The 144,179-nt window shown below is 33.8% G+C and overlaps 9 protein-coding genes, 1 non-coding gene and 2 pseudogenes across 21 annotated transcripts; 8 read left to right on the top strand and 4 right to left on the bottom strand.

Annotated features, from left to right (window-relative positions):
* The first annotated feature begins 1,371 nt into the window (after positions 1-1,371).
* On the top strand, positions 1,372-29,956 carry LOC107904245 (exocyst complex component SEC8). 2 transcript variants are annotated; one of them, XR_001686171.2, is made up of 29 exons: positions 1,372-1,568; positions 2,125-2,253; positions 2,940-3,152; positions 6,040-6,213; positions 6,377-6,481; positions 7,432-7,541; positions 7,750-7,929; positions 8,640-8,772; positions 8,874-8,980; positions 9,361-9,668; positions 9,769-9,926; positions 10,038-10,150; positions 11,074-11,144; positions 14,027-14,157; positions 14,264-14,313; positions 14,631-14,731; positions 15,351-15,463; positions 17,602-17,709; positions 18,541-18,738; positions 18,952-19,037; positions 19,656-19,842; positions 19,935-20,012; positions 20,611-20,712; positions 20,821-20,895; positions 21,562-21,657; positions 21,746-21,795; positions 21,878-22,107; positions 29,383-29,535; positions 29,628-29,956. XR_001686171.2 is itself a non-coding variant. In XM_016830555.2 (27 exons), the coding sequence occupies exons 2-27, from the start codon at positions 2,212-2,214 to the stop codon at positions 21,963-21,965; spliced, it is 3,177 nt and encodes a 1,058-aa protein (XP_016686044.1). In that variant the 5' UTR covers positions 1,372-1,568; positions 2,125-2,211; the 3' UTR covers positions 21,966-22,274. The 2 variants fall into 2 exon arrangements, 1 of the variants encoding a protein (XP_016686044.1); XM_016830555.2 differs by lacking the exons at positions 29,383-29,535; positions 29,628-29,956 and having other exon boundaries at positions 21,878-22,274.
* Positions 29,957-39,342: 9,386 nt separating this feature from the next.
* Positions 39,343-42,957, top strand: LOC107904247 (two-component response regulator-like APRR7). The gene is made up of 4 exons (XM_016830556.2): positions 39,343-39,597; positions 41,032-41,532; positions 42,384-42,530; positions 42,602-42,957. The coding sequence occupies exons 1-4, from the start codon at positions 39,493-39,495 to the stop codon at positions 42,692-42,694; spliced, it is 846 nt and encodes a 281-aa protein (XP_016686045.1). The 5' UTR covers positions 39,343-39,492; the 3' UTR covers positions 42,695-42,957.
* A 12,051-nt stretch (positions 42,958-55,008) lies between these two features.
* On the top strand, positions 55,009-64,653 carry LOC107904248 (histone-lysine N-methyltransferase ATX4). The gene is made up of 23 exons (XM_016830557.2): positions 55,009-56,560; positions 56,666-56,721; positions 56,805-57,018; positions 57,405-57,533; positions 57,628-57,696; positions 57,796-57,864; positions 57,970-58,061; positions 58,234-58,326; positions 58,786-58,921; positions 59,304-59,409; positions 59,506-59,605; positions 60,023-60,147; positions 60,427-60,572; positions 61,146-61,250; positions 61,777-61,841; positions 61,940-62,135; positions 62,526-62,612; positions 62,732-62,788; positions 62,883-62,972; positions 63,681-63,767; positions 64,003-64,077; positions 64,163-64,263; positions 64,353-64,653. The coding sequence occupies exons 1-23, from the start codon at positions 55,595-55,597 to the stop codon at positions 64,441-64,443; spliced, it is 3,255 nt and encodes a 1,084-aa protein (XP_016686046.1). The 5' UTR covers positions 55,009-55,594; the 3' UTR covers positions 64,444-64,653.
* Positions 64,654-65,815: 1,162 nt separating this feature from the next.
* On the bottom strand, positions 65,816-65,887 carry TRNAE-UUC (transfer RNA glutamic acid (anticodon UUC)). Its single transcript has one exon. It is a non-coding gene; the product is annotated as a tRNA-Glu (tRNA).
* A 6,193-nt stretch (positions 65,888-72,080) lies between these two features.
* On the top strand, positions 72,081-74,606 carry LOC121203324 (glutamate synthase 1 [NADH], chloroplastic). Its single transcript, XM_041114641.1, has 5 exons — positions 72,081-72,907; positions 73,021-73,140; positions 73,396-73,509; positions 73,927-74,079; positions 74,238-74,606. The coding sequence occupies exons 1-5, from the start codon at positions 72,500-72,502 to the stop codon at positions 74,322-74,324; spliced, it is 882 nt and encodes a 293-aa protein (XP_040970575.1). The 5' UTR covers positions 72,081-72,499; the 3' UTR covers positions 74,325-74,606.
* A 144-nt stretch (positions 74,607-74,750) lies between these two features.
* LOC107904249 (glutamate synthase [NADH], amyloplastic-like) lies at positions 74,751-90,014 on the top strand (annotated as a pseudogene).
* Positions 90,015-99,410: 9,396 nt separating this feature from the next.
* On the top strand, positions 99,411-101,996 carry LOC107904250 (rust resistance kinase Lr10). The gene is made up of 4 exons (XM_016830559.2): positions 99,411-100,198; positions 100,296-100,408; positions 100,508-100,537; positions 100,743-101,996. The coding sequence occupies exons 1-4, from the start codon at positions 99,468-99,470 to the stop codon at positions 101,852-101,854; spliced, it is 1,986 nt and encodes a 661-aa protein (XP_016686048.2). The 5' UTR covers positions 99,411-99,467; the 3' UTR covers positions 101,855-101,996.
* A 303-nt stretch (positions 101,997-102,299) lies between these two features.
* On the bottom strand, positions 102,300-104,736 carry LOC107904251 (rust resistance kinase Lr10). The gene is made up of 3 exons (XM_016830560.2): positions 103,837-104,736; positions 103,661-103,687; positions 102,300-103,587 (listed from the first exon to the last, which is right to left on the bottom strand). The coding sequence occupies exons 1-3, from the start codon at positions 104,609-104,611 to the stop codon at positions 102,470-102,472; spliced, it is 1,920 nt and encodes a 639-aa protein (XP_016686049.2). The 5' UTR covers positions 104,612-104,736; the 3' UTR covers positions 102,300-102,469.
* Positions 104,737-113,014: 8,278 nt separating this feature from the next.
* On the bottom strand, positions 113,015-115,351 carry LOC107904252 (protein phosphatase 2C 51-like; annotated as a pseudogene).
* Positions 115,352-117,821: 2,470 nt separating this feature from the next.
* LOC107904253 (cyclic nucleotide-gated ion channel 1) lies at positions 117,822-124,641 on the bottom strand. Of its 2 annotated transcripts, none has more exons than XM_016830561.2 (8): positions 124,374-124,641; positions 123,472-123,605; positions 122,431-122,998; positions 121,756-121,968; positions 120,744-120,852; positions 119,667-119,722; positions 118,888-119,124; positions 117,822-118,751 (listed from the first exon to the last, which is right to left on the bottom strand). In XM_016830561.2, the coding sequence occupies exons 2-8, from the start codon at positions 123,498-123,500 to the stop codon at positions 118,053-118,055; spliced, it is 1,911 nt and encodes a 636-aa protein (XP_016686050.2). In that variant the 5' UTR covers positions 123,501-123,605; positions 124,374-124,641; the 3' UTR covers positions 117,822-118,052. The 2 variants fall into 2 exon arrangements, with proteins under 2 accessions (XP_016686050.2, XP_040970574.1); XM_041114640.1 differs by lacking the exon at positions 124,374-124,641 and adding an exon at positions 124,148-124,170.
* Positions 124,642-126,197: 1,556 nt separating this feature from the next.
* LOC107904254 (probable protein phosphatase 2C 76) lies at positions 126,198-132,317 on the top strand. 10 transcript variants are annotated; one of them, XM_041114639.1, is made up of 6 exons: positions 126,198-126,432; positions 126,549-126,649; positions 126,718-126,842; positions 126,926-127,024; positions 127,317-127,433; positions 132,093-132,317. In XM_041114639.1, the coding sequence occupies exons 3-6, from the start codon at positions 126,776-126,778 to the stop codon at positions 132,116-132,118; spliced, it is 309 nt and encodes a 102-aa protein (XP_040970573.1). In that variant the 5' UTR covers positions 126,198-126,432; positions 126,549-126,649; positions 126,718-126,775; the 3' UTR covers positions 132,119-132,317. The 10 variants fall into 10 exon arrangements, 6 of the variants coding, with proteins under 6 accessions (XP_040970573.1, XP_040970571.1, XP_040970568.1 ...); XM_041114637.1 differs by having other exon boundaries at positions 126,545-126,649; positions 126,723-126,842; XM_041114634.1 differs by having other exon boundaries at positions 126,545-126,649.
* A 1,559-nt stretch (positions 132,318-133,876) lies between these two features.
* On the top strand, positions 133,877-139,256 carry LOC107904256 (uncharacterized). The gene is made up of 2 exons (XM_016830563.2): positions 133,877-134,052; positions 136,710-139,256. Exon 2 carries the CDS (start codon positions 136,844-136,846, stop codon positions 138,971-138,973), a length of 2,130 nt encoding a protein of 709 aa, XP_016686052.2. The 5' UTR covers positions 133,877-134,052; positions 136,710-136,843; the 3' UTR covers positions 138,974-139,256.
* Positions 139,257-144,179: the final 4,923 nt, after the last annotated feature.

Here is a 144,179-nt window from a genome sequence, read left to right as displayed (position 1 = left end):
TAGATTAAAACAATCTGGACGTATATTACAATCGTCTTAGTGAATACTTGTTAAAAGAAGGTTACAAAAAAAATCCAATTTGTCTATGTCTTTATAAAAAGGTTTGGATCATATTTTGTGATAATTGTTATTTATGTTGATGATCTATATATTATTGGAACTCCTGAATAGCTCCAAAATACAATAAATTGTTTAAAGAAAGAATTTGAGATGAAAAATCTTGAAAAAAACAAAATTTTGTCTTGATTTACAGATCGAGCATTTAAAATATGGAATTCATGTTCATTAATCAACTTATACAGAAAATATATTAAAGAAATTTTACATAGATAAAGCACACCCATTGAGTATTCTGATGGTTGTACGATCGTTAGATGTGAGTAAAGATAAATTTCGTCCTTACAAGAATGATGAAGAGTTTCTTGGTCCTGAAGTACCATATCTAAGTGTCATGGGGGCATTAATGTATCTTGTAAACAACACAAGACCTGATATAGTTTTCGCTGTAAACTTGTTAGTAAGATTTAGTTCTTTTCCAACACATAGATATTAGAATAGAATTAAACATGTATTTGGATATCTTAGAGGGACCATTGATAGGTGGTTATTTTATTCAAATGATTTAAAATCCTTGTTAGTTGGCTATGTTGATGTTGGATACTCATTAGATCCACATAAAGGTCGATTTCAAACATGATATTTATTTACATGTGGGGGTATTGCCATTTTATGATATTTAACAAAGTAAACATTAGCCGCCGCTTTTTCAAATCATGCAGAAATAATTGTAATGCATGAGACAAGTCGAGAGTGTGTTTGACTAAGCTTATTGACCCAATATATCTAAAAGATATGTAATTTGCCTTTAAAGGAAAATATACCAACTATATTATACAAAGATAATGCAGCATGCATAACTCAATTGAATAGTGGTTATATCAAAGGTGACAGAACGAACATATTTCACCAAAATTATTTTTCACTCATGATATTGAGAAAATATGTGATATAATATTCAAGAAATTCATTCTAGTAATAATTTAGCAGATATTGCTAACTTCAACATTTGAAAAACTACTACACAATATTAAAATGTGTCAATTCAAATTCAAAGATGTGATGTAATGTTATTATTGGGGGAGTCTATAACAAGGTGTACTCTTTTCCTTTTAACCATTTTTATGATTTTTCCTAATTTGAAGAGCATGGTAATATGGGATAAATAAAATATATTTTCTATTAGTCGCCATATTTTTCTTATTCTTTATTATCTCTATTTATTTTATATCACTCATTTTTTAATCAAATACTCGACCCGACCCTTTTGGATTTTTTATATATTTTTTATCCATTTTAAAATATAAAAAGAAAAAAGAACAGTAATAAACTCGATAGCTCCAATCGAAAAATCGTTCTTGTTCGTCTTTCTTCTATTGTAAGATTTTGACATTTCTTTCTTTCTTTCTTCTTTCTCTTCTTCTTCTGCCATTGAAGGGATCTGAATTTGACTCGAGCTCGGCGTGTCAACTGCGGCACGCCCTTTGAAAACGTTTGGCGCTTTGTGGCAGGTAACCCGAAGGGAGATGACTGAAGCTCACTTTACCTTTTGTTTTTCTTTCATTGATTCACAGTTCCAATTCTCTTCTTTTTCTTATTCGTTCTTGATTTATAGATTTTATTTACTTTTGATAAAATGATTTGATCTGTTTTAGTTCTTTGAATCGCATGATTTTCGAAATTTCAACTTTCTTTCGATTTCTTCTATTTATTCAGTGATTTTAATCAAACTTCGCATTGCTTGATATTTCGTCTGTTCTGGTGTTCTGCGTACTGGATCTGAACTCATTTCTCTTGATTTTCGGTTTTCATTCAACTATTTTTTTGTCTGTTGTTTGGTCACCGGTATAATAATGGAAAATTGATTGGAAAGGAAATTCTGAAGTTTATACTTTTCTTTTTATTAATTCCTTATTGTTATTAGTAGTATAAAAAATTCATCCCAATTGTTCTCTTTCTTGCACTGAGCTCTAAGAACGTAGCTGGCAATGATAAAATGTCTCCTTTTTTTTAGAGGCAATAAAATGTTTACTTTTTATTTATTTTTGTTCGGAATTTTCTTTTCAGGTGGATTAGACGGATTGTTGCCATTAGTTGAGTTCACGCTGTTCTTCGGAGGGGTTTTAGCGTGGGAGAAGTGAAAGGCTTTTTGTGATGGGGATTTTTGATGGATTTCCCATTCCTCCAGATAAAGAAGTAAGCTTAATTCACTCTTCTTCTGGTTCTAAGAGTTTAAGCTTAATTCCTATACCAGTGTCTGAATATGTGTTGGACACTAATACTTCAACAAATTGAAATCAGAAAGTTTTAAGAGTATGAGCAACATAGGTTGTTGCTTTACTACTTTGTTTTTGCTATTGCTTGTAAAAAGATTGCCAACAAGCAGAATTGTGACAGGTTAGCCATGAATAAATGACCTCAAAATCACATAATTCTAGTATAGATTTCTTATATACATGTAAATGTCATGTGCTTTGTTCTTGAGGAAAAAATGCAGTAGTAATATAATATATAATTATTCTTGAAAGCAACACTCTTCTCATATTCAAACAACTTTTTTTTTTCGTTCAGAAACAAAAACTAAGCAATAAAAGTAACAGCAAAATGGTGTCATTATTATTGCAAAATTTGGCAATCATCTTGAGGCTGGTGGAGTTCGAATAGTATTCTGATTGTTGCTATGGTTTAGATCAGGATGTTTACTTGGATGGTATTATTTTTTTGATTGGTAGGCAGCTTCATTTGCTGTTATCAGGCACCTGCTTTTGGTGAAGAATTTGATAAAATTAGTGAAGAACATAATGATGCATTTCTTAGATTATCCTATGTGTTTTAGTGTTTTTTTAATGGTTCTTCTTCTGATTTCTTATGATTAATTGCAGCACTTAAGGGATGAACTTTCTAGAATAGATGAGAGTTGGGCAAGTGCACGTTTTGATTCACTACCTCATGTTGTCCGTATCCTGACATCAAAAGATCGTGAAGGCGAGCTCCAGTTTTTAAAGGAACAAAGCGATGTTGTCGAGGATGTTGTAGATGAAGTTGTGCATGCTTATCACGGGGGATTCAACAAAGCAATTCAAAATTATTCTCAGGTTCTTTATTAGTTTCTTCCCAAGCTAAACTTTTGTTGCTTCTCAAGTTTCTCATTGCTTGGTTTTCTGCTAATGATATTTCCCCCGGCCGGGGGGGGGTGTTAAATGGAAAATTAATTTACTTCAAAACCATTGTGGTGATTTGCTGCTGAGCACATGAATTTATGTTCATATTTTTCTCAGTGAAACTTTTTCAGGTAATGTTGGGTCCTCACTTGGACAGGGAGTATGGAACATTGTTCTATGTAGTTTCGAATCATAAAATCATTTGATTTTTATTCTAAATCTTACTGGAAAATTACGGATGAATGGGAAAAAAATGTCTTTAACCATAATTATATACTATAACTGCCACTACCACTAGTTCATATTCCTTTGATAAATCATGGTTTCTTCTCAGGATAACTATTATACTTTGTTGAGAAAGGGACTATATCCTTAAAAAGTAAAAATAAAAAATTCCCGTCATATATGAATAACTCGCTGTTAGATGTGGTGACACTGAAAATATTAGCAAACCTCAGAAGACTGAGGAATATCCCTAAAAATTAGAAACTAAAAGTTCTGCAGTCCTATATTATTAGCTTACTATTAGATATGGTGACACTAAAATTATTAGCAAAACTCTCAGAAGACTGAGGAACCCTACAGCTGTTGCTTATTTTGTAAATTAACAGAATTTTGGTAATTATTGTTATGTTTATTCATTTGCTATGAAGATTATCCTTGTAATGGGTTAGGTTGGGATGATGATTGTTTAGGGGGAGTGTTAAGTGGTGTTTTCCCTCATATGTTAAGTGTTAGGTTTCTCATGATCTTATATTAAAGTTGGGCCACTCCACCTATTGCCCATTGGTTTTATGTTGGATGCTTAACAGTATCTAATTATATTGAACAGACTGGCCCAACAGGTTGAACGGAGAATAGGAGGTTTAACCTGTTCGACCTTTGGTCTGATTTTTACCTAGATTGATAAGTATAAGTAGTTATGATGTTAACATAATTGTGGGTTCAAAGGAGTTACTCTACAAATAGATGTCTCATTGTGTCATAGTTTATGCTTCAAGAGGGATTCTTGCTGAGTTAGAAATGGGTAGGATCAAACATATGTTTCAGAGAATTTTGTTTTAATTTTTCTTGTCTTGTTTTTTAAGTTTTGATGGAATTTTTTCTTTTATTGATATTAGCATTTTGTTCATTGCAAGTGAACCATATTCTCTTATGTTAATTCTTTTAATGAAAACAATGCTATTTACTAGTTATTTTAGTGCTAAAAAATTCTATATTAACTATTAACTCTAGCAATCACTATCTAGATTCTGCACTTCTTTTATTGGTTTTTTATGGTCTAACAAACTCTATTGATTTATAAAACCATTTTAAATAGTACTAACAAAATAGCATAACTTAAAAATTCAATTGAAAGTAAGGGGTAATAAAGTTTAACACTCCCTCAAACCATGGATATTTTTCCAAATGCTACTAAACTAAGAGAAGTATTTCTTTCTGTGTTTTCTCTTTTATAGTTTTTGCACTTGTGTCCTATGGTTCTGCTGATCTGATACTAGGAAGAGAAAAGTTGCAATTCATCATTGCCCTCTTGGATGATAATTTTATGTACTTTTTTCTTCCAGATATGATATTTGGTTTGTTTTTATGGATTCTTAACCTTTTTTGTGTCGCTCTTCTGGGACATGATTATTGTCCCATTTGAATCTCCAAAACTTTCAGGGATGCAGTAATTATTTTTGTATGTTTTACTTTTTTATATTCTCAAATAGTTTTCTCCTCAAAACATTTCCTTTCGTTTTGCTTCCACAATATTTTGTCTAGTTTGAGATGTCCTGGAATGCTTTGTAAACTTTACAAAGTTAGCCTCACTTGCTGCTTCTCTCTTTATGCGCACGAATTTGCTAGGTAAAATTTTGAAAATGAATGCTTTCTAAGACCAATGTAAGTACAATAAATGATGCCCCCATAAAATTTAGGAAGCCTAAAGATGGCTAAATATATGGGAAGAGGAAGGTTTTTTTTTTCTTAATATTTTTTTTCATTTTGGCTATGAAATTAAGATAATGTGCAAAAATAAAATAATAAAATATTGATTTTAAATCAAGACGCTCATTTTGGACTTCTAATATAGAAGTATAAAATATGCACATGAATTAACTATTAAATCTCTAATTATGCCTTTGATCATCAATCCTATGTTATAGAGCCCTCTATCGGTCTGATCCTATGGGTGAAAAATAGTGGATGGATAAGAGTTTGAGGGACATGAATGATCCATACTATTATATATTTGAACAAATAGGTCGTACAAAATGAGTAAATAAATTTGCAAAACTAGTTTGATATGACACTTCCATTAGGTGCCATTTCTCATGTCAGTGCCATTTTCTCTCTCTTTTCCTTCTCTTTTTAGAAATGAGAAGAGGAAAGTGTGGTTTTACAATTTTGGTTCCTAACTGTTCATTCTTCTTCAGAATTTTAAATCAAGACACTCATTTTTTGGGCATCTAGTATAGAATGAACTATGTCCATTGATCAAGTATTTAAATCCCTAGTTATGCCGTTGATCATCAGTCCTGTGTTAGAGAGCCCTCTATCAATCTGACGTCCATCAAACACTCATGGTAATAAATCCCACTTAAGATAAATAATGGGTAAGATTTGAGGGAATTGAAAGATCCATACTATAATATTTGAACAAACTGGGCATACAAGATACATAAATAAATTTACAATCAAAACTAATTATCTCTGGTATAGGTGCCATTTCTGATGTCAATGTCAATTTATCATTCTGTTTTCCTTCTTTTGTTGAAATTAGAAGTGGAAAGTTAGCTGTTACATGTTTTATCACTAACTATTCATTCCTTTTCAGATCTTGCGGTTATTCAGTGAATCTTCTGAAAGCATTGGTGTCTTAAAGGTTGACTTGTCTGAGGCTAAAAAATGTCTAGGTGTACGGAATAAACAATTGCATCAGTTGTGGTATCGATCAGTTACATTGCGTCACATAATTTCCTTGTTAGATCAGATTGAGGGCATAGCTAAGGTTTGTTGATTATTATTTCATCCATTCAAATGCTATTTTGTTAGTATTGAAATGCTTCATCTCCTCTAGAAGTTGGCACTTCAGTTCCTTTCATGTACCTATGTTGCTGCAGTAAATCAAGTAAATCTGAAGCACCACCTTGTTTGTTTGTTACATGGATCAGGTTCCTGCTTGTATTGAGAAGCTCATTTCTGATAATCAACTTTATGCTGCAGCTCAATCGCTTGTTCAGTCTGTATTGATGCTTGAGCGAGAGGGTCTCCAAACGGTATTTATAGTGTATTCTTTGCTTTACGTAGAAGAAAGTGAAACCTTGGTTTAGCTAGTGCTGTTGATACAATGTTGCAAGTGGTGTATACCTTTATATTCTTTGCTTTATTTGGGTAAAATTTGGTTTAGCTCCTGTTCCTACCAGTTCCATGATTAAATTTGCACTGGATTAAAATGTTTCAACTTCTCTTACTCTTTTATCTTTTAGAGCAGCTTGTTGATTTGACATAAACAGATAAGATGTCTGTTTTAAAGTTGTTAGATCTCCCAAATTAATTGGGCATATTTTCACGATTATGGCTAGGTGTTTTGTTAAATATCTGGAAAAAATGCACAAAAAAATCCTTATTTTGACCCAGTTTCAGGTTGAACCCTACAGTTTTGAAAGCCTAGACATTGATCTCTAAATTAAATATGAACAGTTTTAACCTTCAACTAACAAGTCCTTTAATTGTCATTTGGGCTGCACATGCTGTTCCAAAGAGATGCTAACACAATGTTCTCTCTTTGCTCGCTCTTATCATTGTAAATCATTTTCTTTTGTCTCTTTATTTGTGGTGGAATAACATTGATAGACTACACACAATTACAACAAAACCAAATGGAACAATGACAATTTCTAAACTATTCTTATGGAAAGTAATCCATAGGTATATAAATAAGTACAGAAAGAAAAATGGAAGCCATGTCATTTAAAAGCAAGAAGCTTAGTCTATGTTATGTTTGTTGTAATTTTATAAATTCAAATAAAGTTGGGAGTGACGTCTTATTTCATATGTTCATAAAACATAGGCTCACAATAGCAATCAATCAACCTAGTGACAAAAGAAATCTTACTCTTATAAAAAGTTCCATCTTTTTCTATGTCCACTTCACTTTTGTGAAATTGAAACTATATATATAACTTTAGATGCCTGAACTTAAATATTCTAACCCAGTATAATCTAGGTTGGTGCTCTTCAAGATGTTCGATCTGATCTGTCAAAGTTGCAAAGTGTTCTGTTCTATAAAGTTTTGGAGGATTTGCATGCACATCTTTACAATAAGGGTGAATACAGGTATTTTTATCTATGAAGGACTTTTAACTTTCCATGGCATATTCTTTTTGCATTTCATCGTTTCATTTGTTCACATTCAATTGGAAAGAAATAAATGTCTTATCTGGTTCTATACACTTTTTGCATTTTCTCTATGCCAGTAAAGGGCATTTCAGAACGTTTTCCCTCTTACAGAACTTTTGGTCGTTACGCCAACTAAATTTTGCAGCTCAATTACGTCAAGCTTGCATGAAAAGGATGATGAAGTGCCTACAACCACAGCTGTTGCATGCACTGCAAATACTTCGCATCCTGGCTCTCGAAGAACCAGGTCAGTGAGAGGTGATGGTATGTTTGGCAGTCAGGGAATTGTAGATGGGTCATACAGGCCAGGTTCCATTGATGGGGGGTAAGTCTAGATTTTTCCTTCCTTTTAAAATATTTTTCTTTATGTACTCTTGACTTCTCCCAGTCTTTCATTTTAAAAATGAAACAAATTTATGATTATATATGCTTTTCTCTGTTGTACATTCCTCTTGAAGGATGTTATGAGTTTCAAACATCATATAATTCATGCTTTAACAGTTATGATAGTATTCTTAGCATTATTATTAAGTGTTAATGACTCGGAATAGTTCTTTCCTCGGCTACAGTCTGACCATGTCTAGCTGAAAACAGATTTCTTTCAGAATATAGGAGAGCAAACCTTCACTTCTGTTTTAGTTGAGTTTTGTGGAAGAATGATTTGGATGCCAAACTTTCTTTTGAATCATACAGTATTAAAATTTATGGCAACATGAAATGTGATTAGTGATTTCGTCTACTAAGTATTCATCTCTGAACCTGTTATCTATTCTAAAATGCTTTCTTTTACGGATTTTGTTGCCTAAATTTTCTCCCATTATCAATGCCTGCTCACGGGTTTTAAGTTTTTATTATAAACTAATTATCAGATGTCTATACTGCTTGGTGTTGTAGATATGCAGAAAGTCATTATGCTTTTTTTCTCCTTTAAGAAAAATTCTGTTTAGGCTTCTTTTTTTTACATGCTTTTTAGAAATATTATATTTCTCAGTTTGTTCAGTTTTCTGAATTTGTATCACCTTTTTCTTTTCTCAGTTCATCATATGATGGCCATGATGAGGATGGCTATTTGGAGCCACATGATAATGTTGGTGATGCAAAAGATGCCAAAGTCATATCCCATCAAATCCCATTGTGGCTTTCAAGTTCGACTCCCGATGAATTTGTTGTATGAGTGCTTCACTTAACATTACCACATCTCATGAAGTTGACTTCATTAATTTTTCTCACCATTAGCATTCAAATGCTGTTTTCTTCTTGGTGTTCTAGGAAACAATTAAAAAGAGTGATGCTCCACTTCATGTGAAGTATTTGCAGACCATGGTGGAGTGCCTCTGCTTGCTTAACAAAGTAGCTGCAGCTGGGGCTGTAATAAGGTTGGTTGCTTTGCTTAGGTAGTAGCATGTTTTGATAGAACTTATATTCTTTCATCGGTGCTTTTAGATAGAATCTGAAAATGGTTTTCTATAACTATTCTAGTATACAATAATTTTCCTTTATCTACTCATCTACTGATGAATTTTTTTAGAGGGTTTTCTAATATGATATATGAACTTAATAAGTCTGGATTTAAATTACGTACTGAGCATGATGGAAAGTAGTCTTTAGCCATTTTTTCCTTTGATAACTGTTCATACATAACAAATTAATGACATGATAAGTTCAAATAATAATTTATTTCTTTTTTCTTAAGTTCTATTATTTTCATTCTGCTCTTGATATTACTTGTCTTCATGATGGTTTATCTATGTAACAGCCAACGATTGCGACCCACAATTCATGAGATTATCACTTCCAAGATTAAAGCGCATGCAGAATTCGCTAATTCTTCAAGGTCTGGAAATGATAAGGCCACTCGAATTGGTAACTCCACTCTGCACTTTATAAATGGACAGTTAGGAAGCTATCAGTTGCCTAAACAGAAGCGTCAGAATGGGATGTCATTGGCTGGGACTGTGTTGGCAGTGAGCCCTGTCTCCCTTGTGATGGCTCCTACAGGAAAAGCACAAGCTGCTGCAAAAGAACTTCTTGATTCAATTTTGGAGTCTGTTGTTCGGATATTTGGTGGGATATGGACTTTTTTGTTTATTACTCTTATTCTTTTCTATTTTGTTTACTCTTATATTAAAAATTGAAACTAAATTTCTCAGCTGTAATTGATCAGAGAATCATGTTGTTGTTGGAGAGCTTATTCAGTCAAAATCTTCCCTACAAAGTGACCCAAATGCACAAAAGTCAATGTCAACAAATTTAAACCTGGATTCTGAAGCATCTCAAGTTACTGGAGGCTATAGTATTGGCTTCTCCTTGACAGTATTACAGGTCTTCTATCTTCTCTTGTGCTTTATTTTTTCTTTGGGGCACTGATCTTTGCATAATAACCTGAACTTTTATATGTTCATTTTTCAATATTTCTTGCATTATATGCTACAGAGTGAATGCCAACAACTCATTTGCGAGATTCTTCGAGCAACTCCTGAGGCTGCATCAGCAGATGCCTCACAAACTGCCAGGCTTGCAAGCAAGGTTCCTACAAATGAAAAGAGGCAAGTAACTGGAATCTCTTATGATACTACTCCCAGGAAAATAAGTATCCAGTAATAGTTTCCAATGTTCCTTTACTTTGCTACCATATTTTCATATTTGGGTTACCTGGTTGAATCTTCATGTAGCTTGGGCAGTTTTCTTTTATCAATACCGACCTACCATTTTAGAGCCCATATTCCACTATATGGGCTTCAATTGTTGTAATAATTTTATCCATAGAATTGCAATTATAGATAATATGCAATACTATTTCTCCTTAATTACGGCAAAAATAAATATCAAATTGATTTTCTTTTTTGTACAGGCTACATTTTGAGGTTATTTCCTTAAGCGGTTTTATTCCACATCAGTCAATGTTTGAGTTTATTGTGCTTGCATTTAGTTGGGCCTCACCATAGCCAGTTGGTTTTAGGTTGGATGCTTAATATAGAAATAGAGCCCAAGTTTGTTGTGTTTTTCATTGTTTTTCCCCCTTATTTTTTCTTTGACATGTTAGATCTGTTGTTGGTATTGGTTTAAACTTTAAAGATTACGGGGAGTAACTGGTCTTTTCGTTCATTAGTTAAGTCATTAGTTTTCTGTGGCTTGATGTTCGAATGAGGCTTCTTGCCTATAGTCTATTTGTTCTTGCTTGGATGCTTAACATTTTGTACCGTAGCTATCACTTTTACTTTGGTTTTACCATTATAACTGTGATAATTTAACTGGTCTCACTGATCATTAGTTAAGTCTTTAGTTTTCTGTGGCTCGATATTCAAATTAGGTTTCTTGCCTAGTATATTGGTTCTTGCTTGGGTGCTTAACATTATGTACCATTGCTAGCACTTTTTCTTTGGTTTTACCATTATAACTGTGATAATTTGCCTACTAAATTCCCTTAATTTTGTTCGACAAGTGTGAAAGTTGATAGTGTTGGTTACAGGGATGGGTCAGAAGACACACTCACTTTTGCTTTCCGTTTCACAGATGCTACTGTTTCAGTTCCGAACCAGGGTATGATAAAGTCAAGTTATTGCAAAACTCATTGAATTGTTTTTGGTTCTTTTGTGATAATCCATATATTATTAATGTGATTTGATATTATATTAATGAGCTCTCCTTGGTGAAGGAATTTCAGTTATTATTTGGCGAAGTTCCCCTATTTTTTATTAATAGTATGAATCAGCCAAGGAGGGATTTATGTCTGCCCAATTAATTAAAGTCTATCTTGTGAACTTAACCTTTTGAGTGTAAATCCTGAAGAGTAATGACTTTAGAAAATGTCTAGTATTATAAGAATGAGGGTTCACCCCATCTTGGGCATTTCTTTGGAGGAAAAGGCAAATGATAAATGAAACATAAATGAATGAGATTTCATTTCTAAACGTATGCGGTAGAAGCTTGTTTTTCTTCACTGTAAACATTTTAGAATTAAAGTTCTTGCTTATATCTAACTGACAGTATGTATGGCGGTGATACTTCTTCAGTTGAAGTATTTTATGTCTGCTACCAGGGGGAGAGTAGAATGAGATTTTTCACTTGGCTTTTAAATGTGAAATTCACAGGTTTGAATCTTTCAAATGAAGTCAAATTTTTTGGCTAATATCCTAAAAAAGTCCTTAAACTACCACTATACTATTTTTGTAGCTAAGCCCCTAACAATTTTTTTGTATCCATGAAAGCCCTTGATTTTAAAATTAAAGTAAAAATATTTTGAAAATGTAAAACTAATTTCATATGCTGATGTGAATTTGGTGAGAATATTAATAAAATAATACTTTTTGAAAGTAAAATAAAAGAATATTTTTTGAAAGTAAAATAAAAGAATAGTTGAATTATTTTTCTTGAAAGGACTTATATACATAATGCACTTAATCACTCTTTTGAAAATTCTGATTACACTTCTAAATTTTTTGTTTAAGTGTATATAATTTCCATTGCATCAATAATAAATTAAGATAAGAGCTTGAAATTCAAAATATTTTTACTTTAACATTAAAATCAAGGGCTTTTATAAGTAAAACTCATAGGTTAGAGGCTTATTTAACTATGAAAATAGTATAAGAGTTTCTTTAAACAAAGGTAGCGTTTAGTATGATGGAAAGTGGTCACTTTCCTAGGAATTTAATCAGTTGGAAAGTGATTCCAACATTTGGTATGTTAAATTTTATTTACTTTTCTTGGAATCTAACATTCATTTTGGGAGTTACTTTCCCATGAACATAGCAATCATGATAAAAGGTTACTTTCCCATGAACATAGCAATCATGATAAAAGGTGGGAAAGTTGCTTTCTCATGTAGATTGGAAAGTTAAAAAAAATATTAAGACAAAATTAACGCTATATTGGTTTATAGTATTAGAATATTAATAAACAAAAAAAAAAGAAGAAGCTATTGTCTCCTTCCTTCTACTTGATTTTCTCTATTACTCCAACGGATTCTTCGCAAGAAATTTTTTTCCTAATTTTATTTTTTATATGCATATTTAATCATCTATATAGTTTACCATTTACAAATTATATTTATTTTCTATTGTTTTTCTCTCTTTTCTTTTTGGTATATTAATTGAAAATTCAACTTTATTATAGTATTTATGAATATTTATCAGCAATAGGAAAAAAAAAATTAAGGTCTAGGTTTAACTCTAAGACTGATTTGATCATAACCATTTTATTTATAACATTATAAGTTTATTATATTCTCTTGTTGATTAAAAAAAAAAATCACTTTTTGATATCTACTTGAACCAAAACAACAATTCTTTTGTGAGAATTAGGTCATAGTTTAGGTTTAATTCATTACAAAATTCGGGCTTCTTTGGAACATCTTTATTCTTTTTGAGATTTAGCTCTAAAAGAAATGACAGTAAAGAACCAAAAGAGGGTAACCAACTCTTCTCAGCTACAAATTTGATTTAGCACTTGTATTTATATGAAATACTTATCTTTTTTGTAGAATATGGTCAAAATTGTTCCATTTAAGTTATGTAGGAATTGTGGGTTAGACCGCCTGTAGTTTTATATTCATATGATTTAATTATTTGTAGTTTTGCACATAGCAATACATGGAATTAGCTTCTTTTTTTTTTCTTTTTTTTTTTGTATTCCTATGTTTTAGCCTTTAGCTAAAACAAAACGTGATCTCAAGTAACTTTCTTAATTTATTCCAAGACAAGTTTTATATATGCATTATTATATTTAGAAAATATATGCAAGACAAATTGGAAACAATTTTACATTCAATTAAAAATATAAACTAAAAAATAATTTAAAAACTATCAATTAAATTTTATTGTTAAATATTTAATCCAATATTTGTTAAGAATAAAATTTATTATAAAAATTAAATACATGAATATTACCTTTTATTCAATAAGGTTCAATTTGTAAGTTACCGTTACATTCCTAAGCAAGTACTTAGTGAACCAAATGTGATTGTGTAACTTTCCTGTGATTTTAATCAATACCTTCTAATGTATACCAAGCATTGTAAAACAACATTCTCGGCAATCACAATCACATTACATTGGAATCATAACATGGGAAAGCAGCAATCGCTATCTAAGTGTAGTAGTTTAATGGCTTTTTAGTGTATTAGCCATTTTTTTAATCCAATATGCTTGATTCAGCAAGCAGTTTGAGTAGGAAAATTTTTGTTATGCTGATTTAATATAGTCTCTCTCTATCTATCTCTCTTTCTCTCTCTCTATATATATATTGCTTTTTCTTTGCAGTAGCCATTCATTATTTCTTTCTTTAAGTGTGGTGATTGGAAACTTTTGTTTTCCATTTCCTTGTTGAGTTGCAAATTTTATATGTGTAACTTCTTTGACATGTTCATTTTGTTAATCATCTCCTTATCAACATATTTTGTTGTACGCATGTCTACCATATAGGCGTTGATCTCATTCGCCAAGGATGGAATAAGAAGGGTCCCAATGTTTCACAAGAAGGTTATGGCTCTGCAACTGTCTTGCCTGAGCAAGGCATTTATCTAGCAGCATCTTTATACCGGCCCGTTCATCAGGTTTGGGACCATCAGAATCAAATACCTATGTTTTCAAACTTGTCTTTTGTTACACGTTCATTGATGGGTCTGCAAATGGCCTTCTGTGATCTGATATGTGGTGCAGTTTACAGACAAGATTGCTTCTATGCTGCCAAAAAAATATTCCCAGCTTGGGTAAGTCTCTTTTCCAGGCTTGTGTGTGGCACAAAGAAGTGACACCTTTTGTGAATGATATGAAAAGTAGTTAAGGATAGCTGGTAGGCAAAGAGCACAAGTATTTTTCATATCCTGCTGTGCTCTACTGTTGTCAATCTCTTACCAAAGTTTTCAGGTTTGCAGTGACATGTGGAAGGGGAAAATATTTAAAACCCTTAAATTTCTCTCTGTATTATCAAAGCTCTGTGATTTGTAAAATATGCTAACTCATTTGCAAGTGGACTGTAACTTTGACTTTAATGTTCTTTTGTGTCCTAAAATTTCTATAATTGCAGGAATGATGGGTTGCTAGCCTTTGTGGAGAACTTTGTGAAAGACCATCTTTTGCCAACTATGTTTGTTGATTACCGGAAAAGTGTACAACAAGCTATATCAAGCAAGTTCTATAACCATATGGCTCCCACAATTATTAATAGTCGTTTTTCAATCCATCCTCATGTTAATAGTTTTTGTTAGATGATAAACTGTTTATCAAAACTTCCCATCTCATTTTTATATTAGTCATACTATTGGTATTTTCAATATTTAGCACCTTAAGATGCCTATTACAAGAAAGAAGGAAGGGTTTGATCGTGTTTGTTGAATATTAGTGAGTGTACACTGAAAGATGGTTGGCACAATATAATTTAAAAATAGAAATAAACCTGCATGAGATATTAGCCATAAATAAGGCAGCAATGAGATTAATGGAGCATTCATTACCTATTTACATGGATTGAGTGGAAGAAAATATACATGTCCATTTTCTAAGTGATGTAGTGTAGTAATTTCATTTCAGAAAGCTGAGAATAATGGAAGAAATTTCTGTGAGAACTGAAATCTATGTTGCAAGAGACTGGAGGTGGGTTGTATAGGGAAATGCAAGGTTAAAAAATGGTTATACATCAGTTATATCAATATATGATGCTCCAGTTTTTGTTCCATCTTTGTTTCTCCTTTAGAACTTTTTGGTTGGATTCCTTTCATGCTCTTAACCTGAAAATGTTTTCTTACAGGTCCAGCTGCATTTCGGCCACGGGCAAATCCCTATGTTTCATATAATTCATCCATTGAGAAAGGTCGACCTGTCTTGCAGGGGCTTCACGCTATTGATTTCTTAGCAAAAGAGGCAAGTTTATCTTATTTTCTTATTTCCTGAAGAAACTTTTTTCCTTCCCTCCTTTTCAATCTCATTATATTATGTAAAGAAACACAGGAAATTGTGAATTACTGAGATGCCTTTCATTGAAGCTGGAGCAGCCTTCAATTACAAGTGAAATGTAGCCAACTTCCTTAAAAGAAGAATTGTTCAAACTTATAAAATGTCATAAGAGAATCTAAACAACCCAACAAATGAAGAAGAATTGTTTGAATTTGTAAAGTATCCTAAAAGAATCGAAACAAACCAAAGAAACAAGATAAGCATAAATACAAGGTTATCAACAAGAAAACACTTGTGCCAATACACCCCCCCTAAAGATAGGCAACAAACAACAATGCCTAGCTTGAACAAATGATGGTCAAAGCTGGTTTTGGAAGAGCTTTGGTGAGATTATCTGCTAGTTGATCTATGACATGGATGTGAACAACTTCAACTTGCTTTCGCACGTTTGGAAAATCCACCACAGTATGTTTCATTCAATTATGGAAGACAGGATTATCACAAAATATGTGATGCCAACATTATCACAATAGATGGTGGGAGTTTTGCAAAGCAGTATATGCAATTCAAGGAAAAGATTCTTTACCCAAGCTGCTTCAGTAAGGTCACTAGCAACAGCACGATATTCAACTTCTGTCGAGGGTCAAGCTATTGTTCTTTGTTTTATTTAGGGCCAGCTTATAAAGATAAGCAGAAGTAGAGGCTAATCATTGACATTCTCCAGCCCAATCCACATCAGAATATGTATAGAGACTGAAATCCTTACTTCTGTTTAATCATAAACCAAACTGAATAGTGCTTCGAGGAGACCTTAGTAACCGCTTTAGTGCTTTCTAGTGAATCTCAGAGAGGGATTACATGAATTGAGACAATTTGTTGAGAGAAAAACAGATGTCTAGATGAGTGAAGGAATATTGTAGCTTCCCAAGAACCTTTCTATTTTGGGTTGCATGGGTTAGTGAAGAACTATAGTTGGTTTGCAATATTTTAGTGGCACCCAATGGAGTTTAGCACCAATGCAGTCGTTCATACTTTCTTCACACAATATGTCACTTATATGATTAGATTGTGACAGGATAATGCTATCTACATCTCGTGGCACTTCAACACCTAGAAAGTAGTTTAGAGGGTCAAGATCTTTTAGAAAAACGATCATGAAGGGAAGTAACCTGGTTAATAATTGAGGTGTGGCTGCCAATTATTATAATATCATCCACTTAGACTAACAAATACATAGTTGTCTAGGACCCAAGATGTATGAAGAGTGAAGCATCATATTCAGATATTATAAATCCTAGATATGGTAGATGAGTCTTGAGTTCTAGGTACCAAGCACAAGGAGCTTGCTTGAGTCCATAGATTGCTTTTTTAAATGGAAAATGTGGGAGGGGTATGCCTTGTTTTTAAACCCCGGAGGTTGGACCATATAGACCTGTTCATCCAAATGGCCTGGGAGAAAGGCATTGTTAACATCTAGTTGTCACAAAGACCAATTGAACTATATGACCATCGAGAGCACCTAACCAACAGTAGTGGGTTTGACTACCAGATTGAATGTAAATTGAAAATCAACACTAGGTTGTTGAGTAAACCCCTTAGCCACTAGTCTAGCTTTGTAACAGTCTATAAAACCATGAGCTTTCCTCATGATCCTGTCAACCACTTTCAAGAAACAATATTTTTAGTAGGATCATGTGGTACCAATTCCCACATTTGGTTTTTCATTTATGCATCAAATTCATCTTTCTCTACTTTTTTGCCATTCAGGGCGTTTATTAGCTTGTTTGAAACTGTTTGGAGTGGATGTGAGTGATAGTTGAGCCATGTAATAAAAAATTGTTTCGGTTTATAGATATTGTTTTAGGAATGGTTGGCCATTCATTTTGGAGGTGAGGGAAACAATGCTCTAGCTGTACGTGGTTGGGTAATTGTTGTTTGAGTTACTAGCAATAAAACACTTGTGCCAATATTATGTTCATTATTTTGCATATTAGGTTTTTTTCATTTATCATTTTCCTTTGTTCATCTTTAATGTTCTCCCTACATGTTTCTGGACCATCTACAGCTGTTCTTTCTGTCATAACAATGAACTTTATTTTAACTAGGTGCTTGGTTGGGCTCAAGCAATGCCTAAATTTGCAGCTGAACTTGTGAAGTTTGTGCAAACTTTCCTTGAACGAACCTTTGAAAGATGTCGAACTTCATACATGGAGGTATGGATTCTTCCGTATACATGTTCTTCCTTAAGGTTGCTTTTATATGCTTTTTAACATGCTCTTCATTTGTTGTTGATCTTTTTTTGCCAACTAATTCTAATCAGTTGTTCTCTCTATTTTCGAAGTGTTTGGTCAGATCAATAACCTGTGAAATTATTAAGAAAGAAAATTTTACATAAGAATGTATAGATGTCTTCACCTGATTAATTATTGTTCTAGATATTGTTAATAGATAGGTTGTTTATAGTTGTGCAAGACATTAGCCTTAGGTGGGAGGCATGGGTAGAAGGGGGGAGGATTTTTGCGTTTTTTTCTTCTCTCCCTCTTTGTGTTTAAGATGGATCCAACTTTTGAAGATATATTTTTCAGTGCGTAAGTGGAATTGCATTTATTAGCATAGATAAATGGTCAAACAAGGGATAAGATGTATGATTTTTCTGTCTGCTGTAGGCCATGTAAACAATGCATAAACAAAAGCAAAGAATTTGACCGATAGAAAAATGTTAATGGCATTTTACGACTGTTAAAAAGCTTCCAAAAGATAAGTACCAAGAAATGTCCTAAAAGAATCCAAAATAGGCTAAAGCATGTTTGGTGTTATCAAAACTGCTTCCACCTCTAATGTTTAAAATGTTATGATGTTGTGTAAACCAAGAAGCAGTGAAGTTCATGCTTGTTGAAATTATTTGATTGAGATTGTTGAAACTATTGCCCTATTTGTCATTATATTAATGTGAATCTAGTAGAGAGTTGGCCTTTATACATTTATCTTGTACTTGTATACAGTAACAGACATTTTTCATTCATAAACATTTGTTAATTTTTCAGGCAGTTCTTGAGAAGCAGAGTTATATGGTCGTTGGAAGGCATGATATTGATAAATTGATGCGACGTGATCCAGCTAGTGCATGCTTACCGAATGCACTTGGTCAGCCAAATATGGGAAATATTGTTTCTGATATGGAAAGTATGGAGATTGAATCAGAACTAAATGAACTCCTCTTAAATTTGCGTCCTATTAGGCAGGTACATATGTTGGGTGATGACTTCTGCCCTACTGTTTCAAAATTTCCTTCGAGTAAATAGCCATATACTGTTTAATCCCAGAAAAAGGTAACTTATTATGCATCTGAGCTTGACTTGCTGATGAAGCTTAGGTGCCACCTTTTGTATAAATTGAAATTTGATGTTGTTTTATAAAGGAAAGGTAGTCATTCTCTCTTAACAAATTTTCTGCAGGATAATCTAATCCGTGATGACCATAAACTTGTTTTGCTGGCATCCCTCAGTGATTCATTGGAGTATGTTGCAGACTCCATCGAAAGGCAAGTTCTTTCATCTGGCTTGAGTTGGTATTGGAATTAATATGCAATGTTCGTGAAGCAACAGTGGGTGTTAAAAGTAGTTTATGAGGATATAGGGAGTTATTAATAAAATTGACATGCGCAGCTTGAGATCTATTCCCTGGATTCTAGCACATGGATCTTGATGTTTACCTACATGTACCAAAGCTTTATGATACCCCTATAAGTTTAGAAAGTAGCTTTTTTTGTTCTTCTATGTGATTCAACCACGTATTTCTAGATCCAAATAATTGGTGAGGTAATGAGATTAATATTTGTAACCGAATATTTTGTATATAGGAGTCATGATAGGAAATCGATTTTTCTAAACCTAAAGCTGTATGTGCAACTGAATAGATCTTTGCATCAAAGGAAAATAAAATGTTATGGAGCATTAATTTCACAATCTTTTCCCCCTTTCTTTTTCCTGCCGTATATATACAAAGAATAATATCTTCCTATCCAATGTACATCATTTCAATAATAGATCCTTCTTCAAGAATGATGTCATGATAGACAAATATGATTTTGAGTAACTTCCTATCCAATATATTTTCTGCTATCTCATACATTTTTAAAAAATATGTATTGAATATGTAGACTTGTACAGTCGACCCCACTAGCAGCACCAAACAATGTGGAGAGTGGCAAGCCTAGCAATAAACAAACAAGCAGTTCACCAGCTAGGGATCTGGCATCATTTGCAGATGAGTACAGAAAACTAGCTATCGATTGCTTGAAAGTTTTACGCGTGGAGATGCAGCTGGAGACAATTTTCCACTTGCAGGTTTGTCCAAATAGCTTAATTTTAGATATACCTGGAGAATTACTATTGCGGTGAAGGCACCTGTAGGTAACCAAGCATTATGGCTTCAACAGGAAATGACATCTAGGGAATACCTGGACAACCAGGATGCGGAAGAGCCTGATGACTTTGTTATTTCACTTACTGCACAGGTTGTTTTCTCCATTACTTATTATCTTGTAGCTTGTTTCAGTTTTAAACTTCCAATGATAATTGTCCATCAGTCCATGCTCCTTTACTCTGTTGCTCTATCTTTTCCTTTTCTGAAGTACCCACATCCAATACTTATGTTCAAACATATAGTTGAATAGGGTATGGGGAATATGACTTTCCAAGGAATCTTCAAATACATTGAAAAAATTAGAAATAAATTAAACATACTCATGAAGGATGGATATCAACATCCAACACTGACACCCACGTCTGGAAATATGGACTCCTATAATCTATCAAGTTGTTATGTACTCAGTGGGTAAAACCTCATGGGGGACATTCAATTTGAATGTTGGCTTAATATGAAGGATTCTTATACCATTTCATGTTCAGCTGTTTGTTTGGTATCTTATTTATTTGTTTATTTTTACATAGTCTTTTTTAATTTTATGGTTATTTGGTAAGTAGTGGGCATTGTTTCCCTGTAACTTCTTCTAAAAATAAAAAGCAGCTTGGGTCAGCTGCTTGATTTTACCTTTGATGACTCTTAATGAGAAGCATCATTTAAATTTGACTTTCCATTTTCTCTGTGTATAGATAACACGCAGGGATGAGGAAATAGCTCCTTTTGTTGCTGGAGTGAAGCGTAATTATATTTTTGGTGGAATATGTAGCATTGCTGCAAATGCATCACTTAAGGTTGGAGTTCATTACTAACTTTGATTCTAATTTGATCATTGTTCACATTAGTTTTTATTTAGTGTATTATCTCTATTCCTCTAACAATGTGAAATTACTTCTGATTAGGCTTTGGCTGACATGAAATCGATCAATTTGTTTGGAGTTCAGCAGATATGTCGGAATTCAATTGCTCTAGGACAGGTCAGTATGTCTTTTTATTTTCAGATGGGATGGGATGGGGTGGGGTAGTGGGATGGCATTTATTTTATCTTTGAAGGTGCTTGAAATAATATGACAGTATTCCCATTTTTTCTCTAGCTCATCCGCTTTACTATGCAATTCTGTTGTGATTTTCTCGTCTGTTGAGTCCATTCTCAAGTTTTCTTTATATGAAGATTACAGTCTTGAATTTTGCCTTACAAGCAAACTCTCATCTTGTCTTATGTTGCTCCGACTCTTCATTTTTCTTGAACCATGTCTGACACCCAAGTCATACACATTTTTGGCCATGCGAATGTGACCCTCCAAGCAGTAAAAATTGTCCGAGAAAGTACAGTTCCGTATGTGCAAAAATCATTTTACTCTTTCTCCTCGCTTTCATCTTTTTTACCTTTACTTTTCTCATACAAAAGGATAATTGGTTCTTATGAAAAAGGGTATACATTATTCTAGCATCAGTCGCATAACCCTATCCTTCCCTGCAGCCTTGCTTGGTTTTGCTTTATGGTCTTAATTTTTTTCCGAGAGTTTGAATGAAAATAAGTTCCAAAGCTTTTCCGAAATTCAACTGGTTCAGATGTATGCTTCTGATTTAGGTTTTGCATGTATGAAATGATCCTGATTTTACCATCTCTGCTGTCATTACAGGCCCTTGCAGCTATCCCTTCAATTGACAGCGAAGCTGTACAACAGAGACTTGATCATGTCCGAACCTATTATGAACTGTTAAATATGCCATTCGAGGCAAGCTATTGGAACTCGTAGTCCATTTTGTTGTTGGTGAATAAACTTTTTTGCCATTCCAATTGATTCATACTTTCCTTGATTGCAGGCCTTGCTTGCCTTCATTACCGAGCACGAGCACTTGTTTACAGCTGCAGAGTAAGTAGCGTAACTAATTTCTTCTAGTTGACGCAAAATATTTGGCATTAGTTAAGTGACAAATTATGCTTCGTTTTGACAGGTATGCTAATCTTCTAAAAGTCCAAGTCCCTGGAAGGGAGATACCTCCTGATGCACAAGATCGAATATCAGATATTTTATCACGTTAGCAGTCGAAGTGGCTTGATTTAGATCTTCCAAATCATATGATCTTTGCTTGCATAGTTAATTTCTGGTGTCCCTATCGGTACAGCAGAGTGTGGGTCATGCTCCAACTACGGGTATTGTTTTGTCGAATGCCAGGGAGACGAGGTTTGTTTTATAGCATTCGTAGTTATAATTTGTTATTGGTGTAGTATCAATTTTGTGAGCTGCATGTTTCTCCAATTATCTTTTATTGCTGGTTGTGGACATTCTACGTCCCAACTTCCAACTGCTGTAGGAAGTCCAAGTTCGATAAGAAACATCTATTTTTTTAACCCATATGGCCTCTCAACATCCATCTAACAACTTCCACCTGAATTCAGATAAAATAGTTATTAGATGTGTGGAAAAAACCAGATCAAGAACCGATGAACCAACCGTTATAAAACTGGTTTTGGACTGGTAAAATCTTAATTTTTGTTATAAAATATAATGTAAAGAAGGTACAGAACAGTAAAGAGAAGTCCTTATTTTTATTTATCAATACAAAAATTTCAAATGAAATAAAATTTTACGACATTAGAGTTAAAACTTTTCTTGATAAACGTTTATTTCACAATAAAATACTTATAACACTCTAAAAATCTTGTGATAAAAAATTAGTGAAGGAAGAAAGGTAAACATATTCTCATTAAAAATCTCATCGAGAAGATTTAGTGAGACGGAACTTTAGTAAAAGGGAAAGAAAGGTATAGTGTGTATCTACTTTCTTTCATGATAACATCACAAGATCAATTGAATGGATTTTGATAAACATTTATCAATTCATTCTTCTTTTGAGAAATTATATTTTAATTTCTTGAAGAGTTTCGATAATAATTATAGCAAATTTTGATCATGATCCTTCAATAATTTTAAATATGTTTTTAAGTTAAAACAACACATAGGTATTGAACAATCTTTTAGGAATTTATATATATATATATATTTAGTATTCTAATTTTCTTTGTATATATTGTACAACAATCATTAGATCATTAGATAAATGCCAAAATTTTTGTGAATTGTCAAATTAATAAGATATGTAAAGGTGCTTTCCACATAATGCTCAAAATTCTTGGTTAGGTGAGCGGTTAGAATGAAGAAGATTTGTACTTGGAGTGTGGGTTGAAAGCCATTTAGGTTTTAGACTTTCGGCAAATTTTGTTTGCTTTCATGAGCTCAAACAAGAAATCCATTTAGTGAAGTTCTTGGCCGGGTCCAAGGGAATTTGTATTAATGGACGAGATAAAACTGAAAAATTTGAGAATTAAAGCTGAAATTTGTGTGCTAAAATAACCTAAATTGAAATTTCTTTAAAGAACCCAAAATATAGATTTTTTTTTACATTTAAGTACAAATTAAAAATTTAATTTAGTTACTGATTTTTAAGAGAGAATAACAGGGACAAAGCCCTACAAGATGAACAATTTTTTAAAAATATTTTATTTTGACAAAGGTGAAGGACTGAATTATTAAAATGCCATTAAAAGAGTAGTTTTGAATTTTGAATGATAAAAGTTTGTAGATGGAGGATATACTACACAGGGCTCGAGCTTTCTTTATCATTTTAAATGACATAACAAACTTAAAATATAGGGCCAAGTTACTAAATAAATTATAGATGTGACAAAAAATAAATATGACACTATTCTCAAAATCTATTTATAATCTATCAAGTATATAGAATATACTAGTGTCACATGATTAGACTTTTCGTTCACAATTCGTGCGGTCTTAGGTAATTCCTTCTTTTCAAATGCGTCTTAAGTCAGCTTAACTCTCGTAAAGTGATGATTCTCGCAGAATTCTTAAGGCACTAAAATATAGCAGACATAATCTCAAAGATGAAAGAAAGAGCAGAAAAGCAATGCACAAGGTGTTTGAGTAAACGCTCTCAATATATTTTTTAACTCAAAGAATAAAATACAATTGATGATTACAAATGAAGGGGAGACACTATTTGTAATTGAGCTTCCCCAAAACAGACAGTATAGATTTACTTCAATGGACAAATCGAAGCCTATCTATAATTAAGGGATTTACACAATCTCAAGATTACAAATTTTATCGGATTACAAATCTTTTAAAATTACTTTTCTTATTTACTAAGGTAGCCTTAATTTCTCAAAAGTGCTTCGTTAGGCCACCAAGACTTCAAGTGGATGTGTTTCGTCACTTGTTCTTCGAATTGAGTCAGTTCAAGTGGGTTAAATGATTATCATTTAATATGTAAACCTCCATGGGACACTCCTTGTGCTTTGGTCATTGGCTTTGAACAGCGACTCGTGACTTCTCCCCTACCCATTTTCGTAACGCCCTCATTGCGTTTTCGAAATGACATTGTTTTGATTTGCCTCAAAACTTTCTCAACGCCTTAGCCCTTCCTGACTAGTCTCACTAGTCCCGTCGCTCAGAACCTTTGCCTCAACTTTTATCGTCTCTTAACTCAAATCATTTCACTCGTTGGTACATCTCGTTCTCAAGAGCACGCCGCTTTTACTCACCCACATTGTGACTTACCTTGATTGAGATTCCCTTGATCTGCGCGAATCTACTTCGGCATGCCCACATTAAACATCGAGTTAACCTTGAGTGTTCTTGTTAACTCTCGTTTGTAAGCCCCTCAGCTTACTCACTTCAAAACTCTGAAAGGGCCCTTATGTTTTTACAAAGCTAATGGTAAGTCAAAATGAAAAACACTACTAAGGTGTTTGAAATGTACCTCGCTTGTTGTATTTACTCGTCTTAAATTTTCAGTTTGCATTACTACTTTACCCCTAAAGTTTGATGCACAACCCACCTCTCTCATAGGTGATAGCTCCATTAATAGCTCAACCGGCTTTTTATTGGTTTTCTGTTCCACTAGCATTTTCAAAGGGGTTTTTTCAGCATTTTAATCTATCGAGCCAATGTTCTTTTCATACGAAACATCCTCGGGTAGCTGGGTTGCCGACAATACCTTGGTCCCAACCCTCATGTTTTGATTTACTAGCACAATAGTTCGTGATATTGGATCATTAAAGATTTAAATGCAATTAGTAAAAGGAAAAAGACACCCCTTAATCCTGTCAAGGAAGTTTAAGCCAAGAATAAAATCGTAATCATCTAAGTGGATTATCTCAAAATCTTTTTTTCTTTTGCACTCGCCGATTTGTAGCTCAACTCCTCATGTTACTCTTATAGTATGGACCTCTTTCAAATGTATCATGTTGATCTTCTTATTAGACTTTCTAATCGAGAAACCAAGTTTGCTCGTGGTTTTCTCTGATATGAACAAGTTTGATGCTCCCATATCAACAAGAGTACTACTTCTCTGGCTTGCAATTTTGATGTCCACAAACATCAACTTTACTTACCTGCTATTACTCTTTGTAGGAATAAGTGTCATTGACCCAAGCTTTGAAGCCTTACTTTCATTGGGCTTCGCTTTCTCTCCTTTACTAATCGTGGATAGCTTAAATCGCTTTAGATGGTCCCACAACCTATGCAGCCCACAACATAAAAAGCACTTCACTGGCTTCTTCTCGCTCCCTTTGGCCTCCCTAGCTTCAACAACCTTCATGATCGAACCAAGCTCATGGCTTCTTTTTCCAACTCATCATCCCCTTGGGTAGTTGAAAACAATGATTTCGTCGGATAGTTTCTTACCATATGTGGACTGTCACAAATGGAGCATTTTTATTTTGCTTCCTTTCTCCTTCAGGTTGTTAGTTTTCCACTTCTCATTTCGTGGTTTCCTATTGCCACCGTTGTCATTGCCATGCCCATCTTGTCCCTCTTCATCTTTCCCACCATTTCTCTTCCCGTTGGGCTTGGAAGACTCGAACTTTATTAACACATGGATTTTGATCTAATGTACAGTTTTATACATGGATTTTAATTTTGTACAATTTTATATATGAAATTTTGATTTGATACAATTCTTACAAATTATTAACACAATTGTTGATTTGACATCATTTCATGTTATATATATTGTATGCATATATAATTATATTTATCAAATATAAAAATAAATTGATGTATTTATTTCTTTAAAATGTGTATGATTGAATCAAAATTAAAATTTGATGTATACATTTGAACCACAATCAATTGCTAGTTGAATCTTATAAAAGCTAGATGATTCTAGTTAAGTCATAAAAATTAAGGGGAAAGTTCGCTTTATAAAAAAGATAGGGATTATAAATGTTATATATTTTCCTTAAAAGGTAAAAATTCAAGCATAGTGATTTAGGAAACCCTTAGTTGATGTATACCAATTCGGTGGAGGTAGGCAATAGAAGCCGAACCACTATAAATTGAATTGTAGAAAAGTTTGTATAGATTTTTTAAATACCAATTCACCTATATTTTCCTTAGTCTGTATTTTATTTCAATTAAAATGTCATCAATTTAGGATTCCTAGTATTGATAAAACAAATATAATTTCATAAATTTTAAATAGTTTAAAAAAATTAGCCTTAATCCTATTTTTCAATACTAAACATCTTAAATTGCACCCTCCGCTTTTTCATAAGATCGAACTCATCAATGATAAAATCTGTTGAAAATTCTCCAGCTATCTCTTTTTCAATGTATGCCACCAAGTAAGTTAAAAGAAAACACCCTCCATTCTGTTGCGGAGCCTTTTCTTCACAAGTTTCATGGCTAAAAAATACTTGTTTGGTTGTTGCAGTAGACACGGGAAGAGTGTACGAGATGAATAATTCTATCAAGAAGATGATAAACACTTAAGTTATTTGTCTTAGTTAGTACTTGACACAACTCCGTAATTGTAGAAGTTTTCTACAACTCTGTGCTTTGATGAGCATTAAGTTGAAAATGCTCCAATTGAATCTTCATATGTAGCTTATCTTGCTCCATAAAATTATTTAGATAAAAATCATTCATAAACTTGCAGATATCTTCCACACAAAAAGCTTTGTGATTATCGCGTGGATCCAAAGCGAAGCTAAGAACAAGTAACTCCACTACCTCGTCATTAAAGCGAGAATTCATTTCTGTTAACAATTAATTGATACCAACAATAAATATATCAAACCTATAATAGACATGAGAAGAGTGCACAAGACAAATAATTCTATCAAGAAGAGGATAAATACTTGACTTATTTGTCTTAGCTAGCACTTAACACAACTCGACAACTGTAGAAGCTTTCTGCAACTCTGTGCTTTGATGAGCATTAAGTTGAAAATGCTCTAATGGAATTTTCATATGTAGCTTTTTTTACTTTGTAAAATTGTTTGGATAAAAATCATTTATAGGCTTGCAAATATCTTCTACACGAAAAAGCTTTGTAATTATCGCGTGGATCCAATGCGGAGCTAAGAACAAGTAACTCCACTACTTCATCATTAAAGCGAGAATTCATTTTTGTTAGCAATGAATCGATACCAGCAATGAATATATCAAACCGATAATAATGCTCAATTGTGAGGTTATCTCCATGGATGCGAGATCGATCTCGATCAACTTTGTATGAAATACAATTTGGCCAAGGGGGTGAATGTTATACAATATAAACACCAAATCTAAAATACATGGTAATTTATATATAAAATTTCAAATTTTGAAAATTCTAAGGGGGCATATGTGGGACATCATAGGTGGTTGGATAAAAACCATAAATTTAGATTTCAGAAAACTGAATTTGACGGTAAAAAAGAGTTTAGAGATGCACCAACGCAAATTGTGGGATTTGATATCTTATTGATATTGAAATACATCAACTTCACATATAGAAAGATGAATCAACCTCCTAACACACAAACAAAGAAAAGATTGAGAAAGGTGTATGAAGGTGGTGATGTTGATCATTAAAGTGGTGATGAATCTGATGAAAAAGATAATCCAAATGAGGCAGATTTATGAGGGAAAAAACAAGTATTTTTTTTGAGTTGTTTTACTAGGAGCATAAGATATTATGGCATAATCTTGATGTTATGCATATTAAGAAGAATGTTTTTAAGCATATTATTGGAACAATTTTGAATATTGATAAGAAATCAAAGGAAAACTCATAACTTAGTTGACATGAGAATCCAACATGATCTTCATCCACAATTACTTTCAATAGTAAATCACAATTGTCGCTTTCTTTTTTTAGGATGTCTAAATTAGAGAAAAAATTGTTTTGTGTAGTGTTGAAAGATAACAAAGTACCAAATGCATATGCCTCAAATATATCATGATTTGTAAATGTGAAAGATAAAAAAATTTATTATTTGAAAGCATATGATTATCACATCTTGGTGCAAAATGTATTGCCACTTGCCTTATGTTCTTTTATATCGAAGAACTTAACTTCTTTCTATATTTGAACTTTCAAATATAATGAAAGTTATTAATTGCAAAGTTCTTAATGTTGAGGAACTTAAAAGACTTCAAGATCGAGTAGCTTTAACATTATGCTATTTGGAGAAGATTTTTCACCTTTATTCTTCACTATAATAATGCATTTGGTAATCCATCTCCTATATGAAGCAACAGTCAATAGATCTATTTTTTATCGATGGATGTACCCATTAGAGAGGTATTGATTAATAACTATTTTCATTATGTTATGAAGTATATGATTGTTTTTTACCTATTGAAATAATTGCACCACATTTTCTTGGAAAAGTTGAAATCTTATTGTCATAACAAACAATATTCAGAAGGCTCAAATACTTAAGGAAATTTAGCAAAGGAGTGTATGAATTTTTTCTTAAGATATTTAGGAGATGTTGAAATAAGATTAAATAGATCGAGCAAAAATTTTAAGCTCGTGCATCATAATTTAGCCCAAACTTTCTTATTTAAAAGTAAATTGGCTTATTATGGCAAGTGGAAGGTTGTGTTATTTCGATGTGATTGGCCTGATGTAACTACTACTAGAGGGATTAGAAAAGATCAGTTTGGTTTTACATTGGTGAATTTTTCTCATTTAATTCACACTAGACAATAATTAATTAACAAGGTTTTTTATTCAAAAAGTTTGATTGATAATGGTTGGTTTGTTGTACTTCGTAACACTCTTAGTGGCTTGTTTGACATGGATGGTGAGAGCAGAAACAATGATGTGTCGCAATTTGAATGCTTACCTTTTTCTGATCAAAACTTGGATGAAAATATCCTTAATACTAGTACAAAAGTTCAATGGATTTGTGAAGATGTTGATGAAGATATTTATGACCCATAAGTGTGTGCGTAGAATTAAGTCGGAATGTAAAAAATTCCCCCTTCTCTTATTATTGTTTATGTGCATATGTTCCATAATTTACATTTTGATATTATAGTTTTATTTAACATTGTTGTTGGTGGTGATGTTTGTGTTGATAAGTCTTGCTTTATAGTCCTAAATGGTTGAACTTGCTTATATTGTTTAATTTATTTACATTTTTTTTGAAATTTTTGTAGATATTATGTCGAGGAGAATATTCGATGATTTGAATATTATTTGTACACCTTCACAATCACAAGGTGTTGGCCCTGAAGGCTTAAGTAATAGAGTTGAGAATCCAAATGCCAATGAGGCTACCGAGAGTGGAGTTCAAACAAACTTGAATTTAGGTACCATATTTTGTGAGATTTGTAAACTAATTTCATTATTATGGATTAAAAAAAAAACTCATCAATCTTAAAGAAAATTTTCTTCTTCATAGTTGATGCGAACGACCAACATAGAGCTAGAGGGCGTATGATATTAACAGCTTTAATTACAATGGAACTTGAAGAGCATATTGTCGTTTCATCAAATGAATATGGACAGCCAATTAGCCCAAAAGCATAAACAGTTGTTGGGTTTTAGGTATGGTGGCACGAAGAAATTTTATTGTTTAATCTATTACGAATCATGGAGCCATATACAAAAAGAAAAAAAGAAAAAAAGGAGGCACTGGTTTTAGTGAAGGTATTTACATTTAGTAAGTTTTTCTGCTCTTGAAATTTGGTTTCATATAAATATTAACAAAAGCATGACCTTTTATCATAAGTTAGGTTTTCGCTTGAGATCTTGAACTAGTATATTAAATCATCATTGGCCAAAAAATGGAAAGATTATAAGTTGAAAAAGGAGCATTTCAAGCGAGATGTTGATTATATGGTCATAAAATGGAACGTACAATGCGGTGTTAGCAATATGAGATTTTGGTAAATTTTTTGTGCTCAGAAAATGGAGAGGTAATGAAAACAATTCATATTTTTTATTTTAATTAATTTGTTTTTAATAACATTATTTTTTGTTTGATATGTGAACAAATGAGAACAAATTGGGATCTCCAATAAAGCCAAACAGAATTGCACTCACAGTTGTGGATTGAAAAGCTTTGCTAGGATGGCTAACATAAAAGTTAGTTATTTTCCACCTAAGTTGTATGACATTTGTAAATTTTGACATTATTTTTTAAATTTTCTAATTTATTTTATGTTGTAGGAGATTGAGAAAGGGAAAAAGATTGATAGATTTGATTTATTTAAATTGACACATCTAAATGCGGAAACACACCAAATTGTGGTATGATTCTCTAACTTTTAATAATTGTAAGGATATGCAATGTTGTAATGAGTAAAATATGCAAAAACTTATTAGTATTTAATGCAATGATTTAAGGTATAATGTGAACACTAGTTTTATTCTATTGTGCTTTTTTGTTTGTTGGGTGTTTAGGAGTCTTTTTGGTATCAAGTTGTTTGTATCTTCATGGGATTATTGAATTTAAAATTGTAGGAGAAAGGGGAAGAAAAGTTGGCAGAATTTCGAGCTATCCAACCGTCGGAATATTCAACTTTTAAGCAAGCATTTAAGAATGAATTGTTCATTGAACTAACTGAAAAAAGAAAGAAACGGACGGGTAAAATGCTGCTAAGCATTTTGTATAAAAACGACGCTATATGTTACCGACGTCTTTTTCTGCGATTCATTTTGCAACAATTTGTAAATGCTACGAACTATTTTTGGTGGTATTTAGAAATGCCACAAAAACCAAAAAGAAAAAGACGTTGCAATTTCCTCAATTTGTTGTAGTGTATTCACATACAATGCATGCGATGTAAGAAAAATTGAACCGACAAAAATATTCTTTATTATTCACTACATTACTAAATTAACATTAGAATAATATTGTTTTTATTATTAAATATTGAATATTGAAATTATTTCATTAAAGTTTAAATTATATTTTTGTATTCATGCTAAATTAGACATTTATTATGATTTAAATTATTTGATTCTGAGTTATACATTTACTAATATTTCAATAATATAAAAATAAAACTTACCACTATAAAATAGATGCATTAACAAAGACATAAATACCTACATAATAATATTTGTTGCAAGTATGAGACTCGCATCGGCCATAAATTTGTAGAAAGTGTTGGGTGCAAGCAATGGTAAGGCACATTGTACACTTCCAGAAAGAACTCAAGTTCAAACCCTAAAGATGATATTGTTAGGAGGGACAACAATGAACCTTGAAAGAATTAATCATTATGGATCGTAAAACAAACATGAAAAATACCTTAATTATACAAATATAATATATATTAGCATTTTTTATTTATATATTTTCATTCAATTAATAACTTTAATAATTCATAAAAAAGTTTGAATTTTATTATTTTGAATTTTGTTACTATTTTCATTTAAACTATAATTCTATTTTAAAGTTATTATTTTTATTTTTATAATATGTTAATTATCAAAATAATTAATATCTTTTAATTTGTTGAATGATTCGAATAATATCACTTTACATTAATTACATAAAATAAAAATGTTTAATCTAATAAAATAAAAAACATAAGTAAATCATGTGCAATGCATGTGATATTAATAATCATTATAATATATTATTAATTATTGAAATTTATATAAGTATATGAAAAATCTAACTATAACATGTAAAATACACAAATATAATATAAATATACTGATTTCCAAATCTCATTAATAAGAACATAATTTTGCTTTTATAGGATTTCATTTAATATAAGATTTTTTTTTTAGATGTGAAACTTCATTGTTATGGAAAGTATTAAAAAATAAAGAAAGAATCCCAAAAGGTTCCCAATACAAAGGAACAAATATGCCCAAAACTAAACATATCACAGATAATCAATATTGATTGCATGTAGAGGTGTATGTAGAGGTGAAGTCAGGAATTTTATTTAGGGGATCGAAATAAAATTATAAAATTTTAGGGGTCAAAGCCACTAGCTACGCCTCTTATTTTCTGGCAAAAAATCAAGTCATATCGATTGAACATGGATGAAGGTGAAATGTCTATAGTAAGATTTTCTAGATATTAAAAGTGTGGCTCCCCAAACCTGACCGGGACAATCCAACCCTAATTTTGAACATCATATTAGCCATCGAAGTAATTCTCCATTAAAACATCTCGAAACACACCAATCAACCACACACAACGTACATTAGCATCATAAATCATACGAGTAATATTCCCATTTGCATGCTTTTCTAAACATATCACCAATGCAAGCACCAAACATACAATTTTCAAGCCACCTGCGAACCCACCTCACATAGCTCACGACCTATCTGTGAACCCAGCTCGCAACACACCCTGCAATCCCTACAAAATGGCGAACTCCTTATTGTTGGGTGAATTGACTCTGGCGAACTTAAAGATAGACAAATACCCAATGTTTGGTGAACCCTCCCAAAATTAGTCAAACCTACTGGTGGTCTCCTAGTTGGTGGACTCTTATGGTCTTGGCGAACTATTCTTATTCCGATGAACTCACTGTCTAAGGCGAACTCGTGATTATTTGGCATTCTCATTCATGTTGACGAACATAGCTACCCTGGTGAGCTGTCCTAACTAGTGGTCTAACCTACATGGCAAACACTTGTTCTGGCGAATTCATGGTTTTTGGTGAATCCTTCACTTAGCGAGTACTATAGTTGGCAGATTTTTAAAATTAGGGAACGCTACGTTATGGTGAGGTCCTATCACCTGGCGACCCCTAGCTCGCACTACGTTAAGTCGCCTCTTAGGTAATCATTCACATACTTTCCAAGTTAACATATCTATTCAATCAATAAATGGTATAATGCGTACCTTACAACTCGACGATCTCTTTTGGCTGCAAAAGCTTGTTAGTTCATTCAGTTATTAATATAGCCAACATGTAATATAAATTGCCCTAACAAGCATTCAAGCAAGCAATTATAAAGTCCAAAATCCTAAATTTAAACAGTCCATAATGTCTGTTTACAACCCATTAAAAAAATGTCTAAGATTTAGTTCTAAGTTCTAAAACCCCTAGAATAATCCCACATTGCCTTCACTTTGGGGTTTGTAAACATGGCATATACACAAAGGATTTTCCTTGGGTTGGATCACCAGGTTACCACCCTTCTCACTGGCCCGTGAACTATATGCCTATAAGGTAATGCAAAAAGTGCGAGCTTACTGAAGCTCAGTGAGTGCACATGCATACGACACAAATAAACTCATTGAGCATGCTAATATCTAGTCGTGTAATAATAGTTCGCATATAACAAAATTTTCACATGCTACAATATGATATATTGGCAATGATGAAGTGAAACATAATCAAACTATTTATACGTCAACACACCACACTATTTACGGTGAATAGAACTAAGCTCAACATTTCCTTATCTCTCCAACGCTATCTTCAAGCCACAAAGCCCTAACACATGGTAAAAAAGTGAGTACTCACAATCCTATGGCATGTCAATAATATCCAACGATTTTAAGTGTTCACTTGTCAATATATTTGGTTAATCATTTTCACATTACACAAAAATTACAGGGCTCGTATTACTGTTGAACTCGCACATAACAAATCGTAGTAACATTAGTTGCCTTAAGCAGAGCTTGCAATGCACATACATGTTTGCACATGCATAGGTGCATATTAGTAGGGTTCACATGCTACAATAGTTCGTACATATCACTAGGGTTCGCAAAATAAACTTATAAGCTCGTATGCAATGTAAGGTCCACGCACATATATATATTCGCGTAATACAAGGACTCGCATAAAACATTAGGTTCGCACGCATCATACTTAAATACATAGCTCACACTAATTATACAAGGCTCTTAAATACAAGGCTCATCATTTAATTCATAAAATCACCTTAAGATTTTATTAAATTGAAAACACCTAATAAATGTTTAATACATAAGAAAATAACAGATTTACCTTTAGTTCGAAGACATCTACGAATTTGTGCTACTTTTTGCCTTGGAGAAGAAAAAGTGATTTAACATCAAGAAAATCAAAATGATGCAGAAAATTTAAGAGAAAAGTACCAATTAGATCTAACATATTTTTAAAATGAAGAAGGCTGGGAGGGAAAATAGGGACGGTGGGTGGTTTATATAGCCTACCAGATTTCAAAATTTTGGGTTATTTACCCTCTATGCCCCTCCTAATCTCCTTTGTTCTAATAGCTCACTTTTAAATTATTAGTATTAATTTACACATTTGACTTCTAATTTAACAACTGCTCCAAATTACTCTCTACTAACCTTTACTAATAACCCGATTATTAATACCATTATTAATACCATTATTATTTTACCTTATTTTAATTTCTACGACACTAAACCCGATTTTTCTCTCGAACCCCTGATTTAATTTCTTGATTCTACTAACCCGATTTTCAGGGTGTAATAAAAAGCCTACATAGAGTGACATTAATCTCTATGTTGAATGATTGCATTTAATATAATTTTCATTTTGTCAGACTAGTTGGATTGAAAATCAGTTGGAGTACTTGTTTAAATTGAGGGGCCAAATTGCTTTATCCGTGAACCGACTAAATCGATCAGATAGACTGATCGATTCGATCATTAGTTATGTTCTGAAAACCTTGTTTTCCACTGAAGAAACATATAACAATACTTATCCATATTTTGGTTTATAGCTTAAGAGTAGTTTTAGGTGACTATGAGTTGTATCGAGTCGTGACTTGGTTCTTTAAAAAAAAAAAAGAAAAAGCTTAAGGATAAAAAAGTCCTTTGTAAAAAAAAATCAATTGAGCCATTATGAAAAAAGGGAACCTAATTGAGTCCTTAGTGACTTAAAAAAATTCAATTGGCCTCTTCCGTTAATGGAAATCGTCAATTGATCAGTTTGACTGTTAACATCGCTGACATGGCTGATGGAAGCCACCAGAAACTGTCATGTCAGCAAAAAATATTTTTTTTAAAAATTACTTTTTTAAAAAAAATAAAATATTTTAAAAAATAATTAAAATGTGCATATAAAATGAATCTAGACAAATAGTTGTCTAGATTCATTTAGATGAGTGCAAAACTAAAAAAACTTCAAAAATTATTAAAAGAATATATATTAAAAATTATTAAACGATTCATTTATGTTTAAGATATTGTTGAGATTCATCACGTATGAACAACGAGATAGTAACAGTAGAGAAGAACAAATACAAATATTTTATGTGGAAAACCTTCACAGAAGGGAAAACCACGGGTAAAGGAGGGCTTCGACTTTTTACTAAACAACAAACAAAGAGTACAACAATGGAGAGTATTCAACTTGAACACAAAGAGCAAATCCCCAAAGAAACTCAAATACAAAAGCTCCCAAAAACTCTCCACCAAAACTCTTTAGCAAATCTCATACAAGAGATATTTAATGCAAATCTAATTCTCTTAATCTAATTGCATCTAAATAGGATCTAAAGGCCCTTTAAATAGGCTTGGAATGTGGGTTCTATATGAAAAAAAAATAAACCTGTTGGAATTAGAGTTCGACCGGGAGAAGAAATCCTTATATTTCTGCAGAAATCATTGCCTCGTCGTGACGTCACCTACCTGCTCGTCACGACATCGCAGCCTTACTTGGCTACCAAAGACGTCACATTGTCCCGACGTCCAAGACCTCCTTGTCCCGATATCCTGTGACTTTTTGCTCCCTTTAAGATTCTCGTTGGATTTCATCTTAAGTGTCCGCAATGTATTCAATAAATGTAAGGCACTCCCCACAAATATTAACAATTTTTCCTTAATAAAAATTACAAAACAGTGATTATTAGAGTATTACAATCTAGATGTTTTTAGTTTAGTTACTTCCATAAGCACAGGAAACTAAATTATAATATAAGGTTTAACCCTGTAAGACTCTCGGAGGCTGCACATGGAGATGATGGAATTGGCTGTAAAATGTGTGCCCTTCATGACCTTCCTTCAAAGCAAATAAAAAATGTGTAATTACAATCCATTTGTCTTATTGCAGGGGTTACCACACTTCTTCTGTTGTAGTGGAGATCGTGGACATTAGGTTAAGTATGTTATGTTGTGTGTTCTGCAGGTGGACTAAAGCTTTTTTTTTTTTTGAGTAAAAATGTGTAAAGCTTAAAACGAATAATGAGAAAATATAAGAGAAATCAAGAAAATAGAGGATGAAGAGAAATTTATGAGAGTATAGAAAATAAAGCATATGGGTGATTTTCGTTTAAAATACTAATATTTTTTATTTTTTTTAATTTACACTCATCTAAAATGAATTTGGACTATTACTCATTTGAATTTAGACAACCATTTATCTATATTCATTCTATATGCACATTTTAATTAATTTTTAGAAAATACTTTTTTTGAAAATATATATATTTACTTACGTAGCATGCCACGTTAGTCTACTTCCCTAGGTCAACAATATTAATAATGGAATGGACCAATTGAATTTTTTTTGGGTCGTGAGGGCTCAATATGATTTTCTGATTTTTTTTACTAATGGTTTATTTTATCTTTAAGCCTTAATAAAAAATAGGGTTAAATTATTTTTGGGGCTTGAACTTGACAACAACTCCCACATTAGAATTTAATTTTTGTTGTTGTCTAAATTAGCCCTTGAACTTGGTAATTGTTCTCATTTTGGGGCTTTATCTTTAGGTTTTTTTTTTGTCCAAGTTAGTTTTTGAACTTGACAAGTACGATGTGCAAAAGAGTTACTGACAAATAAACCTCAAAGATACAATAAAGCGTAATGACTATCTATGTTTTGCACTGACGAAAACAGTACACTGAGCAGAGCATAATAATAATATCAATTGCAGAAATTCTTTGTAGAAAAATCTAGGAATATAAAAGATAGTGAGAGAACAAAAAGAAACTTTTGATATGTTTTCTGGTGTATCTTACAAATGAAATTTCTCTCTTATTTATAAGTGGTCTCGCGTCTCTTCATAGAGACATAACTACTTAAATGGATAGTCGTTTCTTTAGTAATAAATATAATTATTCAATAGATATCTACTTGAATAATTATGACTATTTGTTAATAATTAAGTGACAACTTTTGATTACTTATAATTTTTTATTTACAACTATGGAAACATTATATATATATTTTGAAAATATTCCAACATATTTTAATTTTTAATATTTTACTTTATAATTTAATATAAATAAATAATTAACCTAACACGAAATACAAAACGTGAATAGACCATATTAATCATTATTGAATTTAGTAAAAAGAATATATTAAATATATTTTTTATGGTAAAAAAGAATCTTTAATTTGTGCGCAGGCCTCCTTTATATATTTATAATCATATTAAACTTACCTTAACAAAAGATGGTTTTTTTTATCTAAATAATAGAAAAAACAATTAATTACAAAAATAGTTTGGGAAACAAATTAATTACGAAAATAGGTATTTGTTACAGTGTTCTATCGGTGTCGCCTGACATTTTGGCGACACTAGATTAAAATGTGATGATCTAAAATATTTTGAGACTTGATATGTAAATTTCCCATTCTGATTGGCTTTGATAGTTTGGTAACACCAAACTTTAAATAAAGTTAATTGCTTTGTAAACCCTCATTATTTATTATTATTATTTTATTCCCCTTGAACGCAAAATATAAAAAAGTCTCTTATCAATTAGCCCAAAAAAAATTTTCTACAAAAAAAATTTTGTAAAAAAATTCAATTCCAACTGGAAATAAATTTTATTTATTTTTTAAAAATATTTTTTTATTCAAATTATTCTAATATTATAATTAACAATATTGATAGTAGTTTTCTTTTGCTCATATTATATTTGAAAACTATAAATTTAAATAATAATTATAATTTATACGTAATAAAATTTTTGTAAAGTTTTTATAAAGTAATTTAACCTATTTAAAATTCGGTGCCCGAAATGGTCGACACCTTAAAGTTTTTTTTAACAGCTAATCTAAATAAAAAATTTACATATCAAGTCTCTGAATATTTTAGGTCATTACATTTTAATTTAGTATCGCCAATCTAAATATTTATTTTCGTAATTAATTTATTTCTCGTTTTTTTATAATTAATTATTTTTTAACATTATTTATGTAAAAGAACCCAAAAGATCAGAAGAAAATTTTTAAGAATTTAGGAAAAAAAAAACTAGAAAAGCCCTTAAAAAGGGAAAATCCCATTTGCAAGTGGCCACCGTTTTAAATTCACCCTCATTGTTTGACTATCAACCAAAACAGAAAAAGAAAATTAATCAACCGAGTATCCCCATCCACATTCATGACAATTGTAGAACACGCGCAAGGAAACCGCGTGAGGAAAACTGTTCACCTCTGACATGAGATTAATAGGTGAGAGAGTGAGTGATGAGCACTGTCAAGCCCACTCTCTGCAACTTGCTACTATAATAATACAAATTTGTTTTTCTTTCTTTATAATTCCCACTTTTCACAAAAGTAATAATATTTATTATAAATTATTATAATTTGTAATTATATCATAATAATAAGAAATTAGAGTTAAATTGTATATTTTTAAAATAGTAAAAATATAATTTTATTATTTTAATAATTTATATTTTTATTATTTTTAAAATTTTAAATTACATTATTATTATTTTAAGAGATTAAGTATAATTTTATAATTATTAATTTAAAATTTTATAAATTATAAAAGATGACTATCAAGTTACTGTCTTCACTTTTACTACTAACCAATGAAATGAATCTTTAAATAAACACTATTTTTTTTAAAAATATGATGAACTTAAAAATAAGGAATAAATTAATTTCATATGTCGATATAATTTGATCTTTATCGTCAATTTTAAAGAGTTCAACTATAATAAAAAACTTCCCATCATTTATCTCTTTAAATTATTAAGAGTAATAAAATTCGAATCAAATTACATTTCCTTTATTTCACTTAAAATATATGTAAATTAGTACATCTATGGAAGAAAAAATTATTGATTTTTACAATTGAATTCAACAAACATATATAATATAATAAAAGAAGGGAACTTTCAAATAAAAAGAGGCATGCTATGGGACAATTGGGGACAGAGAGGGACCACAGTATAGCATGTCATTTTACATTTTGTCCTTATTGTAAGCATTTTTGGCTGCTGTGTTGAGTTAGTATTTTGCACTACTTTTGGGGACTCTGATTTCCAAGAGAAGTGACATAAGAGTGGGGGAAGAACCAAAGTTTGTGTTTTGTTCACTCTCAAAAATCAAAGAAAATTTTGTGCTTTCGTGAGTCAAGAAATGTATGCAGAAACTGGGCTATTTTTCCCTTACATGCAAAAAGTTTCTCAAGAATTTCACCAGTTTGAAGAGTTCTGCGAAACCCAGAAACCCAATGCTTCAATGGTACTGAATATCTAATCTCTGCTTCTTTTTTCTTTCTGTTCATTTTCCTTGCTTTGGTTTGTTTTGAATGATCTGCATTTGGTTGATTGGGTATACTTCTGATGTGGGTTTTAGCTTTGATTGCATGCAGCAGAATCTACGCTCTAGTATTCACTTTGTTCCTTGTACTGTAATGATTCTTTTTTTTTGTAGTTTTTAAATGGAGAATTTTTTGCGTTTCATTCTAATTTTTGGGAAAAAATTTATTTCGTGTTCCCCTCTATTGACGAAGAAAAACAGTGGGGAATAATGTTTTTTGGGTTCTCTTGAGAAGGGGACTTCCGTAAGTTATTCTCCAAACAGTTTCTCAGCAGCCAAACAAGGCTGAAATGGCGAAAAAAAAAAAAAAGAACGAAAGTATTTACATGCTGGATCAGGAAATGTTGGAATATAACTGGAAAATAATTTCCATGTCAGGAGTTTCGTGTTGTTCAAGATTTCTGCCTTTCTCTTCAACTTTTTGGTGTGAATTTGGTTATTGGGTTTTTCACTTTTAGCCCACTTACAGAGAGATTAGAAAAGAATAAGAAAAGGTCTACACTTTTTCCTTTTTCTTTTAGGTTTTTCAGTATAAAGGGGACGAATGTTTGGCAAGTACAAGAGGTTATTAGGTAAAGTATATTAGGAGTTGGGTTATGTTTTGCCTCCTCTACTAAGAAAAATGGATAAATTAGTAATTGTATTTGAAATTAGTTCTTATACATCAACATGATGTACAAGTGCCACGTAGCATTGTCTGGTTATTTGGTCTGTCAGACCGGTTTTTAACAGTACAAATGGATGAAATTTTTAATAGAAAAAACCAATTTACTCTTTAGTCTGACTAATTTGCCCAACTTTTTAGTAGACGAAGCAAAATGCAATCTGACTCTTAGTACAGGGGCCTCCATGGTACTTTTACCAAGGTTGTTTGTGTTGCACTTTATTTTAGTTGGTTTCAAAAGTGAATTAAATTTTGGGGAAAATAGGAGAAATGGAATTTACCCTTTTTTAACGGCTATTATAGATCTTTTCCTGCTTTCTTAGTGTAGACTTGGAGTTTATGTTGTTTGTTGAGAAGGGTTCTGAATTTGATTGCTAACATCATACTATGTGATCTTTGACTTGAGGGTGAGTGTTGAAATATAGATGTGTTTCATTCAATTTTATAAAGTTTCTTCATATATTTTGAGGACCATACCCCATACCCTTGTCCGAATATATGTTAGACACAAATGATTTAGGGAAAATAAAGCTTTTATATAGTTGACTACAATGCTATTCGTGCTTTCTTTGGATAACATAAAGCAGATCATTTTTCTGCCTGTATTAATTGTTTTAGCCTCTCCTACTTTGTTTCACTCAGCAGGATATCCTATTCGAAAAGTTAATAATATTTGTTCATGTCTAATGTAGAACAACATGGTTCAGACCTCAGCAATATCTGAATATTACCTGGGAGGCGAAGGTGATCTATTCAAAGCTCCAGAGCCTATCATTGAAGAACCAATTGTGGACCTTAATCCCATGACTGCAGCCATCTCATTAAGCTTTTGTGGTGAAGATGTTATTACTTCACAAGGATTTAAAGCTGCTGATCTTGAATCAATTCAAAACGAGCAGTTTTTAGAGGTTCTTTATGAGTGCGAGAAGGATCTGATGGCAAGAGCAGTCATAGAAACACCACTATCTGAAGTCCTGGATGTAAAGATTCCTTTGAAGACGGATGAAAACCAAAATCATGAAAATGAAGTGCTCTGTGATGTACTGTTCCAGAAAAGTGTCAGCTCGGATTGTTTAAGCTCAATGGAAGGGATGCAAGGGGCTGCAATAAAGCCTAATTTTCTGGATTTCCCTGGAATAGATTTTGGTTCTGCTTATGGAATGAGGAGAGCATTTAGTGAAGGAGATATAAAGGTCAGCCTTAATTATTTTTGCTTTTGTTGTTGTTAGATATAATGACTATTAGTTTTCTGTTGGCATTTGTGTGCATACCAACCCCTTGAATTACATGGACCTTATCTGATTAGAGCATTATTTTTGGTTAAAGTACTAGGAGCCAGATTGCATTTTGCCTTCACTACTAAAAGCATGTGCAAATTAGTCCCTATACATTAAATCAAAGAGCAAACTGATATTTCTGTTAAAAATTTCATTCATTTTTATTGTTAAAAACTGGTCATTGTACGTCAAAATGAGGTACACATGACATGCCATATGTAACTGTTTGATTATTCTGTCAGCCATTTTAGGTTTTAAGAGTAGAAATGGATGGAATTTTAACAGTAAGGACCAGTTTACTCTTCGATCTAACATACAAGGATTAATTTGTCCATGTTTTTAGTAAAGATGGCAAAATTGAATCTGCCTCCTGGTACTGGGCCTCTATGGTACTTTTCTTGAGTATTTTTTCATACATGACTGGTCTGCTATCAATTTTCTTCTTCTACCATACTTTTGAACACAACAGTGTTTATGACTTCATTCCCTTATCATCGAAATCACACCAAGAAGCGATAGGATCCTGCTTTAAGACGAAACTCTACTGGTCTCTAAAATTCATATTTGTTTCTTCCTTCTTAATAACCTCCAATTGTCTTTGTCATTACCCTCTTAAACTCTCACCAGAATCAAGTGACTCTTCAAACTATCGTTGAGCACTAAGCATGGTATCGTCTTTCTAACGTCTAGTAACTAAGAAACTTTTAGATGTTTCTGACCATTTTCCACAGGATGGGTGGGTCATTTGATCTGAGTTTTTATGACAGACTCTTGGCAATGGTAATCCGAGTGTCATCCATTCTCCTCTTGAGCAACCGATAATCGTCAGCAGCTGTTCTACCAAGGATCGAAGGGAAAAACTCTCTAGATACAGGAATAAGAAGACAAAGAGGAACTTTGGAAGGAAAATCAAGGTAACTGAAACTCATGGTTATTTTTCATATTCTTGTAACTGAAACTCGTGTTTATGTATATTTTTTCTCAGTATGCATGCAGGAAGGCTCTTGCTGACAGTCAACCAAGGATCCGTGGAAGGTTTGCGAAGACTGAAGAATCCGACAACTCAAAGAGGCAATAGCTGTTGATTAATCAAGGCAGTACCAAGTAAAAGGGGAATGAAGTAGCTAGATTGACTGTGGAGATCATCTTATGACATTAAAATGCTAAATAAACCATAACCCAGCTCCTCAGAAATAGTTCCATGTTATTTGCTGCAATCACCTCCCCTATAATGGAAGTGGCCAGTTAGGATTGTACATAGTGTTTGTTCAATAAAATGGCACAGCTGAAATTTGTACTTGTTCATATATGTTTTTGAAAGATAAGTAGTTTTTAATGTTATATGCTATACGTGTTTAATTTTTTAATAATATATTTTTAATTACGATAATTAGTGTAAAATAATATTCAATATTATTGGAACTGTTTAAACCCAATAAAATATATTAATTTATTTAACAATTTAAATATTATAATAATAAAATTTCAAATCATAATTAAATCATTTTTACTATATTTAATGTATAGTTTTACTTCATATAAAATAACAATAAATATAATTAACATATATTAATTATTTTATCATTTAAATATAGTGTTAATAAAAAAATCTTAATAATTATTAAAGTACTTGTATAAACTATAAAAATTGATATATTCAAATTTTATTTTTATATAGTTAATAAATTTATTATCATAGATGATATATATAAATATAAATATAATATATTAAATTAGATTATACAAATGTATTTTTTATAAAATTTTATATAGAAAATATAAAATTACTAATTATGGAAATAAATAAAAATTTTATTTAAAATTAAATTAATATAAAATTTTCTTTTCATATCAAATTTAATTATTTATTATTATTTAAATTCGGTTAATAAAAGTCTTTTAATAAATCGGATTTATCATTTATAAGGATAATAAATTTTCTTATAAATAATAGAAAAATTAAAATGATAAATTTAATGATATAATATATAGCAAAAGTTATATTACTCAATTCGAAAATTTCTTTAAACTCTGTACTTTTATTTAGATTAGTTTCTAAGCTACATGTGTGTTGCATATGCTTTTATACGCTCAATTTTTAATTAATTTTCTAAATAATATTTTTATAATTTATTATTTGAATTATTGAACATATTCAAATATATTATATTAGTTAGCAATTTAAATATATAATAAAAATCTGAAATTATAATTAAAGCATTTGAATTCAAATAATAACTCTATTTTAAAATTAGTAAATAATTATATATTAAATAAAAATAATAATTTTTTTTGGGTTAAAAGGAGCATAGCTAACTACTAAACAGTGTTTAACTCCCAGCTAACTTCCTGGAAGAAACAACGCGCATCCGCAGCCAACAAAGGTTCAACCGACAGTGGAAAACATGCAACTCATTCAGGTGGGCAGAACTAATCCGCGACAGACGATCGGCAACTTGGTTGAAAGCACGGTCAACATGTCTTAGACATACATTCTAACTACGCTCACACAACGCATGCGCTAATTGCAGCTCAGCAAGGCTACTATCCACAGCAGGACCACTACGGAAAGGGCAATAAGAAGGGAATTATCACTCTCCACCTCCACACCATGGAACCTCCTATCACATGTAAACTGAAGTCCGACGTACAACGCACGTGCCACCTAGCCATTCCCCACAACAACTGCGGACAGCACCAACAATGCAAGCACTGTTCCGTCTCTTGGACAACGACTCATCCACGTTGACCTTGACCCGATCCACACTCGGTGGTTGCTAGCACATACGAGAATAACAGTAACTAACGAGACGGTTGGAAAGATCCATAGTCCCATAATTTCTTGCCCACGCAATACTCGCTACCCCCACATCCCTATTGCTACAATTGGAATTGTGAAAGACGAAATCATTGCGGGTTTTCCACAACAACCAGCAAGCCACTGGAAAAAACGTGTACCAATGGTCTTGAGTCGAATGTAAGAGGACAGAAATATCCAAATTCTACGGTAACCAGCTTGCAAGTCCACCGTTGAAAAAACGACCCAGAATCTCATGACGAACAAGGTTGTCCCAAACCACATGGGCTGCATCACAATCACATAACACATGCAAGGCAGTCTCTTGAGTCCTGCCACATCGAACATAGTGCCCCCTCAGTCGACATTCCACGGGGCACACGATAATGCCATAGCCACCAAAAGAATACTCGGACCCTTTGTGGAGCCTTAATCTTCCATAAGTGCTGCCAATCATCTCTAGAAGTCATTATAACAGACCCTTGCAAGGACCGAAACGTTTTCCGAAAGGAAAAATGACCACCCAATGCCCAGCGCCACGAAGTCGATCCTCGCCCATAGCCTCCACGGGGGTAAAAGATCCATCATACCATGCAACACGTGCTTTAAATGTATAAACACATTGTATTAAATTATAATTATTTTTAAATGTATAAGGAGTTAAAATTAGAACAATTTTTTTAATCCAATCCTTCTAAATTTCAAAATTGAGCAAATTGGCCCCTTTAAAAAAATCAGAGCAATTTAATCCTTGTAAAAATTTCAAAAGTGAGCAATTAAGGACATCCAATCACAACATTAATGTCTTCAGTCAATTAGTACATAATTTTGATTAGTATAGCAATAAATTTATCTCTTGATGTTTACATGAACTAGTTAAGAATATTTTTAAACGATACCAAAAAGTGGTTAGAAGTGGGAGTTGTTTTCTTTCCCATGCATTGTTTTCTTTCCCATGCATTTGAAATCAAGTTCAAATCCTAAAGTTGTCATTGTTGGGAGGACTTTATCTACATCTACTCCCAACCCTAAAACAAAACGAAATTTTGATTATAAAATTAATGAAAACGCGTGTAGTTATGTTAGAATATTATTATGGGATATTATCTTTTAGGAATATCTAAATATATTTTATATTATTGTATATCTTTTAGGCATATACTTAGTAATATATTATATATCTTTCCTATTCCTATGTGACTACTACTATATAAATATTATGTATACTCTTGAGGTCTATCAATAAGATTGAAAGAGATTACTCTATTCATGTCATGGTATATGAGCTTGGTATTTAATACAATTTTTTTATCGTTTTTAATGGCTGGCAGCGATTCTGCTTCACCACCACCTAAAATTAAACCTAACTCTCGTTTTCCTTGTGTCCTTAAGATCCACCCAGTGATTTTATTACTCCTGTTCAATTAAAGCTTGACAAATTCGATAATTGGGCTTATGCTATTCGCGTCGCTCTATCTTCTCGGTGTAATTTTGGATTTTTTTATGGTACCATTACAGATTTTGTTCCCCCTTGCTCAAAGGATGATTGGGTTATCATTCATTATATGATTGTCCTGGATTCTCAATACTATTAACCCAGAAGTAAGATCGATGCTTTCCAATTATGATAATCCAAAAATTTTGTAGGATGATTTACATGAAAGTTTTTCTGTTGTCAACAGTCCACGTATTCAAAAATTAAAAGCATATATTAATCGTTGTAAGCAAACCAAGACTATGAGTGTTGCTATTTATTTCAATAAATTAAAGATTTTGTGGGATGAGTTAGATAATCATGAACCTTTAATTTATTGCAAGTGTGGAAAGTGTTTATGTAACTTACGGAAGGCGCATGAACAATGTTGTGAGCATGATCGGCTTCATTGAATTTTTTTAAGTCTCTATTCTGATTATTATGCTTAGATTAGGACTACACTGCTTTCCCAAGGTCCTTTGTCTTCCTTGAATTGGACATTCTAGTATATTACTTAAGAGGAACACGTCTGCGACATTACACAGGTTAAGAAGGATAAGCCCAAAATTTTAGACTTTACAGTATTATGGAGGGACGTGACAAAGGTCGGGTTGATCGTGTCGACCTTGTTGTGCATTCATTGCTATTGCAATACATGGCCACCCGAATTGGTGGCTACAAAGATATGAGAAGCCAGAGATAAAAAGTGTTAGACACGATGGCAAGATAGGTGTTATATCTTCCACGCAACAAGTTTATCGTGGTAAAGGCAATGTGCGAGCTAATGCTACTACCATAGATGACAACTATGGAGCAACACTGACGCAGAACACAGTAGGGCTAACACAATCATCAGGATGCGACACTTCTTGGTTTTATCGCTGAGCAATGGTAGCCTCTTCTGGCGATGTTTGGTAATACATAATCCATTAACAATCGGTTAAATTATAAGTCAAAACAGGGTATCCAAATCATGTTACGGGTGATCTTATATGTTTGACGAATGTTAGAGAAGTTATAGCATGTTCCATAAGACTTCCTGATGGCCAAACAGTGGTGGTTACCCAAGAAGGAATGGTTAAATTGACAAGCAAAATTCACTTAAAACATGTTCTTTATGTTCCTAAATTAAACTGAAATTTAATTTCAACTTCACAGTTGAATGATGATATGAACTATTTTGTCCTATTTTCTACTAACATATATGCTATTCAGGATCTTCATTCGAGGGAGCTGATTGGAGCGAGTGAGAGAGGGGATGAACTTTACCTCTTCTGACAGGTATCAACTGTTAAAACAGTTTTGATTGAAGCTTCATGCTCTTTGGAACTTTGGCATAGAAGATTGGGTCACCCTTCTAAGAAAGTATTAAAGTTACTACCTATGTTAGTAACTATAGAGATCATTTGAATAAAGTATGTAAAATTTGTCATCGTGCTAAGCAAACTAGAAATAATTTTCCAATTAGTGAACAGAAAGCCATTCATATTTTTGAGTTAGTTCATTATGATTTATGGGGTTTTTATGACACTTCTTCTATCACACCCTAATTTCAGACCAAAGATTTAGTCAAATTGAAATCTCAATCTTTTGACATTTCAAAGCTTTCTAAATTACTCCATTGTATAAATTATGTATGAAATTGTGATAAACTTAGATCATTAAGGGCATTAGTATGAATTTGGATTTTTTGGAGGGCCGGTTAAAAAAGAAAATAAAAGAGTTATCTTTAAAATTTTGTTATTAAAATTATAGGTTGGTGGTTGGATGGAAAGTGATGACCGTTCAGTATGGGAGTGGGTATTTAAGAGAAAAAAAGAAGCCAATGAACAAATTTCTTTCTTTCTTTCAAATTCTTTACAACTATCATTTTTCTCTAGATATTTCGATTAAGAGAAGAAAAAATGATGAATCGAGCTGCATGCTAGGAATGAACAACAAATTAGCCTAATAAAACGTGAAGTTAGGGAACTGGATGGAACAAAACCAAACGACAATGGATCATTGAGCTGCTCTAGGTGCTACGGTTTTGAGGCAAATTGTCGGTGAGTTCTGAACTCAAAATCTTCATTAGTTGTTTTATGTGTTTTCAATATCGTGTTGCCAAGTTAAGTTGTTTTGGTATTTTGCTGATGATAAGGGTTGTTATATTGTGATATGTTTGCCAAAATGTTGATGCATGTTGTGTTGTTGTACAAATGCATGTCTGGTTGCATGCATAAGCTTGTTGTTGTTGATGAGTTGTACTAGGCAATATATTGTTGATTATGTTATTTTATTGAAAGGTTCAATGGCTGAAATGTGAATGAGAGACTTAGTGAAATGTAAGAATATTATGTTTGTGCATGTAAAATGTATGTTTAACTTATTGTAAGAATTGTTGACTGTTTGATATGTGCTAATATGGGAAATGAATGATACACAAAGTAAGGAAGTACGTAAGGTTGATAATAAAAATTGAAGTGTTTCATGATATTTGGCTTTGCGGAAGTTTGGACGAATTGTAAAAAAAATATACATATGTATAATATTTTGGCTTTGTGGAAGTTCGGTTGGGTTGTATAGAGATATATGCGCACAAGTAAATAAAAGCCCTACAAAGATTCTATGCAAGTAAGAGACTTTGCAAAGTTTAAGGGTTTAAGCCTTATGTATGAAAGCAAGTCCTATGGTCATAGCATATGCGAGTTATAACAGTTTGTTAGACTTATCCTTTAAGATTCATGACAAGATTATATGTTGTATGTATGAGTTCGAATCTAGGAATTTACATGTAAGAGTCTACATGAATTATCTTTCAAGTACGAGTTTGTATGGATCTTCATCCAGGTAAGAGTCCACTTAAATTATCTTTCAAGAACGAGTTTGTATGGATTTTCTTCTAGGTAAGAGTTCGTATGGATTAGATTTCGAATGCCATATGGTCTATTTCTCAAGCGAGAGTTGGCAGTAATTATCTGTTAAGCAAGAGTCTGAAAATGACTATATTTTATACACGAAACTTTGAAGACTACTATATAAGAAAGAGTCCGCAGGTATGAATCCGCATATAAGTTTGCACCATTATGAAACCACATGCGTGAAGTCACCATGTTTGAGTCCTTACATAAAAGTTCTCCAAATGTGAAACTTCATGCACTAATTCTCAGGAATTAGTTTGCCGTAACGGTATTATCAATTAAGATAAGTTGCATATGATTAACTTTCAAAATAAATTTAGTGATGAGTTGTCTTGTATGGAACCAAGACGAATGGGTAAGTGATATCATCTTGTAAGAGATTCTACTGTACGAGCGATAAAAATGGAGGCTTATGTCAATGGAGAAAATTTACCAAATTATAAGTTGAGCCAAATCAAAAGTTCACAAGTTTACACCAGGAAGATGCATGGACTATCCTTGTTCAAGTGAAGTCAATTAAAAGACCAGACTAATGAAGACCAATCATATTAATAGATTAAGTGAATACGCTACATTAATAACTTACTAAGTTTATCCAAACTTACTTATCTTTTTGTTATGCTTTTAGATATATTGGGTTACGAGGCACCAGAAAGGGACTAAATTAGAATTTGCCAAGCCAATGAGGATTTTTTTCCTCAAGTATAACATGCATATAGTGGGCAACCTTGAAGCCAAGCCTCAGGGTTAGAACTTTTGTATTTTAGTGTGAACCATTGTAATTATTTCCAACATAAGGTAACTATTCAATTTAGCAAATTTATTATGATGCACTTGAATTGAAACGAAGGCATAGGGAGAAATTTCGCTCAATGAAGCTTCGAGATTTTTTCACTCATACTGTCATAAAGAAAAGTTCATCTCTCGTATAACCTGCTTTAGAGTCTTCCTTAAGTACTTTATTTCCTATAACGCATTATGTTGATTGTGACAAATTTACTGTGAAACACCAAAATTTTCTTGCAGCTATTACGGTAGTGGTCAAGCCACAGTCTTTTAAAAAGACTGTGAAGGATGCAGGATGGCATAATGCTATGCAAAATGAGATTCATGCTCTGAAAGATAATGACACTTAGTCTATAGAGACACTTTCTCCCGAAAAGAAAGCTTTGGGTGGTAAATGGGTGTATAAGATTTAATATAACTTAGATGGAAGTATTAAAAGACTGAAAGATCTTTTTTTTTGTAATCACCAGGTAGAAGGTATTAAATATAATGAAAATTTTGCTCCTGTGGCAAAAAATGGTGATTGTCCGTGCTTCCTTAGCTATTGCAACTTTGAAAAATTGGAAGTTACATCACATAGATGTACATAATGCCTTTTTGTATGGTGATCTTGATGAAAAGATTTATATGAAACTTCCTTCAGGTTTTTCCCCTGATAAGCTTGGAATGGTTTATCGTTTGTTCAAGTCTTCGTATGGGTTAAAATAGGTTCATCAGTGTTGGTTCACTAAAAGGGTATGGATTTCTTCAATCATATTCTGATTATTCTCTCTTTACATACACTAAGGGATCTATACACATTAATGTGCTAGTTTATGTTGATGATTTACTTATTTCTGGAGATGATTTCGCTGTTTTGAAAACCTTTAAAGGGTATACCAGTTCTTGCTTCCATATGAAAAATCTTGGAGTTTTGAAATGTTTTTTGGGGATAGAAGTAGCTCGTAGTTCTTTGGGTATATTTCTTTATCAAAGGAAATACGCACATGATATTATTTCAAAGACGAGTCTTTTGGCAGCAAAGCCCGCAGGATCTCCAATAGAGCAAAATCATAGACTGATGCATGCTACAGGGGCGATTTTGATTGATCCTAAGTCGTACAGATGGTTAATGGTTCGTTTGATTTATTTAGCAGTGAACAGACTTGATTTAGCATACTCGATTCATATTTTATCTCAATTTATGCATGAGTTGAGGTAGGACCATTGGGACGTGACTCTGCGTGTTGTCCAGTACTTGAAAAGTCTTTTGGCCAAGGGATTCTATTGAGATTTGATAGTGATTTGTCTTTAAAGGGGTGGTGTGATTCGAATTGGATTGCTTGTCTGTTAACCAGACGTTCGCTTTCTAGCTAGATTGTCTTTCTAGGACAATCTCCAATTTCCTAGAAAACTAAGAAATAACATACTATGTCTCTGTCTTCCTCTGAGGCTAAGTATAGGCCTATGACTTTTGTGACTGTGAGCTCAAGTAGCTGAAGGCCTTGCTATTGAGCTTAGATGTTCATCATTCTAAAGTTATTCCTTTATTTTGCGATAGTCAATTTGCGTTGCATATTGCACAAATTCTTGTATTTCACGAGCGTACTAAACATATTGAATTGGATTATCACTTTGTTAGGGATGCAATCCAGGATGGGTTGATTGCACCTTCTTATAGTTCGACCTCCATTCAATTGGTTGATATTTTTACAAAGACATTTGGTAAACTACAATTTGAATACATTTTCAGCAAGTTGGGCATTTATAATCTGTATACTCCAACTTGAGGAGGGTGTTAAGATATTATTATGGGATATTATCTTTTAGGAATACCTAAATATATTGTATATTATTGTATATTTAGGCGTATATTTAGGAATATATTATATATCTTTCTTATTCTTACGAGACTACTACTATATAAATATTATGTATACCCTTGAGGTTTATCAATAAGATTAAAAGGCATTGCCCTATTTTGATCGATGTGGTTAGCAATGGGTATGTGGTTGATAGTAATCTTTCAGAAGTTCGACTTATACATACTATGATTTTGAGGGCATGGCAAGTTAGATTTTGGCATGTGTCGAGGGAGCAAGACAAGGTTGCGAACTTCATAGCAAATATGTCGACTAGAGCTTTGAATGTGAAGTATTATTTTGGTGAGCCACCTGAGTGTGTTCGAGCTTTACTAGAGAATGATATTTAACAGTCTGGAATAAGGACAAACTCTCAGAAAAATTGTGTAATTAAAAGTTTACTTCTATTTACTTTTAACAGAAAAAAGAAGAAGAAGAGATTACCCTATCCTTATCAAGTTATACCATAAAATATTTTTAACCGATGTAATATTCTAAAGATGATTTGAGTATTGATAGTATAATCTAAGTATTAACTCTAATAAAATATATATAATATAAATGGTTAAACCTTATAAAAACAAAAATAGATAATTTCAACTAAAAGTTGGCCTTTCCTTAAATGGGTTGATGACAAAAGAGCACAAAGTTGAAGTGCCAAAATGTTTGTGTATTCCAGCATGAGCTCATTGACATGTCTAATCAACTTCTTTGTGGACTAAAATGGCTGCCAATCACTTTCCAGAGCCACTCTTGTATCATGAAAAAAAGGTCTGGATTTTCCTATAATGACACAAAAGTATATACATGTACACATCAGTTACGAGGGGCGGATCTAAGCACTGATAGGGATTAGATTCTATAAATAGAATTTTTTTATTTAATTTATTTATAATTTATAAAATTTTAAATTAATAATAATAAAATTATATTTTATTCTTTAAAAATAATAAAAATTTTATTTTATTTTCTAAAAATTACAAAGATATAAACTATTAAAATAATAAAATTATATTTTTATAATCATAAAATTATATAATTAAATTTCGGCTGCCCAATTTTTTTTGACTTGAACCCTAATAGACAATGTTTTTTTTAAATAAATAAATGATTGTGAACAAATTTCTGATTTAGTCATTCAAGTATAAAAATATTACAATTTCATCAAGCAATTATTTGTGATTGTGTTTCGTTACTAGCAGAGCTGAAAGTTACACTTTGACATATGTATAAATAATTTGCAATTATACGTTTATTAAAAAAAACATTACGTATAAATAATGTGTTTTTATATATTACTAGAAATTTTTAATTAATCTATTAATTAGAAGTAAAATTAAAAAGTTGGAAAGAATATACATTTTTAGTGTAAAATATGAAAATATGAAAATAAAAAGTTGGAAAGAATATACATTTTGAGTGTAATTGATAGATTAGAAATGGAAAAGGCAAAAGGAGTAAATAAGCACTTGAATTTCGGGGAAAAAATCAATTAAATCCCTCCACAAAAAGGTACTCAATTAAGTCTTTAAACTCTCAAATTACATCAAAAGCCTTTTGATTAACTATTTTCTTCTTTTACTATTACAATGCTAATGCCGCACTCTATATTTGTGATAGTTGATGTGGCAATACTAAATTAGTTGCCATGCTAGAAAAAAATAAAGAATTAAAAAAATTAAAATAAAAATTTTTATTTAAACATTTTTACTAGAATGAACCTACACAACTCTTTGTTCAAGTTGATTTTAGACTTAATTTTTTTAATTATAAAAAAATAATTTCTTTTAAAAATTAAAATTTTATAAATTTATAAAAACACTATTAAAATTTACAAAAATATTAAATAAAATAAAAATTAATAAAAGGGTAAAGGGTAAAAAAAATCTCAATAAAAAATAAAAAATTTAATTGAGCCCTTATGAAAAAAGTGCACCTAATTGAACCCTAATGACTAAAAAAATCACTTGGTCTCTTCCGTTAATGGAAATTATTAGTTGACTAATTTGACCATTAATTGTATGACATGTGAATTATATAAATTTTGTTCAATTTTAGTGTATTGGCAATTTAGCATAAATTGACGTTGTGGAGCTTAATTATGTAATGATTTGGTAATTGTGTGCTTAATACTAATTTTGATACTTAATTTATTATTTTCTGTCCAATTGGTGGGAGAACAAGTTAAAATGTGGACCACTTGAGAATTTGGGCATGAATGCTAAAAGTTGTTATTATTATTTTGAAAGACATTTCTTTAAGGACATTATTAGGACTGAATTTGCAAGTAAACACTTATATATTTTATTTTAAGGTTTAATAGTTATATTTATATTATATCTATATTATTTAGTGTCACTTTAAATTGGGTCATCAATTTCATTAGAAAATTATAAAAATGTCTTTCCCGAATTAAAATAAGTTATACTATTTGAGAATATTTTAATTTTTTTCGTTTTAATAAAAACCAAATAAAATATGTAAATAGTGAGATTTAAACATATACCAATTACATTAGTAAAATTTTAAATTTACTATTCAATTAAAGTTTTATTTTAATATAATTTATACATTGTTATTTTAATATGCACTAATTATTATCTCTGGTAGTTATATATATTAAAAGAAATATTATTAATTGAGTTGGTGTGTGACACCAATTCAATATTAACTCACAGTTGATAATAAAACCGTGATAAATAATTATAGTGCATTTACTATTATTTATCTTATGTATTTATATGTTCAAATTTTATTTCACTCATAATTTAATCTAAATTTTTTATTTTAATACCATCCATATTTAATATTTATTGTATGTTGTGAATATCTGGTTTTCAAATATAATTTCTATATATTATATAAATATATTTTAGAATTGATGACGAGGGACATTGCCCTCGAGCGTATGGCATAGCCTCTCGCTTGAGGCTCGAAGCGAGTGGGTTTATTTCAGACACTTGCAGCTCTTGGAGTCTGCTCGGAGGAAAGCAGGTGTGACAGGCATGGCGAAAGAAATGATTTAGTTTAGTAAGGAGCGACATAAACCATGTTCATGTTTGTTCTGCAAAATGCATGTCTGAGTCACACCGAGGTCTGCTCTTTGATTATATGAGAAACAGAAGAAAAAAGTAAAACCATGGTCCTGTTTGGAAACTGCAGGGTTGGGAACTTCATGCCACAAGTCCTGGAACTTAAATATGCCATTGGCACCAAAGTAGTAAAAAAAGGGGTGAAACCTCCATTTGTACACTTTCTGTTGCCCTGCAAATTGGTGGAAAACAGGGCATCCCATCAACCCAAGTCTCATCTTGAAGATGAGTCAATGGGTAGCAGTGACCCATATTAGTTTTTACATAAATGAATAGCATAAAGTACAAATTAAGCCATTCTTCCAAAAACAAATGGAACAGAATCAATAGCTTCTCTTATGGAGCGCCATATTAAAAAATTTGCCAACAATTCCGGGACTTCCCCACAAAATTCCTTTAACAAGTAGAAATTACAGTAAAGTTCCAACATTCTTGGAAAATCCCCCCTACTGAACCGTAACATGAAAATCTAAAATATGAAGAAAAAACAATTGTTGTCTCACATTATTAACGATCCATCCTCACCAGCCCACACTTTGAAAACATAGATAACGACGGCCTCTCCTTCTTTTCTCTCTCCCTATTTCAGCTTTCTTAGAGAAAAGAAAATTTTCAAGGGAGAAAAAGAAATTTGCTTCAAGCTTTATTTTTTTATTTATCTTAAAATATAATGGTTTAGGGGAATTTAGTTTAATTTAATATTATATGTTGTCTCTTTCTTTCTCTATACTCTGCAGCAGTTGGAGAGAGAAAGCTTGATCGAAACAGATCTCTATTCCATCCAACTCGACCCACTCTTCTTTTTCTCTTCCAATTTCGCATCGGTTTCTCGTTCAATTTCTCTTCTTTGTCTTTTCTTCGGTTCCTCTGTTTACATAGAAGGAAAAGAGAAAGGAAAGAAATGGTGGTGGTCTAATTGTTTGCTTTGTTGGTGGAAAATTGAGTTTGCAATTAGGGTTTATGGGTGTTTTGGGAATTAAGCTTTTTATGTGAAAATCCAGTTTGGTTTAAGCGTTTCGAAATTGGAAGAACGAAGAACTGAGAGGTGTTTTTTTTTTATGAGAAAGGATTGATTGATTAGAGAAAATATGATAATCAAGCGCAATCTGAAATCCCAAATGCCGAGTCTAAAACGATGCAAACTCGGCGACTCTGTTGGTGAAGATGAAGATAACTCGGGTACAACTCGCAAGAAGCGAAAAATCAACTATTATTATCCTTTGACTCTCCTCGGAGATGTCGCCGCAGGCATAATTCCGGTCAGTCTCCACTATATTATAGCCTCCGGAGAGCTTGAGAAGGGTTTCGCTGCTTCGTGGAACACCGAAGTCTCGTGCTCTCCTGATGAAGTGGAGTCTAAATCCAAACGCTCAGATTCGTCCAAGCCCAAGAACCGAACGGTGGGGATTGCTCGGCCTCCGTTGGTGAGGACATCGAGAGGGCGAGTTCAGGTACTTCCTTCGCGGTTTAACGACTCTGTTATTGAGAGTTGGAAGAAAGAAAGTAAAACTAGCTTACATGATCATAGTTTCGATGAAGATGAAGATGACGATGATTTTGAATGTCAAAAGGATAAGTTCAGTTTTAAATCATCTAAAAATTGTAAGCAAAACGTGAAAAACCAGCGAAACAAGGAAAACAATGGTTATAAAGGGAGAAAATATACTACATTGTGTGAGGAAGATGACAGAGAAGCAGGGTATGGTAGGTCTTCTGGTATTGGGAAGTACTCAAGTTTCCGGAGTTCCTTAACTTCAGTGCATGAGCAGTTAGTTGGAGAGTATGAGAAGAAAGCGAATGGGGTTCTCATTGTTGATTTAACAGCCCAGGGCCAAGCTTCAAGGGAGAATGGTGAGAAGGAAGATGGGTTGTATGGGCCAGAGGATTTCTATTCGGGGGATATAGTGTGGGCAAGGCCAGGGAAGAGGGAACCGTGTTGGCCAGCTATTGTTATTGATCCAATGACACAAGCTCCTGAGCTGGTTTTGAGGTCTTGTATCCCTGAGGCAGCTTGTGTGATGTTCTTCGGACATTCTGGAAATGAGAATCAGAGGGTACTGGTTACTTTATAATTAGAGCTTGTTTATCAGTTTATGTTTGGGAACTTGTTTACTTGTGCGATTGTCATTAAGTATGTTACTTTAAATGATATTGGACAGGATTATGCATGGGTCAGGCGGGGAATGATTTTCCCATTTGCAGACTTTCTCGACAGGTCTGTAGATCGTTTTTTTCTTGAGGCAATTGATTTTTTATTGTGTAGCTGGTATGTGCTTAGGTAGAGTCTGCTTAGTGTAGGTTCCACGAGCAGCCTGAATTGGCTAGGTGCAAGCCTAGCGATTTCCAGTTGGCAATGGAAGAAGCTCTTCTGGCAGAAGAGGGATTTACTGAGAAGTTGATGGACGATATAAACATCGCAGCTGGGAATCCAGCTTATGATGAATCTGTTCTTAGATGGGGTCAGGAGGCTACTGGGTCAAACCAGGATCTGGGCTATTGCCTTCCTAACCAGGCAAGTTGCTGTGTAAAAAAGTTCAGGCTTTGTTTACTTCTTATCTTTTTTCTTTGGGAACAAATTTTATGACATTTCAAAGGCCTTCACTTACCTTAACTTTTGGAATTCCAGCCACTCTCAGGAAAGAAAGGCTATTTGTTTGTATCTTGTCTTGGGGAATCCGTTTGCATCTTAGCTTTAGTGTAACCTTAGTTCTCTCTCTTTTGGTACTAGTGTTTAGAACAATTTTGAGCTCCTTATTGTTTGACTTAGTTTGCATAAAAATAAATTTCAATAACTTATTTTTATATATTTGTCTAAAACAATTGGGTCATATAGGTTAAGGTGCAGGGTTGAAGTTGTTCCTTCTAGTCTTCAAAGTCTATTGAATGTAATATTTGCAGGGCTTGTTTGGGAAATGTAAGGATGCAAGATTTTGTGAAAGCTGTGGCATGACGCTTCCATTTAAAATGGGAAAGAAAATGAAAGCATCAACTCCTGGAGGCCAATTCCTGTGTAAAACATGTGCTAGGGTTTGTGGCTACACCTTTTCTGCTTCTTAAATTATGTTTCCACTGTTTTTTTTCCTTTTGGTACTTTTCAGAACCATATGCATTTTTATTGCAGTTAACAAAATCTAAACATTATTGTGGCATTTGCAAGAAAATTTGGAATCAATCAAACAGTGGGAGTTGGGTAAGGCAACATAGAAACTTGAGTTTTGATTTCTTTTCTTGCTGCTATTGAGCAGATTTATTTTTAATACTAATTTATTGCTCATTTACACTGAGTTAGGTGCGATGTGATGGTTGTAAGGTTTGGGTGCATGCAGAGTGTGACAAAATTTCCAGCCGTCACTTTAAGGTTCATATGTCATACTGTTTATTGTAATTCATTATTTATTTTGACCTAGTGAAGCCAATGAATGAAGTTTGGATTTCCCTAATCAAGTCAAATTTGCTTCTCTAGGATCTGGGGGGCACTGACTATTACTGTCCTGCTTGCAAAGCAAAGTTCAACTTCGAATTATCCAATTCAGAGAAGTGGCAGCCAAAAACTAAGTAAGTCTATTCTATTTTGAAACCAATATTTGTTTCTGTGTGAGTGTATTTGGACTAGGGCAGTGTTACTGCTAGAAGTACTATATGTATCGGAAAATTATTTCAAGGCATTCTGACTGATCCTTTTTTCTTCACCTCTGTGTGCCTAATGCTTTTAAAACCTTTAATGCAGATCCAAGAATAACAACAGTCAACTACTTCTCCCTAATAAGGTTACCATTGTCTGCTGTGGTGTTGAAGGCATATATTACCCAAGCCTCCACTTGTAAGAAAATTCTATTATTAGTGAATAAATTTCTGTTTTCTTTTCCCATCTTGGAATGACATATATACAAATATATATTTTAAATTCTTCAGCCTGCATGGATGTCTTTGGTCTGTTTTACAAATTGTTCAATAGCAATGTGTTGTTAGAATTTTATTTTCTGAATGCATTTGAAATGATACCATTTCCATTTAATAGTCAGTGATTCCATTCAAGCAAATTTGAGATTGCTACTTCATTTAAATTGTACATTTCATAACAAGTAACTTTACAGTCCTCTGAACTGGGATCTTTATCTAAACTAGGCAAAAAATGCTTAATTTTATTGTCATACAATAACGTCAAAATGCCCTATGCGAATTTTATTTGAGTGTTTAACTAGTTCTACCTGTGAAAAAGAATTTGCCATTCTGAATTTTGACTAGGAGTCTTTATTGATTATGATATCTTCTATTCCAGAGTTGTTTGCAAGTGCGGGTCCTGTGGCTCTGAGAAGCAAGCTCTTAGTGAGTGGGAAAGACACACTGGTTCCAGAGAAAGAAATTGGAGGGTTAGCGTGAAGGTGAAAGGTTCCTTGCTGCCATTAGAACAATGGGTTTGTGCAACCTTTGGACCCTTCTTTTTCCTTTCAGTTCTACATTTCTTATCTGTCCTCGTACTCCATGTCTTTGGATGTAGAAAAAATTTAGAAAAGTGGATTCCACATAACTGAGATCCGTGTAGAAGATGACATTCCATTCTATTCTATTTCACATAAGAAAGAAACTTTTGGTGGACTTTAAGCTGAACTTTATTCTGGAAGGGAAAATGCTGGCCCCAAGTTCTGAAACTTTTACGTCATACTTTTTATACCTCTACTAATAAAGGAGTCTACTTCCCAGAAAGATGTGTCATTATTTTCCTTTTGTTATCTTTTTGGGCTTTGTTTGTACATCCTTCCAAATTATATATTGATAGCTTCATGTCTAAACTTGCAGATGCTTCAGTTAGCAGAATACCATGCAAATGCTACCTCCTCTGCTAAGCCTCCTAAACGACCATCACTACGAGAGAGGAAGCAGAAGTTGCTTGCCTTTTTGCAGGGTATTCTTGTTGGCGTTGAAATAGTAATTTCATGTGTGCTTACTTTTTTCATTTATGGGTGTGGGGTTATGGTAGTTATTACATTTGTTGTGACAGAAAAATATGAACCGGTTCGTGCTAAGTGGACAACTGAACGATGTGCTGTATGCAGATGGGTTGAAGATTGGGATTACAACAAAATTATTATTTGCAACAGGTAGTTTCAAGTACTGTTTTGTCCCTTTTGGTGTGCTTAAATAAATTGTTGTATAAAGGCATTGAGTTCTGGTTCCTTAGAACTGTCTTTTTTTCTGACATATAATTGACAGTTAAAAGCAGTCTCCTGCTTCTAAAATAACATTGATCTTAAGGTAATGAAATGTCAAAAGTATAATGCTGATCTTTTCCATGCTTTTATATCTCCTTGTAATGACTGTAAGATCTGTCCTAGCTTTTGATTGTCCATTTTCAGCTTCATATTTATGGGCAGTGAATGGCATTTGAGTTCCAACATCCAGTTATTATCATTATTTGAGTTCTAATCCCATGCTTAGTAGACAAAATAATATTTCTTTGTTGGTATTTACGGCAGAGCAAATCATATTTATTATAAAGTTGATTTTCTTCTAATCAGATGTCAAATTGCCGTGCATCAAGAATGTTATGGAGCAAGAAATGTTCGGGATTTCACTTCATGGGTTTGTAAAGCCTGCGAAACTCCTGAAGTTACTCGAGAATGTTGCCTTTGTCCAGTCAAAGGTATAATCTGTAGATATCTCCATTTCTTGTCTTTTGGTTCCAGCTGGATCAGGCTCCCTGTTTCACTTCTTGTGAAAAGTGATGTTTGTGTGGATAATTGCGTATTTCCTTCAACTCTCTTAGATATGCATTTCCAAACTTATTTTTAGAGCTTCTTATGCTTTAGTTCTTACCATCAGGTGGTTTAATTGCAATCTAGCAGCTAGTTTCCATACCTGTTTTTGTTCAATGTAGTCTCTGTTGATTATTATTAACTTATGCGGTTTTCCCCCATTTTAGGAGGTGCTTTGAAGCCAACTGATATTGAAACATTGTGGGTTCATGTTACTTGTGCTTGGTTTCAACCTGAAGTATCTTTTGCAAGTGATGAAAAGATGGAACCTGCTCTTGGAATCTTGAGCATTCCATCAGATTCCTTTGTGAAGGTATATTAAGATAATAAATACCCATATTCATTTCTTTTTAGAGCATGATCTTAGGCAAGTTGATAGCTCCTTGTTTCACACTTGGCGTGGTGGTTGGGACTGCTGCATCTAGAAACTGAAGGATTTATTGTTGTGCAGAAGTTTTAGTTCATATTCATTAAATAGTCATCAGAACCTGGAACTCAGGGTTTTCCTTTTGGCAGAGACTTTAACCAATTGAGTAAATAATATTACCATCAATCTATTTTATGAGATATTTTTGCAATTTTTTCTACCATTTCTTTATATAAAATTTGTTGGTAGAGTGAACAATCTTTTGCATTCCTATACCACATATGCATGCTTGAGAAGGGGTCCTCTGAAAGTATAATCTTTTTTTGGCGTAAATTGACTAGATCTTTATATATATATATGTATATCAGTGTTAAATCTGCTAAAACATCCCAGCTATTTGTAACTATTTGTATTGTGGTTCTGTTTTGTTTTCGTTTTTGGGCATGGAGACGGATTTCTTATCTGATTGCTATTCATTAACATAAACTTGTGAATATGACTTGTTTACATGAACTACAGATTTGTGTTATTTGCAAGCAAATCCATGGTTCTTGCTCAAAATGTTGCAAGTGTTCAACATATTACCATGCCATGTGTGCATCAAGAGCTGGTTACTGCATGGAGGTAAGTTACTTTTAGCTGATTTTCCACCTAATACTTGCAGTGTCATTTTCTTTAATCAACGTAATATGCTCCCTGTTTGGCATCTACCTTGAATTTCCTTTGATTCTATGATATCATTCTAATGTTTATGTATGTCTAAGCTATCTCGTCCATTCATGCCATAGAAGAAAAGATATTTCACGTTTACAAATCAAGATTTAAATCCTTTTTGGTGCAAATCAATAGTTTAGCAAGTTTGTACAAGATCTAGCTGGTTTTGGATCAAGCCTTAGAATTTCAAAAACTTCACAAGTTCACATTAGAATTTCAAATTCATTACATAAAACAATAATCATAGAGAGAGAACTTGAAAAACCTATAAAATTATGTTTATTTACATAGATAGGTATTGTCAAAATTCCGCTCAATTAGTATATTGAGTCTGTTCTGTTTTCATGTGGATGTACTTGGGATTTAACTTGTCAAGATCATCGAGTTGATCACTTGCTATCACTTCATAGCTTCTTCTGTTCTGTTTAAATTGCAGTTGCATTGCTTGGAGAAAAATGGCAGACAAATAACAAAAAAGGTGTCATATTGTGCATATCACCGGTATGCTTTAAGTATATCTGCTGAGTTTCTCTTTTTGAGCAATTTCTTATATGCTAATCTTTGGTTCTTGTTTTTGTACTTGTTTCAATTTTGTGAAGTGCTCCAAATCCAGACACTGTTTTAATCATACAAACCCCTCTAGGGGTCTTCTCTGGCAAGAAGAAGAGTGGATCAAGGCTAATTTCTTCAAAAAGAGTGAAAATTGAAGAGGTTCCAACTGTAGAAACTACTGATGTTGAGCCGTTTTCTGCTGCTAGGTGCCGGGTCTTCAAAAGATCAAACAATAATAGAAAGGTAAACTTACAAGAAAGTTTGAAATGTTCATGCATTTTATCTTGGGGGTATCGGTTTGCCTGATTTCATTCCTGGTATATTCTTGGGCTGTGTAGTTGTCTGAGTTTTTGCCAAGATGATTCCCCTCCTCTTCCTTTCCTAGTGGAATGATTTTGAAAACTGGTGGTTTAGGATTCAAAACTTTTAAGGCTGCCTTCTGTTTTTAATGTAAATGGAAAAAGAGGAGGAAGCAAAAGGAAGCATCAGATTTTGCTTCTTTTCGAAGTCAATCTTTTCCCTCACTGTTGCTTTATGTTTTCATTTCTGAACCACAGCCAGAAAAATGGTTCAAGCTTCTCAAGTTCTCTCACTGTATTATTTTGATCTCATTAATATTTTTTCTTTACTTAGAGAACTGAAGAGGAAGCTGTTGCCCACCGATTAATGAGACCTTGCCATCATCCTTTAAGCACTATACAGAGTTTGAATACGTTCAGGGTAAATTTTTCTCCTTCCTAAAATCTATGAGTTTGTTTACAGTTTTTGCCCTTTGAATTTGAATTCCAATAGAAATAAATCCTTTGTTAATATCCATGATTGATCATTTCATTTAACAGATGGTTGAAGAGCCTACAGGTTTTTCATCTTTCAGGGATCGACTCTACCACTTGCAGGCAAATCTCTTTTCTTTTTATTTTTATTTTTTTCTTCTAAGCACTTAATATTCTGATCAGTTTGCTAAATAATGCGTGCATATAATACATGCAGAGAACTGAAAATGATCGAGTTTGCTTCGGTAGATCTGGTATACATGGGTGGGGTCTCTTTGCCCGTAGAAATATTCAAGAAGGGGAAATGGTATTATTAATGAAAAATTTGTTTTTGCTCAATTTTTTTTTAATTCCTCAGGGTTTTGATAGCTATTGTCTAGGGTTCCCCTTATAAATTCATTATACAAAGGTCCACGGACTTGTGGATGGACTTACATATGCCTCATTCTGTTTTGGTTGCATTGGGTTTCTGATTTCAAGAGTTTATTGATAACTGATATAAAGAACCTTAATGACTCGTTTGGTTACTTCATGTAATATAAGGATTAAGGTTATTTATTACATATGTATTACAATAGTTAGACATAAAATAAAGAATTGTTAGTACAAATTTTAACTTGAAATTAGAAAGATGAGTAAAACTGTTGTAAAAAATAAGACTGCTTCAAACTAAACAAAAATTTTTCCTGTTCTCCCAAAATAAGCCATGTGAGTAAAGTGGGTATCATAGTAATTAGATTAAAGCTTAAAATAATGTTTGCGATTCTGTTTTTATCTTGCATGTGGAATGGGATTCTAATTAAAATTGCCGGACACAACATATCTTCAGATAGCAACTAAATCATTCAAACAGGATCCTGGACAACTTGGTATTGGGCAGTGACATTTTGCACTGTAGAGAATCCCTGCAAACCTTGTATTTTTGAACAATGGGAATATTAGCATTTTCTGGTTGTCTGAAAACGGAAATAAGTATTTACATGGCAGTGAAGCTTTTCTTTTTTTTTTTTTTCAGGTTCTTGAATACCGTGGGGAACAAGTGAGGAGAAGTATTGCCGATCTAAGGGAAGCACGCTACAGAATAGAAGGAAAGGACTGCTATGTAAGATGATTTTCTTTGTACAGTTGGGAAATGTTTCTACTAATTTTCATGCAAATGGGTTTAGGTTAGTCTAAAATATTTGAGTTGAAAATCTTTCGCAACTCTGGTGCTGAATGCTACCAAGTTTATTATTTTGAAGCGTTTAGAAGTGTTAGTTCCTCCGATCACTTGTACCTTAGCTCTTTGCACCTATGTTATTCTTGAGACTGAATTGTGGGAACAACATATGTTGCAGTTATTCAAGATAAGTGAAGAAGTAGTGGTGGATGCCACTGACAAAGGGAACATAGCACGATTAATCAATCATTCGGTAAATCACTTTCTTTTGCTTTCACTAGCCTAGAGTTGAATCTTTTTGCTCTTTTACTGCGTTATAATCTATATCACTCTTGCAGTGCATGCCTAACTGCTATGCGAGGATTATGAGTGTGGGTGATGATGAGAGTCGGATTGTTCTTATCGCCAAGACTAATGTGTCTGCCGGAGATGAGCTAACGTATCTATCCCACATACTCTCTTGCTCTCTTGCAGGTGTACAGTGATTATTGGTTAATTTTTTTTAATGCTTGGTTAACACTTTGGCAGGTATGACTACTTGTTTGATCCTGATGAACCAGAGGAATTCAAAGTTCCCTGTCTGTGTAAGGCTCCAAATTGTCGAAAATTCATGAATTAGTAGTATATATACACAGCGTAGCATCAATTGTTTCCCCGCAAGGACCGCTAACTCAATTCCCCATAGCAAAGGAGAATCTCTGTCATTACATATACACCCAATTCTCAAATTTTTGCCCAAAAAAAAAAGGAAAATGTATCTTTCTTTCCTTCTTTTTTAATAACAGATTTTATGTTTAATTAAACCAGAGATTTCCCAGTTGCTGTTCAAGCACTTGTGTATATTTTGTTGATGCTTACTTTCGCCATATTGTTGAATGCTAACCCATTTTTTAAAATATATGTTTTTTCTTTAATAATAATAAAGAATTTGGATTGACTCTAAACTTGTTTCGCACACAGCAATTTAAAAGTTATGAGTTCAAATGTGAATAAACATGTAATATTTTTTTCATTTAGTTAGTTTGAAGTTTTGAGAGTTTATGGTTAGTTTAAAAAAAAATCAGATGTTAACTTAGTTTAAAAATAAAAAAAATTATTTAATGGAATTTATATTTATGTCTTTCGAAAATTAAAATAATAAATCGTTATATGTATATGTTAGTCCAAAAAATTAGTTAATAGTATGATTACTTATTGAATAACAAAAAAAAAAAACACCATATGCAACTTTATTTAACTGTTCTAGTGTTCCATATTTATTAGGTTATTCTTTCTCTAATATTTAGCATAATTTTCTTTTTATTATATGTTGGTCGTTGATCAAGTTTATTTTCATCTGGATCTATATAATTAATATTTTTAAGATCTCTTTTTCTATGTACTTTTTGAAGTATGAATGATTTCAAATTCACTTATAAATGAAGTTATGAAGCACAGAATATGTTAGTACGATCTAACCTTTTAGTACGATCCAACCTTATTTATTTATACTATATTAAGGTGATGTTACTAAGCATTTTATTAAATCAAATTACAAATGATTGTATTAAGCATATATTATTTTAGATCAAATTATGGTTATGGTTCCTCTACATAATATCAAAATAGTTGGTACTATTAATTATTATGGTCAAAATGTTGAGGTCGAATTCTTTCTTAAAAATATTCATTCTAACTTTATGCTGAAATATATATGTGTTAGAAAAATGTTTTTTAGAGAAATTCACATAATCATTTTAATCGAAATAATTAAGAATATTAAATATTTGAACTAACTAATGTTATTACAAAATAGATGATTAAATTATGTCAAATTAAAATATAAATACTAAATCTCAAAAACAAATATAGTAAAGAGTTCGAAACAGTAATTTTATAGTTATCTTATAATAATTAAGAAAAAAAAGTCCGGTTAGTTAATAATTATCTTATAATAATTGAGTCTGGTCTGTTAGCCCAATTACTAACTACTAAAAGAAAATTTAATTTTTTTCCATTGCCGGGAATTGAACCCGGGTCTCCTGGGTGAAAGCCAGATATCCTAACCACTGGACGACAATGGATTGGCTGTAGATGTTACTAAAAAGATAACCAAAAAATTTCCTTGTTAAATTCATCATTTTCTATTATTTAAAAACACAACATAAATATCAAATTTTAAAAATTACAAAGAATTTCAGAAAAAGAACAAAAAAAAAAAACACACAATTATATTAAAAAACGAGCTTAAAAACCAACCCAAACTCAATCGTACTAAAAAATGAGTATGTGAAAGAGTATTGCCAAGGTCCCTTTTAACTTATTCAAACTGCCAACTTTCCTTTACTTTTTATGTTTCCTACCCTCACATGAATGTTCCTATTTGTTAGATGAGTTGACAACAAATATATAGTGCTAAAGTAATATAATTATCTTTTAACTTTTTGTACTTTCGTAAAAGTATTTTTTTAATTAAATAAAATATATTTGATATTTTTTTATCTTTTTATTATTTAATTGACTATTTTACAAAGCTTATTTATATTTGAAACTATAGGGGTTAAATTCTAAAGATTTCAAAACTTGAGTTTTAGGACTAATTTACATTATTTGAGAATTTACAATTTTGAAAAATAGAATATGAAAGTTTAACTCTTCAAAAATCAAAGACTAATTTTTGGAAATTTTGACAATTTTAGTTGTAAAGACTAAATTATAAAATCTAGAAATTTTAGAAAATGGACTATTTTGCAAAACTGTACAAAATGAGGTTTTGGACTAAACTCTAGAATAAGAAAATTTGTTTATGAAGAATTAAATTATAGACTAGTAAAAATTTAGATTTCAATAACTAAATGGAAAAAAAATAAAAATAAAATATAAAAAATTATTTTCTTCAATAATAAAGAGAGCTTCTTATTTTTATTTCTTTAACAGTGAACAGAACGTTATCAATTAAGAGAAAAAAACCCTAAAATAATGAAGTAAGACTCTAAATCTAAAAACATGCAAGTGAGACTTTTAATTAACGTGGGACCACCAATCATGGAACTGTCTTTTTCTTTTCCTCCCATCCTCCAAGATGGATGGCAACTGGCTAACATCCTTTCGGAGTTGGGACCCTTTTTAACACATCTCTCATCATCGTTTTGACATTAAAACAAACACATGGTGGAATTAGCTCACACCTCAAAATTACAAATATTATGAACTACCAATCTTAATATCTGCATGTGTGTTTACCCTTTTGGACCATAAAAAGTCTTTCGTCTCTTTTCTATTTTTAAACAACTCGTATTTAATTTGGTTTTGTTGAAAAAAATAAAAGTATGTTGTCTTTTTTCGTGAAATTGGGATTATGCATTTGAATTCGAATGTACTCGAATTCATATCCTTTTGTATTGATAATAATGTATATGTCAATCGAGCCAAGATTCAATAGGCATGTTTGTCAAAACTCATCCACATTATATATCTTTTTGTTTTTATATAAAATTTATAATTTTTATGTCAAATTTTTTAAAAAAGTGAGACAATTTTTTAAGAATATATAAAGGTTTAATCCACAAATTAATATATATATATATATATTTTTGGTCATAAGTAGTACTTAAATTAATTTTTTATTTCAAGTTGGTCTTCTATTAGTTCAACAATTAATCAAATTGTAAAGTTTATTTTAAAAAAATATTTAACCCACAAATTAGAACTTAAGCTATACTTTTGCCTAAACTTTTTTGTCACAAGAGGTACATAAACTATTCTCTCGTTACCCATTTTATGCCAAAATATTATATCCATAAAAAATTTCAGTCAAATAAAAACCGCCACGTCCTATACACTTTAAAAATTAATTCTTGTATTTCTTTTATTATTATTTTACATTATTTCACTCTTTATTTTTTTTATTCTATGTTTTTCTTTTTTTCTTCTTTTATAGTGTCTAACAAAGAAAGTAATGCTCGAAATTTGCCCTCCCAAAATCAAAACGCTAGAGATAATTCTATTTTCAAATTACATCTCTTGCTTGTTTGATTTGATGAGATCGAAAAAGTTCTTTTATTGATCCAAATTAGTCATTTTCAAAATTAAACCTACCGGTTGAACTAAGAATCAGTTAGAGTACCAGTCCAAAGATAGGAGTTGAATTACTCAACCCACAAACTGATATAAATCAATTGAATGGAGTTAAAAAATAGCTTGAATTTGTTCAACAAGTTTTATCTTTTTACTAAATATTTTTATTTTTATTTACATAAATTATTTAATAAGGCCCCAAAAGCTAAGCGACGAATAATTAGATAGAACAAATAAAAGGAAAAAACAATGTATTTTGGTGATTCCCCGTTGAATTTGATTTGTATCACGTAAACCAAGCAACACAAGGACCACCAAATAATTAATGAAAATATTAATATACAACTAATTAATAATTATTTATTAAATATTAAAATGAATTAATAAAGTAAAATTCAATTCACCGATAATTAAAAGTATAAAATAATATTTACTCCAAAATATACCTATCGAACGTGAAAGGTTTATTAATTAAATAAATAATGGTAAGACAAGTTTAATTTCTTTATTAATAGATGTGGCTGATATGCTTCAAATTACAGTTACTAGAATTTCATGAAAACTTTTTGAATATTCAGTTTCAAAGATTCTATATTTCTTTCTCTAGCTTACATAATTAGACATTATGATTTTGAAAACTATATAAATACATCTAAGAGATATAATTAAAATATGGTAACCTATTGCACTAAAAATATTAGATTATCAAAATACTTATTCAACTATTACTGTATTTCTGTTTTGATCATCTAATTTTTAAATATTTTAATTTAGTCACTAACATTATCGAAATTTAATATTTTGATCACCAAATTGGTGCATCACATTGTTGTGATATCATTTAATGGTATTGGGAGGTTACTTGAACATGTGACTTTGTTTATATATAAGATTGTTATTTTATGTATTGGCAATAGAATAAAAAAATTTTCACAACTAGAATTAACAAGGAGGAGAAAATGGAGGGGATAAGGCCTAGTTCGTTCGTGCAGGGTGGAGAGTCAATGAAGGTAAGGAAGAAGGAAGGGAGGAGGAAAAAGGAAGTGGCTTGGAGAGATCCCTTTTCTCTTGTGTGCTTGAGCTTATATAGAGGTTGTCCTTTGTCTTTAAGCATGAGATGATAGGTGAGACCATTCATCTTTGAGCGAGGGTGTCTTGTAAGGGGTCACGACAAGGGGTCGTTTTGAGGGGTTTAATGTGGACCACTTGCGGGTCTTGCCACATGTCCCTTGTTGACAAGGTATAATAATTGCCCCCCTCCCCGGTCAAGAGGAAGGTTATAAAGTGACCTATCTCGATACTTTTTTGAGGATTGATTATGTGTGAAGTGGCAGAGTTGAACTCACATTTGTGAGGGCTCATTGACGAGTTCTCGCAGGGTTTGATACTCCAGTGGTCTATAGGGTGTTGAGAAACGATGCCAATTATTAACTTTGTGGTTAGATCTTGTAACACCTTCACCTGTCCCGATGCCAAACATCATTCATTAAACATAGTTAAAGTGAAGTAAAACTTGTCAAAACATTCAAGAGTTATATTAGCATTATAAAATATATATAAAACCATTTAAAAAATGGAAAAGCTAATCATGCATACATTCATCCAAAAGATAGCCAACCAAAACAAACAAAATAGTAGTAACCAATATCACCATTACAACTTGTAGCAATATAGAACAAGTATATATGTATACCTAGATGACTTCCCTAGTACATGCTCTTCGATGATAGTAATGCGTAGTTAATGATCCCCTCAATAATTAATATTTCTTTTATACTTTAATTTAAGTTTAACTAATCAAAGTTAATTAGTTAAACTTAAATTAAATAAGCCTTAATCAATAATCAATCAAATTTAGTGGATATTAACATACTTCTCCACTAATTGATGAATTAAAATGGTTTATTTTCTATTTTAAACCTTTTGCAATAAAAAAAAAACTATAGTGATAAGTTTTTTACAATTTAGTTCTTATACCTTAATTAACTATTAAATCAACAAAATTACGAGACTAAACTTTAATATATTTCTATACTATCCTCGTTTAATTATTAATATTTACAGCTTGGTTTACGAAAATGGGTTTCGAAATCGCTATTTCCAACACCACTGAAAATCGGACTGTTACTAATTAATTCTATTTTCAAACTTCATTGCTTGCTTGCTCTACCTGATAGGATCAAAAAAACTATTTCATTGATTAAAATCAATGTTTTTAGAGCTAGACTAGGAATTGATCGGGGTATTGATCTAAAGATAGGGGTTGAACTAGTTGAATTGCCAACAATATAAATTGATTGAACTAAGGTAAAAAAAAAATCAATTGAACCGATTTTCTCTATTTTTGAAATATTTTATATGAATTTTTTGATAACTTATTTGATTGAACCGAATGAGTTAATCAAATTGAGAATTAGTGGCTTGACCGGTTAGACCATCAATGTAGTTCTGAAGAAAGAAAAAAAGTAACAAAGTAAAAAAGAAAAAGAAAATATATATACCAACTTGGAAAAAGAACATTTTAGATACCACTTGTGATGAAAAAATGTTTAGGTATCAAAATGGTAAAAAAAGACATAGTTTAGGTGCTAATTTGTGGGTTAAGCCTATTTTAAAATAAACTTAGGGCTAGTTTATTAGTGGTGTTAAGAAGTATTTTTGAAAAGATAAAATGTCAATTTTAGATATGATGTTGTAAAGTAAAAAATTTAACGACGAGGAAAAATATAAATTCATTGAAAAATACTTTTCCAAAAGCCAAAAGCCAAAAGCTAAATTTTTTGACTTTTTAATTTAGGTTAAAATCCTAGTTTAAAATTAAAGTTCGGTTTGAAAATGTACTTGTTTATCAAATTTTTTGGTTTGAAATCAAGATTTGGGTTGAAAAGTATTTCAATCTCAATGATAAACAAAATCTTAACGGTTTCATTATCGGTTTGACTAGCAATTTGACTAACAAAAGTACCAAGAGAAAAAATAATTTAGGTACCACTTATGACCTTAAAAAAAATCAGATACCAAAATAAAAAAATGTATAATTTAAATACCAATTTATAAGCTAAACCAAAAAAAATCAATTTTCTAAAAATTAATTTCATTGAGCCTCAAAGAATATCTAAATTTGATCAGCATCTAAGGGTGCCTTTAGAATTAGAACTGTTCATGGGTCGGGCCACTTGGCCTAGCCCGAAGGCTCGCCCAAAATGTGAGAGGGTTTGAGAAAAAATATAGGCCCGAAAAATGGGCTTGGACAAAAAAGACCCGTTTAAAAAATGGGTCGAGCATCAGGTAATGCATTTTTGGCCTGGTCCGGCCCAAATCCACTAAAGGACAAAAAAATCTACTTTTTCTGTTTTTTAATATTATTTTCTTGTTATTTTCTCCCTATTTTGCTACCATTTTACTATTATATTGCTACTATTTTGTTGTTATTGTTTGGATATTGTATGAAACTTATTTTATTGTTAATTTTGTTATTTATTTTAAAGGCATTTGTTAATTTTGTTATTGTTTTAGAGGTATTTGCTTGTTAAGTTGCATTTATGTTAGTGTTATTTAAGTATACATATTTTTTTAAAATTATTTTTAATTTGTTGGGAAATATTTATTTTGATGTATTATATATATTTTAAAATTATATAAAAAACAATATAAAAATTAATATGGATGGGTCAGGTTGGGCCTAGGTTTTAGCATTTTTATCCGGATTGAGATTGGACAAAATTTTAGACCTTTTTTCGGGTCGGACCAAGCTCGGGCCTAAAAAACAAACTTAAATTTTTAGTTGAACTCAGCCCGGTCTGACCCATGTACATCTCTATTTAAAATAAAGTGTGCATTTACCTTCAATAAAATTTAAAAAACAATGACTATAGAATTAATTACTATAATTATGAGATAAAAAATTCTATTGTACCAGGTTCACTACCCATCCAAAGACACGTTAAGGAGTTTTCTTTAGTTTTTTTATTTTATTTTAGTATATAATATCTAATTTCACCATTTTTAACTATTTTTATACTAATTAGAGAGAAATGCAGTGTCATAAAAGGACAAGTATCCAAATTGGAAATAAAAATGAAATTTGGTAAATTTAGAGCTTCCCAGCTGTGGTCCCACACCCTCTTATTTGAAAAATAGAAAAAATGAATAAGGGAGATACTCTTTCTGTCTATAAATTCTGTGCTAATCCCTTCAAAAACCTGCCCCTTCTCTTTTTCTTCTCCATTTGATTGTCTCTTTTCAATTTTTCGTGGTTCGTAGTTTCGTCGAGTGCTTCCAAGCTCCATATCGGTGATTCCGGACGTGATAACAACCCATTTGAAGGACTTCCCTTTCATTGAATTGGAATTTGAAGCTAAAAATGATCTACCAGGACTTCATTTTATTTTCTGGAGAACCAATCAGAAAAAAAATGTTATTCGAATTTTTCGTTTGAATTTCAGATCTCTTTCCATATCTCTACAGATCTACTCGACGGATCTGAATCTGAAAACGAGAGAGACTTCGACTCCAAAATATATTCTGATTCTTATCCGAAAACAATCTCTACTTTTAATATAAGTGAATTATAATCTTAAAAGAAAAAAGAAAATATTTGAAATAACAGGTTTTGAATAATGTCGTCGGCGTCGGCGTCGGCGTCGATGTCTGGCTCTCTCCTTCAACTTCGAAACAGCTCTTGCGCCCTCCCTTCACTCAACAAAGCCTCTCTTGCTCTTCAACTGAATGTCATTCCCTCTGTCCGCCGCAAAACAAGAACAGTGCGATGCTCCGTTAAGAAAAATTCCTCCGCTGCTTTGGAGAAGAAATTTTTAGGGACTCGATTGCGGGGGTCTGGATTGGAGAGGTTACACTTATGGCAAACGGATGGGCCGAGTCGGGCCCCTAAACTCCGCGTTGTGGTGCGGTCCTCATTGTCCGGGGTGCCTGAGAAGCCACTCGGTCTGTATGATCCGTCTTTTGATAAGGACTCCTGCGGGGTTGGTTTTGTCGCTGAGCTATCCGGTGACAGAACTCGGAAAACTGTACGTTTTAGGACACGTGTAGCCTAATGTAAATTTTTTATGTGTGTACGTACATATATGTACGTACTTGACGATGCTTGAGTTTTGTTCTGATTTATTATGGACATTTTTAGATAACGGATGCTTTAGAAATGTTGATACGGATGTCACACAGAGGGGCTTGTGGATGTGAGACAAATAGCGGCGATGGAGCTGGGATTCTCGTGGCTCTTCCTCATGATTTTTACAAGGAGGTTTGTTTTTGTTATCCACCTTTTTTTTAAGGAAAAAAAAATCTTTTTGTGTTACTTTTAAATAGCCCCCCTTGAATATATTCCATTTCGGATTTCTTTTAACTACTTTTTATTCGCGAGTGTGTGAATTGTGATGGAATAATAAATAGAATGTGCCCCTTAACGCCCATATTTTATTTGTTTTCTACTAGTACAGTGTAAAGTGAACATATGCTCAAACTTTTTGAATATATAATTTTTAGCATATTTGATCAGGTTGCAAAGGATGTTGGGTTTGAGTTACCACCGCCAGGGGATTACGCGGTGGGCATGTTCCTTTTGCCGACATCTGAGAGCAGAAGGGAAGAAAGCAAAAATGTATTCACTAAGGTAAATTTATACACTCAGAGTTGTTCAATATTATATTTATAATTATTATAAGCCAGCTGAATGTTATGCATCTCTAGCAGGAATTGCAGTCCTAGTATCATTGTATTTATTTTAAATAATAATGAAATTTCTTCTCATGTTTACCTTTTTAGAGAGCGATAGCTTGCTAGTTGTCTTTTCCTTTTTCTTTTTAAATTATTTATGTAATTTTAAGATGCTTCGATACAACAGACTAATGAGTATCCTTTCACAGTATCTTGAAAGATAATTTCTGGGGTTGATCATGTTTTTCACCCTTAATTGGTACCAACAGCCATAGTGATTGTCGTCTGGCAGCAATTCATGTTTAAGTAGCTTAATATCAATAGAGATCTTTTGGCAATAGCTGCTGACAGAAAATTTGGTTGGCTTTTGCAGGTTGCTGAATCTCTTGGGCATAGAGTGCTTGGGTGGCGACCTGTACCAACGGATAACTCAGGATTGGGCAATGCTGCTTTGCAGACAGAGCCTGTTATTGAGCAAGTGTTTCTTGCACCCACATCCAGATCAAAGGCTGACCTTGAACAACAGGTAAGTTTTCCTTTCTTTTTGTTGACATATTGCAAATGCACATTCATCAATTTGCTAGAAGGAATAAAGGTAAGTTATTTCTAGATTAGATAGAGTATTGTATGTGAAAATGGAGTTTTTCCTGGGAAATGCAAGGTTTATGATAAGTTGGTTTTCAGATTAGATTGCTAACAAGGAATTTGATGAAGTTGGTTCAGCATGCAGCAAACTCGACAGCATGCACCAAGTCATGCAGGAGCTGCTGATGCAAGCTTATTTTGTTTATTTTGTAATTCCTAGTCAATGAAATGTAATCTTAGTTCATTTCTAACTAAGTTAGGTTGTTGACTGATGTAATTAGCTTATGTATGAGCTGTAAACACAACTTTGTATAAGTTTACAAGCCAAAATTTCAAGTTTCCATGTCATTAGTGGAGGTAGGTGATGTTTAGGTAATTATTTGCTGTTTTTGACAAGCTTAGTGCTTGGTTTATGTATTGGCATTGTGCCATTATGCAATTCATGAATGAAGTTCAGTTTGTTCATCATTTTTTTCTCTTCATTTTTCTTAGCTTTTCTTTCTTTGTCTTGCTCGAATTCTCTTGTTTGCTCAGCAAGTCTCGAGACTTGCTTAACAAGTTTGCACTGAATCTGTTAGTTTCAGTTACAGCACCAACAGAATTTGTTTACAGATGTACATATTACGGAGGGTTTCAATGGTTGCTATCCGAGCTGCACTAAACCTCCAACATGGTGGTGTTAGGGACTTTTATATATGCTCTCTTTCATCTAGGTTTGTGCTTTAGATAGTTGTGTTTATAACAAGAAAACTTGCCCCAAAATTCTGCACGTGAAGAATATTTACACCTTTATCTGGGTTTGGCAGGACTGTCATTTATAAGGGGCAGTTGAAGCCTGACCAACTGCAAAACTACTATTATGCAGATCTTGGCAATGAAAGGTTTACGAGCTACATGGCCCTGGTAAATATTTTATCCATTCACTTTCTTTCCTTCACCACTAACTCAATACTTCACAAACAGCATGGAACCTCCGGTAACTGAAGGAATGCAAGGTTGAGGGATGACTTCTGAGGCATTGAAGTTTTAATGGTCTGTAAGTTCTTCCACTCCCTTGATAACTATATGAATTTGGATGCTGGAGTGGATGCCTTGGGTGAGTTGGTAAGAAACCTCATTGCAAGTAAATCATGTTTGGAGAAACTTGCTGCAATGCTCTCTATGATCGGTTGTGTGAGGATGAAATTTCTATTTACTGGAGGAAAGGAAATATGTGTGTGCCTAATCAGGTAGCTTAGGGTTGTGTGATTTTTTGTCCGGACCTCCGGGCACTGCAGTATAGAACATTGTTGAAATTCCCAACATTTTGTACGTGCAATTTTCAAATCAGAACCTAAATTGTTAGCAGAGTAGAGAGGGCTGTGAATGACAATTCTGATCCTTTTATTGACGCAGATACACTCGCGATTTTCAACAAATACATTTCCTAACTGGGATCGTGCCCAACCAATGCGTGTCTTGGGCCATAATGGGGAAATTAATACATTAAGAGGCAATGTAAACTGGTATGCATTTTAGAATTTCACAAATTTTGGATTAATTGGTGTATGTGTGTATACAATTTACTATTTCCCTCCTTTTTAACTGGAATTGTTGGGTTAAAAATTTTGAACTCATATAAAGCTGAGAAAAGATTCTCCTCTTCGCTGAAATTGAAGCAACTGGATAATTGCATTTCTTGCTCAGCTCTGAACTTGTCAAAGATTATATCCTACTATTTGATTTATCTATCACATGCCATACTTGCTCATCTTTATTGTAACAACTGGTAAATAACACAAATAATGCCAGTAACTGATAGTTTTGGTTCTGTGTTTAAAATCGTTTTTATGTCAATTTTTTTTTTGTTATTTTCAGAAAGTTTTACTTGCTCTGTTAGTGCGGAGAAGTGGTATTTGAAAGATTTCAAGAGAGCTTTGAATAAAATTGTACTTCTCTTATTAACTAAAGAATTGAACTTAAATATAGAAAAAAAAGTCCTAATCCTAATTGGAAAAATAGTTCCCTTATTCTAATAAACTACTAAAACATAAAAAGAAAATAGTTCCCTTATTCTAGTAAACTACTAAAAGATAAAATAAAAATATTTCTAAAATATGAATAAAACTTATCTATCCAAATAAGATTTATCTACCTAATTAAATTTAAAATATATACATATTTCAACACCCTCCCTCAAGTTGGTGCATATATATCAATCATGCCCAACTTGCTTCCTAGAAAATCAAAGCTTGTCTTAGAGAGTCCTTTGGTGAGTATGTCAGCAATCTGTTGTTTTGAAGGAACAAACGGCATGCACACTTGGCCTTCTTCAATCTTTTCCTTGATAAAGTGTCTATCAATCTCAACATGTTTAGTTCTGTCATGTTGGACTGGGTTGTGAGCAATGCTAATGGCAGCTTTGCTATCACAGTACAACTTCATTGGTAAAGTTATTGGTTTCCTCAGCTCTTCCATAATTCTTTTTAACCAAACCATTTCACAAATTCCTTGAGCCATTGATCTAAACTCAGCCTCTGCACTACTTCTTGCTACAACAGTTTGTTTTTTGCTTCGCCAAGTCACAAGGTTTCCCCAAACAAATGTACAGTATCCTGATGTAGATCTTCTGTCTGTTATTGAGTCTACCCAATCTGCATCTGTATAAGCTTCAATTCCTCTTTGTTCGGATTTCTTGAAGAATAAACCCTTTCCCGGTGAACTCTTCAAGTATCTTAGAATTCGAAACATTGCTTCTTCATGTTCCTCCATTGGGGAGTGCATAAATTGACTCACTAAGCTTACTGCAAAAGCTATATCTGGCCTTGTATGTGATAAGTAAATTAACTTACCAACTAATCTTTGGTACTGCCCTTTATCAACTAATCGACCTTCTTTATTTTCAAATTTTACATTTGGATCAATTGGTGTGTCAGCTGGGCGGCAACCACTCATCCCAGCCTCTTTTAAAAGATCAATCACATATTTTTTCTGAGAGATCACAAGACCTTTATTTGATCGAGCAACTTCCATTCCAAGAAAGTATTTCAAAGGACCCAAGTCTTTGATGTCAAACTCCAATGCTAGATGCTCCTTGAGACGTCTTATTTCATCCACATCATCTCCTGTAAGAATGATATCATCGACATAAACTATAATAACAGCTATTTTACCTTTTTGTGAATGTCGATAGAACATTGTGTGATCAACTTGCCCTTGTGAGTAACCTTGTTTTTTAACAACTTGAGTGAATCGTTCAAACCAAGCTCGAGGAGACTGCTTCAGACCGTATAAAGATTTCTTGAGTTTATATACTCGAGTTCCAAATTTTTATTCAAAACCTGGAGGAGGATCCATGTAAACTTCTTCTTCAAGTTTTCCATTTAGGAAATCATTCTTCACATCTAGTTGCTGTAAAGACCAATCAAGATTAACAGCAATTGATAAAAGAACTCTGACGGAATTTAATTTGGCCACTGGAGCAAATGTTTCAAGATAATCTATCCCGTATGTTTGAGTGTACCCTTTTGCTACCAACCGGGCTTTGTATCTATCTAAAGATCCATCTGGTTTGAATTTGGTTGTGAACACCCATTTACAACCCACTGTTTTTTTCCCTACAGGTAATTCCATTGTTTTCCATGTACCTGTTTTTTCAAGAGCACGCATCTCCTCTAAAATAGCCTCCTTCCATTTAGGAACCTGTAAAGCATCTTTCACATTTTTTGGTATTTGGACAGTATCGAGACACGAAACAAAGGTTGAGAATGTCGAAGATAAGGCATATAGGATACAAAGTTAGACATGGGATATTTGACAATATTTCTAACATCTTTTCTTTTGGCAATTGGAATATCTAAATCAAAAAATTCATTGGCTGGATTATGAGCTTTACCTGGGCTTTTGACAGGATCTTGCGGGTCGGATTCTTGGTGATGAATCTGGTGGATTCCACTTTCTTGATTTCGATTTCTTCTTGAGTAAACAATTAACTCCTTTGTTTGTTCTTTATTTTCATAATCAGACTCTATACCTTCATCCTCCTTTTCATTAACATTAACATCATTAATTTTTGTGTTAATTATAAATTCGCCTTCCCCATTATTAGAATCCCTATGTTGTATATTCCTAGTCTCTTCTTGATCAATTATAGAATCTTCTTTAGTATAATTCCCTCCCTGAAGATTAGAATGAAAATAAGATTTTGTTTCAACAAATGTGACATCCATGGTAACTATAATCTTCCTATCAATTGGATCATAACATTTGTAACCCTTTTTATTAGAAGCATAACCAACAAAGACATATTTTTTTGCTCTAGGATCTAGTTTACCTTGGTTGTGAATATGAACAAAAACACTACACCCAAAAACTCGGAGGGATAAATCTGTAATCAATTTAGAGTTAGGAAAGTTATCTTTAAAGAGACTAAAAGGAGTTCTATAATTTAGAATTTTACTGGGCATTCTATTAATAAGATATGTAACTGTTAACAAGGCTTCGCCCCAAGATAACGTGGTACTTGACTAGTGAACATCAAGGCTCTAGTTACTTCCAAAAGATGTCGGTTTTTTCTTTCTGCAATCTCATTTTGTTGTGGTGTATTTGTACAAGAACTTTGGTGGACTATTCCATGTTTGGTTAAGAAAATACCTAATTGGTCGCTAAAAAATTCTCCACCATTGTCAGTTCGAAATACTTCTATTTTCACACCAAATTGTGTTTTCACCATAGCATAAAAAGACTGAAATACATTTTTAACTTCAGACTTATCTTTTAATAAAAACACCCAACAAAGTCGAGTATGATCATCAATAAATGTGACAAACCAATGTTTTCCTGAAAAAGTCGAGACTCTTGAAGGTCCCCAAACATCACTATGAATTAACAAAAAAGGTTTGGAGGCTTTATATTTTTGAGGTGGAAAGAATGACCGATGATGTTTAGCCAATTCACAAAATTCACAATAATATGAAGAAGGACTTTTATTTTTAAATAGATTAGGTAACAAATATCTTAAATAATAAAAATTAGGATGTCCAAGCCTATAATGCCAAATCATAACCTTATCAAAATCAGAAACAGAATTTAAACATAAAGTAGTTGTTGGTTGACTTAGATGGTCGTCTTCAAGAAAGTAAATTCCACCAAATTCTTTAGCATTGTCAATCATTCTCCCCGAGACCATGTCCTGAAACTTACACATAGAGGAGTCAAATATAACATGACAATTTATGGACTGGGATAATTTACTGACCGATATGAGATTGCAAGCTAGATTTGGCACATGTAAAACATCATGTAAAACCAAGGAAGATGACATTTTAACAGTGCCTTTCCCGGCTATTGCCGAGAAGGACCCATGTGCTACTTTGATCTTTTTGTTTCCTGTGCAAGGTGTGTAAGTTGAAAAAAGAAAATGATTGCTAGTCATGTGATCACTGGCTCCAGAATCAACAATCCATGTGTTTGTTTTGCAAGGCTTGACACTGAAAAAAACAGAAAAATCAGTACCTGATTGGGCAAAAGAGGAAGAAGGATTATCGGATGAGTTAGGAATAGAAGAATTCATCCGAAATTGTGGTGATTGAAAAACTTGTGTAGATGCTCTAATTGTTCCTTAGTGAATGGAGACCCTTCTAGAGAACTTTGGCCCTCATAATTTCCGTTAGTTTTCGGAAAGCTCTGCTATCCCTTGATTGTGAACCACGACCATTGCCATTATTTTTCCTTCCATTTGTCGGTTTCCTATGGAGCTTCCAACACGTTTCACGAGTGTGCCAATATTTTTTGCAGTGATCGCACCAAGGTTTTTTTCTTTTTTTCACTATCATCATTATTTTTAATAGTTACAAGAGCAGAATTATCATCATTAGCTTCAAACCCTGGCTTTAACATTACTTTTCTCCTTGTCTCCTCTCTTCTAACCTCAGAAAAAATCTCACGAAGTTTTGGAAGCGGTTTTTTCCCTAGGATCCGAGATCTCACTTCATCAAATTCTTTATTTAAACCAGCCAGAAACAAATAAGCTCTTTCATTCTCTTCTTTTTTCATAGCTTTTACACCATCTTCGGGACACTCCCATTCATCATTATAACACTGATCCAGTTCTTGCCAAAGAGACATCATCTCATTATAATAAAGAGTAACTTCTTTTTCCCCTTGCCTAGCTTTCCATAGTTTTATTTTTAACTCAAAAATCTGTGAAGCGTTTTCTAAATCTGAATAGGTGTCTTTCATAGCGTCCCAAACATCTTTAGCAGTTGGGAGAAAAAGAAAAGGTTTACCTATGGAAGCTTCCATGGAATTAATAAGCCACGCAATTACCATAGAATTTTCTGACCTCCACTTGCTCATCTTTGGATCACCCACCTGTGGTTGCTCAACTTCTCCATTTAAATGACTTAGCTTGCCGCGCCCATCAATTGCTAATTTTACAGACTGCGACCATTCCAGATAATTCTTGCCATTCAACTTGTGAGATGTCAGTTGAAAAGAAAGGTGAGACGCCTCTGTCCCTTGAGTCATTGTACTCTCGGTAGTTGTTTCAACTGTAGAACTTTTTTCCTCTATTTGATTGCTGGATCTCTTATCTCCAGTGAAGGTTGTTTTAACCATGATGTTACTAGAGATTTTAACCTAGCTCAGATGCCATGAAAGATTTCAAGAGAGCTTTGAATAAAATTGTACTTCTCTTATTAACTAAAGAATTGAACTTAAATAGAGAAAAAAAAATCCTAATCCTAATTGGGAAAATAGTTCCCTTATTCTAATAAACTACTAAAAGATAAAATAAAAATATTTCTAGAATATGAATAAAACTTATCTATCCAAATAAGATTTATCTACCTAATTAAATTTAAAATATATACATATTTCAACAGTATTTACATGTGAAAGAAGCTAGTTTTGTCTTGTTGCTCTATAACTTGGGTGCTAAATGAATCCACATTTCAATATTTTCTGCTGTTAAGCTTTTATGTGTGCAAAGCTAAATGAATCCTCCCTGAAGGTGGTTAGCTGAATTTCTTTTTTTATCAGGATGAAGGCACGTGAGGGATCATTGAAGTGCAAGGAGCTTGGTCTATCAAAGAATGAGATGAAAAAACTTCTGCCCATTGTGGATGCCAGTTCATCTGATTCAGGTAAACCTCTTCATCTCTTATTGTGTAATTGCATCTCTTAAATGTATTTTTGCGTCTTACTTGAAGGTTTTTTATTCTTCATGTTTCAAACTTTTGGGTGCCATGTATACTCAGTGTCCACTTGACTGATGTCTAAATGATTATTAATTGTTTTGTTTTGTTTTCTTCCCCTTATCTTACAGGTGCTTTTGATGGTGTCCTTGAGCTTCTGGTTAGAGCTGGTAGAAGTCTTCCAGAAGCAGTTATGATGATGATCCCAGAAGCCTGGCAAAATGATGAAAATATGGACCTCATCGGAAGGCCTTGTATGAGTATTTCTCGGCTCTAATGGAGCCGTGGGATGGACCTGCTCTAATATCATGTAAGTACACTTGTCTAAGGAACTTAAATGATGTTTAATCTGCTTCAACTGATGAAAACCATATATGCAGTTACTGATGGTCACTACCTTGGGGCCACTTTGGATCGCAATGGACTCCGTCCTGGTCGGTTTTATGTGACACATAGCGGACGAGTCATCATGGCTAGTGAAGTTGGAGTTGTGGATATTCCACCAAAAGATGTGCTCAGAAAAGGAAGACTAAACCCTGGGATGATGCTTCTGGTAGATTTTGAGAAGCATATTGTTGTTGATGATGAAGCTTTGAAGCAACAATATTCACTTGCTAGGCCTTATGGCAAATGGCTTGAGAGGCAAAAAATTGAACTCAAAGATATAGTTAATTCAGTTCAGGAATCTGAGAGGGCCATTCCTGCAATAGCTGGAACTTTGCCAGTAAGTGATTCATTTCCTTATTATAATTGTTTGTTGCATCTCCCCCAAGCATGCTTTTCATTCTGGTCAAATCTCATTGATGTCTAAATCTGAAGGCTTTGAATGATGATGACAACTTGGAGAACATGGGAATTCATGGTTTATTAGCTCCATTGAAGGCTTTTGGGTACGTAACTATCTGTCCGTCTCTGCTACTAACTTAACTGCAATGCATTTATGGAACCGTCTGTTATATTTGACTTTTGTTCTTTGTGCAGCTACACTGTTGAGGTGTTGGAGATGCTGCTTCTTCCCATGGCTAAAGACGGTACAGAGGCCCTTGGATCAATGGGAAATGATACTCCTCTGGCAATTATGTCCAACCGAGAGAAGCTTACATTTGAATATTTTAAACAAATGTTTGCTCAAGTCACCAATCCTCCCATTGACCCCATTCGAGAGAAAATAGTAACATCCATGGAATGCATGGTAGGTCCAGAAGGAGATCTAACGGAAACAACAGAAGAGCAATGCCATCGTCTTTCCCTAAAGGGGCCCCTTTTGTCAATCGAAGAGACAGAAGCGATTAAAAAGATGAATTACAGAGGTTGGCGGAGTAAAGTTCTTGACATAACTTATTCAAAGGACTGTGGGAGGAAGGGATTAGAGGAAACCTTGAACAGGATTTGTGCTGGAGCACGAGATGCAATTAAGGAGGGTTATACATTATTGGTGCTTTCTGACAGAGGTACTTGTTCCTAATACTTTATATATAAAACTAGAGTTTTCTCATTTGATTGAAATATGTGGGATCGCATTACGCCTCATCTATCGCCCATACCATCTTTTCTTTTCATGATTCATGCTTTAAGGTATTAACTTTTCCCTCTAAATGTGTAGCTTTCTCATCAAAGCGTGTTGCTGTGAGCTCCCTCTTGGCTGTTGGTGCTGTTCATCATCATCTTGTTAAGAAACTTGAGCGCACGCGGGTTGGATTAGTAGTTGAATCTGCAGAATCGCGTGAAGTGCACCCTTTCTGCACAGTGGTTGGATTTGGTGCTGATGCTATATGCCCGTACTTGGCCATAGAGGCTATTTGGAGATTACAGGTAGATGGGAAGATTCCACTGAAAACTAGCGGTGAGTTCCACTCGAAGGATGAGCTGGTCAAGAAGTATTTCAAGGCAAGCAACTATGGAATGATGAAGGTTCTTGCCAAGATGGGGATATCTACTTTAGCCTCATACAAGGGTGCCCAGATCTTTGAAGCTCTTGGCCTTTCTTCAGAAGTGATAGAGAAATGCTTTGCAGGAACCCCAAGCAGAGTTGAAGGAGCAGCATTTGAGATGCTAGCTCGAGATGCGCTTTATTTGCATGAGTTAGCATTTCCTTCTCGGCCTATGGCCCCCAAAAGTGCAGAAGCTGTAGCGCTGCCCAATCCTGGAGATTATCACTGGAGGAAAGGTGGTGAAGTCCACCTGAATGATCCTCTTGCTATAGCAAAGCTGCAAGAAGCTGCCAGAAGCAATAGTGTTGCTGCTTATAAGGAATATGCCAAAAGGATCCATGAATTGAACAAAATCTGTAATCTGCGTGGGATGTTGAAGTTCAAAGAGGCAGATGTGAGAGTTCCATTGGACGAGGTGGAACCTGCCAGTGAAATTGTGAAAAGGTTTTGTACTGGAGCCATGAGTTATGGATCAATATCATTGGAGGCACACACAACACTGGCTATTGCTATGAATGCAATAGGGGGGAAATCAAATACAGGTATGTTCTTGAAAATTGTTATGAATCTATTACGGGAAATTTGTAGTTTAAGTCCTGGTCTATTTCGAAATATCTTTTCTTGAAGGGCACACAATTGTTCTCAAACTTGTTTGTTTATTCTCATATTTCCATTCTATTAGAGTTCTTTAGCTGTAGTTTTTGGGGCTTGTCTATTATCATGTCCTTTTGTTGTTGCTTTTCTTTATTTCTTTGTTAGAGAACCTAGTTTTGATGTTCTTAATTCATCTTTGCTGAAAGGTGAGGGAGGCGAGAAACCATCTCGTATGGAACCTCTTCCTGATGGCTCAAGAAATCCAAAAAGAAGTCCTATCAAGCAGGTCGCGAGTGGGAGATTTGGAGTTTCAAGTTATTACCTTACAAATGCTGATGAATTAAAAATAAAGATGGCTCAGGTATTAATCTATCATAATATATTTGGTAATTTACATTTATTTTTGTTATTTCTGCCACTGCTTGTCTATTTTGTATTTGGTGCCACTATTCTGATTGGAATAGAGATTCCTCTTGTTTATGGTTTTATGTTCATGCCAGATGTTGTCTGCAAAGCACCTCTGAGTGACTTTGCATCTTTATCTGATACCTACGATTGACATTTGGTGAGGTTAAGATATGAACCGGACTAAATGCTTCTGTGGTTGATTAACTTTCTTTTTCTTCCTTACTCAGGGAGCCAAGCCTGGTGAAGGAGGTGAACTTCCAGGTCATAAGGTAATTGGAGATATTGCAGTCACTAGAAACTCTACAGCTGGTGTGGGACTTACCAGTCCACCTCCCCATCATGATATTTATTCAATCGAGGACCTTGCCCAACTAATTCATGATCTTAAGGTAGGAGCATGTACTGCTCTTTTTCTTTTGATTTGAGGGATTGAACCCTGGTGATTGCAACTAAGAGTCCATCACTACAAACAGATCAAACAATTTTCTGCCTGTTCTGCTCTTTTATTTGCTTCTGCATTCATATGACTATGTATGCTCTTAAAGTAGCCCTTTTCCCCTGTTTCTTTTTTGGAGTTGATTTATGGTTCTTCTTTCTTAAGATGCAAATTCTATGATGTCAATGTTCTATGATAATTCTTTTTGATGCTTTCTTTTGTTTTTCAGAATTCAAATCCATCTGCTCGAATCAGTGTGAAGCTAGTATCTGAAGCTGGAGTGGGTGTAATTGCTAGCGGAGTTGTCAAGGGGCATGCTGACCATGTCTTAATATCTGGTCATGATGGTGGTACAGGTGCCTCGCGATGGACTGGTATAAAAAATGCTGGGCTCCCATGGGAACTTGGTTTAGCTGAGACCCACCAAACTCTGGTTGCCAATGATCTTCGTGGCCGCACAGTTCTTCAGACTGACGGACAACTTAAAACAGGAAGAGATGTGGCCATTGCTGCACTTCTTGGTGCAGAGGAGTTTGGCTTTAGCACAGCCCCTCTCATAACTCTGGGTTGTATCATGATGCGAAAATGCCACAAGAACACCTGCCCTGTGGGCATTGCTACTCAAGATCCTGTGCTTAGAGAAAAGTTTTCCGGAGAAACTGAACATGTTATTAACTTTTTCTTTATGCTTGCTGAGGAGGTCAGGGAGATAATGTCTCAGCTTGGTTTCCGAACGCTTAATGAGATGGTTGGTCGTTCAGACATGCTTGAAGTTGATACAGAAGTCCTTAGTAATAATGAGAAGCTTCAGAATATTGACCTTTCCTTGCTTCTCAGACCTGCTGCTGATATTCGCCGTGAAGCTGCTCAATATTGTATTAAAAAACAGGATCATGGCTTGGATATGGCTTTGGACCAAAAACTCATTAAACTATCTAAAGCTTCCCTTGAGAAAGGTCGTCCCGTATACATAGAGACACCTATATGTAATGTGAACCGTGCGGTTGGAACAATGCTTAGCCATGAAGAAACTAAGCGTTACAACCAGGCAGGGCTTCTTGCTGGTACTATTCATATCAAACTCTCGGGAAGCTCCGGGCAGAGCCTGGGAGCTTTCCTTTGCTCTGGCATCATGCTGGAACTTGAAGGTGATAGCAATGATTACGTTGGCAAAGGATTATCAGGTGGCAAAATTGTAGTTTATCCTCCAAAAGGAAGCCGTTTTGATCCCAAGGAAAATATAGTAATCGGTAATGTAGCTCTCTATGGAGCTACTACTGGGGAAGCATATTTCAATGGAATGGCAGCAGAAAGATTTTGTGTTCGTAATTCAGGTGCCAAAGCAGTTGTAGAAGGCATTGGTGATCATGGTTGTGAGTACATGACTGGTGGGACTGTTGTTGTGCTTGGAAAAACTGGAAGGAATTTTGCTGCTGGTATGAGTGGTGGTATTGCTTACGTCTTAGATAGGGATGGGAAATTTCATTCTCGATGCAATCCTGAGCTGGTAGACCTTGATAAAGTTGAGGAAGAAGAGGATATTTTGACTCTTAAAATGATGATTCAGCAACATCAGCGTCATACAAATAGCCAATTGGCAAGAGAATTACTTGCTGACTTTGAGAATCTTCTGCCCAAATTCATTAAAGTCTTCCCTAGGGATTATAAACGTGTTCTAGCAAAGATGAAGTATGACGAAGCCTCTAAGGAGGCATTTGTTAGTTCTGCAAAAGTAGCTGAGGAGCAAGATGAGCCGGAGTTGATGGAAAAAGATGCTTTTGAAGAGCTCAAAAAGTTGGCTGCAGATTTTTTGAATGAGAAATCAATTCAGGTATGTAGTATTTGTTATTATCAAATCATGTATCTCTTCACAGGGTCTATGCTTCTGCCTATTGTTTAAACTCCTCTTTCCACCTTTTCCAAAATCTCCCTTTCCCCATTTATCTTTTTGGTTTTTATATAAAAATTCATGTTGCTGAGCTAAGCATGCCTCCTTCCTGTTTCTTTTTTTTTTTTTCCTTTTCAATTGTGTTTTGGCTCATCTCAACAAATCTTCAATTGTTGAACTTGCATCACACCTTTGTGTATCCCACTTCATTCTGATGTATGGCTTTCCTCATCGTACTTTCTATTGTTGTTGTGCGTTATTTGTTTAAGATCTAATTTGACTTTTGGTATTTGTAGAAAGTAGAGTCTAAATCAGCCAAGAGGCCGACTCGGGTTTCCAATGCTGTGAAGCATCGTGGTTTTGTTGCTTATGAACGTGAAGGTGTTCCATATAGGGGCCCTAATGTTCGGATGAATGACTGGAAGGAAGTCATGGAGGAATCAAAACCTGCTGTACTTTTGAAGACTCAGTCTGCTCGCTGCATGGACTGTGGTACTCCTTTCTGCCATCAGGTATTAATTATTGTTTTTACTGTTCTTTTGTCATTTTGGATATGAATTATGTGAAACAGAACATAAATTTAAATCTCTTTTACATTCATAAATGCAGGAAAACTCTGGATGCCCTCTTGGAAACAAAATACCTGAATTCAATGAGCTAGTGTATCAAAACAGGTGCTTGAAGCATTGGATCGTCTTCTAGAGACAAATAACTTTCCAGAGTTCACTGGCCGAGTGTGCCCTGCACCATGTGAAGGTCTTGCGTTCTGGGTATTATTGAGAATCCTGTGTCCGTAAAAAACATTGAATGTGCTATCATAGACAGGGCATTTGAGGAAGGGTGGATGGTGCCACGACCACCTTCCCAGAGAACAGGGTATGGCTTGTTATTCTGTGTATGCTAACCATAGGACAATGTTAATTTTCAAGCTCTTCATTTTAAGCCACTCCATTTTATTTTCATTAATGGTCTGAACATTTAAAAATTAGTTCATTCATTAAGGGTTCAAGTTAATATTTCAAATCTTGTGGCATGATTCAACATAGACTTCTGCTTCTTTGCAAGATTGGCATATTTTAGAAGTTTTACACAAAAGACGTAATACTTGATTATGTTTTTCTGGCCACAGCAAAAGCATTGCTATTGTTGGAAGTGGACCAGCGGGTTTGGCTGCTGCTGATCAGCTAAATAGAATGGGTCATTCAGTGACTGTGTATGAGCGTGCTGACAGAATTGGAGGTCTTATGATGTATGGTGTGCCTAATATGAAGGCTGATAAGGTGGATGTAGTTCAAAGGCGGGTTAACCTTATGGCTGATGAAGGGGTTAAATTTGTGGTCAATGCAAATGTTGGAATTGATCCTTCCTATACCCTTGATCGGCTACAAGAGGATAATGATGCCATTGTTCTGGCACTAGGAGCCACAAAACCAAGGTAAACCTTAAGAGGGAAAAGAGCTGCTGATTATTATCTTTGGAGATTTTTGTTTATTTTTGCTGATAATGTTTTATTCTTTATGTGGGTTCTGACTAACAATCTGATATGTTGGCACCAGAAAGGAAAATACTTGTATTAGATAAACAATATTTAATATTCATTGTATCATGGTTGCATAATGGAATGCATTATCTGATTAATGCAGGGACCTACCTGTTCCAGGACGTGAATTATCTGGTGTTCATTTTGCGATGGATTTCCTTCATGCCAATACTAAAAGCTTGCTTGATAGTGATCTCCAAGATAGTAAATATATATCTGCTAAGGGCAAGAAAGTAGTGGTTATTGGTGGTGGTGACACTGGGACAGATTGCATAGGGACATCTATCCGCCATGGATGTAGTAGCATTGTAAATCTAGAGTTACTTCCTCAGCCACCACAAACTAGAGCTCCTGGCAATCCCTGGCCACAGGTTTGACAGTGTTTCTTCTCATTCCTTGATAATTTTATGCTGTTGTTTACAGTAGAATTGCCACCCCCCCCCAAAAAAAAAAATCTGCTTTGGCATTGGAAGTAGATGACAAACTGAAAATTCAGTTAGAGATAGTACTTGAAATAGCAGAGTTTGGAATATTTTAATGGTCTAGACATCTTATGCAACTGTTTCCACTGTTTTTGTTGGTACTGCAGTGGCCTCGCATATTCCGTGTGGACTATGGGCACCAAGAAGCTGCTGCCAAGTTTGGAAAAGACCCAAGATCTTATGAAGTTTTGACTAAGAGATTTTTCGGAGATGAGAAAGGAATTGTGAAAGGACTTTAGGTGGTACATGTGCGTTGGGAAACGGATGCAAGTGGAAAGCTTAAATTCAATGAAGTTGAGGGTTCTGAAGAAATAATTGAGGCTGACCTAGTCCTGCTAGCCATGGGTTTCCTCGGGCCTGAATCAGTGAGTACCTTGATCACTCCCTTTTTATAATGCTTTTTGTGGTAAAATTGTTTTTAATGCTGATTGATGCCCAACTTTTCTTCTTGAAAGACTCAAGTTTTATTAATGTGAAGTTTTAAGTGAAAACTTAAAGTTAATGATAACCAAAAATAAAAGAACCCCATATTTGGCAAACCTCTGTCTTACAAATTATCTGACATAAACCTTGATATGATTAAACAAGAAACATAAACATCCCAAAAGTACACTTGAAACACACGAAAGAATTGAGAATTTAGTAACTTGATTTTATTTTTGTTGCTACCGAATCAGGTTCTTCTAGTTCCATAAAGGTAAAATTTATGTTGCATGGTTTGAGCTTGCCTCATCAGTTGTGTTCTTTAATTTTAACAGACAGTGGCAAGCAAGTTAGGTGTGGAGCAAGACAACCGGTCAAACTTTAAGGCAGAATATGGCTGCTTTGCGACCAATGTGGATGGGGTCTTTGCAGCTGGAGATTGTCGACGAGGTCAGTCTTTGGTTGTGTGGGCAATCTCAGAGGGAAGGCAAGCTGCTGTGCAAGTTGACAAATACCTGACTAGCAAGGATGAGGATGGCGGGAGCCGAGATCTTGTCAAGAGACATCAAGACCTTGCTCAAAGGCAGCAAACAGTCATGACATAGGTAATCTTTGATGTTATTGTTTGTGACAATGAGCTGAAATGGAAAGATTAATCTGATGCAAAATAGAGAAGTGGTTTCCTAAGTGAGTTGTCAGCAGACTGCGGGAACTAAGCATCAGCCTGTGGATAACCACCAAGGGATGTTAGCCCGTAGCAGAGTACTTGGAATTGATTTAGCAGAGATAAAGTATTTGGTAAAGTTTTAGTAGGGTAAAGGACTCGAGGAATGTTGAGCAAAAATCAATAAATATTTTCTCTGGGGGCTGGTATAGAATCGGGGGGTAATCATGTGTTTCATATTGTATTATCTTCGTTTATAGTTTTTATCCAGCTTGTTTGAATGTTGTCTCTCAATGTCATGATTGTCATAAGGGAATAATGTACAGTTTTGTTTACAATGATGCTTGGGAATTCGTAAAATTAAATTTTTCAATGAAGTCCTTCCATCGGAAGTCCGTTGACGAATAATGACGGACCAAAATTGTCTGCTCTCAAAAGTTCTAAAAGCTAAGTATTGCAGTCGTACTCCCTTTGAATTTGTTAACCCAAAGCCTAGGGATGTTCAACTTTAGGGCAGGTAAAGCAGTTGGATCTGCCCCTTATTGACACAGTCGAACCTTATGATCCTGACTTCCAAGTTCAAACCTACCTCCACCTTCATGTCAGCAATTGGGATCAAAATAAGTCCCTTAGATCTCTTGGTACTAATAGAGCCTCGTTTCTTTTTAGTAGAACTCTTTCCATACAGGGAGATTAGTCTGGAAATTAGATCACAAAGAGGTCTGTTGCGGAAAGGATCGATTCGAGAACTCCGATATGACTACAAGTAAATTGACCGGAACGAAAAATAAAGTGAACACAAGGATTTACGTGGTTCGGCTTTAATGCCTACGTCCACGGGCAGAGGCGAAAAGAAATTTCACTATAACAAGATGAAGATTACAAGTGTTTTACACTCAAGACACAACCCGAGAACCTCACAACTCTCAACCCCTATAGAAAACCCGAAAGCTAAAATCCTAGCTTTCAAAGAACAAGCTTTGCTCTCTCTTGGTTTGGGATGATGAATATGGCTAATGAACCTCTCTATTTATAAGAGAGTTCAAGGACATAATTGTCCAAAACTTTGGCAAAGATTTGTGGTTGAAAATGGACACCAACAACCATCCACTAATCCACTACCACCAACAACCCACTACCAACAACAACAATCCACTACCAATTTTAAGCCATTTCTTAACAAATCTCCACCTTGGCTTGAAATTTACCAAGCTGAACATCATAGTGAATTCCTCGAACTGGATCACCTCTTCCAAACGCCTCTCTGGCGCTAATCAATCCCGAATACCTATCAAGTCCAAGCAATGCTTGAACTTATATGCAGGGATCACCTTAGTTAACATATCTGCAGGATTCTTCTCGGTAGCAACCTTGCTGATAACAATGTCACCTTGCGTAACATGTTCCCGAACAAAATGATATCTGACATCAATGTGTTTGGTCCGTTCATGAAACATCTGATTTTTAGTCAGATGTATGGCACTCTGGCTATCGCAAAATACAACAGTGAAATCCTGTTGTAAACCCAAACTGCTTACTAGACCTTTCATCCACAATGCTTCTTTCACTGCTTCTGCTAACGCCATATATTCCGCCTCAGTCGTAGATAAGGCTACGGTAGACTGTAACACAGCTTTCCAACTAATGGCTCCTCCAGAATAAGTGAAAACATAACCCGTCAGAGATCTTCTTTTGTCCAGATCTCCAGCATAATCAGAGTCCACATAGCCCGTGACACTGCTAGTGCAGTCACTCTGATCATATACCAAGCATAAATCTGCAGAACCTCTCAAGTACCTGAGAATCCATTTCACGGCCTGCCAGTGTTCCTTGCCAGGACAACTCATGTATCTGCTGACCACACTAACTGCATGTGAAATGTCTGGACGAGTGCAAACCATTGCATACATCACGCTTCCAACTGCACTCGAGTATGGAATGTGAGACATTTGCTGCTTTTCTTCATCAGATTGTGGTGACAACTCTGCAGAGAGTTTGAAATGTGGTGCCAACGGAGTACTCACAGTTTTCGCTTTATCCATGCCGAAGCGTTGAAGAACCTTTTCAATGTAGTTCTTCTGCGACACACGAAGCTTGCCCGCCTTGCGATCTCTGTGAATATCCATGCCCAAAATTTTCTTGGCAGCACCCAGATCCTTCATCTCGAACTCACCACTCAACTGCGACTTTAACTTGTTGATTTCCGACATGTTTTTGGAAGCAATTAACATGTCATCAACATACAGCAACAAATAAATGTGCGAACCATCTGAGAGCTTCCGATGATAGACACAAGCATCATAGTCACATCTTGTGTAACCATGCTGAATCATGAAGCTATCAAACCGCTTGTACCACTGCCTTGGGGATTGTTTCAATCCATATAAAGACTTCTTTAATAGACAGACATGGTCTTCTTTACCAGGAACTGTAAAACCCTCTGGTTGACGCATGTAGATTGTTTCCTCGAGCTCACCATGCAAGAACGCCGTTTTTACGTCAAGCTGCTCAAGTTCTAGATCAGACTTGGCCACCATGGCAAGTAATACACGAATGGAAGAATGCTTTACGACTGGGGAGAAAACTTCATTGTAGTCAATCCCCTCTTTCTGAGTGAAGCCTTTAGCAACCAATCGTGCCTTGAATCTAGTTGTTTCAACCCCTAGGATGCCTTCCTTTTTCTTGAAGACCCATTTGCAACCAACTATCTTCTGGTTACTTGGCGGCTTAACCAACTCCCAAGTATGGTTCTTGTGAAGAGATTCTATCTCCTCACTCATAGCAATTGCCCACTGTGCCGACTCATCACACGTGACAGCCTCATTATAACTGGAAGGTTCTATACCAATGGACTCCGCCACACTGAGCGCGAAAGACACCAGATTAGCGTAACGCGGATTTGGTTTGATTTGTCTCTTCGTTCTTCCAGTGGCAATGCTATATGGTTTTTCTTGAGGTGACTCATCTTCATCGGAATCTTGCACCTCAACTTGATCATCCTGGACTGAAGTACCTTCCGTAGGAATTGGAGCGTCCACCTGACACTCCACCTGCTTCTCAACACCGTGATCTCCCATTCTATCTGACTCCTCCTTTTCCCGGGAATTTGTGGTGGATCGAAGCATGGATGACTCATCAAAAGTCACATCTCTGCTGATGATGAACTTGGACGAAACCGGATCAGGACACCACAACCTGTATCCTTTCACCCCTTGGCCGTATCCAAGAAATATGCATTTCTTCGCCCTCGGTTTGAGTTTTCCCTCATTTACATGAGCATACGCAGGGCAGCCAAACACTCTTAAACCAGTGTAATCAGCAGGAGAACCAGACCATACTTCCTCAGGAGTCTTCAGCTCAATAGCTGTTGACGGAGATCTGTTAACCAAATAACAAGCAGTATTAACAGCTTCAGCCCAAAATTCTTCACCGAGCCCAGCATTTGATCGCATGCAACGAGCTCGCTCCAAGAGAGTTCTATTCATGCGTTCTGCAACTCCATTTTGTTGTGGTGTTCGTCGAACAGTGCGGTGTCTCACTATTCCTTCATTTTTGCAGAACTCATTGAATTCACCTGAGCAAAACTCCAAGCCATTATCCGTCCGGAATCGCTTGATCTTCTTTCCTGTTTGATTTTCGATCAAAGCTTTAAATTGCTTGAAGTTGATGAGAACCTCATACTTGCTCTTCAGAAAATACACCCAAACCTTTCTCGAGTAATCATCGATAAAGGTAAGCAGATATCTGTAACCACCTTTAGAAATTGTCGGAGAAGGCCCCCAAAGGTCAGAATGGAAGTAATCCACTGTGCCTTTTGTCTTGTGAATCCCAGTGCTGAACTTTACCCGAGTCTGCTTACCGAAGACGCAGTGCTCACAGAAATTCAACTTTCCTGTACACTGCCCAGACAATAATCCTCGTTTGCTTAGCACCGATAAGCCTCTCTCGCTCATATGCCCGAGCCGCATATGCCATAACTTCGTGGTGTCAGAATCTAGATCATCTGATGATGACACTCCCGCAACACCTGTAACCGAGGAACCATCGAGGAAGTAAAGGCCCCGCTCCAAATTACCACGTATCACAGTCAAAGCACCCGAGAATACCTTGAGAACTCCACCTTCAGCAGAGTACCGAAAGCCTTTCTTGTCCAACGTACTCAAAGAGATCAAATTTTTCTTCATTTCTGGAATGTGCCGAACATCAGTTAGAGTTCTAACAATACCGTCAAACATCTTTATACGAACTGTGCCAATCCCCATGACTTGACATGCGTGGTCATTTCCCATTAGTACTGAACCAGAATGCTTCTCGTATGTTGAGAATGCATCTTTCGAAGTACTTATATGAAATGTAGCTCCCGTATCAAGAATCCATCTCCCACCAGCGTAAGAGTCGGATACTGCAAGAACGATCTCGGCATCACTTGAAGAATCTGCATCAGCTACATTCGCACGATCATTTTGTTGCTCCTGTGATTCTGATTTCTCCTTCCTTTTCGGACAATCTACCTTCATGTGCCCGTACTTCTTACAGTAGTAGCACTGTATTCTCTTCTTGGACTGCGATCTAGGATGGCTTTTACTTGAACTTCCACCCTTTGCCTTGGATCTTCCTCGAGCAACCAAGCCTTCGCCTTCATTGTTTTCGACCACCTTACCAGTGATTTTCTTCCTCAACTCACTGGAACTTAAGGCATTTTTCACCTCCTCTAGAGTCAGGTCATCACGACCGTACATCATTGTATCAACAAAATTCTCATACGAGGGAGGCAAAGAACACAAAACAATTATTGCTTGGTCCTCATCATCGATTTTGTTATCGATATTATTCAAATCCATGATAATGGAATTGAATTTATCCAGGTGCTGGGAAACAGGTGTACCTTCCTCCATCTTCAGGGCATAGAGTCTTTGCTTGAGGTAGAGCCGGTTCGTCAATGACTTCGTCATGTACTTGCTCTCTAACCGGAGCCACAAACCGGACGCGGTTTTCTCATCCGCTACTTCTCGTAGCACTTCATCTCCTAGACATAGCAGAATAGCACTATGTGCTCTTTCTAGCATGTCATCCTTTTGCTCTTCCGAAAGCGTGCTTGGTAATTTATCTTTACCAGACAATGCTTTTAGCAATCCTTGTTGAACCAGCACTGCCCGCATCTTGATGCGCCATAAACTGAAACTATTTTTCCCGGTAAATTTCTCGACATCATACTTAGTCGATGAAACACTTGTAGCCATAATTTGGAACCTTTGAATGAATGATAATATTTTCTTCCTGATGTGAAAGATCAGACAAAGCTGCAGTCACAGGGCAATTCAGAAAATATTATCACTCCTTCAACTACGCTCTGATACCAATTTGTTGCGGAAAGGATCGATTCGAGAACTCCGATATGACTACAAGTAAATTGACCGGAACGAAAAATAAAGTGAACACAAGGATTTACGTGGTTCGGCTTTAATGCCTACGTCCACGGGCAGAGGCGAAAAGAAATTTCACTATAACAAGATGAAGATTACAAGTGTTTTACACTCAAGACACAACCCGAGAACCTCACAACTCTCAACCCCTATAGAAAACCCGAAAGCTAAAATCCTAGCTTTCAAAGAACAAGCTTTGCTCTCTCTTGGTTTGGGATGATGAATATGGCTAATGAACCTCTCTATTTATAAGAGAGTTCAAGGACATAATTGTCCAAAACTTTGGCAAAGATTTGTGGTTGAAAATGGACACCAACAACCATCCACTAATCCACTACCACCAACAACCCACTACCAACAACAACAATCCACTACCAATTTTAAGCCATTTCTTAACAAGGTCTTTGCGGTTAAAAATGCTTATTCCCTTCTTTCCTAGAGGAGCTCCATTACCACTCCCTTAATCTCAGCAAAGTGTTCAGATTAATTTTTGGCGGCTTAAATTTCCTTTCAAAATCATTATTTTCCTGTGGAGGATTTGTAATAATTGCCTCCCCACAAAAGACCTCTCAAGGAGGCTCTCTACCAATGATAACTTTTGTCTTATCTTCAAAGAAAATAGGGAAACCCTCAAACTTCTCTTCTTAAATTGTAGTTTTGATAGGGCACTTTGGTTTGATTCTCCTCTCGTGCTCCGACTCTTTTACGAACTCATCCATCTCCAATTGGATCCTCCAATGGCTCCAAGTAAACAACATCAACTCCCAGGATTCAAGAAGTTTCTGCATTTGCTATGGTCTGCACCCTTTGGATTATATGGAAATTGAAAAATGAACTCATCTTCCTAGGATTTAATCCCTATCCTATAGGTGCTATTAAAAGAATTTTTTATCTCTACCATTTGATTCTCAACGCCTATCTTGCTAATATTTTTCAGACTAATCAATCAAGGACTTAAGTCTTCTCCCAGTCCTAGATAGCACTTTATCTAATGGTCTCTTTTGTTAAGCATTGTTCAAAATTGATAAAATGACATGACTGGAGGGACTGCTATTGTTCAGAAGTCAAAAGGATTCCAGTTGTTGTTCATTTGAAGCTTCAAGTTTGCTACCAAACTTTAGGCTACAATTCTTATCCTTCGCGCTATTCTTTTATCCCTTTTAAGTCTCACAATATTACTTCTTCTAGGTTACTGAACAATGACAACAAATGAATCAACATCATACTTGAAAGCACCAAAGTAGGGCCAAAACTTTAACCAAAGACGTCCAAAATCTCCTTCAATTCGTCATTATTAGACACAACCAGCGGTCAATCACAAGCTAAGAAGAGAAGAAATGCAATGGGTAAGATTTTCCTTGACAAATATTTGGTATAATTTATTTTTGAAAAAAATGATATTTGAATTTAAGAGACTAAATCAATTTGTCATATTAATAGAATCCATAGATCGATTACTTGCTACTTTAGAATTGAGAGCTCTGATTAGAGAAAAAAATATTATATTAACTCAATTTTTTCATTTACTCTTTCGTTTCGTAGGAGTATTATTTTTCTATATATTTAGTATATAAGTCAGCAATAAACTAATCACAATTGATAAGTTTTAGTCAATTGCATAAATCGTTTATAGTAAAGAGAGTTTTTTTTTTTTTGATTAATTTAAAGTTTTTTTTTTTAAAAGATTTGACTATGAAATGATGATAGAAGTAAAGATAACGGATTTGGAAGTATAGTAGTGATAACACAAAGTCGAAAAAAAGTGCAAACGAGAGAGTTCTTGATTAAGAAAAGTTGAGAGAAAACATTGCGATTCGTGTAGTTCAAATACAAGGACTTGAGGCATTCTTGACGACGTCTGAAGGAAAACAAGTACAAGAGAAAATAAGAGTAATTATTTGAGGAAATTGAAATGATTTGGATGGTTAGAAAAGAAAAGAGTAAAGAGCCTTAGAGGAATAATCTATAAGGATTTTAAGGAAGTTTGGAACTCCTGATAAAGATAGTGATTAATGAAGTGAATGATATCAAGTGACATGAAAGTGTAAAGTTAAGCAACCATATGAGAAGAAAAATGTAGTATGAATAAGATTATGATGATAGTTTAAGGAAAATGAATCTAATATTGAAGAGATATTTTATTAAAGAAAAAATGACTTTGACAACTAATACAATGAAATTTTCAAGAGAAGAAATTGACATATATTATCAATAAAATGAGATTCTGAAAATGTTTAATGATGAATTATTTGTAAAGGACGAAAGTGAAGTGAGATTATCTTGAAGTAGACATTACGAAGGAAATAGTATTAATTAAGGCTAAAAAAAAAGTTGAGTTAAGTGTCCATCATTGACACTAAGAAAGTGTATCACAAAGGAAGTGCGATGAAGAAATATAAGTATTCGAAGATAGTAATAAAGACTTATAAGGATTGGATAGTGATAATTGATGACGACCGTATAAGAGAGGCGAAATGGAATACTCTAAATCCAACCTAGAAGTTCAGTTGGATTTGGAGCATTATTGTGGTTATTATAGCGATTCGTTTGATCAATCGTTCATTCAATCACATTAAAATATAAAAATTAAACATACAGACAATAAGTAATTTAACAAAGCTTAATCAAGTAATCATTAACTTCCAAAATAAAAATCAAAACACCCAAATTGACCAATTAACAAATCTTAAGTACATGTCAAACTATACTATTTCAAGGGTTTTTACGAAATAAGAACTATAGAGACTCTAAGATGATGCCTACTCTGACTTGAACTCACAAATTATTTGATTCAAATGTTACATGTGCACGAAATTAATAACCTACATTTATACTCTTATTGGGGATCTACGATGGGTTGCAGCCTTCACCCTCGTAGATCTCTTATCTTGCCACTTATATTTATTTTAACAAGAATTTGGATTACACAACTTCTAACATTCATAATCTCATGCAATGGCAAGAACTATCCAATTATACTCTTAACAAGATTGTCTAAACTCTAAGAAGATCAAAATTTGAGTACCCAATGATGATAATTAATTAGAAAGTATTGCATCAAAATGACATCAATGTATAAGGCGAAGTAGCTTCAGCAATCAATAATTTATGACTAGTGAAGCAGTTACAAAACCTGTTATTTTTAGTTAGTATTGAAGGAATCTCATTTGTTGGTGTAGAAAATTTTAGATTTGTGTTTACAGCCTACCTAGTTGGAAGAAACCTTGTCTTGCTCTGAGGCTGACTTTATAAATTTCACAACAGGAGATGCCAACCCAGTTTGATATGAGGTCTACCCATGATTAGGTCCTTCTATAATATGTAATTGGTGATTAGGTATAATCTTGGCAAACTCCAATGCATCTTCAAGAGAAATTATCTCATCAGCAGATCCATGGACCGATAAGACCTGTATGTAAGAGTGGTGAACAATAGCACAAATAACATATACTTGTTTTAATGTTCATGTGACATTGACATCTAAATCTTGCTCAATGAATGAGTGAAGAATCAATATTTCAAAGCAACAAAAACTAATAGGCTCTAGTCTAGATTCAAATCTTACCCACATTCTTTTTCAATCTTGTGGCCAGCTTCATGCATGTCTGTTCTTATGCTATCCATCAAAGATTCCTCGGTCACACGATATTCAACTCCACCTACATAAATAAAATGCATTAAAATTTGAAAATTTTACAATCAATTACATAAACAAAGATTGAACAAGACTAAGTTTAACTCTTTACGTTCCACAAGAAATGTTTTTATTCCCAGGAAATTATTAAGATAGAACATTTTTAATGTAAAATAGTATCTTTTGTTACGTTTTTAGAAATTGTCACAACAAAAAGTGGTATTTTCTCTGTCGCTTCCGTAAACATCATGGAAAGACAGGTTTCTTGTAGTGGGTGATGTGGTACGAAAGGCCTATATTTTAATAATTTCTCTAGCTTGTCGTTTGTAAATTTAACAGGAGTGATCAAATTATATAATGTGGTTGCTTAAATTGTAAATTTTTTATTTTGTGTGCTTAAAATGAAAATTTTTGATAATTGAGTAATAATTTGTATAATTCACCTACATTACATCAAAAACTAATATATCTAAATATATATTTTACCACTTATTTTAATCTTATTATTTTTAATTTCATCAAAATTAATATCACTCGAGCCACTGCGACTGCTGACTGGTGATTATTGCCTGCAAAATTTGATGAAAGGTTCTGAATTAATACATCCAAGACTTTTATGAGCATCGCCATTGACTGACCCACGACTTTTATGAAAGAATTTTCCACATTAGCTTTATTAGTGGAATGGTTTTTTAAAGAAAGACTTGCTCCCAATTGCAGCCATGAAATAAATGAATGATTGGCATTTTACATTAAAGAACGTCCCATTGTTTATTCCTTCATCGGAGCTCCACCGGAACTTGATGATGTTAAGACCCAGACTTGTCTTGTTTAGCATCTTTGCCCTTACTTTATCTCTATCCCCAGATGTTTCCGATGGTAGAGCAGGCAAAAGCAACCACTGTGGCCCATCTTTTTGTGGAAACGTTTATATCAGTCACCCTTTCCGACTAAAAGGTCAGCCTCGTGGATGCGGTTACAGTTGGTATGAATTAGAGTGCAAGAGAAACCGCACCAGTTTTCCCACGGAATACGGAAACTTTTATGTCCTAAACATCTCTTATGTTAACCAAACGGTTCGACTTGTGGATGTGAGTCTGGTCGATGAAAACTGCTCAATTCCTCGCAGTTCCATTGTCGGAGACATAATATGGTATGGAGCAGGCACCATGTATCTGGTAAATTGCACGACAAGGATGAAGTCTTCTTCAGTTTATGTCGATGCTTCTCGCTGCCCAACCAATATCTCTTCTTCTCCTTGGACCTACTTCTACTTTCCGGTCTCGTTTTCAAATATATCCAATTTCCATCATTCGTGCAGATTTATAGCCCAGTTTCCTGTCATGCTTTCCAATATTAGTGGCTTATCCCCTTCTTACATTTACAAAAACCTGTTGGAAGGCGTCGAGGTGTACTGGCATATGGGCTATCGTTTTTGGCCTTCAAACCCGATTCTCAAAGCGTAAGAGACTTCGACCTTTAGATTCTTTCAATCTTTTTCAAGGTCTTAGTTATTGATTGGTTGCTTTTGTTTTCCTTGTGGGGGGGGGGTATTCTAGCTTGCTACAGTTGGTGTACGGTCTGCTACTTCCAATTGGAGCATACATAGAAAGCAATGTGGTCTTTCTTCTGCCGGGAATCTTCGACCATTATAATTATCCTTTTGGAAAAGGTTAATCTTTCAGATTTCATAAGTATCTTTATTTATTGGATTTGCCCTTGAATTGTATTCAAGTTAGTAATATTATTGTTCAATTGGCGCTTTAAACAGGAACCTACTTCGTTTGTCTTGCAGTATCAGGTAAATCTCTTTCTCCGCCCCCACTTTTTGATGTTATCTTTATGCATGCCATGCCTTCTAGCTTTTCTTTTAGGTAGAATATATCATAACAAATACAGTTAGATACATAACAAATAATAAGGTTAATAAATAATTTGAGAATTGCAAACAAACATAATCATGAATGCTGATTTATCCTTTGTGTATGCACCTTTATGGGAAACAGGCATATTGTTAGCGAGAACTTTGTTGGGGATATTTTGCCTCATTACACTTGTTATACGCAAACTAAGGAGGAGGCATTTATCGATGGACGATAATATTGAAAACTTTCTTCAAAGTCAAAATAATTTAATACCTATTCGATATTCATATTCTGACATAAAAAGAATTACGGAAGGTTTTAAAGTTAAATTAGGTCAAGGAGGTTATGGTTCTGTGTTTAAAGGAAAACTTCGTAGTGGTCGACTAGTGGCAATAAAAATGTTGGATAAATCCAAAGCAAATGGAGAAGATTTCATCAATGAAGTTGCTACTATTGGAAGGATTCATCACATTAATGTAGTGCAACTTATTGGGTTTTGTGTAGAGAGATCAAAACAAGCTCTTGTATATGATTTCATGGTGAATGGGTCTTTGGATAAAATTATATTTTCAAAGGAGAATTGCACTTTAAGTTGGCAAAAACTGTTTGAGGTTGCACTGGGTGTGGCTCGAGGGATTGAATACTTGCACAGGGGTTGTCAGATGCAAATTTTACATTTTGATATCAAGCCGCACAACATTCTTTTGGATGAAAACTTTATCCCTAAAGTTTCTGATTTTGGTCTTGCAAAATTATATTCAGTGGATGACAGTATTATTTCTCTCACAGCGGCTCGCGGTACATTAGGATACATTGCTCCTGAATTATTTTACAGAAATATTGGAGGTATCTCATATAAAGCCGATGTTTATAGTTTTGGAATGTTATTAATGGAAATGGTGGGAAGAAGAAAGAATTTGAATGTTTTTTATGATCATTCCAGTCAAATCTATTTTCCGTCATGGATTTATGATCGATTTGAACAAAGAGAGAACATAGAATTAGGGGATGTAACAGAAGTTGATGACAAAATAGCAAGGAAGATGATAATGGTTGCATTTTGGTGCATACAAATGAATCCCACTAACCGTCCTTCAATGAGCAAAGTTTTGGAAATGCTCGAAAATGAACTTGATCACCTTGCATTGCCGTCGAGACCTTCACTATTTTCTCTCCAAAAGTCAATTGAAGATCATGTTAGTAAGAATGTATCGGAGGAATCATCTACGTCAAAAAGTTGTGTGGATCTCTAAGTGTAATGTTTTACTTTATTCGGACCTTTTATACTTATAGTTCTGCAACTGTAAGCTTTTAATTTCTAGCATTTCATTTTCAGTTGTATAATATTCAGCATCATGTAATACAACTATTAATGGATGTGTGTTTTAGACTTTAGCTCCTTCGCTTCATGTTTCAATTAATAAAAATGTCTCCTTATCACCATATAATGAGTTAATATCAAATTCATTTACGATTATTTAGTATATAAGTGACTCTTAACATTGCGTGATCTCATGAGAGGGTTTTTACTCACTTATCGTAATATATAATCATACTGATAAGAGTATCTTGTAATAATCATGAGTGTGGTGTGGTGGTTGTTCACCTCATTTTTTAATCATGTAGTCAGGAGTTCAATATAGAAATGGAACACCTACCAACGATGAATACCTTAATTTTGACAATCAAACAACATTTAAGATAGAATCTTATCATTTATTAGTAGAATTTATATACTAACAGCCATGCAGCATTTCATTTATGAGTTCAAATAAAATCTTAGCATTGGTGTAATATGAGTGTGCTAATTGATGATTTCAAGTTTCAACTGATTCTAGTACTACTAACAATGAGGCTCGAGATTGTTCCTATTCCATTTCTGCAATAGTGGGTAGATCTCTGTTAACCGGCTTCCTAGGTATGGTGGCACCCATCGTCTTCGTTGGATCTGTCGACGCAAAAGGATTTGGTGGCTTTGTAAGAACGTCAAGCTCTCCCTCTAACATCTGAACCACCACTGTCATCGAAGGACGATCAACAGGATACCACTGAATGCACCAAAGTCCAACGATCATGAGTTTCTTTGCTATCCCTGTTTGTGCATCATCTTCAATTCGAATCTCGAACTCCTCTCCTTTATCCAAACGATCATATGCCCATTCTGGGAAATACACTTGGCTTGTATTCTCGACCGTAACATCTATGTTCTTTCTTCCCCCAACCATTTCAAGCAACAGCATTCCAAAACTATAAACATCAGACTTATATGACACATTTCCGAAGTTGCGAGACAGTACCTCGGGTGCAATATAGCCCATGGTACCTCTAGCTGTTGTCATTGAAATAGCACTTTGTTCCTTGGAACACAATTTAGCAAGGCCGAAATCAGAGATCTTAGGATTGAAGTTGTGATCAAGCAAAATATTGTGAGGTTTGATGTCGAAATGGAGGATACGTTGCTCGCAACCTTGATGCAGGTACTCGATGCCTTTGGCTACACCGACAGCAATATCCTGAAGTTTTTCCCAACTAAGGGATCGATCCTTGCCCTTGGCTGCAAATATGAACTTCTCTAATGACTCGTTTGGTAGGTATTCATAAACGAGAGCTCGGTCATATCCATCGGCACAAAACCCAACCAGGCGAGTCACATTCACATGGTGGATTCTGCCCATCGAACTCACCTCGTTGATGAACTCTTCACCATTTCCCTTGAAATTATTGAGTACCTTCACAGCAACTAAAACATCACTGGAAAGTCTGCCTTTGAAGACAGTTCCATAGCCTCCTTGTCCCAGTTTGTCCTTGAAATGGTTAGTTATCCTTTTAATATCAGCATAGGAGTATCTTGAGGGTTTAAGCTCTTTATAATCTTCCAAAAACTTTTCAATCTTGACTTGACTTTCTTTCTCCTTTTTGTCTAACCGATATCTCCACCCAACTGCAATGGCAATGGCTGCAGCAATTGAAGAACCCAACACAATACCTGCAAATCAGCATACATCCCTCTGTTATATCCTGTATTAAATAATTGAAGCTAAAAGGAAAATTCCATTTACCTGCAACCATTAGCCTTTCTCCCAAACCTGCCAAACATTTAAAATTATTCAGCTTTGATACATGGGAAATCTAAGAAAAGGGTTCACTGTAAGTTTACAACATTAAGCGTCACGTTGATGCAGGCTAATGATTTTTTTTTAACGTACATTGTGCAATTATAATAGTTAGAACATACCTATATGGTGTTTGGGAATATAAAAACACTCGGTTTGTTCCTTGGTGCTATTATTGTTGTTCAATCTACATCCCCTTCCTTGAGCTTCGCAATCACCACAGTCTGGTTTATACCAACGTAATTGAAAACGGATACCATAAGGAGAAATGGGTGTTGAGAAGTTGCGAAAGTAGCTGTAATTCAACAGGTTCTCTGGATAATCATAGTATTCAGAAGGAAAAGCTATAATTTGGGAGCCAGGGGTGCTTAAGCAAGCGACTTTATATCTACTATACAAAGCCTTATCTTGGCTTGAACATTCAAACAAGGTATATTTGGATTCAGCTAGTTGGGATCTATAAACTTTTAGGCGGCTGAAACCTGGTTGTTCTTTCACGAATGGAAAGGCAGATAAATTGAGATCTAAAAGCTGCTGCCAGAGGCAACGGCCGGGAAAGAACAAGTCAATCCGCTGAGCTTCATAATCTATGTGCTTCACCAACAGCTTCAGCGAACGTGGTATCTTCAGCAGGGTCTGTTTGTTTTCTGAGCAGGAAAGCTGAAACCCAGGATAAGGATAGCCGCAGTGGGGTGACTGCTGGCCTTCTAAACGGAAGGGGAAACGGACAGGCGGATCCTGGTGGTTGCACCGCCGCACCTTGCAGTCGTCTTGGATGGACACTGCTTCTGCAACATTCACAGCTAAGATAAAGCAGAATAACGAGTAAATTAACATTGTTCGTACTAACTTGTGAGCCCCTGAAGTGAAACGGGCTTTAAATAGTTTCATTGACATAGGTGGTTCAGCCCTTGAGAGTTCCAATTATGCACGCAATGCAGCTGCTACTTTACTATAATGCTTTGTCTCGTTTAACAGGGTCTTCAACTCTTCGTCCTCTCTTTGTTCTCTTTTCTAAGTAAATGTTAGACATGTTTGACTGTTAGCAACCCTTTTTAACTTTGTTACTAATTTTATTTTATCCCCGTCAGTTGGAGTTTAGTAAAATTTGAGGAAAAACACTGAACATGAGAATGAATACCGATTTGTTGTTGTGATCATAGTGGGGTCAGCGTGACAGACTTTAGTTTTTCCACCTTCGTTGAAGTTTCCTCTCCCCTTTATAGTTTTTACTACATTTTGTTTGGTATGACTAAGAAGTTGACTGACTTTTATGGGTTCTTTTTAATGTCTATCGTTTTTCTTCTAATGTAGGTGATTTTTTTCTCACTTTTGTTTTCTAATTTATCTTTTATTTTCGGATTTTAATTAGAAATAGCAAAACTTGAACCATCGTATGTTTTAAATCACTTATTTTAGATAGAACAAATTATTTAAATGTAGATACAAGACAAAATGAGATAAGTTTTTTCACATGAGTATGGAATAATTATAGTCATTACTTGCTCTACTCACCTCATCTCGAAATAATCTTTTACCTTTCTTTGTATATAATTATTAAAATGATAAAAATGTAATAATATATTATAGGAAAAATTCATATGTTTTATATTTATGTTTTTAAAAAATTATGTTTAAATATTTACTTGTCTTAAAAAAGTAAAATTATTAAAATAACTAGAAATAAAAATTAAATTAAAGCAGAGCGAAGCAAGATGAGATAGGATGGGGATGAATGCTTCTAATATCTATGCAGCGATAGTGATTTTTCAGATTATACATTCAAAGTGGAGCGAGGCGGGTGGTGGAGCAAAGCATGTCAATTGTGGAGTGGTGATAGATTTGACAACATTTAACATGTCTTGCTCCATTGCATGATGCTTAATAGTATGTCTTCTTTTTTTATTAAATCGTCACAATCAATTTTGTATTGATACTGTTCAGATCAATCAAATCGTTTCATTTAAGTAATAAACCGAAACAATAAAATCTGCGGATCAAAGCCTGTAATCAATGTGCACAATATTGCCCAATGAGGTCAATTAATCAAATGGAGCTCTTTTAACCCACTTGAATTGGCATGATTCATGGAACACATGGACAAGCCCATCCATTTGAAGCATTGGTGGCTTAGTGAAATTCTCTAGTAAAACTAGAGTTACCATGGTGAATATTTGTAATCTCAATGGATTAGATTGTACAGAGCTTAAATCCCTTATAACTCTCATTTGTAGATAGATTTTAATCTTGATTGTCGATGTAATTTAAATTGAGCTGTTGCATCAGAGAGATCTCAACTATAAATAGAGGTTTCCACCTTCATTTGCAATCACTCAATGTATTCAATTCGTAGTTACTAATATAATTGAGAGCATTTACTCTAACACCTTGTGTACATTGCTTTCTTGTGGCTTCTCTAGTTCTTTCATTGTTTCTTCACTTTTGTGTTTTCTTCCGCTAAGTTTTGGTACCTTAGAGAATTTCTTTGTGATTTATCACATTTTGAGATTTAGGTGGACTTAGATGAATTTGAAGCTAAGTTCTTGCCCAAAGCTGCATGGTTTCTCACACTAAAGTTTTAGCCTCGTGACAGTATTAGGAGCTAGTGTTTGGTAAGGTGTTAATTGAGATGGAGAAAGAAGTAAATAATCAAGAGCTCGTGCAAGTTGGCATCAGGAACTAGTGTTTGGCTAGGAAAGCTACTAGATCAAGGGATATATTGTCAGCTTTAAAAGGTTGAATGACCAGCCTCAAAGAATTCGTGGGTGGCATGAAGGAAACATTCGAAGTAGTTAAGGGACGCACCAAGAGCTAGACTCAGTGAAAGAGCAACTCAAGGGACAAGTGGCAGAGGCTCTTAGTACTAGTGTGAACACAATACAAGGGGTTCACAATACCTCTGTGGGTAAGCTGACAGAGAGAGGTGATACTCTTGAGGCCGTGGTGGCAACTTTGAAGGAACAAATTGAAGATTTCAAAGGGGAGCTTGTTATCTGTAAAGATGCTTTAGGTAATGACATGTTGGCTGCGATACCCAAGCTTAAATTCAATGCCCTTAAGCTGAAAGAATTTAAGGGGATAAGGTTCGTAATGTATATGAATAACTTTTTATAGTGAATGGAATAAAACTTCCGTGCTAAAAGCATCAATGATGCTGCTACTAAGGTAAATACTGCATCTATGTATTTTATTGATGTTGCTCTTTTATAGTGACATTGTAGGTCCGCATATGAGAAACAATGTGGAGCCACAATTGGGACTTTAGAGGAGTTTCAAAAGGAATTCAAGAGGCAATTTTACCTAAAATATGTCTAGGATGAGGCTCAAGTTAAGTTGCATCGACTTACGTAACAAGGCATAATCAGGGAGTATATGAAGGAGTTTAGTGGATCATGTTCCATATTTTTTTGTTTGGGTGAAAAAGAGACATTTTTCTCCCTTATGGATAGGCTGAAACCTTGGGCGAAGCAACAATTGCAACGTCGAGGGGTCAAAGAACTTACCAAAGCAATGATTGTAACAGAGTCATTAATTAAGTTTGTGTCGAGGAAAGACAAGTTCGAGTCTACCAAGACCAATGAGACAGGTAATTTTGTGGGAGATGAAGAATGACATGTTAAAAATGACAATGGTGAAAATGGTGGTAATGAGAAACCACATAATGAGAAGTGAATCTGGGAGCCCTTGTATTATAGGGATTAGATCAAATTAGTCTCTTTATAAATGTACAATTTAGTCAACAAGAACCAAATAAGTCTTAATTGTAATAGAGTGATCTATCAAGTACAATCACCTTTTTTAAAACCATTAGTTTGAAGTCATTTTCATTCTGTCTTCTTGATATGTCTTCTTGTTTTTTCTTAATTATTCTGAAGGATTATCTTGAATCCCAACCTTTTTTTTTTTTGAAATGTCTTCTTTTTGGTTATTATAAAAAAATCATCTTCAATCACAATCAAATTGGAATCTTCATTCTTTTTAAAAATTTTAAGGTAATTAGTAGTCCTTAAACTTCTTCAAGCTTTTGTAACACCCCTTAAATTTTACAATATGGTAAACAACACTATTCTAAGAATCACTACAATGAATTTTTGAGAAAATTCAATAATGAGAAAATAAAGAGAATTTTTAGAAGGGGCCATAAGTATTTATTTTTGGAAATCAATGAAGTAAATTTTGTATGTGAAATTGTGAAGAAAATGACTAAACTGTAAAATTAAAAAAGTATGAGAACTAAAGTGTAAAGTAACTAATTTTAGAAATTATGGATTGATAATGATTTGTAAATATTAAGCCGACATGAGACATTTATTATCAAGAAAAAACAAGTTTGGACTTAATTGAATAAAATGAAAAGTATAGGGCTCAAATTACAAATTTCTCATTTTGACTAGAATATAGGTAAAAGTATCATTTTCACCATTTATGGACTTATTTGAGGGATATATTTCATTTTTTATTTTTAGTTTTGGATAAGTGCTCAATGTTGTGAAGAAACTGTACGAAGAAACAAAAAGAATAATATGATAACTTTGCCATAATCGGATACTTTAGTCATTTATCAAGTACTTTATGATGGAAATATTATAATGAGATAATTCTTTTCACATGAGTGTAGAACAATTATAGTCATTGACTGCTCTACTCACCCCATCTCGAAATAATTATTAAAATGATAATAATATAATAATATATTATACGAAAAATTCATATGTTTTATATTTATATTTTTAAAAAATTATGTTTAAATATTTACTTGTCTTAAAAAAAGTAAAATTATTAAAATAGCTAGAAATAAAAATTAAATTAAAGCATAGTGAAGCAAGGTGAGATGGGATGGGGATGAATGCTTCTAATATATATGCGGTGATAATGATTTTTCAGATTATATATCCAAAGTGGAGCGAGGCGGGTGGTAGAACAAACATGTTAACTGTGGAGCGGTGATGGATTTGACAACATTTAACCTGTCTTGCTCCATTGCATGATGCTTAATAGTATGTCTTCTTTTTTTATTAAATCATCACAATCAATTTTGTATTGATATTGTTCAGATTAAGCAAATTGTTTCATTTAAGTAATAAACCGAAACAATAAAATCTGCGGATCAAAGCCTGTAATCAATGTGCACAGTATCGCCCAATGAGGTCAATTGATCAAATGAGGCTCTTTTAACCCACTTGAATTGGCATGATTAATGGAACACATTGAGAAGCCATCCACTTGAAGCCTTGGTAGCTTAATGAAATTCTCCAGTAAAACTAGAGTTACTATGGTGAATATTTGTAATCCTAAGGGATTAGATTGTATAGAGCTTAAATCCCTTAGAACTCTCATTTGTAGATAGGTTTTAATCTTGATTGTCGATGTAATTTAAATTGAGTTGTTGCATCAAAGAGATCTCAACTATAAATAGAGGTTTCCCTCTTCATTTGCAATCACTTAATGTATTCCATTCAGAGTTACTAAATATAATTAAGAGCATTTACTCAAACACATTGTGTATTGCTTTCTTGTGGCTTTTCTAGTTCTTTCGTTGCTTCTTCACCTTTGTGTTTGCTTCCACTAAGTTTTGGTGCATTAGAGAATTTCTTTGTGATTTCTCACTTTTTGAGATTTAGGTGGACTTAGGCGAATTTGAAGCTAAGTTCTTGCCCAAGGCTGCACGATTTGCCAAACTAAAGTTCTAGCCTCGTGACAATTGGTATCAAGAGCCAGTGTTTAGTATGGTGTTGATTGAGATGGAGAAAGAAGTAACTAAACAAGAGCTCGCGACAATTGGCATCAAGAACTAGTGTTTGGCTAGGAAAGCTAGTAGATCAAGGGATATATTGTTAGCTTTGGAAGGTTGAGTGACCACCCTTAAGGAATTTGTGGGTGGCATGAAGGAAATACTCGAAGTAGTTAAGGGGCGAACCACAGAGCTAGACTCAGTGAAAGAGCAACTCAAGGGACAGGTGGCAGAGGCTCTCGGTACTAGTGTGAACGCAATGCAAGGGGTTCTTAGTACCTCTGTGGGTAAGCTGGCAGAGAGAGGTGATACTCTTGAGGTCGTGGTGACAACTTTGAAAGAACAAATTGAAGAGTTGAATAGGGAGCTTGTTATCTATAAAGCTGCTTTAGGTAATGGCATGTTGGCTGTGGTAACAGAGCCTAAGGTTGATGTCCTCAAGCAGAAAGAATTTAAGGGGATGAGGTTCACGATAAATGTGGACAACTTTTTATAGGGAATGGAACAATACTTTTGTGCTAGAGGCATCAAGGATGCTACTACTAAGTTAAATAATTCATCTAAGTATTTTATTGATGTCACTATTTTATAGTGACATTGTAGCTCCACAGATAAGAAACAAAGTGGAGCCACAATTGGGATTTAGGAGGAGTTTCAAAAGGAATTCAAAGGGCAATTTTACTAAGAATATGTCGAGGATGAGGCTCCAGTTAAGTTGCGTTGACTTACATAACAAGGCATAATCAAGGAGTATATGAAGGATTTCAGTGAATTATGCTCTATATTTTTTATTTGGGTTAGAAAGAGACATTTTTCTCCTTTATAGATAGGCTGAAACCTTGGGCGAAGCAACAATTGCAACATCGAGAGGTCAAAGAACTTACCAAAGCAATGACCGTAGCGGAGTCCTTAATCATAGCGGAGTCCTTAATCAAGTTTGTTCCGAGGAAAGATAAGTTCGAGTCTTTCAAGACTAAAGACATTAACTCTGTAAACAATAATTCACATTTTTTATACAATAAATGCTAACTATATTCCAATTTGACATTATTTAATTCCTTTTAATAATATATGGACTAAATTGATCCACTTAATAATAGAAGTCCCTATAATAAAGTGATCGATCAATTACAATGACCTTTTCTAAAAGCATTAGTTTTAAGTCATTTTCATTCCCTCTTCTTGATATGTCTTCATCTTCTCTTTTTTTTTAAATTATTCTAGAGAATTATCTTCAATCCCAACTTTTTTTTTAAATATCTTATTCTTTATTATTATAAAAAAATCATCTTCAATTACAATCAAATTGGAATCTTCATTCTTTTTTTAAAAAATTTAGGTAATTAATAGTCCTTAAACAGTTCAAGCTTTTGTAACATCGCTTAAATTTTACAGTACAATAAATAACACTATTCTGAAAATTACTATAGTGAATTTTTGAGAAAATTCAATAATGAGAAAATAGAGAGAATTTTTAGAAGGGACTATAAGTATTTTTTTTTTGGAAATCAATGAAGTAAATTTTGCATGTGAAAAAAAAATGATTAAATTGTAAAGTTAAGAAAGTATGAGGACTAAAGTGTAAAGTGACTAATTTGAGAAATTATGGATTGATAATGATTTTTAAATATTAAGTCGACATGAGACATGTATTTATCAAGGAAAAGCAAGTTTGGACTTAATTGAATAAAATGAAAAGTATAGTGACCAAATTATAAATTTCCCATTTTGACTAGAACATAGGTAAAAGTGTAATTTTCACCATTTATGGACTTATTTAAGGGATATATTTGAATTTTGATTTTTGGTTTGGATAAGTGCTCATTGTTGCGAAAAAATTGTACAAAGAAACAAAAAGAGTAATATGGTAAGTTTGCCATAATCGGATACTTTAGCCATTTATCAAGTACTTTATGATGGAAATATTATTTTATTGATATTTTCAATGTATGGGATTGAGAAGATATAAAGTGTTAAGTGTCATATTTGGTATTAATTAAAGAGAAGTGATAAGAGAAGGGACTAAAGGTGCAATTTTGCTATTAAAAAGTTATTTTGGGACTTATCATGGATATTTTGATGAAAATTATAGGCTTTATTTTAATAGTGTTATTATGAGAAAAGTTTATGGCCATAGATTTTGGATTTTTCATTCATGAAACAAGATGGACTGCCCATTTAAAAATTTGTTCAGACTTTGACTAATCAAATTATGGATTTTTCCTCTCATGAGTCATGCGTCTCTCCTTAAGAATTGAAAATGTTTGTCTAATAATATAAATATGAAAACTGCCTCTCAACCTACCTCAATTATCTAAGCAGTCTTCTTTCTATAATTTTCAACAACTCGAAATATTTGTTCAGGTTTAGGATGATTATTGTGAAGTGTGTTTTTTTGGGATAATGAACACAAAGCAATTTATCGAAAAAAAAATGGAATATTGCAGCAAACACCTAAAGACCGAAACAAATATTGGCCAAAAAATATAAAAGTTTAAGTCGATTGAATCTTAATTCGATTGACATGGCTATGTTAGCAATGTAAGAGTGAGTTTAAGTGTGATAAAACGCATTATTCTCTTATTTATAGGTTAGAATGGGGCTTGGATAGTTCTAGACATTGTATCAAAATTCAAGTTCAACTATTAAATTCAGATTAATTACACCCAAGTGATCATAGAGTTAATAATTGAACCTGAATTTTAAATTTTAAAAAGTACAAGTATTAAATTCCTAAAAATACAAATACAAAAACCAAATTTTTAACTTTCAAAAAGTACAAAGACTATAATCACATTTTAACCTTTCATTAATTAAAGGTTTGTCAACGTTGAAGCTTAATTCAATGATCTATGTTATAAAATATATCTTAACCCGATCACCTTCGGCTTTTATTATAGTCTATTAATTTACGATCACTATCACTTCGACCTTTTTATGATCCACTGATTTACGATCACGACCTCTAACTTTCTTACAATTTGTTAATTTACAATTACAATCTTTTACTTACAAAATTTTATGAATCTCACGGTCTTCTAATTCACGATCATAACCTTTTACTTACCCTATTTTATGAATCTCATAATCAGCTAATTTAAAATCACAACCTTTGGCTTTCTTACGGACCTTTTACTTGAAATACAATTCTAGACATTTTTAAAAATACAATTTGCAATATTCTATAATATGATTAGTTTTCTTCAAACTATTTCTCCAATAACCTTTTTAACTCCTGTACCATGTTCTCGAATAACAAAATTTACTCCATAAATTTTTGAGTTCAAACTTATGTAATAAGCCCTTAATTACACAACGTATGCTTGTAAATTTATCTCAAAAGACTCACTTTATAACTCTTATTCAGGTAAGGGACAAATTATCATAAAATACATCTTAACCTGACCTAAAATCCGACCAAAAATCCGAGCAGGAAGAAACCACCTTATATACATATCTAAATATGCTCTTGAGGAAATACCTTTTTATCTTCCTCTTCACATCAACATCTATTTTCTCCCTACTCCACCCAACCAGAAACTGTATCAACAATCTATATTGTAAATTGGAAATATCAAATTGCTGTAATCATGCAAATTAAATTGTTAGTTTTAGTTGCCTTAAAACAGCTTTTGTACCGATATTTATAAAATTATTTTTATTTTATCTATAATATACCAACAGAACTTTAAAAATGAGGTGTTCCAAGTAAAAACACCATGAAAAATGGAATCAAATGTCTGATCCAACTCCATCCCCAACCAATGGTTAAACCAAACCCTTCAGTCAGCAATTCCAGATTCAGACAACACACGACTGTGCTACGTTTTTCCTAACTCGACCACAATCACACTAATGTTGTCTTTGCTACCCCTAGACATTGCGAGCTCAACCAACACCGCCGCTGCTTCAGAAGCACCGTTTTGATTCAAAGCATCAGCTGTTTTGCTCCTTATTTGGCCGTTCAGACATCGCCTTACCACTCGACACGCCACCTCATTCGATACCACATCCCAAAGTCCGTCACTAGCCAGTATCAGGAACTCGTCACCATTCGTTACCTCTCGTACGGTCACTTCCGGTTTGCATATCACAAAGGGTTTGAGGTATTGATCACCTGCATGCATTCCAAATTACATTTACATATGAATAGAATATTATGCATCTATTGCAAGAATATTTGGTTACCTATGGATCTTGAAGTGGCCAGTACTCAAGCACTCGATATCCATTCCAGTTTATGACCCTTCCACCAGCAGCTTCAACTCTCTCCAACTCATCAGGCCTGTCGGGCTTTGCACAAACAAAGTATCAATATGGGAGGCCACCACCACTACCTGCCCCTTTACCTTCGTCCTTAAACTCAGTATAATATACTATTGAATAAATTCTTTTTTTCATTTCAATAAAATTCGTAGGACCAAGTTCTACTTATAAAAGCTGTGCATCGCAATAATAACAGTTTGGAAGGAGCGACAATAGATAGTATATAAACATAATGATTAAGCATGTATCAATATAAGTCAAAGTAGAGGCAAAGAAAACAAGTGTAAAGAAAAAGGGGGCAAATTGAAAGAGATGTAAAGTTAAATTAGTATATAAATATAAGCATCATCCTTGATCACCCTAAAGGGATGGCGAGCTTAAACCTCTTATTGCTAATTAGACATTATTTGTGGAAAACGAAGAGCTTCAGTCTAGCTTTGAGATTCAGATACTTCCATTCATTTCCCATATATATGAAGTTACACCTCCATTGAATTGAAGATCTCATGGTTTCATAGTTTCCAATTAAACCTTTAAGAACATTCTGCTTGAAAAGGTTCCTATACATCAAGGGCTTGGCTTACAACTCATCAATACTCGCATTAAATGTCAATTTTGATAGCACAACATAGAGTAAAACTAAAACTTGTGACGGAGCATGGTATGTGTATATAATTTCAGAAAAACAATAGATATATGTGTTACCTTGTGATCAAAAGACAAGGGCATAGCAACACCACCCCTCGATAAAACAGCTCTTGAATCCCCGCAATTGGCCACTACTACGTTTCCTTTACCAACCACCGCCACAAGCGCCGTTGACCCCACCATCTCATCTGCCATCCTCCCTTTATTCACCTCTTCATCCATCTTCTCAAAGCATCTCTCCATTGTTCTTCCCCAATCAATCCCACTCCCGCTTCCTTCCTCTACTATTTCCTCCACCAACAGTTTATGCAACCTTTCTTTACACTCCTCCGCCACCCTGGACCCGCCGTGCCCGTCATAAACTCCATAAAAATCAAACTTTTCCCCTCCTTTCGCAATAAACCCTAACTCTACTTTCACTGCATCTTCCATTTCACATCTCCGACCGATAACTGACAGCAACCCATGAGACGTGCAGGCTGAGGTTGACGCATCATCGTTTTTCATGCAAGTTTTCTCTCCAAAACGAGCTAAAACGATGCCGTTCTCCGCCGAAGTTGATTGATTTGATGATGGAGAGGACAACGAAAGAGATATTTCCGTTAAACCGTTGCTGAGTTTTGATCCATGAAGAAGATCATCCTTGTCTTTATTGCCGTTGTTGCTGTTTTCTGTGATGGTTATATTCATCATCGTCTCAAATGTATACTTCAACCTTCTAATTTCCAACCTCCTCCGGCGAGCATCCTTGGTCCTGATGACAGTAAGACGACTGACTTCGCTGGGATCTGACGTCATTCTCCGAGGATATTTGGTCGATAAAGATTGAAGCTTCGGTATTTTGTCCTTCTTCATTGCAGTTTATTTATTTTTCTTCTTTTTCTGCATGGAATCGAAAGGCAAGGCGACAACTGGAGGACACAAAAATAAAAGTAAGTTGATATAAGTAGGGTAGGGTGAAAAAGCATTGAATATGGGCCGTTGGATTTTGCGCGATGGGATGGGGGGTAGCCACATGGGGATTTATGTACCACTTAATGGGATTTTTCAAGCGAGAGACGTGGACGGTGTAGATTTCGGATCGAAAAACGTGGAGGTTGGAACTTACGGTCAGTGATTCGGTCAGGGGCCCACCGGTGATCTCTAGAAATCGTATTACGTGGCGTCTCGTTCGTGATTAATGTGATTTTGTCTGACAAGGAATGTTGACCTGAGGGAACACGTGGTGGATTGTGGTCGGTAACTTTTGGGATTTGGTCCTCGTACATTGGGCCATGTGGTGCGGTGTCCAAATCTTGAGCATCTTCCCATTTACTAGCAACAGTTAAAAATTGAAAAATATCAGATTGATTGGAGTTAAATTACCGATGATAAAGATGAGAGCATGACTTATTTTATGACACGTATTTGCTGATAGATATAATTACACTTCCACCGCCCTTTCTTCATTTATTCTTTAAGTCAGTATTACATACGAGGTGGTTGAAAGGTATAGCCTAAGTTCGAATTGCAGTGATTGTTAGGGTTTTTTTTTTTTTTGTAACTCATAAAAATAATAATAATAAATAAATAATAAAACCTAATAATCATGCAAAATGAAAATTCATTTAGGGTTCAAACTTAATTGCTAATTTTAATTTGAATTCATCTTATTATAAATTTTGATAATATTTATTCGTTTGACACGATGCTTAGAATTACTCAAAGTCTCTCTCCAACTCATAAATAGGAGGATAATGTGTTTCAACGCACTTAAATTCACGTCCTCTTGTATTAATAATAATGCTGATACTAATTGAGTTAAAACTCAATCGATAATTACAAATAATTTTCTTATGCATTGATAAAGTTTGATTTGAGATTCTAGAAGGATTAAGTTCTAGACTTCTAGTAATACAAAACAAAGAAAAAGTATAGAAAAAATATAAATAGCTCCAAATAACACAAGATTAGAGGTCACAAATAGACAAGCTCGAGCGGGTTTGGATTTCATCATATTCAGATTTTTTAAATTCAATTTTCTTTTAGATTTGGATCAACTCAGGCTTGGATCTTTTTCGGATTTAGGCTTTGATTGAGTTGGGCGAGTTCTAAAAGGTTCAAATAATTTTGAAATTTCCAAGTTATAAATATTTTAATTTGAAATGTAATAATTCATTTTGATTTTATACAATGAAAGCACAATTTAAATTTATCTTATAGAAAAACATAAATTATATATATATGTAATAGAGTTCTTTTATATAAAATAATTAAAATACTTATTGTATGAAAAATATATTTATTCAATGATATATATGAATCGATAAAAAATATCTTTTATTGTTTATTATTATATTATATTGACAATTGAATAACTTTTAATCTTTCTTATTAAATTTTTAAACCTAATATCGATATTCTAAAATATTTATTTTCGAACCCAAATATATTATATTAAACTCAAACCCAAATAAAATATCAATTATTACCCAAATTCAAAATAAACTACTCGTAGCTCAAATCTCTAGTAAAAAATAACAAAAATAAACTCAATATCCAAATACAATTTGTAAAAGTTAAAAGCCCAATTCAAAATCTAATTTAATAAAAATAATAATTTATTAAGATATTAATTTTTTAATAATATTTTATGTATTGTAATTAGAAACATGTAATTAAATATACAAAATTACACATAATTATTGATATTATATATTTTATTATAATCTATATATAATAATAGCTATATATATTAATACTTATAAAATATATTTGTCACACTTCACACGCAATTGTAAGATTTAAATGTGTGACGCCACGTTATATTATCGGAACAATTCTAATTAACTCAATATTATTTTGCTAAGTAACATGCTTTCAAAAACAAATAAATCGCATAAACATGTTTAATGAGTTTGTTTAAAATAGGCACAATTCCAACCAAAAAGCTTTTGAAATACGTTTGAATATTAAAAACGGTGGATGCCTACAATGTTCTGTTGTTTACTTTTAATAATGTCTCACTGTTTGTTGTTATATTCAAAGAAATGGTCCCTATGTTTTGAATTTTCTTGCTGGTTTTGTTGAGTAAATTGTTTGTTTATATTTGCAGATGTCATGAGATGAAGAATATTACCTTATTTTGCACGTGAGTGAACACTTTGTAAAGAATTCATATGTTAGATATGTAGGTGGGGAAGTGATTAGGTTTAAAGAGATCCAGACACAATATCTTATTTTAGTCATGTAAAATAGTGGAAATTGTGTTAGGGTTTCACACTGTCATGTTAATAAATTTTCATGAGCCTGGTACAATGGGGTAACAAGATAATCTAAGGGTGATTTAATGATGTTAATAAATTGCTTCGTTGGCGCACTTACGAACTCTTTGCTTTATGCAGCTTCCTTTTGCAGAAGTTCTTGACTTTGTTATGCGGACTACTTATTTGACAGTCAAACACAAAGATATATACACGTATGTGAAGTAAACTGCATGAAAACAAATTGTTGATTGCTCAAAATTAAGGAACAAAACAACGAAATATTGAAGATTTTACATATCATATACAGACCTCACACCCAACAAATGGCAGCTTTCAGCCAAGTTATCTTTCCTTTTTAGGGAGGGCAAACACAACCCTTTACATGATGCCAGCAAGTGTAAAAGTCACCAAAAGAAAAAAAAAAAAAAAGCAATGAAAGCCTACCTGTTTACTGTTCTTCAGCAGTAAAATCAGGCTCTGCTGGCTTCTGAAGCAGCAGAGGCGGTACCCTCTCTGTTACTCTTGCCTTACGAGAACGGTTTCGCCGTAAAGCACGAAGCGCATTGGCAGCAAACCGTGAGGCGTAAATAGTGGCACCCAGACTTGGTGAGCTCCCACCAGCATTGGCTAAAGCATCTTGCAATCTATTCTCCTCTTCTCTCAAAGATTCCTCTAGTTTCCTTTTGCTATAACGACGCCAAGCAGCTTGTATAAAACAAGCAGCCCAAGTTCGCCACTGCAGTGAATAGAACCTGAAAGTGTGGCGCAGCTGCTTACTATGAAGCCGACGGAACTGAGAAGCAACAAACTTTAAGTCATCAGCCATCAGAGCAAAAGCTTCAACTTCTGTAAGGGCCCGGACAGTTCTTGTTGAGATAGGGAGGTTCGATGAAGAATGAGGATCTAGAGCCCATGTAAGAAGTTCCTCTCCACAGAAGTCTCCTGCCCCCAGATATTCAGAATTAAAGAAGCCAGTTCTTCCACCATTTGTTGTCACTGTCAATAGTTTGCCCCGCATGATGAAGAGCATCTCATCAACTGGGTCTCCCTCCCGAACAATGTAGCTCTCCTCTGTGTAGAGAACTGGCTTGAGACGGTCACACATTGCATCCAGTAATTGCTCATCCATTTTCTCAAACATTGGCACCTTTAAAGGAGTAAAATAACCTTAAAATTATAGGTTCACAGTGAAAAGACAAGTCAAATAATAACATGTACCAATCTTATTCCTAAAAGGTATGCAACCCAGTTAAAACAAATGAGTAGAAGGTCAATGCACCTACTCTCATGAGCAGAGCCAAGCAAAGATGGCGCTTTATGTCCCTTCTTAAGTCCTTGGGGAGATTACGAAGTAAATTCTCTTCATCAACTCCTCTAGTTTCTTGCCACCTGTATTGCTCGTATCGTCTAATCCGCTCCCTCAGATTCTCAGGTAGAAAGCGATGGGACATCCATTGTTCTGCATCACGTCTTTTCACTCTCATCTCCTCCAATCTGGTAGTTGTGGACTGCAAATATGTCTGTTCCACAGAAAATTTGACTAGTCATAACCTATAATTTAGGGTCCTTATGTAAGAGTGAAATCAAAGCATCAAAAAGTCTAAACATCCTAAACATGTTCGATATCTCCTTTTGGATATTTGGAGAAAGCAACAGAGGAAGGAATTGCACTGGTAACCGTATGAGTGATGTTTCAAATTTTTTGCCCCTTCGAAATTAGGAAAGTGACAAAGATGCGGATACTTGGACTTTATAAAATCTGGAAACAACAGAAAAGCTATTACCTTTGTAAAAATATTTCTTATGCTTCTCAGAAGAACTGTTTAGGGGATCCACATGCAACAATTCAGCTAATACTGAATAGCTTGTAGCTCATGCAGAATATTTTCAAAAATCCTAACGATAGAAACTTTTTTTTGTTTATTTTTTTTAGCAAAAGCCTTTCGGACTGCAAAGAATTACCAACAAAAATATCGTGTCCTAGATATTAGAAACCAGTTCCATTGCTACAAAACAAACAGCTCCACATACAAAGTCAAAGACTGAGATAAATTGTACAAACCTGCATATTCCCAATGAGAAATGAAAAGAGAACCAAGCCTGAGATCGAAATGAAAACTGCAATGTGCCCAAGAAAACAAGGAAATAGGAAGTAAATGATTATATGCCAAAATTAGAATAAGCGCAGTTGGAGTGAAGATAGACATAGATTCAACAAGTCAAAATAAAGAAGGTCGTAATTAAGACCACCACTCAATGTCCTCTTAAAACCATTTAACCACAGTATTTTGAAGAACAATAGCTAATGAATAGTGCTGCTTTGTCAGGGAGTAATCTCAATTTCATCAATACATCAAACTAAGCCTAATAGTGTTTCTACCCTACCCAAGAAAGGAAAACAATAAACCATATTATAGAAAGAGGAGAAATGCTTACACCCTTACTTTTCCCACTGATCATCACATATATTATGAGGGTTGATCACATTATATGTTCTGTGTAGGCTGCATGTGTACTTTTTCAACCCAACCCCCTCAAAGAAAAGACCACTAATGAAAACAAGAATCCATTTCATTTATTATTATCATGATTCTGAGAGATCATGACGTATGAGTTAACCAGATAACTGAAATAGAGTTAAAGAATGTTGAAAGAGTAAATAAATGCTTGGATAAGTTTTAATTAATTAAATTCATAAATCTTGTCAATCCGAACTCAATATATTATATTGATGGAAATTAGGCAGATTAATGAGACACATGGGCATACACTAAAATTAGTGTGAAAGAAGTCAAAAATGGTATGCCAACAAGCATGCTAGAGTCGGAATAGAATGTATGTAATTCGGTATCACAGATTTAGTCAAAAATAGCTGAAATCAGCCCATCTAGTAAAAGGAAACAAGCAATGACCAGTGGACACTTCATGCAAAAAAGGGGAAAAAAAAAGCATCAAATTTGACCAAACCTTAGGTTTTGCAGGCCCCACCAGAAACAGTACAAAAATTTCTCTGGAAAATCTTTTGACTCCACAATACCAGATTGAAGAGCATCAAGGAATATTCCAAAATTGAAAAGCGTTGTGTTGGGTGTTTGTATGGGGCATGACTGATTTAGCAATGTCCTAAAATAAGAATCACCATTGTCACAGTAAAATGAGCGGTGGCATGTAGTATTATTCCCACAGGCACCTTTCCAGCATGTGAACTCCCTTTCAACAGAAAACAAGTACCAAGAAGCCCCAAAAACCTACAAAAAAGCTAGTCATTTTACCATTAAAAAATATGGCAGGAGAATGAACTAGGCTTGTAAGTCATAGAAAGAGATATATTTTAAACAGGAAATGTAACTACTCCAGGCTTATACATATGCAGTTACCTACATTCGATCCATTGCAAAGTTTATCTAATGCATTTGAGATAAGAAAGCCATACAACATTTTACCCCAGAGTTAATTCAAAAGCAAAATCAGCATGCTTAAAGTCATGAAGGAGGATGCCAGTTTGTTGTAAAATAGAAGTAATAAGCTTTTACTTATATATATGGACAAGAAGAAACTTATATATTTGACAGGAGAGTGCCATTTCAATGCACAAGTACTCTGAACAAGTTCAACTTTTTAACAAAATTTTGACACTAATTTGTTGCGAGGATCAAGGGGACAATGAATGAACATTACAGATGGTTAAAAACTGAAAACTATGTTTATAAAAACTATCCCATGCCTGATAATTATGTATATACTTGCTCTGACATTGAATAGAGAACCTTTCATATTTCACAATCATGCTTAACTCTTCCACCCATTCAATCAAAACTTAACCAACAACTAGGTATGGCTTTCAAATTACCAAACACAAGCTTCAACCTCTATTTGAAACAACATATATCACTTGCTTACCAGAAATTATAGTTAGTAAAATAGGACAGATTGATTTCAAAAACACATAAACCTTTCCTCCATATAAACCAAAGTTCAAATGGTAAGAGAGATACTTGTTATGCTGTTTTAATTTGAAATGTCTGGTCTAACGAGCAATAAACCATTCAAGGGCCAAAGGCAAACACAAAACATACATGCACAAAAGCAAATATAAGAAAAGGTACATAGTTATTGTCAAAAATATTCTACTACCAGTCTAACGAACTTACATGGCTTGCTAGCATGTAAAGAAACAGATTGAATGCAGCACCAGCCCATGCAGTTTCAGTTAGTATGCCAGAGGTCCTTGTAACTTCCTTGTACAGTGGATAAATTCGAAAAACTCTTGGAAGATATTGGAAGAGAACAACAATTTTCAACAAGTTCTTCGTATTCAATGACTTCAAACCACTCATTTCAGGTATGATAATTAAAATCACCAGCTGCAAAAATAACAGCAAGTTAAAAGTCCAAGCAAATAGTATCAAGCTCAATGATCATAAAATTTGACTTCCACGAAATATCACGTATACTAGTACAGGAATTAGGACTACATGATAATGTAGAGAAGGGAGTTCCTACAACAACGAATTGTGATAAAATAACATATTTCCATTAAAAAAGTGAAGAATGGTTAGAACAATTAAAGTTATTCTTTTAACAGCTTGATACTAACTATTGGTATGACAGATTATAGAATGGTTTAACACCTCAAGTGAAATGAAATTTCTAAATATTATTCACAGTTCAAAGTGAGAATGAAGTTCCTTCTTACCCAATAAGTTAAAAGCTCCATCCATGCAACTCATTTTAACTTTTAAAGATTAAATAGAGTATGATCTGTCACAGATAAACCAGCTAAATACAAGAGAAGAACATTTCATAGGCCTAAAAGGTTTGCTTACCTGTGGTAGGGGAAGAACTGCTAGAACGTCAATTAAAAAGTATGACCGCAGATACCTCTTTGCTATTGCCTGTGAATCTTCAACTAAAACACCTCTTCCAAATACACGAGAAGAAGGTGCAATGAATCCAGTACGAAACTGAAAAATGATATGGATTATATAGAAGATATCCGTGAATGAACGCAGCACACAAGCAGTGGTCTCCATCTTTTCATCCAAGGCAAGGCACTTCTTGTCATCATTAACCACTGGAACGTAAAAGAACAGTGGATCAATTGAGACTGCTATTATACATGATAATACAAATATCTTGTTCCAGCGTTGAAGGAATGGCCCCTGTGGATCAAGAACTTTCTTACTAGAACCAAAGCCTTTAGCAACAACATGGTTGAATGAACTAGATTTAAATGACTTTCTGATCGCTTTAATCCTCTCAGAACCAGATTCAACCCCTCTTTGAAACTTTCCTGAAAATGAATTTATTGCAAATGTAAATTTCCCTGAATTTATCCCATTAATATTAGCATATTGTCCTTCGCAGGTTTTCTCCGAATTCCAGTCCTGGAACCTGGAAGACAATTCAATTGAAGAAAATCAGTCTATTATTCTATATAAATTAAAATAAAATAGGGTGAAGGTTAATAATAGAAAAACCAAACCCCAAGAATAATCGCACATATATAACATTTTCAGGCACAGTATAATAACTGTCATGTGATGAATGGAGAATTAACAGGCATCGTGGCAGTAGATGAAGGGCTAGCTCATTCAAAACGAAGTGGTGTCAGTAACAGAAGCTAAAGGTGACGAGTATTAGTGATAGCGTCATCGCATAAAGCAAAAGGATGAAGAATGACAGCTGATGGTTTTGCTAGCAAAATTGAATATCTAATATTATTTTAATGGTATTCTGAATTTTTATTTTTATTTTTAAAAAGGTACATCTAAGACTTAGAATCAAGCCCAGCATCCACCAAAGAAAAAGTATTCATCTTTTGCAGCAGAAAATCGCTGGATGAAATGAAATGCTAGTGTACTGACCTCACAACCTTCTCTGGTGGATAATTCATAATTATAATTTTTTAAATGATCTCATCTCTAGAAGAAGTATCAGCTCTGGAACACAGAAATTTAAGGAAATTGTTCGTGTACAGCAAAAATCTGATTGCCGGACCCTAAAAGGAGAAGAAAATACATGAAACCAAATGTTAGACCATTCCAATCACAATTGCAGACCAGGGACAGCTGGAAACAAGCACAGAAGCAAAAATAGATAGTAATGCACAAACATTAGACAGTGAAACGACATATATTAAAGACAACTGGAAACAGTCATCAAATTAGTTACATCCAATCAGAAAGAAAGCTGAAAACTTAGTCAAAAACTCTCCCTCAACATGAACGATGATCAAAGCATAACTTCGATTAAATCGTTTCATAAGCATAATAATTACTAGGGGGAAACAAAGAAAAAAAGTATATAAAGTGACATGGCGCGTTTCATGGAGTTGCAGATAAGCCACTACCTCCAACAACTTGCCAAAAATATCTGAAAGGCATGACGTACTTGACAGTAATATTTTCGCCAAAAAGAAAAAGCAAAATGGAAGAAGTGAATTAGAAATAATTACAAAACAAACAAAGCCAAATTTTAGAAAACAATTTATAAACGATTCACAACATACATACATACATACATACATACATACATACATACATGCAAGCAAGCAATTCCTTCAGCTTCAGCTTCAGTTTCTTCAAAGTCAAAGTTTTTAAATTCGATAAGTAGAGCCCTAAAGTGTCGGGAAAATTTTAAATTCGAAACATTCTTCTGGAAATTGAAGAACAAAATATAGAGAAAAATAAAAATCTATGAATATTAAACAACGAAATATCAAAAAAACAAGTAAAGGAAGATTGGAAGGAAGGAAGAAGGAACATACTAACAAATCTCAGTGGAGTAAACAAACAGGTTGAGGATGAATGATTATTGCATTTAAAATTTCCTCTCTGTTTTCCTCCTGGAACAAGAGATGGAGAAAGGGGAAGAAATTTCCGGGAAACGTCTAGGGTAGGGTCACCTCAATTTCCTTTTAAATGGAAAATAGTAAATAAATTAGAGACAAAGAGGGGAATGTTAGGGAAGCAATAAAGTCTTGGGTCTTGGGTCCTACTGGAGAAAAGCTCTGTACCTTTGTTTTTTTTTTTTCTTTTATGGGAAAGCACAATAATACCATAGCGGGTAAAAAGAAAGTCCTTCGTTTCTGTCCATGTTGACATCGCTGTTCGTGCGGTTAATTGATACTAGTGGTGATGTGGCGGAACATGATTAGTCAGATGTTTAAACATTAGTCAACTTGGTTGGCAGAGCCAAAGAGAGTCTTGTCGTTGACCCTGAATCCCACACTAATCAAGAACGACTACTGCCTCCTATGTCTTTGGCTGTGTTCGTAACTTGTTTTCTCTTTCGATTTCATGAACTTTTCTTTTTTGTTTGTAGGTGTTATTCGCATCCAATGCCCACCTCAAGAGTCTTATCAAATTGGGAAGTCGCCCGCAAGTTTCTTGCTCGAAATGATCATCTAGACAAACACAACTCATTTGTCATATGGGTTCTTAATCGTTCATCGGGAATGTGTTAATAGTGTTTGAATGTGTTCACATGGGTGAGAATGGTGTTTTAATATTGAATTTTGAGTTTTATAAATTTTGAATTCATTAAGGTATTGTTTTGGGTTAAAATAGGTGATTTTGGGTCATAGTAAAGTTGTTTCAATGCAGGTGGTTAGTTATGTCGGTAAAGGTAAGTCAGTAAGAAAAATTATATAGTATTAGTAAGTTGTATTGTTACATGTCTATGATTGTACAGATACAACTAAATCATAACAGGCTTTCTCTCCTAGTTTGAGTTGTTTCGACCCTTGAAAACTCGTACTCAATCCCAAATGCCTTTAAAAGTCTTAATTATGAATTTTATTGATTTGGAAATTATTTTAAACACGAACATTGCTGTCAATTTAGGAGAACGTTAGTTTGAGTGCGTTGAAACTCGTTATCCTCTTATTTATAAATTGGAGGAAGACTATGGAAATTATTTACGAGTTGCTAAGATTCTTCAAAAAAATAAAAAATAGAAAGGAAAAATGTATTTCAAAAGGTTATATGGTTTCGTGCAGTATATGTATAATCACCTTGGTACTTTTTATTGTTGTTGGGTTGCTAGTTAAATCAATTAATTTGATTTTTTTACATAAATAAAAATAAAAAAATAATTAATTACGAAAAATACGTTATGAAAAAATTATTTACAAAAATGGGTTATTTTCAATCATATTCGTCGGTACCACCTAACATACTGCAACGCCACCTTTTTTTCCCCTTAATCATCACCAAATCATCAATTTTTTTAAAAATAATTCTGATACCACAATTTTGCAAGATGGTACTTGTATTTACCTTTTCGAAGTACCCATATCTTTTTCTCCATAAATACTCTTTTTTATGAGTATTTTAAAAAATAATTAATAGTGTCATCTGACACAATAGCGGTACAAAAGAATTTTTTTTAATCTAATGATTAAGGAGACAAAAAAAATAATACTATTAAAAACTGTCTATTTTCGTAATTAATTTTTTCATATTCTTTATGTAAAAAATCCAAAAATTTCCTACTGGAAATTTAGGAAGGAAATGACGTGTTAGCCAATAGAACAAAATTAAATCATTATTTTGCAAGCTGGACATGGACTTGCCTAGAGAAGCTACTAGCCACTGCCAGATTGCCATCTCTCTCTGGTCACAACTCCAAACAATAGAAATTGCCAGCCCTTTCTCTCCTGCCTTATGTCTCTAACAAAATCCGATTGTTGCTGCCCATTTGTCCTCGATCCTCCACGTGATCCAAAGTTTTTTCCTTTAAAAGAAAATTTTTGATCGAAAATATTGCCTCTTTTTAGTTTCCTTGGTTGCATCTATCATCTGCTCAAGAAAATTTTGGAAAATGTAAGATTTGGATTCCTCTCTATTTTTTTCTTTTTTTTAAGAGTTGTAAGAGGGAGGAATTATTGTGTTTCACTTTAATTATATGAAGAAGTTAAAGACTTGTAATTCATAGGCAGCAGGAGTTGGACTGGGAGCAGTATCTGGTAGAAGGTGTAAGAACGGATGTGGATCTGTCTGGACTGAGAGATGATGATGGTGTTAGCGGAAGGGGGAAAAGGTAAATATTAATGTTCTTCTTTTTATTTCTGTATCTGATGCTATTAGAGATGTTTGTTTGATTTGTAGCGAAGATGGAAAATTAAGCTATGGCTACACATCTCGAAGAGGCATAGAGTAACCATGGATGGTACCTACGATATTAAGATTTCCACCATTAATGGGCAGTGTGTGCATGTTTGGAATCTTTGATGGTTAGAGTCTCTCTTATCGTCTATTTGCCTATGCTAGAATACATTATGATGATGGCAGTCACCACCATGATGTGCAATTATAGGGCATTTTGGTGCTCGTGCTGCCAAGTATTTGAAGCCACACCTTTTTGATATTCTAATGAAGCATCCACAATTGATGACCAACACCAAACTTGCCATGAGTATGTTGAACATCTCTAATGATGTGTTGCTAGAGATGGGGTTGAATTACTAGCCCATTTCAGCCTACTTTAGGAATGAAAACACTTTTGTACTTCTAAAAAAAGTGTTTTTAGACCAATTTTTGACTTGATAGATGCACTTTTTCTCTAAAATAAAACAGTTTATAAAAAACATTTTCATCCCAGAAATACTTTTTAGAAACAATATTAAACATACCCGAACATTTCTCATTTTGGTTGCATTGGATAGCAGAAACATTTCAACAGACTGATGTAGATTTCTTGGATTTAGAACGACTTACTTATCGAGATGATGGTTCAGCTGCTATTACAGCAGTGGTGGTTGGTAACCGTCTATATGTTGTCCATGTTGGGGACTCAAGGGGTATAGCATCCAAGGCTGGAAATGGTAACATCTTACTTCCAACTGCATTATTACATGGTTAAGCATATTTTCTCTTTAGATACTATTATTTTAATCTAATCCATATGCTTCTGCCAAATTGCTAAAAGTAGGAAGAAGGCTATCTTTTTTATGGAGTAGAAATTTTCACATAAAATTTTTATATGTAATTTAAACAAAATTAAAAGTGGAAACATAAAACGAGACGAGGGAAAGTTTTTTTTTAATTTAATAAATATTTAAAAATAGATGTTAATGATATTAATCTACATTAAAATTAATAAAATTTAAATATGTTTTTTTATAAATTTATTTAAATATGAATGAAATAAATATATAAAAATAAAATTTTATATATTTATAAAATAGCTGTTTTCTTAATTCAGCTTGTATTTAAATAATTAATTTTATTAATTTTAATTTTCAATTAAATTATGGATTATATATATTTACTATTATTTAATAAAGTAATTAATAAATTAGTATTCATATTTTAAATAATTCACATATAAATGGAAATAAAAAAAATTAAACTAGAGAAATATTATATACTTATTTTTATCGATATTATACTAATTTTTTGTTACTTATATCTTAAAATTTAAATTTAAAATTTTATATGATATAATATAATGTAAATTATTTTAATTATAATTTCATAAAAATTAAATTATTATATTATGATCTAATAATACGTCGCAATACTTATATGTTCTTTTATTAATTAAAGTATTTTTCATGTTCGTTTTACAATTCATGGAGATTAATTCTATCGAGATTCGTAGTTACTCTTCAAAACAATGTTGTCACCAATATTCTGTTAAGAAAATTATATATTTTTGTGTTTTGTAAAACCTTGTTGAAGAATTTACTTGCATTAAATTAACTTTATTAAAATAAAATAAACTTGTTAATAACATATTTGTCGAGAATAATATATATATGTAGAGATTTGAGAACATAACGTTGTTGTTCAGGATTAGCCCTTTAAAAATTTTAAATTCTCTGAACCCATGTGTTGGCCTAATGGTTAAGGTGTTCAACGCCCTATGTGTGACCTGGGTTTAAGTTGCACTAGTCGTGTTGCTGTTAAGGTTTTGTCCTCCTCTTGTAATTCACCAAAAAGAAAACTTGAATTCTTCTATGTAATATGTTATTTTAACACAATCTGATTTAAATTCTCTTATGTAATATGTTTTACCATTGCGCTCAATACTTGTTGGAGAGTTATATTTTATTAAAATAAGTGACATGATAATGAAAGTTAGATTTCTTAGCAAAGAGGATTCCTAAAATTGAAAACACCTTGTTTTTCCTTGTTAAGCAATCCTTCTTTCTAAAGAACATAATACGGATAAACCTGATGAATAGAAGAGAATAGAAGATGCTGGAGGGTTTATTAATGATAGTACGAGAACAGGTAAGTAAAATTGTAGCTTACCTATCACACTAAAGATATATTACTTGATATATGCTACTCCATCATTTTTTTGTAGATTAGTTTGTAGCATGATAAGTATAACTCGCGCTTTCGATAATCGCGTATTGAAGAAATATATTATTGTAGAACTAGAGATCCAGGTGATCATCAAGCTACAAGCATTTCATATTATTAATTGCTACATCTCATTAATGAATTAGTTCTCGTAGGATATAGTCATAGATGAAGAGCTAGAGTTGCTTGTGCTTGCTTGTAAAAGATATTGGGATTATTTATCTAATGAGGTAAAACTTGTTTCATATAATGTCCATCCACATATTAGGTTACGTTCTAAGTTAGATTCTTCTTCTTCTGCTGTATGCATGATTACTTCTGTGGAGTGTGCCTCATATTATTTTTCCAGTTAAACTTTGATTATTTCAAGGATATTTTTAGTATGATTATAACTTTAATCTAAGCCTATTTAAAGGGGTCATTTTATCCATGTTTGGTTATGCTAATCAACAAGGGTTTTTTTTAGGGCAACAAGATGTAGTCGTATATGAGTTTTGGTGAAAGTTTCGTGGTAATTATAAAGAGTATTTTATACCCCTTTTGTAAGTGTCATATGAGATTTAAGATTTTGCTTACTGGTTTGCTCTTTGTTCGGGGTTTTGGTAATGCAGATTTAGTAGTGTTAGGATTGACCCGATTAAACAACAGGTAAAAAAAATAGCGGAATAAATTAAGAAATTGAACACACAAATTTAATGTGGAAAAACTCCTCCAAAGAGGATAAAAAATCACGGGCAAAGATAATTTTACTATAATGGTAAAAGAACGAAGAGTACAAAAGATGGAGATAAAAACTAAACCCCGAAAACCCGAAAACAAAGAACCCTCAAAACGTAAACACAAAATTCTCTAAATGTGTTATGAGTTCTAATATCTAATGGGTGTATTTTTCTAAGGTTGTAAAAGAGCCTATTTATAGGCTAAATTCATAGGTCAAATAATAATAATCTAAACTAATCAGTGTTTGATTGAAACAAGTATACAGAGTTTAACTAAAAGATTATTTTTCAAATTTGACTGAAAATATGAGTCATATTTAACAAATCTCCACCTTGACTCATATTTCCACAACGCCATCTTTACCAAAGCCCTCCACGAGCCTATCTTGAATTATGTAGGGAATTAACTAAGTCGAATCTGTGCTTAGAAACTGGAAGACTTCTAGCATTTGACTCGTAAACTGTCAAATCAAAACTAACCCGGGTCTGATTTTCATGAACACAGTGCTCTAACTTTTCAAAACCTGCATCCAAAAGAGAACCTCTCTTTAACGAAACGGTCATACATTTTTCCCTCCTATGACCAAGTTGCCTCCGCTCCAAACAAGTTGACTTTAATTCCGTAACGGACGAGGGACGTCCGATTTCACCAGTCACTGTAAAACCTTCCAGAATATAAAGACTGCCGGTTCTTTTACCTTTTAACAAAACGAGAGCTCCACGAGATACTTTAATGCCACTCGACTCGATGTTAATTTTGCATCTTTTTAAGTCTAAAATACTCAAAGAGATGAGATTTTTTCGTAAATCAGGTACATACTTGACATCTGAGAGTGTCCTAATTGTCCTATTGTGCATCTTAATTTTAATAGTACCAATACCAATTACCTTACTAGATGAATCGTTTCCCATGCGCACAACTCCACCTTCAACCTAACTGTATGTGGAGAACCATTCTCTATTGGGACACATGTGGAAAGAACATCCTGAATCTAGGATCCACTCGGACGTGAGCTTGGAGTTATCGCTTGTTGACACTAACAAGAATTCATCACCATTTTCATCGGCCAAATTAGCACCAGCTAAATCTTCTTTGTTACTCTCAGCAGCTCTTTCATTTCGCAGTTTATAACAATCTATTTTGACGTGACCTAACTTTTTATAATAGCGACACCTTTTGTCTCGTTTCTTTGATGCTATCAAAACGGAAGCTTGCCTATCTTTCTTGCTATCCAAATGAAGCTCATTGTCGAGTTTGTCTCCACTCAACAAATGACACTTCACATTGTCAAACGAGAGTTTGCCCTTGCCATAAATTAGGGTCTCCCTGAAAGACTTGTATGAAGGAGGTAAAGAGCACAATAATAGCATAGCTTGATCTTCATCATCAATATGAACCTCAACGTTCTTTAAATCATTTAAAAGAGTAATGAATTGACTGATATGATCTCTAAGAAGCTCACATTCATTCATTTGAAACGTAAATAGACGTTGTTTCAACACTAAACAGTTAGCCAGAGACTTAGTCGCATAAAGAGTTTCTAACATTTTTCACAAGGCGGATAAGGTCTTTTCCATCAATATCTCCTGCAATACCGTATTTGTGAGGCACAACTGGATTGCAGACAAAGCCTTTTCATCAAACTCTTCCCATTCTGTTTTATTTAGATTCTCAAGCTTTTTTTCGGTAACAATCTTTTTCAAACTAGAATTGCCATCATCCGAACTTGCCACAGACTGAAATTTGTCTCACCATCAAACTTTTCAATTTCAAATCTTGTTGCTGTCATCTCTAAACGGGCTGATCTATGAAAATTGAACTAGCTCTGATACCACTTGTTAGGATTGACCCGATTAAGCAACAGGTAAAAAAATAACAGAATAAATTGAGAAATTGAACACACAAATTTAACGTGGAAAAACCCCTCCAAAGAGGATAAAAAACCACGGGCAAAGATAATTTTACTATAATGACAAAAGAACGAAGAGTACAAAAGATGGAGATAAAAACTAAACCCCGAAAACCTGAAAATAAAAAACCCTCAAAACGTAAACATAAAATTCTCTAAATGTGTTATGAGTTTTAATATCTAATGGGTGTACTTTTTTAAGGTTGTAAAAGAGCCTATTTATAGGCTAAATTCATAGGTCAAATAATAATAATCTAAACTAATCAGTGTTTGTTTGAAACAAGTATATAGAGTTTAACTAAAAGATTATTTTTCAAATTTGACTGAAAATAGGAGTTATATTTAACAATTAGATTTAGGTTATTTTCTCTATATTGTACTCTTGTGTGTTTATTCATTTAATGAAAAGTCAAAGCCTGCTTTGCCTGTGGTTTTCTTCTTTGAGGGTTTTCTGCGTAAAATATTTGTATTCATTCTTCTCCACTTTTACTACTTCGTTGCTTATACAAATCGATTCCCAACAACTTGTTTATGTTTTTAGGAGGTAGTTGTTCTTGCTCGAGCTGAAGAAGCTGAGACAGCGGCTAAAAGGTTAACGGATATTGCTTTCACCAGAATGGAACAAAAGATAACCTTCGGTTGGAATTTTCAATGCATTGTGATTAAATTCCACCATCCGGAATCAGCATAATTAGAAATCACTTTATACTATTGCATCCAATTTCTGTCTGTGTTTATCTACTACTTAATGGCCAATGATTGCATACATCAAGGGCACATATTATTATTATTTTTTAAATAAAGGAGCATGCATTAGACTAAGAAATTGCACGACACATACATGAACAAAACTAAATGTAAAATTAGAAAGTTCATAAAAAATGGAAAAGTGTTTCAAAAAATCTCTAGATTGGTAAGGTATTTTGGGTTGCTGCTTGAATGAGCGAGTGCATCAGTGTAGCAGTTCCCTTCTTGAAATACATGTCTCAGTTTGCTACAGGGGAAGGTCACCAATATAATCTTGCAATTGATGACCAAAGTAAGCAAAGACAAATCTGAAAAAGTAGTAGAAATAATAGAAATAACAGAAGTTGTATCGATTTCAACATGTTGGATCTGGTACTCTAAGTATAGTATATTTATTATGTATACTTGTATTTTTTGAACAAAAAAGGTAACTTAGTGAAATGAAAGATGAAGTTCATCTTCTTCCATAGTCCAAGTTAATAAAAAAAGAATGAAAACTCCAAGTTTGAAAGCAAACATTCAGCCATCCAATTATCTAAGGTAATCAAACAATTTCTTTGTAATTTTTATAAATTTATGTTTCAAAATATAGGCATTGTCGATGTTAGTCGGAAATTCTTTTAAGTATTGGAGCAACTTCAATGTCGTGACTTGCTGGGCAGTTCACTAACTCCTTCACTGGTTTAATTTAAGTCGTTTCCTGCACACTACATCAACTTATTGAACTTGATTATGCTTAAATTGGTCTAATTGGTCAAGAAACATCATAAAAAGACTCATTTTATTCAATCAAAGATGACTAATATATAATTCATAAAATGACTAAACTGACATAAAAATGCTTGATTACAAGCTCCTTAAATATCGAAAAGAACCTAATTTTCCATAGTAAATTATAACAAATTAGGAATCTATTGTCCCCTCAACTTTCACAACTACGTCTAGTGTAGCCAATAGAGGGCAAGCCAAAGCCTCATTTGGTCTTGTTATCTTAGTGTTTATTCCGAGTGATCAGTTTGGGACCACATCACAGACCCTCTGCGTGGCCAATGTATTTTCTAGGGGTAGTTTAACCCAAATGAGTTGTCAAATACTTGCAACCATCGTCTCTTCAGGTTAACATTTGTCTTTACTCAAAAAACTTTGAAATAATGTTTATTGTATTAATGAACTCAACTGGTTGCTTGTAGGTCCTTCAAGCATAACAACTCCTCCTATCGTTCTCTGCTTGTTTGTCGAAGGTGACATCTTAGTGCGCACCACTCAAGACACTGTTTTCATTACCAACTGAGGTGAGAAGGTTTTGCAGCTTTGCGTTTTAAGAGTAATAAAATAAAATATTAAGTGTTTTTAATAATTTTTTTAATATTTTTTTAAAAATTAATCAATTACTAACGTGACATACATGCGTCATATTAACGTCTACTAACTACGTCAACAAAGTTAAAAAAAAAACTTTCAAAGTCCAAAGATATCATTATGCCATTTAAGAACAAGAGTTAAAAACTAACCCTGGTTAAGTCATTATATAGCAAAATTCATTATAAAAAGGTTGGCAGAATTAATGAGTAGTGCTATTTAAAACCAATCCCTTACTTTCCCAATTTTCTTTTTATTTCATTTCCATTTCTTTTGGTGTCCTAAAAAGAAAGAAAATTCCTTTAGGTCCTCAAGGGGCTTTGACTGTACCCTTCCGATTCTTGCTTGCTTCAGGCTCAAAATTGCTTCGCCTCAAAGATATTTTCCTTAGAAAGGTATATTTTTCTACAATTTTTTTGTTTCCATAATTACAAAAGAACATTTTTTTAAATAAATTTTGTAGACTGTTCGTTGGAATTTATAAAATCTAGGGTTTTCAGTTTCTACCGGCTCGAATTCGAAAGGCTAAATTTTGACTGTTAGGCAGCTTGTCGAAATCTCGTTTAACTGTAGATCCATAGAGTCATGGAAAGTTAAACTTTAGTCTTCATTGTCCTTCCCTGTAGTTGGAATTTCAGCAGTGTTTCTGTTTTTGGTTATTCACTATGACTTAAAGTTCATCTCGTTGTTTTGTTTATAAGTAATGAAATGCTGATGACAGCGTGTGTCAGCGTTCCTTTTCTTTTTTCCTTTTAAATTAATTCATGTAGCTGTTACTCGTGAGTCTTGACTCTTGAAGCTGTTACTCGTGAGTTTTACTATTTAGCGTTATTTGGGTAGTATTTGTAGTTTTCAAACTTGAGAAATTTGCATTTTAGGTTTTAGGCTGTTTAAAAGAAAAAAATACTGATGGAATTATGCGGCGGCCTTGTTGCATGGTGATTATGTGTTTGATGCCCTTAAGATTGAGAGATTGTGTTTGCCCTCGGTATCCTCTAGATGAAATAGTATTGTTAAGTTAGACTCTGAGTAAGTGAGGTGCAAAGGTCAAGAATCTGTAATATGATGGTATTGTAATTGTTCTTCGTAACAAGTCGGTGAAGTTGCAATCTGTCTCAAAGATATTGAAGTGTTAGTTCTCATATATGTTGTGCACATTACAATTATGATGGAAAATTATTAATGCTGCGTGCTTCTTTATTTTTGTGCCCATTTATTTCTAATCAGAACTAGGTGAGGGACACTAGAGGAAGGGAAAAACATACAATTATTTTATATTATATATTTTTGTATCAAATGGTAACTGATGTTATCAAGTTCATGAGATGGATGGTTCACTGAGTATTTCGTTTTTTCCAATATTTTGTAAGCCTTGTTTGCTCTATTGTTTCGTAGTTATTGATAAAAACAATGCATGATGCAAAGGTCAGGTATGTAAAATAAAATCTCTCTCATAGATGGTAAGAGTTGTCTGGATAGCAAAATCTAAGCTTGTCTGGTTGATGCATATGGGTGGGGTCACCATAAAACTTGGTGTATGGTATGTGCCTACATGGTCAATGTCTTTTGGGTGGCTTAAAACTGCTTGTCCATGGATGGTTAAGCGTTTACTGATAGTTCGTTTTTCCAATGTTCTGTAAGCTTTATTATGGAGCTCAATATTGTTGCATAATTATCAATAAAAACAATGTGTGATGCAAACATTTGGTCAGGTTTGCAAAGTGAAAAGCTCTCTCATAGATGGTAGGAGTTGTCTGGATAGCAAAGCCTAAGTTTGTCTGGTTGATGCATATAGGTTGTCACGATAAAATTTGTAAAACTCGGTATGTGCCTACCATGGTCAATGTCATTTGGATGGCTTAAAACTGCTTGTCCATGTTTCAACTGGTGTCTGGTGCTGGGTGAAGTCTTTGATCAATAATTCTGGTTCTTTTCTTGTTGCATAACCAGTTTCTCAGATGTTCCCCCCCCCCAAAAAAAAAAAAAAAAGAAAAAAACTTTTATAGGTTCCACATACCTGGAATTACATATTGGTCAGTTTCATGTGTTAAGCAATTAGATGGTAGTTGCATCTTTTCTTATGTATAAAAATAACGATGGAGCTTTGGCTTTGTTGACAGTTAATCATATTCATATGACATCCATCTTCCCCTCCTTATTTATGGTACCTAATTTTGTCAAGTTGGTTGAGTTCCTGTTTGTGAGTGTAAGATGAATTGTTCACTAATGTTATCCTTGCCCTGTAGGACTTTCTGTATAAAAAGACATTCTTGTGGTTGAGTTTGGTTCACTTAAAACTTCTTTGTGCTCTAGGGATGGAGAGGGAACACATACTAAATGCACCATGACGTAATTTCTTGGAAGGATATCTTATATTACTAATTATTATAGGTCAAGTTGTGTCGGATTGAAACCACTTGAGATGAAAATGGAATGTGTTTGTGTTTTTTGTATAAAAGACATTCTTGTGGTTGTGTTTAATTCACTTTAAGCTTACTTGTGCTCAAGGGATGGAGAGATAACACATACTAAATGTATCTTGACATGATTTCTTGGAAGGATATCTTATATTACTAATTATTATAGGTCAAATTGCGTTGGATTGAAACCACTTGAAATGAAAATGGAATGTGCTTGCACTTTTTAAGGAATTCTAGATATGGTATTACTTTTATAATTTTAGAAAGTAATATGATAAATTTGTATTGCAGTTATTTTCTACATACACATTGCTGCATTAGATATGCATTTGGAGTGATATTGGAATTTTGTAAGAATTTGCAATCATGCTTCTGTTGAAATAATGGTGAAAACTGTTTCTTATTTAGGTAAGATTGCGTGTCAGATAAAGAAATATACAATCTCTGTTTAGTAATATGGACTTCTCTATAAAGAAACCAAAACTCGAAGTTTCAAAAAAAAAGATGTCTTGTTCGTTTTTAGCAAAGCATATGCTAATAGAATATTATCCAATTAATGCATTTATTTCTCAGTTAGTTTTCTAAATCAGAGGTGTATTTTTATTAAGAGAGTTTTTCTTCCTTTGAATCAGGCTTCAGAAGCTTGGATTTGTTACCTCTGTCTTAAGGCATGAAAGAGCCTTAAGATACAAGTTGTGGGTTTTGGAGCTTTTTCATATTCATAATATCTAGGTGAGGAAGAAACACGTTAAAGTACATCAGAATTATGGAGTGTAACAAAGATGAGGCACTCAGGGCAAAGGAAATTGCCGAAAGGAAGGTTACAGAGAAGGATTACGCTGGAGCTAAAAAGTTCGCTTTGAAGGCTCAGAATTTGTATCCTGGGCTTGATGGTGTTGCTCAGATGTTGACAACACTAGATGTGTATATTTCTGCAGAGAATAAAGTAAGTGGGGAGGCAGATTGGTATGGTGTGCTAGGGTTGAACCCATCTGCAGATGATGAGCTTGTGAGAAAACAATACAGAAAGCTGGCTCTTATACTTCACCCAGATAAAAACAAATCGGTAGGTGCAGATGGTGCTTTTAAGCTTGTTTCTGAGGCCTGGGGCTTATTATCAGATAGGGCTAAGAGGTTGGCATATAACCAGAAGATAAATTTTAGGGGAACTCAACAGAAATTTCCTGTACAGAGTGGGCTTTCATCAGTGCCACCTAGGGCAAATGGCTCTCACAGTTCTAGTTCTAACCTTGCGTCAAATGCTAGGACTCGGAACAGTAATAGCCAAGTTGGTCAAACCTCATTTGCTTCTAATAAAAAGCCTGCTACCTTTTGGACTGTTTGCAATAGATGCAAGACACAGTATGAATACCTCAGGATTTACCTGAATCAAACACTTCTATGCCCTAATTGTAATGAGGCCTTTTTGGCTTTAGAAAAGGCACCTCCCCCAAATGTTTACAGGTCATCAAATTGGTCCGCACAACAGCAGTCTTCAGGGAATCATGCTGGAAATGATAATTTATTTAACCATGGAACAAATTCTTCCAGTTCTCAGAATTCAGTACATGACGGAAGTTCCTGGAAGAGTCAAGAGAGAGTGAAAAGGGAGCATGAAGAAGCTCTTAAAGCAGAGAAACTCGTGAAGAAGAGAAAAGATGATATTCGCGGTAATGGTTATGTAGGTAACATGGCAACTCAAACAGCCATGGAAAATGTACCTGGCTCGGGGAACACATTTGAATCTAGGGGTGTTTTCGAAAAAGGAAGTATCTATGGGTACTCTGGAAATTATAACAAGCCCATCACTGAGAGAGAATTGTCATTGTTTGAAATTCGAAACATGCTGATTCACAAGGCACAGACTGTTATTCGTAATAAGCTTAAGGAGTGGAGATCAGCAACTGAAGTCAGAACTGCTGACAAAGTTAAAGTGAAGGTCAGAGAGAAAGAAAATAGGAAACAGAGGAGCATGGCAAATGGAGATGGACATGATACCAATAACGAATATCATGGCAAGCAGTCTCTTCCTGCCTCTTCTCCTGATGAATCAGATGCGGGGACTGCATCATTAACAATAAACGTTCCAGATCCTGATATCCACAATTTTGACTTGGATCGAAGTGAAAATTCTTTTGAAGAAGACCAGGTCTGGGCTGCGTATGACAATGATGATGGAATGCCCCGATTCTATGCTCGAATTCACAAGGTGATCTCGTTAAAGCCTTTTAAGATGAAAATTAGTTGGCTTAATTCAAGAAGCAACAGTGAATTTGGTTTTCTAGACTGGATAGGCTCTGGTTTCTCCAAAACTTGTGGGGAGTTCAGAAGTGGCAGACATGAAATAAGTGAAACATTAAATTATTTCTCCCACAAGGTTCAGTGGACAAAAGGTACACGTGGAGTAATTAGAATATTTCCTAGGAAGGGGGATGTCTGGGCTCTTTACAGGAACTGGTCGCCGGATTGGAATGAACATACCCCGAATGAAGTGATACACAAATATGACATGGTGGAAGTGCTTGATGATTATAATGGGGAACAAGGAGTCTCTGTGGTCCCTCTAGTTAAGGTTACTGGTTTTACTACAGTTTTTCATAAGCATATGGACCCCAAGGAAGTCAGGAGGATTCCTAGAGGGGAGATGTTTCGCTTTTCACATCAGGTTCCTAATTACTTGCTTACTGGCCGAGAAGCTCATAATGCTCCAATGGGATGTCGTGAGTTAGACCCAGCAGCCACCCCTTTGGAGCTACTTGAAGTAATTAATGAAGCCAAGGAGACATCTGTGGAAGATAATTCTCTGAAATCTGATAAAGAGTCCTTAAAGAGTGCAAGAGAACTTGCGGCAGATGGACAGGGGGAAACAACTGATGAAAATGCCCGGGAAGGGTAGTTTGTAGAGAAATAGCGAACAAGCCAAGGATGATTAACTAATGGTGCTTGCCCAGAGGACCATAGGATGCTGATGTGTAGATGATGCTGAAAAAGCTTAAAAGAATCGGAATATGAAGATGCTGACTGCACCAACCTGGTGAGTTTTTGATATTTTTGTAAGCTTGTGGAACTGTAGAGTTGTGCCATAGTTGGATCCAAGTGAGGTCCATGCTTTTGTTTTTACTTACTATGGTAAAAGCTTAATATAGAACACTCGAAATTAATAGGATTTACTTCTTGAACTGCTGCTTATTGTTTACATTGACATTATGTTTGGAAAGGAAAAGGAAGTAAAAAGAGAGCAAAGCTATGAAAAATAAATTATTAGTAACATAGTATTTCTCAATTAATTTTAATAATTTTTCTCTAAAAGTGAAAAGGAAAGGAAAGCATTAATTATAATTAAATTTTACTACTATAATTTTTTTATAGAAACTATTTATAAAAAAGTTGGTAAAAAAGATATTTTATTGTTTAAAATTTTGTTTGATTTTATTTTATTTTATCAAAGGATACTCAATTTCACTTTCTTTTGTCTAAATTTTAAAGTTTATCTAAACAAAAGAAGGATAATTGTTTTCACTTTCTTTTCTCTCTTTTCTTATACTCGAATCTGGGACAATTTTTTTCACTTCGCTTGTTCTGGTATCATGGGTTGCGGATTAAAGTTTATGACCAATGCACATAGAATCACTCAATGAGGTCAACTGATTAAATTTAACTCATTTAATTGAATTGATTCGATTCATGGAACAAAGAGAGAAAGTCTATTTAGTTGAAGCATTGATGGTTCAGCGAAAGCATTTTAATAATTTAGAGTTAGTATGATGAATATTGTAATATTAAAGGATAAGAATGTATAGTGTTTAAATCTCTTAGGACTTTTGTCTTGTAAATGGATACTAATTTTAATTGTTGATGTAATTTAAACTATATCATTGTTAGATTTAAGAGTGTTCAACTATAAATATATGTTTACTTTCTCATTTGTAATTCCTTAGTTGTATTCCATTCAAACTAATCAAATACTTTTGAGAGTATTTATTCAAATACTTGGTGTGTATTGCTTTTTTGTGTTATTTTTTGTTTGTTCATTGTTATTTTTTGTTTGAAAGTTAGCTTCCACTAAGTTTTGGTGCTTTAGAGAATTTTTTTGTGAATTCTCGTTTTTTTGAGTGTTAAGTTGATTTAGATGAATTTGAAATAAAATTATTACTTAAGGTCGTGTAGTTTGTCAAATTAAAATTCTAACTCCGTAACACTTGCGTGTGGTAATCTTTTATCTTGATACTTGATAATTTTAAAGGGTATGAAAATAAACACATAAATATATCAAAATATCCTTTAAAAATATATATCAAAATATATAACAAATTAGTAATGTATCAAAATTTATACATATACAAAGTATAATATAAATGCATATTTTATTAGATGTAGTCACCGGTTACCACTTTCGACCATCATTAGGCCCTCTTGATCAAGAAAGGTGCTTTGGTTATATTGCCTCCTTAAGACGGGGCAATTTGTTTATTTATTTATGTTTCCATGCTTATTTATTATTGGTATTTAGAGTTTGTGGTTTCTTTCAAATATTCTTAAAAGTTTTAATTCATGTATTTTTTTAACGTATAACGTGTTTTATCATTATATCCAATACTTAGTGTAAAACAAGTATAGAATTCTTAACTTAAGTTAGTATTTTGTTGAACTATTGTTCTATCAAATTTTATTAACTTATTATGACATCGTTCTATGAGATTAGTTAGTGTACTTTATGAATGATAATATAAAAATTTTAAATAATAACTTTTTGAAAAAATGTAGTAAATTTTAATTAAATAATTGCTTTTTTTTTTAAGTGTGAAGTTGGAATTATGTACTTGGAATCATAACTTACATATCATTTATTTTACTTTCAAGTTCATGCTTGTTTATAGAGAGTGAATTATTTTCATCTTTTAATTTTGAAATAGTTTTCTTATATTTTGAAACTATTAATTCAAATTCCAACCCTAATTCATCATAGGCATCTTGCAAATCATCAAAAGAATAAGAATTTGAAATAGATGAGTTAGAAGTTGCCTTAGAACCATTGATGGCTAAAAGACATAGGTTGGCTACTTCTTGATCTTCATCATCAAATGAGTCCTCATCACTCCAAGCAACAATATAGACCTTGTGTTTTTGTTTGCTAGACCTCTTTTTCTTTCATTGATGACAATCAAACTTGATGTGTCCCGGTTTCTTGCATTCATAGCAAATAATGGGATCTTTCTCCTTGGTAGATTCAAGCTTCAATGCTTCCATCTTTTGGAATCTTCTTCCTTTATTGGACTTCATGAACCTGTTGAATATCTTAAATAATGGGATCTTTCTCCTTGGTAGATTCAAGCTTCAATGCTTCCATCTTTTGGAATCTTCTTCCTTTATTGGACTTCATGAACCTATTGAATATCTTTTTGTCTTTATGAACCTCTTCACTTGATTCACTATCTTCAGTTGTGGTGGATTTTAGAGCAACACCAATATTCTTTTTCATAGCTTTTTATTCTTCAGCCCCTTCATTGAGTTTCATCTCATGTGTAAGCAAAGAACCGAAAAGCTCATCCAATGTCAATGTTTCTAAATTCTTTGCTTCTTCAATTGCGGTCACCTTGGCTTCCCATGATTGAGATAAGCTTCAAAGCATAATCCTTACCACATCTTCATTTGGATAAGTCTTCCCATAGGACTTCAATCCATTTATGATGATTGTAAATCGATCAGACATCTTCTTAATATCCTTTTCGAACTTCATCTTGAAAGTTTTGTAGTTGAGTGTAAGGATTCCAACTTTTGACTTATTCACTTAGCTAGTGACTTCATGGGTGACTTCAAGCTCGTCCCATATCTCATTGGTGTTTGAACAAGATGAAACTCTATTATACTCATTCAGGCCAAGTGCACAAAATAGAATGTGCATTGCCTTAGCAATGAGTTGAATATTTCTCCTATCTTCCTCATCTCATTCCTTCTTGCTTTTTGGAACTAAAAGCTTTCTTTTTTGTTTGGATGGAATTGAAGGGTCATCCATAATAATGTCTCATACAGCAAGATTATTTGCTTGGATGAACAACATCATTATTGTCTTCCAATAAGAATAGTTAGTGCCATTAAAATAAGGGGGTTTAGAGATAGACTGAGCCTCACCAAATAAAATTGACCCGAAAATAGATGTCATTGATGTAGAATGAGTTAATTATCGTTTGAGCTTCTCCAAGGATATTCTATTGGTTGTTAAACAATCTTTAAAGACTAGCTCTGATACCAATTGTTAACTTGAAAGATCAACTCAAAATCACCAATAGAGGGTGAATTGGTTTCTTAAAGATTTTGTGGTTGCTAAGAAAAAAATAAAGTCAATGAATACTTTGATTTATAGTGGTTTGACCCCAATTGCCTACTCTTCACTAATTTGATAACCTTTGAGGGCAATATTTAACCTTACAATCTCCCTTAAGATTTTTACCTAAAATCTTAAGATTGCAACTCCCTTAAGGTATCTACCCAAACCTTACGATTCAACCCTCTCAAAGAGTAAATAGCAAACTAAAAAGTAATTCTTACAAGATCAAAATGTTTGCCAAATAAGCACAAATAAACAAGAATATACTTGAGCTAAAGAATAACAATGAATGTCACAGGTGTGTATACGAAAAGTATGAAAGAATTAAGCACTGAGGTTGTATTGATTGAACTTTTGGCTTGATGATCTCTCTTTTTCGTTATAGGACCTTTGGAAGATGGTATTTATACCCTCTAATTCATTTCCAACCATTGTGGTTGTTGGAAATAGAGCCGTTGGGATGAAATACCATATCATTAAATTCACCTACAACAAAAGGTATCGATACTTTTTTCTACGGGTATCGATACTATTAGCATCTAATGTCTAATTCAGTGACCGTTAAAGTTAGTTTACAAAGATACCAAAGACAATTTATAGATATATGGTAAAATGTATCAATACTTTTTGAAAAGGTATCGATGCTTTTTGTAATTGATTGAAAATATAATGTCAATTTGGTATCGATTTTAGAATAGGTGTTGATATTTTGAAAACTATCGATACTTGGCCAAAAAGTATCGATACTTTTTGGCCAAGAGTAATACTGACTTGTTTAAAAACAGTTTTAACATGATTGAAAAATGTTTAACTCAATTGAAACTATTTTAACTTGATTTTATCATTTTTTCAATTTTGTTCAACGTTAACTTTTATTCAGAAACACTTTAATTTGTTATATTAAAACATATTATCAAATAAAACTTGGTTTGACAAAAAGAATGACTCCCAAAAGATAGAGACATAAATGTGACTTGTATTATTCACTTGTGACATTCACAATGTGGCATACCTTAATCTTGAGTGTATGATGGACTATGTATGCGTGACTCGTATACTTTTATGTAAGTAAAAGCCTGAGTTTAAATAGATAAGGAACCAAAAGTTGGTGCAATTGTTGTACAACTTCCACAGTATGTAGCATTATTCATAATAGTAAAACTCATATCCCAACTAATGGGTAAATGATATCCTCTCATCGATATTACATGATAAATAAAAAGTAAACATGGTCACAGGTTGTTTGTCATTGTGATAAATGACTTAACTATTATTTGATAGTAATTGACTTTTCATGAAGGAAGATGTAATGGTTACCATGAGATAATCTAATATAACGTTGGAAGAACAAATTTATCTCAAAGAGATTAAGGATATCCCATAAGGGTAACACATTGATGAGAAGTTCATTGGACGAGCACTGATTAAGTAGCTTTCGTAATGGTATGTAACATGGGAGAGCTCAATCACGATACTATTGTAGAATGACTTCATAACTAAATAAGTTTATAATTAATAGGTGAAAAGTTAGAACTCAATTATAAAGTATTTGAACCCTAATTACATATCTCCAATTAGTCCCTCCGTTAGCTCGTTGAAACCATAAATGAATCAAATGCAGAACCAAATGAACATAAATGGATTGAAATGATGAAGTTAGAGAAATAGGTCACATTCACAGATAAGTGTGTTTTCTCACTGAGTATAAAAATGACTTGAGAATTAATTTAAGTTTTAGAATTATTATTTAATTGATTAAATAATTGAAGTTCAAAAA

This window comes from Gossypium hirsutum, chromosome A05 (genome assembly GCF_007990345.1).
Source record: "Gossypium hirsutum isolate 1008001.06 chromosome A05, Gossypium_hirsutum_v2.1, whole genome shotgun sequence".
Classification (NCBI taxonomy): domain Eukaryota; kingdom Viridiplantae; phylum Streptophyta; class Magnoliopsida; order Malvales; family Malvaceae; genus Gossypium; species Gossypium hirsutum.
The sequence above is the reverse complement of the archived record's forward strand: the minus strand, read 5'-3'. Positions and strand labels throughout refer to the sequence as shown.

Coding starts and splice junctions, on each gene's coding strand:
- LOC107904245 (XM_016830555.2), top strand. CDS start 2,212: ATGGGGATTTTTGATGGATTTCCCATTCCTCCAGATAAAGAA. Junction 19,038..19,655: donor GTTGCAGACTCCATCGAAAG/GCAAGTTCTTTC, acceptor TTGAATATGTAG/ACTTGTACAGTCGACCCCAC. Junction 19,843..19,934: donor AGACAATTTTCCACTTGCAG/GTTTGTCCAAAT, acceptor TGGCTTCAACAG/GAAATGACATCTAGGGAATA.
- LOC107904247 (XM_016830556.2), top strand. CDS start 39,493: ATGTATGCAGAAACTGGGCTATTTTTCCCTTACATGCAAAAAGTTTCT. Junction 39,598..41,031: donor AGAAACCCAATGCTTCAATG/GTACTGAATATC, acceptor TGTCTAATGTAG/AACAACATGGTTCAGACCTC. Junction 42,531..42,601: donor ACTTTGGAAGGAAAATCAAG/GTAACTGAAACT, acceptor ATTTTTTCTCAG/TATGCATGCAGGAAGGCTCT.
- LOC107904248 (XM_016830557.2), top strand. CDS start 55,595: ATGATAATCAAGCGCAATCTGAAATCCCAAATGCCGAGTCTAAAACGA. Junction 58,062..58,233: donor AAGTGGCAGCCAAAAACTAA/GTAAGTCTATTC, acceptor CCTTTAATGCAG/ATCCAAGAATAACAACAGTC. Junction 64,078..64,162: donor CACGATTAATCAATCATTCG/GTAAATCACTTT, acceptor TCACTCTTGCAG/TGCATGCCTAACTGCTATGC.
- LOC121203324 (XM_041114641.1), top strand. CDS start 72,500: ATGTCGTCGGCGTCGGCGTCGGCGTCGATGTCTGGCTCTCTCCTTCAA. Junction 73,510..73,926: donor GCAAAAATGTATTCACTAAG/GTAAATTTATAC, acceptor TGGCTTTTGCAG/GTTGCTGAATCTCTTGGGCA. Junction 74,080..74,237: donor AGGCTGACCTTGAACAACAG/GTAAGTTTTCCT, acceptor GTTGGTTTTCAG/ATTAGATTGCTAACAAGGAA.
- LOC107904250 (XM_016830559.2), top strand. CDS start 99,468: ATGAATGATTGGCATTTTACATTAAAGAACGTCCCATTGTTTATTCCT. Junction 100,199..100,295: donor TCAAACCCGATTCTCAAAGC/GTAAGAGACTTC, acceptor GGGGTATTCTAG/CTTGCTACAGTTGGTGTACG. Junction 100,538..100,742: donor CGTTTGTCTTGCAGTATCAG/GTAAATCTCTTT, acceptor TATGGGAAACAG/GCATATTGTTAGCGAGAACT.
- LOC107904251 (XM_016830560.2), bottom strand. CDS start 104,611: ATGTCAATGAAACTATTTAAAGCCCGTTTCACTTCAGGGGCTCACAAG. Junction 103,688..103,836: donor TATTCCCAAACACCATATAG/GTATGTTCTAAC, acceptor AATGTTTGGCAG/GTTTGGGAGAAAGGCTAATG. Junction 103,588..103,660: donor AGAAAGGCTAATGGTTGCAG/GTAAATGGAATT, acceptor GCTGATTTGCAG/GTATTGTGTTGGGTTCTTCA.
- LOC107904253 (XM_016830561.2), bottom strand. CDS start 123,500: ATGAATTATCCACCAGAGAAGGTTGTGAG. Junction 119,125..119,666: donor TTCTCATTGGGAATATGCAG/GTTTGTACAATT, acceptor TCTGTGGAACAG/ACATATTTGCAGTCCACAAC. Junction 118,752..118,887: donor GCTTGGCTCTGCTCATGAGA/GTAGGTGCATTG, acceptor ACTCCTTTAAAG/GTGCCAATGTTTGAGAAAAT.
- LOC107904254 (XM_041114639.1), top strand. CDS start 126,776: ATGGTACCTACGATATTAAGATTTCCACCATTAATGGGCAGTGTGTGC. Junction 126,843..126,925: donor CATGTTTGGAATCTTTGATG/GTTAGAGTCTCT, acceptor GTGCAATTATAG/GGCATTTTGGTGCTCGTGCT. Junction 127,434..132,092: donor AGCATCCAAGGCTGGAAATG/GTAACATCTTAC, acceptor TTATGTTTTTAG/GAGGTAGTTGTTCTTGCTCG.
- LOC107904256 (XM_016830563.2), top strand. CDS start 136,844: ATGGAGTGTAACAAAGATGAGGCACTCAGGGCAAAGGAAATTGCCGAA.